Source organism: Lipophrys pholis (assembly GCF_963383615.2).
Source record: "Lipophrys pholis genome assembly, chromosome: 3".
NCBI lineage: Eukaryota > Metazoa > Chordata > Actinopteri > Blenniiformes > Blenniidae > Lipophrys > Lipophrys pholis.
The window spans coordinates 14,663,206-14,774,204 of NC_137627.1; the positions used below are offsets into that span (position 1 = coordinate 14,663,206).

General features: G+C 42.8%; 9 protein-coding genes across 12 annotated transcripts; 6 read left to right on the forward strand and 3 right to left on the reverse strand.

Annotated features, from left to right (window-relative positions):
* Positions 1–12,825: 12,825 nt before the first annotated feature.
* On the forward strand, positions 12,826–14,053 carry LOC308107410 (signal-induced proliferation-associated 1-like protein 3; the record flags this gene model as incomplete). The annotated part of the gene is made up of 3 exons (XM_080459731.1): positions 12,826–13,305; positions 13,470–13,622; positions 14,030–14,053. 3 exons carry the CDS (start codon positions 12,826–12,828, stop codon positions 14,051–14,053), a joined length of 657 nt encoding a protein of 218 aa, XP_080315857.1.
* Positions 14,021–43,632, forward strand: sipa1l3 (signal-induced proliferation-associated 1 like 3). 2 transcript variants are annotated; one of them, XM_080459806.1, is made up of 21 exons: positions 14,021–14,427; positions 17,593–17,723; positions 20,176–20,364; positions 22,328–22,502; positions 23,019–23,122; positions 25,198–25,355; positions 25,444–26,026; positions 27,292–27,390; positions 27,483–27,658; positions 31,964–32,215; positions 33,992–34,177; positions 34,667–34,791; positions 36,470–36,585; positions 36,669–37,108; positions 37,821–38,051; positions 38,587–38,749; positions 38,831–39,005; positions 39,241–39,411; positions 40,893–41,019; positions 41,495–41,576; positions 41,698–43,632. In XM_080459806.1, the coding sequence occupies exons 1-21, from the start codon at positions 14,124–14,126 to the stop codon at positions 41,887–41,889; spliced, it is 4,179 nt and encodes a 1,392-aa protein (XP_080315932.1). In that variant the 5' UTR covers positions 14,021–14,123; the 3' UTR covers positions 41,890–43,632. The 2 variants fall into 2 exon arrangements, with proteins under 2 accessions (XP_080315932.1, XP_080315933.1); XM_080459807.1 differs by having other exon boundaries at positions 39,241–39,390.
* A 1,777-nt stretch (positions 43,633–45,409) lies between these two features.
* On the reverse strand, positions 45,410–49,992 carry LOC308106965 (ribonucleoside-diphosphate reductase large subunit). The gene is made up of 4 exons (XM_080459019.1): positions 49,844–49,992; positions 46,682–48,663; positions 45,844–46,032; positions 45,410–45,770 (listed from the first exon to the last, which is right to left on the reverse strand). The coding sequence occupies exons 1-4, from the start codon at positions 49,860–49,862 to the stop codon at positions 45,579–45,581; spliced, it is 2,382 nt and encodes a 793-aa protein (XP_080315145.1). The 5' UTR covers positions 49,863–49,992; the 3' UTR covers positions 45,410–45,578.
* Positions 49,993–53,954: 3,962 nt separating this feature from the next.
* Positions 53,955–61,686, forward strand: qpctla (glutaminyl-peptide cyclotransferase-like a). The gene is made up of 7 exons (XM_080460210.1): positions 53,955–54,602; positions 55,939–56,085; positions 56,182–56,475; positions 57,625–57,786; positions 58,103–58,202; positions 58,286–58,402; positions 60,064–61,686. Exons 1-7 carry the CDS (start codon positions 54,384–54,386, stop codon positions 60,207–60,209), a joined length of 1,185 nt encoding a protein of 394 aa, XP_080316336.1. The 5' UTR covers positions 53,955–54,383; the 3' UTR covers positions 60,210–61,686.
* On the reverse strand, positions 60,740–63,034 carry six9 (SIX homeobox 9). The gene is made up of 3 exons (XM_080460211.1): positions 62,416–63,034; positions 61,690–61,850; positions 60,740–61,257 (listed from the first exon to the last, which is right to left on the reverse strand). Exons 1-3 carry the CDS (start codon positions 63,013–63,015, stop codon positions 61,101–61,103), a joined length of 918 nt encoding a protein of 305 aa, XP_080316337.1. The 5' UTR covers positions 63,016–63,034; the 3' UTR covers positions 60,740–61,100.
* Positions 63,035–64,311: 1,277 nt separating this feature from the next.
* six5 (SIX homeobox 5) lies at positions 64,312–71,099 on the reverse strand. The gene is made up of 3 exons (XM_080459828.1): positions 70,375–71,099; positions 67,226–68,691; positions 64,312–66,505 (listed from the first exon to the last, which is right to left on the reverse strand). The coding sequence occupies exons 1-3, from the start codon at positions 71,058–71,060 to the stop codon at positions 65,823–65,825; spliced, it is 2,835 nt and encodes a 944-aa protein (XP_080315954.1). The 5' UTR covers positions 71,061–71,099; the 3' UTR covers positions 64,312–65,822.
* Positions 71,100–72,543: 1,444 nt separating this feature from the next.
* Positions 72,544–78,038, forward strand: tbcb (tubulin folding cofactor B). Its single transcript, XM_080459989.1, has 7 exons — positions 72,544–72,739; positions 73,049–73,208; positions 74,523–74,666; positions 74,979–75,075; positions 75,604–75,795; positions 76,383–76,455; positions 76,556–78,038. Exons 2-7 carry the CDS (start codon positions 73,089–73,091, stop codon positions 76,668–76,670), a joined length of 741 nt encoding a protein of 246 aa, XP_080316115.1. The 5' UTR covers positions 72,544–72,739; positions 73,049–73,088; the 3' UTR covers positions 76,671–78,038.
* A 1,872-nt stretch (positions 78,039–79,910) lies between these two features.
* clptm1 (CLPTM1 regulator of GABA type A receptor forward trafficking) lies at positions 79,911–94,095 on the forward strand. Its single transcript, XM_080459668.1, has 14 exons — positions 79,911–80,033; positions 83,604–83,734; positions 86,804–86,927; positions 87,096–87,254; positions 87,427–87,544; positions 87,628–87,713; positions 87,878–87,998; positions 88,121–88,365; positions 89,752–89,845; positions 89,939–90,129; positions 90,294–90,389; positions 90,548–90,683; positions 91,826–91,993; positions 92,806–94,095. Exons 1-14 carry the CDS (start codon positions 79,983–79,985, stop codon positions 93,006–93,008), a joined length of 1,923 nt encoding a protein of 640 aa, XP_080315794.1. The 5' UTR covers positions 79,911–79,982; the 3' UTR covers positions 93,009–94,095.
* Positions 94,096–96,384: 2,289 nt separating this feature from the next.
* On the forward strand, positions 96,385–109,254 carry relb (v-rel avian reticuloendotheliosis viral oncogene homolog B). 3 transcript variants are annotated; one of them, XM_080460016.1, is made up of 12 exons: positions 96,385–96,487; positions 96,600–96,971; positions 97,067–97,129; positions 98,350–98,531; positions 102,675–103,007; positions 104,272–104,438; positions 104,537–104,628; positions 104,720–104,851; positions 104,958–105,062; positions 105,593–105,808; positions 105,899–105,973; positions 107,204–109,254. In XM_080460016.1, exons 2-12 carry the CDS (start codon positions 96,938–96,940, stop codon positions 107,623–107,625), a joined length of 1,821 nt encoding a protein of 606 aa, XP_080316142.1. In that variant the 5' UTR covers positions 96,385–96,487; positions 96,600–96,937; the 3' UTR covers positions 107,626–109,254. The 3 variants fall into 3 exon arrangements, with proteins under 3 accessions (XP_080316142.1, XP_080316141.1, XP_080316143.1); XM_080460015.1 differs by lacking the exon at positions 96,385–96,487 and having other exon boundaries at positions 96,755–96,971; positions 98,308–98,531; positions 107,204–109,208; XM_080460017.1 differs by lacking the exons at positions 96,385–96,487; positions 96,600–96,971; positions 97,067–97,129; positions 98,350–98,531 and adding an exon at positions 99,146–99,670 and having other exon boundaries at positions 107,204–109,208.
* Positions 109,255–110,999: the final 1,745 nt, after the last annotated feature.

Below are 110,999 nucleotides of genomic sequence, written 5' to 3' on the forward strand. Positions count from 1 at the left end.
GTTGTGTGTCCTGATTGCCTGCGGCCCACCGCCTACATCATACATCTTCTTGCTAGTGCACCTTCACGTTCCCATGGAAACCGGCACCAGCATAACGATCAAACAGCCACAGCATTATTTCCAAGTGGTTTTGGTAAAAGGAGCTCTGTATTGCACATGACTTCATCACTGTATTTTCCCCTAATGTTGCCCAGAATTCAACCACAGAGAAAGGTTACAGAAATAGAAAATACAAGTGTTATCAGTTAATTCTGATTTTGTATAAGACCTTTTACAGTAATATGAAATCAGCAATTTTTTAGTGATTCAACCTTCTTTTTGTGGAATGTGCATTGTATATTGTTTGTTGATTATTGATTTGACCATTATAGTTTAATGCCTGATAAGCACATGTAAACTGGGCTCTGTACACATGTTTGACATTAAACTGAAGCAAATTAATCACATGTTTCACTGTAAAAGTTATAGTTAATGACAAGATCTCCGTTTCTGAATGACAATGATAATATACCGCTGGAAGAGTATCAGTGTGCCTGCTTACTTTGCAAATTCAAGCAGCAACATTGAAATACTGTCTCATGAATGATCAACTGCTGACCAATCAAACCAACACTCCTGATTTATATATAGCTTACATTTACGGCAAATGGTGTTTCAATCTGCTCTTCTGCTGCTTCTCCATTATGCAATGCTTCCACTCCACCCTAATGAAGATCTTCTCTGCAGGAGGCTTGACCTCAGGACACAGGCATGCGTCTTTCACTTGTGGGACTGAGGAAAAGAGTCAAACCAGGATCTTTATTTCCTCCCATTGCTCCATTTCACTTTGAATGAGAGACAGTGGGAATGCTGGGGGAAGACAGAGGGCTGTGCTGATGAGCCGAGATGTGAAAGGATTGAAAGCGTGGCAGTCCCCTCCTCTCCGTGTTTGAGTGTGAATAGGGCTGCCCACCCCACTCTCCAGGGGGTTTCTTCTTTCTGTTGCCGCATGCAGACCCGTTACATCCTCCAGACTGCTGTACAATATGCAAACAGACACAACACCCATCATACATTCATGTGTCTTAATTTTATTTGTCCATGAACCAAAAAGAATTTAGTTTCCAAAAATATCAAATAAAAAGTTACAGAGGCTTGAAAACATAAGCTAGAATCACATCTATGTTTCGTTTCTTTTTAATGGAAAGGTCACATACAGATTATCTGTTCAAGTTACCCATTATGTTTAGTGCTGAATTTTTTTCATGCAGTATGTTACAGAGGCATTTTAGATGTTTTAAAAAAAAAAAGGGGAAATGCACTGTCGTAGGTCTTCCTGAATTTAATCATTACATGTGTGGCAAGTGAGAGTATGTGACACTACTTTTATGGCACCCCTGCAAAATAAAAAATATTAAACTTATCATTTCAGAAAAACACAGTTCAAAGCTATTTTTTAAATAAAAATATATATTTATTTCACATCATTTTTATTGTTAATGTAATAAAGTTCCATACGATGCAAACTTGAACAACATAACACTGTGGAATATACATGTCAGTACTAATAAGGCTACATTTGCAAACATTTCTGGCGTTTTATTTCTATATCACTTCTAACCAGTACAAGTCCTTCATTTTCAAATGTACTAATTCAAGAATATTTAATGTCCTGACATTATTTGTGCATTACCCAGGTTTAAAACTAGCGGAGCAGTATTAGGAGCTTGTGTGTGTAAAAACATCAGCAGGCTGAAATCTGAACTGACACAGCAAGTACTCTAAAATATTCCTCCTTCAGAGTTTTGACAGTAATCCCGTCTTCATCACGCCATAATGTCGGTGACGGTGCACACGTGCTGATCACTGACTGCTGCACTTCTAATGAGCTGAGATTTGCATGTTTTCTGCCTCACCATTGCCTCTTGCATTTGAATTTATTCATTTATGGAATTATTTACGCTGAACTCATCGTCCTACTGTCCTGAAATCATGACACACACACACACACACACACACACACACACACACACACACACACACACACACACACACACACACACACACACACACACACACACACACACACACACACACACACACACACACACACACACACACACACAATGGGATTAGGCCAGCTCTGCTCTGGCTATGTGACAGGTATTCTGCTTGCAGGGCTCAGAGCTACTCAATATACAGCAGATGCTCGAGACACAGAGTACCGGTCACACAAGTAGTCCTCCCAACAGATATGTGTGCTCTGCCCTGGAGTGATGAATATAAGGGCTCTGGTCTGTTTAGGTGGTATTCGTTGAGGCGAGAGGTCATTTGTCTTCATCCTGTTGTTGAGCTTTTTCTGCTGTGTGGTTTTCCATGATGCAATCATTCATCAGACCCAGATAAGTGCACAGGTTCTAGTTGAGCACCCCCAAACTGCTTTCTACTGTTAATCACATTCACCCATTCATACATTCACACACACACACTTGGAGGCAGCTGCCATGCAAGGTGCTCAATCCATCTGATGGGAGCAGTTTGGGGTTCAGTGTCTTGCTCAAGTACACTTCAACATGTGGAACGGGGGAGATGAGGAATCAAACCAGCAACAGTCTGAGAGCTCTGAGAGCTCTACCAACCAATCCCCAGCCACGTTACAAATGACAGGAGAATGGTTGTAGAAGCTGTTCTGGATTTTGTTCTCAAAGCCAGCACTTCAAGAATAGCAGCAAACTCACCAATAACTCATTTTCAGATCCTCACCACAATCAAAGCTGGGCAAGATTGAGGAGAATGCCTTAATCTTGTGGCTGTTAGCAAGCCTGTACTTTTGTGGTACACATGTGGTCTTGGAGCTATGCGAGTGTTTTTCTGCCTGCTGATGACCTTCTGTCCACTTTGCCAGAGGTGTTTGCAGCTGTGCATGTCAAGTCAGCAATATCTCCCAGGTAAAGATTTAATAACTTATTAAAGTTATTATTGACAGTATAACTTAGGAATTTTTTCTCTCCTCTTTGAGTACACTGCGGAATCATTGTTCCAGCTAATAAAATAAAACTTAAATTGACAAACTTTGCATGTTTTGTCGAGGCACTATTAAAACCCTCCCACTGGGTACATTTGGGGGCATCTCCTTTACAGATAAGCAACAATTTTATCTCAAATACTTACAGGTTGTTCAAGAACCTTGATTTCAGTTATTAACATGCTTACCCACTGTCGTAGTATTAAGTGTTTTGATGTTGCCCCCCCCGACAAGAACAGGTTTCTTTGATGCTCCCATACTGACTTGCAATGTCATGACTATGGTCGGCTTGTCACAAGGGAGTGATGTCATTAAAACATTGCAAGTGAAAGCAGAAATAGGCCCAGTTTAAATTTTTTACATCTTTCTGACATTTCTGAAAAATTCTAACTATTTGGAAAATCATCAAATTTTATCAATCATATTTTTGTAATTTGTAGCACTACAGAAATTGTTTTCGCGTCGGGGGTTATCTCTATTATGGAGAAAAAAAATTCAAATGAGAATCCCGTTTTGACTTTGTTTTTCTGAGCTCATGTTTTGACAACAGGGTGCCGCCTTCTCCACAGCTTCCAGGTAGAAGATACACAACAGTCTACTTATAGCCATGGGGTGAACAGGTGTCGGGAATCTTCTGTTTACAAAATATCCCATAAACTTTCTTGCTAACCAATCAGTTCTTAAAACAAGTTTGTTTTATTTAGCACTTTATGTATATCAGTGGCAACATCGTTTTTTCCACTGTTGTGATTCAGTGGCAGGCGGGAAGGTGTTATTACCTTGGGGATGCAGCCATGGTCTGTGGTGCAAAGTTGAGCAGTTTTTACTTGTATTTTTATAAAGCCCCAGCCTTATATCTGTCCTGGTGCCTCAGGCTTTGGTAGAGATCGACACCGTGCTGAGGTATAACAGACAGTCACAAGCACTGACCTCTGCCCACTCCTGCCTTTCCCCTCTCTGCTAAAGACAGTGTTATTATGCTTTGTGTGGCAGAATATGTGGAGCCTGATTGATTGGTATTGATTGGGAATGTATTTGCCAGACAGTAATGGGCCTCCCCCTTAGGACATTATGTCTGCTGATTTTCACCCGCCCCCCTCTTCTGGCCCCACTTCATCCCTCTCTTTGTGCCCTACTTGAAGAGCCCTCCTCCCCACTGTTTTTAAGCTCCTTGACCTCTAATCATAAAGCACAGGCTCCTTCACTTTGCCTCAGTATTTTCATTTAAACACTAGAATGGTGGCAGATGGAGACGGTTTGTAAGGGAAACAATTAAGAAGCAAAGTCAATGTGTCTTTGTCTTCAGTGGAAAATATTAATAAACCAACTGTTATTATTCCAATTTCATTTCCTGCACATCACTCCTGGTTTAGGATTTAAACTGTAAAATTAAAAAAAAACTGCAAAACACTGCGTGTATGTAAGTTGATCTCTGTGTGTGCAGACGTGTTTACAGTACAGATAGACTGCCTCAGGCAACTTAGTGGAACCTCCTCGCAAACAATAGACATGTCTGTGTGACTTGCCTGATGAGTGTTGAACTGATTATTTCTGCTCTGCAGATATAATCAGCTCCACAGTGATCTGCACCTCTTGCTCATCCCGGGATTTTCCTGGGAAATCAAAGATGAGCAGATTAATTTCCTTTTTTTGCACAATTACATTTTCACATATTTCTGATTCTTCGCTACATTGCCATCACTTGAGTGGGATTTTTTTCTCGTCAGTCTTGGTTTCTCACCAGCGTTCCTCAAATACATCTCCCACTGATAAACCAGTGAATGATGACTGGCAGTGTGGGCTGCAGTCACTAATCCTCCAGCTGGGTGTTGGTGTAAGACATGTTAAATCTGACTGTGCGTGTATGGTAAATCAAACTTTCTACGCATCTTATGGTCTCCCTCCTCTCATTCACCTTGTCATCATCATCATCATCCTCCTCCTCCTCTTCTTCCTCCTCCTCCTGCTCTTGTGTCAATGGTATGGGACAGCAGCCTGATGGACAGACAGGCAGATGGAAGTGACACTAGCGACATCAGCGAGATTCAGCCACATGATGTAGATGAGAATCAATAGGGACAACGACAGTGGGGATTGGACAGACTCGAGGAAAAGTAAGTGTGCACAGAGGCCAGGGCTGCAGTGCACCAATGTTCCAATTCAAGAGTGTTCAATGTAGCCTCCAGATAACCAAAACAAGCCTAATATAGACCAAGTGTCCACTGTGAGCTTCCGTCTGTTTCATAAGAAAAGAAAGCAGTGCCCTGTTACAACTTGGTCCACAATCTCCATTTGGCAGGTATGCTGGCACTGCATCTGATTTGTTTATGATCTTCATAGAGGGAAAACGGGTTACCTCTTTAATCCCATCAGGGAAAGGCAGGCCTACACTTGCACATGTCTTGTGACCTCTCACCAGAAAAGCCTTTTGTCACTGACTGCTTCAATACTATGAGAGTTGACATCATCAAGTCACAGAAGTCACTCCTCTTTCTCTTCACAAGCCATCTTAGTCAAATTGACACTCTCTGATCTGCCTGTATATGTATTATTGCATGATATATTGAACTGACTCGTGTTTTTCCAGTCCCATTATAACATACCAAGTGGTCTTAAACCAAAAAGTCTGCCGGATTTCTGTCATTTGTGTTTACTCTTGCCTTGTACTTCCATCCATCATTCATCTTCTATACTGTCTCATCTGGGCTAGGGTGACGACAGGGGGCGGGGATTAATGCAAGCTGAACCAAATTCACAATAAAAATGGCACAAAGTCGGGGAGGAAACAAGAGTGCTTAGAGAAAACCCATACCTGTACATGAAAAACATGCAAGCTGAACAAAGAAGGGCACTGAAGCCCTGAATCAAACCAATGAATGAGATACACCTAGAACATGATTGATAAATGTGTTTTTACTGCAGGGTGGCTGGCTTACCTCTTCATAACAGAGGAAGGAGCTCAATCATTGAGGAAATGGTAGATCAACTACGCCTCCACATTCACAATAGCCAGTACAGTCCGTTCAGGTATTTCTACACATGCTCTCTAATCAATCCTACAAAGACAGATGATTTGGATGTTCTTTTTTGGGGGGGGGTCTTGAAGAGGCTGGTTAATTTCCAATTTGATTCAAAAGTTCTTCAGTATGATTTGGATCAATGTCGCATGGTTTATGTGTCTTCAATATCTGATTTTGTTTTATATGCGAGGAGGCTGATGATTTAAAACCTGGTGGTCACTCTCGATCTATCCTCTTCTCGAGAAGTCGTGATAGTAGGACTGCTGACCGGTCTGTCCCCTGACTGCCTGCCAGACCTTTATTGTGGTGTCGTGCTCTGCTCTGCTCCTGTCTGCCGTCTGCCAGTCATATGTACTGCCATCTGTTCTTCAAACCATCCCATAATCGAGCGCATGCTCTGGCATCATTGGCTTTATTTAAACTGGAACTGCTGCTTGTGTTTTATGTGTGGCAACATTGTTGTTGTTTTTGTCCTAAAGTGGTAAATCTTTTATTTTTTGTCTGTCATTTTTCTTTCTGTTTTGCTTGCTTTATGTCGCTGCTACAGCTTATGGTATCTCTATCCTTTCTCATTTGTGACCCAGGCTCTTAGTCACTCTCACGGTTATCCCAGGTCTGCTGCATTGCTATGACATGCCAGCAAGTAGCAGCAGCAGCGGCAGCAACTCTGCAGTGATTGTGCTCATTCCTCTGGAAGCTGCACTCCCCTGCTCGCTCTGTCATTACTACCATCTAACCAGTGTAATTACCAGCCATGGTGTGTGTTTGCGGTGCATGGGCCAAGCCAGCATCATGCAGGGCAAGTCAGAGCCGGTGTTCGGGGGGCGGGACATGAATGGGAGAGCCAGAGCAGGGGAGGTATATCCTCAAGCGTGCTAATTACTGTATGTGAGTAATTAAAAGGCATTAAATGTCTCCGCTTTATCTTCTGAAGTCTGTGCCAGAGCTGCATGTGCTTGCCCAATTCTTACTGTAGAAGACGTGCCTTGTCTTTCGTTTTCCACTGGAATTTTTGGCTTTTATGTGCACAGACAGCGATCATATTTAATACATTTTTTTCATACTGACTGGCAGTGATCACTTGGCTTTTTATCCACAATTTTACAAATTGAATATATTTTTTGTTAACATATGAATGTGTGGGTGTTCTATAATGCAGAATATTGGCTTCTTCTCCTTCGGTATGGTAACCTTTCATTTGCTTTTAAATCCCCGAATGGTCTCGCTTTCCCTCTCTTACCTGTTTCACCCCTTCCTGCTTCTGGAAGTCCAAACGGAAGCTCAGAGGGGACAGAGCTTTTTCTGTTGCATCCCCTCTGTTGTGGAATGAGCTGCCACTGCTCGGCCGACTTCACGGTCCACTTTTAAAACCAATCTTAAGAACCACTTTTTTTTCTCCCCTGTCTTTTAACCATGTTTGAGACTCTGTGCCTGTTCTATTGTTGCCAATTTTATTGTTTTATTATTTGTATTATTTTACTGTATTTATTTTGTTTTATTGCTTACTCTTTTTTATTATTATTATTCGTCTATTTAGCAACTTTGGCTTTAGCTGCAGTTGTTTTAAAGTGCTCTATAAATTAAGTTGACTGGACTTGACTATCCTTAGCCCTTCACTGATATTTAGATAGCGTCCCCATTCCCTGAGGAATACCTTTTCTTCACAGCCTTTAAAATTGTATCCTCTGTGTTGTTATTGTATTTACTCATACTGGTATGTAAACAATTGTTACCAACAATTTGCTTCACATGTGAGTGTCTGAAAATGAGGTGTTTTGTCAGACCTGGAGTGTCTACCAAATAGGTGTGTACTGTGCATTTAGACTCACAACGCCACCCCAGTAACATCATTGTCTTGATTAGAGGTTTTAAAGTGTACAGGCTTCCCGCAGACGGAGCTTTGGCGGTGTGCACCCTGCAGGAAAAATCTGGGTTTCAGAGGGATGCCGTTTCCCAGCATGTTTTCAGGGTGAAGTTGTGATTTAAAAAAAAAAAAAATGAAAACCAGTGATAAACACATTTAGTAACTTAATTTATTGTAAGTGTAAACATGAACCATAAGTGTGACAGTCATGGCAGTTACAAATTGTAAATAAAGACGTTTATTATTTCGTATCAAAACCATCTACCATGCAAAAGTATTGCTTTTTGTTCCCTATGGATCTCAAAAGCTGTTAACAGAAATATCAGACAGTATGTGACCGCAGTTTACTTCACATTCTTCATGTTGTGTTCCTTCAGTCCTGCTATTTTGACTTTGCAAGTGGATTTCTTTCGCAAACAATTCTCCTTTTCTGCTACTTGGCCAGTCCTCCCTCATAAAAGCAATGTACCTAAATAAATTTGCACCTGGCTCTTTAAGGGAATTAGAGATGGCAGTTTGGTTTATTTGGCATTACTCAATGATGATTAGAAAGGTAACATAGTCCCTTTGGGTCTTAACAATCTCCTGTACTGTGTGCTACTTAAAGAGTGAACGCTCACAGTTATGTGCCAAAATGACTATTAGATTGTATGTTTTCACTCTTTTAATTGGTTTGGTGTTTGCACCCGAGTTTCTTCCACAAGCTGCCTTGGGACTTACTCACATGCATTTCATTTTAAATCTTTAATGCAAAGGTTTAGATCTCGACGTATTGACATTTCATCATTCATAGTTTTATTTACAGACTCCCCATAATTTTCATTCACGAAGTAATGAGCTTGTTCTCAAGTGTACGTGTGTTTAGAGTTTGTTCAAGGTAAACTCGTGTTAGCACGCTAACACCCTATAAGCAGCATGTTACTTTAGGATTTAGCTTAAAATACCTGTAAGCCTCAATGTTGCCACACAAAGTCACTAACATATTTTTAGTTGAGTGCAAAGCTCAGTCAGGTGTGTATCTGACTGATGGACCCTGACAGAAGTCACTGATAAAGCAGACCACACTCTCTCCAATGCCTCTCTCATCAGGGACCTCGGATGCATAATGAAGCCATTCTGCAGCTCCTGCAGCTGGGGCGGATAATCTGGGATTGCGCCTCCACGGTGGATCACAGGACAGGCCTCTGAATGAGGAACGACTCTGTCAGAAAGCATGATCAGAGCAGCCCAGAAGTGCCAGTGGTCCTCCAAAAACAAAGGCAGGATACATTTAGGCGGCCGTCTGACTATAGGGGGATTCTGTTTGCTGTGAATGAGTTTTGTTGATGGTGCCCATGTGCGTGTATGAGTGAATGAGTAATGCCGTCTCGGGGCCAGAAAGGAATTCAGCAAGGACTCATAAAAGGCGCTGTGTATCATAAAACACACACAAACCACTCGGAGCTGCCTTGACACAATGAAAAGCTCGACATTATGCAAATTCTACTTCATAATGAGACAGTCACCCCAGGAGTCGACATTTGCAGAAGTCACTAAAACTGAGGCAGCTGGAGAAAGACACAACAAAACTACTCCTAATGTACACTTTGTACATTTTGGCTCATAAACTCACAGAAAACGAGTCAAAAGTTTAGCTCCTCTTTTTAAAGAAGAACCCCCCCCCCCCCAATATTTTATTCTCAGTAGCTCTGTGTAACAGCAGCGTAGGAGAAAGTGCTTACATTTTATTGTGATTAGATGTGAGTCCAAATGATGATACCAAATGGTGTGTGTGTGTGTGTGTGTGTGTGTGTGTGTGTGTGTGTGTGTGTGTGTGTGTGTGTGTGTGTGTGTGTGTGTGTGTGTGTGTGTGTGTGTGTGTGTGTGTGTGTGTGTGTGTGTGTGTGTGTGTGTGTGTGTGTGTGTGTGTGTGTGTGTGTGTGTGTGTGTGTGTGTGTGTGTGTGTGTGTGTGTCTCTGCCTGCGGTTCTATCATATTAAATTCTTCAAAGTTTTTTTTTGTTAGAGGAGTTAAATCCTCCCTGATTGACCATGAAGAAAAATTGTGCGCCTTACCATTTGAAAGCCCGGTGGCTGTTTAACATTTTGATGTGAAAAGTGCTTCAGTAAGCAGTGTGTGACGAAATGTGTGGTTGAATCACATTTTGTGGTGCAAGAAAAGAAGAGGCTGAAAGGAAAAGGGAGACGGGACAAAATGGATCTTTGACTACATAAAGGAAAACTTAAGAATGTTACCAGAGAAGAGAATTATATGGGAAAAGTGTTTCTATAATATCACAAATTTGGAGTAGTATAACAGCCAGTGCTACATCTTCACTGAACAAAGTGAGGAAAGTAGTTTGTACATGAATGAGCTGTAATCTCAGACCTAAATAGAGAAAGAGATTAGACAGAAACTTGAGACTGGGAGATGAGATCCAGGTGAAAAATTGCAGCAGAGCGAGGACTATTTACGTTTACATTTAACACACGCAGTCACACCTACAGGCAAATTTAGAGTCACTAGTTAAACAGAATCACATGTTTTAAGTTTTTGTTCTGGCAATGGCAATAATTATAATTCTCTAATGCCAAACTGAAGTTAACAACAGATATATATATAGTATCTTAATCCAAGCACATTGTACGCATCTGTTTTTCAGGTCCAGTTATTTAAGTTATTAAATAAAGAGTTAGAAATCACTCTTTAATGTTGGGAAGTACTTGTAACCCTATATAATATAAATATTTATCCCCTATATCATCTCTGCAGCATTTTCTCTATACTCGGTACAGTGTCATTCATGGAACAGCTCTATTTTAAAAACTCTTTCATATCACAGGATCCTGTATGAAAAATAAATCGAAAGAAAAGTTGAATATCAATTAATAAAGAAGTGATATTAAATATTAGTATGTACTAGCCATTGTTCAGGATGGACCTCAGAATGCGTCATTTTTAACATTGCTGTGCCTGATCACATATAAAACAGTGCTCATATTTCCACACTAGCGTCATTGTCTTACCAGTTGCTGATGTGCCACGAACAGATACCTCATTCCAAAAATCAGAAAAGAAGCAATGTTGGATCAAGCTATTTTGGTCTATACTCATAGTTTGACATTTAACCACATTTAATATGAACACTCAATTTTAAAATATTGGATACAAAAGGTATGTATGGCATTGTAATAGTTTTCCTTTAAAATAACCTCATTTATCATCCTGTTTAAAGTCCAAAAGTCTGAAATTGATGAATTCACAGAAATGTATAAAATATTTCTAAAACTCGTACAACACATTTTACAAAAAGCAGCAGTGTGTTTGATCAAGCTGCTGTGTCCTCCCAACAGCTCTTTCCTTACATTAGTGTACAGACCACCATGCCCGCACACTGTCTTTGCTCGCTGCGTCACCCAGCTGAGTCATAACCACGTAAAATACATTCCCAGCCGGTCACTGTGAACAACCGCAGGATTCCAAAGCAAAAAAAAAAAAAAAAAAAGTGAGAATCATTTGAAACTGTTGTCTGCACTGACGATGATAAAGAGCCACATGAATCCGTCTGCTGAGTATTTTACAACAAGCTTTGGTTTCTATTCATCACATCTAAAGCCAAAGTCGTCTCACTGTGTTCTTCCATCCGCCCATCACGAGGAACCGGAGCCAGTTCCAGACTGTTGATGAAGGCCGACGACACCTGAAGGAGTTTTGTGTTTGTTTGTTTTTCTTGCATAAAACTTTAAGAATGGCAAAAAAAAAAATGGCTCTGTGTAACAAGTGTTTCTACAATCCTGGTGAATATTTAAGGCTTGCTGTCATATTAAAGAACCGCGTTGTGGTTGACCGGGCAATGTGTTCCTCTCATCCCTGCTCTTTTTTGACTCTTTGCAGTCTCTCTATTTCTGGCTTTACCCGACCTTGCCTCTCCAGCCGATGGGTCACTCTGTGCTCCTGGCCTTTGCTGCTGTAGATATTTTTCCCGTCTGCTTTAATACTACATGGCGCTCCAGCTGTGTGCTGTTTAGTGTCCATTTGTACAAAGAAACGGTATCGAGTGTATAATTACATCTCTGCCATGTGTTTGAATGGCCACAAATTCACTCAAAAACCAACGGTAACACATTCGCATGACCTGAGGCTGTTTAGCCTGATTTACGTTCCAGTGATGGAGTTTTAAATCTCTCTCCATCTCTGGCTCTCTCTTTTGGGTTGGGTTACTTTGTAGTTTGCTAATATGAGCTGGAGCGCTTCTGAGGTTTTAATCTGCGGCAGAGCGGCCACAGCCGTCATGTCCTGTGGGCGTATGAGTGTTCATGTGTTCATGCACGTGCACCGAGTGTGTGATAATAATATCCTTTGTCAGCCTCCTGAAGATTAGCTTCAACTCGAGAAATCCCCCGTCATATCCCCCTCACCTTATTTTCTCTCTCACTTGCAGTTTATCAGCCTTGAATTGTTATGCGATTTTATGGATTGAGTTCCATTTTGGGGTGTGCTGACAAACATTTGGGATAAACCTTTTGTTAAAAAAAAAACAGTCCTTCATATCTAATTGGTTCTGCTTTTGGAATCTTTTTCTTTCTGTCTGAATGACTGGAGATGTTTTGTTGGAGTAATTGTTGCTTGCAGCGATACAACATACAGCGTGCCCGGTCTCATCTGATCTTGGAGTAATTCTTTATTCCCTTATTTGCTCTTCTTTCAGATCTGCATCTGGCTGAAAATAATCCCAGAAGAAGAGAAAGACGAGTTGCTGGCCTTGATCATTCGGGTCCATCATGGCCCAGTGAAGACTTTCCCAAACTGCTACGTAAAGGACATGTTTTTGGGAACTGGAGGTCGTTACACCTTTAGCAGAGTGTGTGTGGGGCCCCTCCGCTCCCCCTTCACAAGCACCCCTACTAACATGGGATGCCAGCCTACTGCCCTTCTGCCCTGAACTCGCCCAGGGTACCATGAACAGCTACAGAGACAGGGGGGTAACCTGCACCTCCTCAGACCTCTTGGATGGAGGCGGAGGAGGGTTGCCCCAGCACACTCCATTTCGTCATACCCCAAATGGCCACACTGCACCTGGCCTCCTAGACATGCAACCACGTATCTCCGTTCCCAAAATGGGCGTCCGGGCGCGGATCGCAGAGTGGCCTCCACGTCGAGCGCAGTCCCGAGAGTCGCTTCTGGAAAATGGGCAGATTGGCGGCAATCACTATGGAGATGACGGCTCTTCTTCTGTATCTTCGTCTGTGTTATCATCCGACATCAGGTTGGTGCGGGGAGGAGTTGCCAGGTCGCCACGACGTCGGTCCAAGGATGTAGAGTTCAGAGGAGGAGGGTTCAGTGGTGAAAGGAATTCACCTTTTAGCCTGAGGATGTTCCCACCTCTGAGACAGCGCTCTAACAGTGAGATCACACTGAGCGAACAAGATGAAAATGAGGTGAGTGGGAAACTTTTTCTACTCCACTTTTCACATTTGTAGTACAGCCATACTTTTTGTAAAAAACCTGGCTTGACAGCATTAAGACACAATCAAGCACAAGCACTATGACATCAAAAAATAAACATATCCTTGTCATGATTAAATTTTTTTTTTCGTCACAGGTGGAGGTTCGTGGAGGTGGTGGGATGGGGAACCGATTCAGAGAGTATGGCAGCACCTCCTCCATTGATATCCAGGGCATTCCCGAGCAGAGCTTCTTTGACATGCTCAATCAGTTCCACCAGGAAAGGCCCGACCAGCGCAGCTCGGCACCCGTACATCTTGGCGAACTGCTTCGCGCTCCTGACTCACCGCCAGGGGGACCCCTTCCTTCTGCTCCATCGCCTGGTCCCCTTGGTGGTGATGACAGAGGGACAGGGAGGAAGGAAGGCACTGAAAGAGTGAGGAAGAAAAGTGGAGGCACAGAGTCATCGCTCGGCACCGCGTCTTTGTTCCGGAAACTTCGGAGTTCCAGCAGAGGGGAGCTGGATGGAGGCAGAGGAGAGACTGTTCCCGACACTTCCTACAAATCGTGGGTGTGTCCCAAGAGCTTTGTGCACTTTGACGCACAAAGCATCTTGTTTGACCTCCATGAAGCCGCAGTTCAGCGTGGCTTTGCAACCCAGAGGAGGAACACAGCCACGGGGGCGTCTGCAGCCTCCGTGTCCCTGTCCGTCTCCAGATCCTCAGCTGCAAGTGTCAATGACCCCATTTATTCCAGCATTGAGGATCTAACCCTCAGCCTTGACCAAGGCTCCATTACACCTAGCCTGGGCATGGACCCTCCAGATGGGCCCGGAGCCCCCAGTGGGAGCCCTCTGCTCCTCTGCTGCCCCCACTTTCTCAACGAGACTGGGGGCCTCGGGGAGCGCAACATCAGCTTCCTCAGCTCCTCAGCAGAGCGAGGGGGAGACGGAGGAGATGGTGGGAGGGGCTGGCTGAGGAAAAGTAATGCCAGTGTCTCAGTGCTCGAGGTGCCTATTGAACAGCAGGTTACAAGACTGGATAGACTGAAACTGTACAGCATCGAGCATGTAGACCTCGGGGCCAGATACTACAGAGACTACTTCCATGGGAAAGGTATGTTGGCGTCACTTTTATGCAGATAGGTCATCTCTGATGTTGAAGCCTTCCGTGTTGTGTAAAAATCAAACAACTTTCAAAGTTCACAATTTCTTCACAACGGCCCAAATCAGAGTGCCAGAGGGAAAACATTTTTTTTTAGTTTTTCTTTATTCAGTACATTTTGCCTCTTTATGCGAAACAAATATTATCTTGTAGATCATGACGAAGGAGGCGAAGTTGAAGAACCAAAATGGGTTGAAAGTACATATACTGTTCCATGTACTTGTCATCATGAATTCCCTGCTCGTTAATTGCTTGTTTATTTATGTTTCCTCAATTTAAGGTCAAAAAAGCAGCATTACATTAGACAAAAAAACTATATATTGATAAAGCTTCTCTGTTAAATTGTCTTTTTTTTTTAAATTTTTTAAATGTATTATAAAATAATAACAATGTAACCAAACTGTGAGGATATATACTTTCTTTATGAGTGCTTTTGTCGAATAACCAATCATTTGTCATTGGTTATTGACTTTTGAATGAAACTGCTTCACATTGGATAAAGCAATGTCCAAGATAGTAAATTAATACTCAATCTAATGACAACCGCCCTGTGTCTTATGCCCTTCCTCTATTTCTTCTCTGAAACACTCTTTCAGTCATTCAACAAACAATGTTAAAAATTTTAATTTGTTGCTGCTAAATTGTTCATATTATTGTTTTCTGTCGTTCACTAGTCCACTCGCTGGCACTGGCCCCAAATGACAGAAATATTTAGTTTCAGCCTTGCAATTCAGACCCTCCAATCTCATTTCATACTTTCAACTGTCACTCGTCTGTGTGAATTTGACAGTGTCCATGTCAATTTTCCAGCCAGAGTTTCTCCAGTGTCATTCCCCACATGCCATCCACCAGCCGTTAATATCCAGCTGGGCTCGAGTAGAGCAGACCGCTGCCAAACTGGCAACCCTCCCAGAGATTTTATTACCCTTGTACCTGCCACTGGTCTGTTAGCAAACTCTAGGCTGATGATACACCACCTGCCTCCCTGGAGGATCACAAGAAGTACTTGACAAAAGAGCCAGGCAGTTTTGTTTTACATCTGGCTCTTAGTGTCGGAGGCAACCCCTTAGTTTAGAGACAAAGCATGTGTGTGTTGGATGTGTGGCGAGTGGGGATTTCTTGAGAGCATCACCTCTTCAGACACTGTTTGATGAAACACCCCACCCCCACCCCCACCCCCAGCAGCAGGCATCATCTGGCTGCCGCCTAATTAGTGACAGATGCTATTAAGAGTGTGTGTGTGTGTGTGTGTGTGTGTGTGTGTGTGTGTGTGTGTGTGTGTGTGTGTGTGTGTGTGTGTGTGTGTGTGTGTGTGTGTGTGTGTGTGTGTGTGTGTGTGTGTGTGTGTGTGTGTGTGTGTGTGTGTGTGTGTGTGTGTGTGTGTGTGTGTGTGTGTGTGTGTGAGGAAGAAACAGGCCTGCAGCCACACAGATAAAGGTTATCATTCCAAAAATATGTTCATCTGCTAACTCGTTTCCAGCTTAGCTCGACCCACAGCCCCCTGCTGCAATTGTGTGCGTTTGCTTTGACTTGCCCTCGTGTGCCTGTCAGAAAGCCTCATCAAAAAGCCGACATTTCCACCACAGGACATGACAGAGAAGCTAATCAGGCCCGAGTACCCCTAAAGTCTACTTCGTCACAATTCATTCCAGTCAGAGGGACAACGGAGCGAGAACATTTGTCAAGCCGGGTTCCTCTCAAAAGATAACTCCGTTTTGACTCGCACGTTGCCTATGGCGTTAACATAAGCACGGCTTAGCCTAAAGCTTTAGAGGAGCGAGTGCAAGATGGTTGGAAAGTGTGCAGATAATTTCATCTCAACCTCCATCACGGATCTGTTGTGTCGATGCTGTACACCCAGTTTTAATAATGATCACTAACACAGTGTTTTGTTTGCTTTCTGACTTTAAAGATAAGGGATCTTATGTATGAAAATCAGGAAGATTTTAATTGTAGCCTTGTCAAACTGCTTTTGAGTATACAGGTACATGTCATTTTTACACTCATAGATGATACTCAAGTTATTAATATGTTGTTGTTTTTTTATTTAGTTGTGACAATTGTGACTTCTAGTTAAAAGGGCATTTGAACTATTGAATTTAGCTATATTTAGATATTTCATTGTTTGATTTGAAATATCTGAAACAGAAACTTTTCCATTTTTTTTTTATCTTTTTTTTTTTTTTTTTTTTTGTGATTTATCTGTCATACCTGGCATGGGACACAACATTCAGCTACAATGAACTGTTCAGTCACTCTATCTTTCCCAGTCATCAGTAGCAGTTATGGTCTTCTGAGGGTAGTGCCTCGTCTTTACCTAAATTGATTTTGTAATTTCCTAAGTATTGATTACTAGATAGCAGAGCATTGTCTTAGACCTGTCCTTGACTTAACATTCCTCCTCTGTCAGCCTTCTTCACTTTATGTAAAGCACATGTCTTCTCCTCACTGAAGGTTACTTTGATTTCTTACTCACTTGCCATGTATTTATTGAAGCAGCTGGTTAGAAAGATTTTTTATTTTTTTTTATTTTTATTAACTGAATTTGGGTATACTTCTTATATTTGCAACTAATCCACTAATCATAATATTGTTTCTTTTTACACAAATTAGTAGAGAAAGATTCTACCTTGCTGACATGTTTTGACTGCTAATTCGTTGCGTAATAAAGAAACAATATCATAAAGCTAAACCGACAAAATGAACATAGTTCGTCTAATCCACTAATTGTTTTGGATGTTTGTATTGTGTGGTAATCACAATCTCCTAAAGCTGATTGTCATTGTCCTGAAACGTTGATATATTTTTAAAGCATGGAGCCATGCAGGTTTTCTGCTGATGAAAATATTAATTCAGATGTTCAGATAAGAATGAATAAGGCTAAGTTCTGTGCCTCTTCAGTGACATAGAGGCCAGATGAAATGTGCAACATGCATCTTATTTATGACACATAGGAAAGTAGTTTCGATCTGTGATTAAAAAAGAAATCTGATATTGATCACGGAGCTGCAAAAACAGTCAGATTTGGGGCAACTTTTCCACAGAGTAAACATGAAATTCGTGAATATTTTTCCTCAACTCAAAACCTTAACGTTCGCTGTCTTTGTCCTCCACCAGAGCACTCAAACTACTTTGGGACAGACGACAAGCTGGGCCCCGTGGCCATCAGCATCCGCAGAGAGAAGGTGGATGACACCAAAGACCTGAAGGACCAGTACCAGTATCGCCTCATCGTCAGGACGAGCGAGGTATGCAGCGCGCGCCGCTTGTGCGTGTCTTCATCACAGGGATTCCTGTGTGACTCAGCACGCAAGCTCAAGTTTAATCCTCACCTACTTTCAGTTCATGCAGCTCCACCTGCAGCACCTCTCACCCTCTCTGCCCTGATTATAGTCTACGTCCTCCGCTCTCCCCCCCTCTCCTGTCTGCCAGTGGAAAATTCCACCTGCTCAGTCTCGGCACGTTAAAGCCAAAGCAAACACCGGCTACTCCAGCCAAAACTTTTTGGCCTGCTCCCCCAGCAAGCACGCCCAGCCTCTTCCCCACTCTGACGGATCAACCACTCCTAATGTGCTAATTGACAGGCCGGTAATTACTAGGGATTACTTTGCAGATTCTATTCAGTTTCCTGATCGCTTTCTAAACCTTCTTTAAAATGTGTCCATTACAATTAAAGAGCTCTCCAAGCACCATACAAACATGGATTCTTTTTAGATGTTTTTATTAGTTTTAATAGATATTTTCAGTTAGTACAAGACTGAACCTTAACTCACAGTGAGTGAATAATCATGTAATGAAGAGTACAACCCTGACAGGTAGCAATACGAATACAATGATAAACTGAAATTAAATATGAGTTATATAATTAAAAGTGGAATGTTTTTTTAATTGGCAGCAGATTTTCTGATTATAGACCGAGTCTCTGTTTTCAACCTTCCAAAATCAAATGTGATCTGCAGGTTGATGTAAATACATAAATAGGATTGTTAGTTTAAAACCAAACAGGAGAACTTAATTTCAAAAGAGTTCACCGTAGAAATCATCATTTACTGTCTTTGTTCAGGTTTTTCATTAACGTCATCAGCATATACAAGGAAAACATGCAAACTCCACAGACAATGGCCCCCAACTCTGACTCGAACCCGGGACATTTTCATAATGACGCAAGAGAACACTTTGCATAACCGCAAAATCTCTGTCATTACATATGACTTCAAAAAAAAGAAAATGCACAGTATCCTATTTACTCATTCAACACATTTTGGAAGCCAAAACCATTTATTGTTATGCATCAGACATAAGTATCTTGTATGGTTAAATGGGGCTACAAGTGATGTAAAGTTTAGGGAAGAAAGCTTGAAAATAGAAGTTCAAATCCCATTGGTCAGGTTGTGGCAGGAAAACTTCCAAGTCGAAACATGTGGATCACACGAGTGACAACCTGCATAGGGAGCAGCCGAAATGCTTCTTCTTTTATATATTGAAATGACTTGCTGTTTTTTCAACTTGAATTTCTGGTTCTCTTGCTTTTTTGCCTTCAAATGTATGGTCTGCGTTTCAAAAAATGAGTCAACAAAAGCGTGTGACACGGGGCTTTGCTGCCTCTAGCAGTAGTTAACCGATATTTCATAAACACCTGTCAAGGTGTCTGTGGTTTCGGACAAAAGCGAAGTCTTCCAGTGCTCATTGTGCTCATGCAGTCTGCTTGTGTTGCCGGTGCCATGTTGTTTTTAGCTGGATTACATGGCTGCCTGGCCTCATCACCGTAGCGCTGGTACAACAATGGAGAGCTCTCCGCCATCTAAGTACACAGAGCTAAGCTAACAGACTCCGCCAGCACACCCCGACCTACTGTTCCCACACCGGGGAGGATAAAAAAGAGATTGATTGCAGACTCGATTCTCTCCCACTCAACCCGCAGCAGCGCTCAAATATCCATCCCCCTCACGTCTGTCATTTAAATTTTGTGCAACTGTGCTGACACAGCAAGGTGGAGACTTCCTTCTCTTCTCTTTCTCCCTCTATTACACATTCAAAAAACTCCTCCTCTGATGTACTCGCTCAGGGCCGGGCTGACCAGCTGAACCTTTGTAACCCGAGTGGCAGTCAGGTTTCATTCCTCTTCGGCAGACGCAGGTCTCCGAGGTTCAGCTGGCTCTCTGGCCCCCACCAGCCCCCGGAGTCCATCATGCATTTTTAATGAATCACATGTGAGTGAGCGTAGTGAGAAGGAGCGGCCCACTCCTCTTGAATGCATCCAGGGTTATTATAGTCTCAGTTTTGAAGCAAATCAATTCGCGCTCACCAAGCAGTACAATAGTGAACGGAATATTAATTCACAATACAGTTCGGCTTAAAGCCCCCTTACAGAGCTTTCTGCATGTGGATGCATGTGGGTGTGACCCAAAGAGAAAAACTTCATTATATTATAAAAAAAAAAATCTCTTCCCACTTCCTTACCAACTTACCAACCAACATTTTTATTTTCACTGTTGTGGCACTGTAGCCAAGTGCCTGATGACCTTTCTAAGAGCGAGCCACACCATGGCAGACCTCCATTCACCGATCCTTGCACTCCCTTCACACCTACGAGCAATTTCTAGCAATCTATTGGCACTAAATGCCTCCCCCAGTCTATAACAATTGACGTTGCATAGCTGAAATTAACACTCGTATTCTTGTTCTTATTCCCACACGCAGCTCGTGACCCTGCGAGGATCTATTTTAGAGGATGCGGTGGCGTCAACTGGGAAACACGGCACAGTTCGGGGTCTGCCGCTCAAAGAAGTCCTGGAACAGGTGGTCCCAGAGCTCAATGTGTCCTGTTTGAGACTCGCTCTCAGCACAGCCAAAGTCACAGAGCAGCTCCTTAAACTGGATGAACAGGGGGTGAGTTTATTGTGTCTGTGTCAGCATTTTATATGGGGGGGGGGGGCCTTATGCAGTAAAGGTGGATATTGAATGGTTGATTTATTCAAAGTGTTGTCAGGCGAAATACAGCGAGTGCATCTGCACAGTCAGTGTAAGTCAAGCTGACTGTAACAACTGCGAAGCATAAAACACAAGCTGATAAGCTGAACTGGCATATGGTAGACTCAGATAGACCGTATAAAACCTCTATAACTCATTTAGCGTCGGTGCAAACTCAGACTGCGGGCATTGAAAGCTGTGTAAAGCTGGGTGTGGTGTGTTTGAATGTGTAACCAACAAAGGCTTTAATGTTTAAACACGTTATCTCCCCTTTATTTAATCAAGGTGAATTACTAGATGGAGGAGTTCAGTTAGCAGGTGGTCTGTTGTCTTTTGGGGCAGGTGGTTTAACGGCAACAAAAGTGAGCTTCGTGTGCATGAGAAAATGTCTGAAAATACAGATGCATCTAAAAAGAAATAGTGAACAGTACAATACAGTGGAAAAGGCCATTTTGTCTTGAATCATAATGTACTTAAAATAGTGAAACTTATCAAAATACTAGAATGTTCCATGAGGTCAGATAATTTGGCTTTTTCAAACCAGCGTGAATAATAATTAATGTTAATAATTAAATAATATGAGTGGATGCTTACAACATTTTAGTTTAAGTTTTAAATGTAGGAATAACTGTGAAAACAATCAACTTTTTAATGATGTCAAAATGATTTTCATTTGAGTACAAGACACTAGACCTTACTGCCCTCATAGAGGAATTAATTTTGCACTGGTGCATGTGCAGACAGAATCTAAAAGGCTGCATTTGAAACATCGATAAACTGGTCTTAAAAGGGGGAACTCAAGAATGCAAAGTGATGTATAAGTTCATTTCAAAGAGCGTTGATGTAGACTAGGACAGCGATCAAAGAAAACCATGGCAGAACAATACTAAATGTGTGTATAAAAGCTAAACGCCAACGACCTATAGCGCAACCATCATAAAATAAAAGAAGTGTACAATTGCAGAGTTTGCAAAAAGTATTAGGATATCAGTTCCCCAAAACATGTAAGATGTTGTATTTGGGAAACATAACCCATGATGTGATACAAATAAGAGATGAATATCTGTTTAAGATATTACTAGCAGCAAGCAAAAAAGTGATTACCAGATTGTGGTACAAAGTGGAGCCGCCGACCCGGGAGCAGTGGCTCCGCGCCGTTAAGAATTATTTGTGATGGAGAGACTCGCGCACAAAACTAAGATTACAGGAGTCCCAATTTGAAGAAAAGTGGGAAAAATGAACTGATTTCAGGAGGACAGAAGAAGACACCAGCACCACTGGACAATAGAGACATTGGTTGATGAAAGACGGACAGATTTTGTATGTCTGTTAAGTCTTGAAACTGTAACTGTGAAAAAATTCTATAAAAAATTAAGTAAAAAAAATAATAATAATAAGTCAGTCGAAAAACAAATTGTGTTTTGTTGACCACATTATTGGAAAGGGTGATAAAGTATTTTCTAAAGTTCACTACTCGTGGAAAATACGAGGCAGATCTGTTAAAATCCTCTGCTCATCTTAACAGTGTCGGCTCAACCAGGAGCTAAATTGACTTTTAGTCCTCCTAGTATCTTTTAATTGTCAAATTTCAGAAGGGGTCAAATTTGTCCTAATTTTAAAAGTCAAAAAAACAAACAAAACATTGCCTTTGTGGATGTCAGCTAAGTTTTCTGTGTTGACTTGAATTATCACAATTAAAACAGAAACATATTTTATTTGATACACTATAGAAATGTAGACAAAACAAATAACTTCTTAATGATATTGTGATTATTCTTTAGATTGGTGCTAAATGCTTAACCCTGTATCGACTGCACAATTTCAGCTGTTTGCTTTGTGAGTGTGTAATACTCATGTCCTCTCTCTCTCCACCGCTCTGCAGTTAAGTCAGAAGCACAAGGTGGGTGTTCTGCTGTGCCGCGCAGGCCAGAGCACCGAGGAGGAGATGTACAACAACGAGGAGGCGTCGCCCGCCTTCTCAGCCTTCCTGGAGCTGCTGGGGGAGCAGGTGCTCCTCAAAGGCTTCACCAAATATGCTGCTCAGCTCGACACTAAGAGTAAGAGCCACTCTCCAGCACCCACCGGGTTGTCTCAATGAGACTTTTATGTCTCGGTCTCCACACATGTGAAGATTGATGTGTGCTTCTTTTCTCTTTAATGGAAACATTAGTCATCACATCCTGGAGTCAAAGAAAATAATCACTGGAAAAATAACTATAAAACAAACAGTAGAGAGTGGGTTTTATGGTTGCAGGAGATTCTCTACAGTTTTCTCTCCATAACAGTTCTCTTTTATCTGTATGAAGCCGCACAGAACATTTACATAATTCTCCTGCAGCACATCTGAATGGGCTGAAATCCACTGCTTCTAACACCCGGATGGAAGCAGCAGTGTTGCATATTCGTTCCTGTTTTTAAACATTCCCATAACCTCAGGAAAAGGTCTGAGCATCCTCTTGAGCTCTTCTGATCTCTGGACCAGAAGCTCCTGATGCAACAACCCTGCTTTGTCTTCAGCTGTCGATTTCTGACTCGGCTTTAAAACATCTCTATTCTCCATCTTTTCCCCCCAGCGGACTCCACAGGCACCCACTCCCTGTACACATCCTACCAGGGCTACGAGGTCATGTTCCACGTCTCCACCATGCTGCCGTACATGCCCAGCAACCCACAGCAGGTGAGTGTGCACCACCACCCGGGGCTTTGTGCTCTGCAGTCGGTCCGTTGTGTTTGTGTATGCCTGAAACACACTCCGCAAACTATCTTTTGCCGTTATACGGTGACTTTCAGAGCGTGCCAGCGGTGTGGCTGTCAGTTTAAAGGCCTTGTTCTTTTCAGAGAATTGTAAAACTGTGGCAAGAGTATCGTGACATTTGTCACATTCTACATTTAGAGCCAACTTCTTTTTTTGTGTTAGCTTGTTGAGCTTTCCAAGTGTTTGCTCTTTGTTTCTTGGCTGACCTCTCACTGCCTCGCTGTTTTTTACTAGATCAGGGTTGGGTGGGGTTCAGTCTCCTTGAGTTATTAGTATATTTTAGTCTCCACAAGTTCTTAGTATATTTCTTTTCCATTTTTGTTTCACCAATTTAAATGAATTGTCCCTCATATACTTTCTCCTTGTGCTTAATCACATCTGTGAATCTTTGTTGTGTTTGTGAAATATCCTATTGCATACTGCTATTTTTCTAGAGTTTACACTTGCACTTGCCATGAGAGGCTCACACCAGAGTACACATGTGCTCAGACAAGCCCTGCAGGTGCTCTCAGGATTACAGTGCACACTTTGTAATGCTTCCCTCCACATAACCCAACAGTCTGTGCCAGAGAAAACTCATTCAATATTGCATTGTGAATTAGTGCACAAGGCTTGCATTACTACAGCTACTTTTATCAATTATTTGTTTATTTAAAAAAATTATTCTGAAACATCAAATTAGGAACCAATTTTCTTTTCTTTACTTGAACCAAATGATGTGAACTTCACAGTGGAATCTTTAATCTGAAATTATAATTTCATAACTGGCACAATAACTCCATCCAGAGGTTTCAGGACTGCAGTAGGAAAAATAGTTGCTTGCTAAGATCAACCTCTAGGTGGCAGCATCAGACATGAAAAGAGAGCCACAGTGGAAGAGCAGCAGGGTGGAAGTGGAACCACTGTGAAGGTTTATAACCTTTTCAAGTGCGCTAACTGAAATACTAAATCATAACACAATAGCGATGTGAAGACTTTTTTTTTTTTTTACTTATTTCCGTTTAAAAGTGATTCTTAATAATCAACATTGAACCCTTCTATTCATCTTTCATTCAGCCTCATCCAACAGCTTTGTGAGGGGCTTGAGTACCCTGGACAGGTTGAAAGTCCATCACAGGACAAATATCACAATTTGGGGTCACCAACTAACCTTAAATGCATGTTTCTTGACTGTGGGATAAAATTTGAATGTCCAGAGATAACATACAAACAAGCGCATACTGAACACAGAAAGACCCCCAAGTGGAGACTCAAAATGGGAATTTTCTTGCTGTAAAGCAAGAGTGGAAACAACATAATAATGCAGCCTAATCAACATTACAATTCATTTAAATTGAATAAACTCAGTTAGGAAGTAAAAAAGTTTCACCATGTATTTCAGCAGGCTTAGAATTGATAACTGCTTAACTGATAAAAGACCAAGGGGGAGAGTACAAGCTGTGCCAGCACTGCAATCAGTCCTGACCAGCTATGAAAAATAAATTATTTTGTCAGATTGTGTTCAGAATAAATGCTCATTAAAAATAATTGAAAATTTGGCGATATAATATACCTTAAAGGTGACTAAAGACACTTTCTGATTCTCACATCAGAAACAAAAATCCAAATTGTTCAAAGTGCAGCTTGAGTGAAGGACGCCCCGGTGCCACCATGCTGGAGAGAGTCGGTGGCCAAACTGTGGGCTGCATTACATAATTGGTACTTTCACACTTCTCTCTGCAGATGAAGAGAGGATTGGCAAGCTCTACTGCACAGGCTGGACAGAGCATTATATATCCTACATGAACACAGATAGACGGACAAACCAGCACATACACAGACACAAATAGCCCACACAGAATCCCCAAAAACAAATTACATAAAGAGCTGTTGTTTGATCCTCTCTGTCTCTCGTCTCCCTTGTGAGACGTAACACAGTTAACTGAGGCGTTGCTGTCGGTGCCAATTAGGTTCACTCATTTGATTAATTTGTCATTTTTATCTCCTCTCATCCACAGCTCCTGAGAAAAAGGCACATAGGGAACGACATTGTAACAATAATCTTTCAGGAGCCCGGAGCGCAGCCGTTCACGCCTCAAAACATCCGCTCACACTTCCAACATGTCTTTGTTATTGTCCGTGTGCACAACCCCTGCTCTGAAAACACCTGCTACAGGTAAATGTTTGCTACAGATCAAATACATTATTGTGTACACACCGCTCTGAGGAAAATACAACTCTCACACATCATCCTTATGTTTTAGCGTCGCTGTGACACGGATGAAGGACGTGCCCCCCTTCGGACCCCCCATTCCCAGCGGCGTCACCTTCCGCGATCCCGAAACGTTTCGAAATTTCCTTCTGGCCAAAGTCATCAACGCAGAAACTGCCGCGCACAAGTCCGAGAAGTTTCACACCATGGCCACGCGAACGCGTCAGGAGTACCTGCGCGATTTGGCTGAGAACTATGTCAGCAGCACGCCACTCGACACAGCCGGCAAATTGAACAACCTCATCTCGCTCGCTTCCAAGAAGCGCGAGCGCTCGAAAGCGAGAGAGGGGGCAGAGCTGGGAGCCACGGGGGCGGTCGCCTGGAGAGTCCTGGCCCAGGACTTCAGCGGAGGAGGGACGGAACTCCCATGTGCTTTGGGTCTGTCAGCAGAGTACGTGCTCCTCATAGACTCCTCCACCAAAGAGGTGGTGTTTAATTGTTTCTGCGCCGACGTGATCGGCTGGACGCCAGAGCGACTGGCGCTGAAGATCTTCTACGGGAGGGGAGACCACATTGCCGTACGAGTACCTGAGGGCTGCGCCCAGGACATCAGGGAGATGCTTCAGAGGCTAAAGGTGAGAGTTCACTCTTTGCACCTACAAAAATTAAGAGTAGAAAAGTTTTTGTTTTGTTTGTTTTTTTGTTTTTTTAAACCCAGAATTTATTTTAAAGCGTTAAAATTCCAGATATGTTCGAATTTTTTTTCTCTTTTATTTTTCATATTTCTTATAATTGTAGTTTATAAGCCTCTCAATATTTTTTTAGTTGCTTAAAATGTTTGAGTTATGTTATTCATATAGTAAATACTAAACCATTAACTATTCAGTGCTATATAAATTATCTATGATGCACATGTATGTGTCCATTATGTTTGTAGTTTAGTGTGTTGAAGGATAATTGAAGCTTAAGTCAGTCCAATGCAAGTTTACCTTGTAAAGGAAAAAAGTTCCTGCCTCAGCATCATCCAGTCTAAGGTGATTGGAGATGAAATGAAACTTGATCACTATACAGTCACTTGTTAAATCTGGACATGCTGCAGGTGTGTCAGGAGGTTTTACCTATTTAATGTTTTCTACTGAAAAAAAATAGAACTGCTTTCTTCATCGAAGACTGATTCTGCCATACCCTTGGACTTAGCTCAGGTCATTGCTGACTCTTCAGCAGACATGTCTTTTTAATTGATATTCATTTATTAAGTATACAACTCCTCAATTGTTTTCTAGCTTGACAACCATGTTGTTGCTATTTTTTCTACTTTTCTATTCCGTTAATGCCTTGATAAATATTACATTACATGGTCGATGTTGTATGTCAGCATGTGATCGGGTTATTCTATGAAGCAGTGCAGCTGCACACGCTCACAGATCGGACACATTTCATTTTATGTAATCCCTAAAGGATCTGACGAATGAAACGCTGGGGAAATTTGTTTTTTGTTTTTTTTAGTATTCCAGCAAGCTTTGTGTTAATCCAACTGAAAGGAAGATATTTAAAAAAAATTATTTAATCTTTGTAAGAGCACCAAATGACATGCAGGTCGTAGACGGATAAAGTTCCCAAAAAAGACTGATTGAAATGGGTTCAGGCAATGTCACCTAATCTGAAAAGATCTAATATTTGTATCTTGTATTTATTGGTGTCCATGTGTGATAGAATGATAGAAACAATTGAGTTAAGTGTAAAACATTTTAGTCTACATGGAACTATTTCACATGATGAAGTTGTTCTTTTGCCCCTCTGGGTGTTTGATGCTACAAGGGGACTGTGAATGCAGACTTAAGAACATGTGAATACTACAGGTCCAATGTTTATTCTTCCAACCTGTTCTGTCTTCGACTAGTCACTAACAGTAGGATGTGAGACGGTGGACATGACGCTGAGGAGAAATGGACTTGGACAGCTGGGCTTCCATGTTCGACTGGACGGCACTGTGGCTGAGGTACTGGCTTGTGTGATGACCGGCTCTCATTCTGAATCCCTGAAGCTTCCTGGCGCTTCATCACTGGCTGTTACTGTGTCTCTTCTCTGTAGGTGGAGGAATACGGCTTCGCCTGGCAGGCCGGACTGAGGCAGGGCAGCCGGTTAGTGGAGATCTGCAAGGTGGCGGCAGTGACGCTGACCCACGAGCAGATGATCGACCTGCTCAGGACGTCGGTCACGGTCAAAGTGGTCATCATTCCTCCGTACGAAGAGGGAGGGCCTCGCAGGTGCGTCTGCCGTCTGCGTGATATTTCCTTTGAAGTGCGAGCAGTGAGGGCAGTTTATTTGCGAACAGCTGCCGTGGATGCAGGTGTTGAAGCGGCGGGCGCTGATGGCATGAGAGTGCCGAGCGGAAAGCGGAAAGTAGTGGAAGGACAAGAGTGAGCACAAACGAGTGCAGGACACTCTTCACTCAAATGCACACAAAAGCCTGGGTGAGATAGTGGCCAGACTCCAATGTTCTGAAAGGATTTTGTGTGGGAGTGTGTGAAAAGAGGAAGCGAGCGAACAGGGAGAGACAACCATGTGTGGATGAAGAGGAAACAGGCAAAAAGCGAAGCACAGAGACAAAAAGAAAGACGCATTTGTTTGACATAATTTAGCAAAATCAGCCTTTCTTTTTCAGTCTTTTCAACAAACTGAATCCTCTCTGCTATTGTCATGTTTGATCTCTTCTTAATTCACATTTTTATCAGCCTTTTTCATCCTTTATCTACACGGAATCACAAGATGCTCATGTGGTGTTACAGAACAGTTACCGATGTGAAAGAAATTACTTCAGCGTGTCTGCGTTTGTGACTGGGAACCAGAGCTCCTAAATATAGTAATTATGGCGGCATGTGTGATCGCACAGTGGTTAGATTTCTTTAATGTTGGAGGCACTTTACACCATGGTAAATCCCTTATATATACACACACGCACACACACACACAAACACACACACACACACACACACACACACACACACACACACACACACACTCTACTGTGGTATTGGAGCACCCGATAATTAGAGTCTTGTATTTCACTCTTTCCCCTCACCCTCTCTGCCTGGTTTGCCGTCGTGTGCCAGGCAAGCAGATTGCATGAGATTAAGGCCTGGAATCTGCAGGAGAAGGGGGGGAAAAAAGACCACAAAAATAAATAAATAAAGGAGTGGAAGTGATTAATTAAAAATGCATGCTCTGTGCAAATGAAAAGGATGGAAAAAGAGGGAGGGAGGGATCAAGCGAGAAAGAAAGAGAGAGGGAGGTATACTGAGTGAGTACATGAGCTGGAGAGGAGCACTCGACGAGGAGGACGTGTCTCAACACCACAGAGAGTTGGAGGAGTGGGTGGAAGAGAGAAAGGCGGAGAAACAGAGGAAAGTTGGAAGCCTGCATCTTTGCGTTGTATCCTAGTGGTGAACAAATAGGAAGGATGGATACAGCAGGGAAAAGGTGTGACTGATGGATGTCGGCGAGTTCCAGCTGTGTAGCCAGCGTGATGGGAGAGCCGTGCAGGTCGACCGCTGTAGCTCACTCTAAGGTTTGTAATCTCTGAGGTCTGAGCAGCTCTTATATAAGTGAGACTGATTTGGTTCAAAGTGTTTCTTCATTGATTGAAATGCTCCCGGCTACCTGCTTGCACTCATTGATAAACCTTTAGTTTATTTGCCGTCATTAGAAATCTGTTCTGCTATTCGTGTACCTAAGGATCTACTTGTTGATGTGTGGGTGTTAGCATGTGCGTCTGTTCTGTTTACATCCCTCAGAGAGCTACAACTACCGCCTGTTTCCTCCTATGATAGACTAGCTGGGTTTTTGTTCCTGACTGAGACGACGCATTTGAACAAAATACCGATCCACGACGCTGGATACCAAATGTTCCATCTTCACGCTCACACTTTACAGTAGTGTTGATGAATGCAAGGCAGTGGATGAGAAATTGATGAAGATTGCTTTCTTTGTACATTGTTCATTCTTTGAGGGTACTCAAAAAGGACGATGTTCCAAACCTCCTCTGGGGATCTAACCACAGATCTGGTGTGGACATAGGCCAGCTCGCATCCTTTTGTCTCCTCATGTAATCCTGCTCAGACTCCATGAGGTTGGGATGAGGGCTCTGGGGTGTCCATAACATTGTTCCCAAAGACAACTTACTCCTTTGAAGGCCTAAAGACAGTGACAGACTAAATACACTGTTATTTTGGAATCCTTGTTAAAAGATCGTATAGTGAGTCAGATCTGCAGATGACTGTTGTCACAGTGGCGCAAACACAGGCGACAGCCTAAGATAATTTCCTGGCTTTGCCCGCATTTTCACGACTGTGGGACTGCTGCTTTGAGCTACAGCCACTAACAATCAATAGAAACACAGCAGATAATAACAACAGCAACTAAACAACACCATCGCTGCACCAGAGCAAATGTTTGCAGATTCCCAAGGTAAAATGTTGGATTGCCTCCACATACTCTGCTTCCATAAAAAGGTTTTTCCTGCTCATAAATGCGACTAGAATAATTACTAGAAGAATTCCTTGTTTGCTTTGGTTTTTTAATTCACTGAGAGCACGGACCGCCTACTTCAATATCATTCAGGGTAACGTTGCCTTTTGAAGTACATCGAGGGAACAATTGGTAAATGTGCTGTACCCAAGTTTATGAAATCTGAATCTTATAAAATCTTATGAACCTATGACACTGCAAAAGTCAGTTTCTAGAAGCCTTGATTACATGGTCTGTACACAGAATTTAAAACCAATTGGATGCCTCTTTGATGGTATTGTGGTGAATCGTATTTTTTCAATGCAGCCACAAACATTCGCACAGTAACAGTATACGCGCATTTAAAACCCAAAAGCTGTAAAGTTGCATTTGTGTGTGCGTATGTGTGATGGTCAGCAATCTAATGGCATTCAGTTCTTTTTAAACATTTTCCTAACATGAAGGAAAACTACTAAGGCTGTTTATGCATGCTTTACTTGTTCAGCTGGTCTCTTTCATTCATTACATCAGCTGCAATATGCATTTCGGGCAGACACTGGGATTTAATATTTTTGGGGAATGCTGATGCCATGGTGGTATTATTTTTATGTTTCTAACGTCTTGCTGCAACTTGGGGTTCAGTGTCTTCCCCCAGAAAATGTTGACATATGGCCAGGGTGAGATACACAACCACTCGTCCCCCTACTGAGCCACAGCTGCCCCATTACTACCAATACTAGGGCTTCAAAATAAGAACAGCAATATGTCACCGATGGTGTTGTGGATATTTGGACATTTGGACGAACCACCTTTAGTCTGAGAAATGGTTACAGACATTTCAAATTGTTTTTGAATTATTTTCTAATGTTTCATTGATGAAACGTTGAACTGTATTAAAGAAAAGGACTGTTGTGATAACGATACATGGTAACCCGGCCTTAATGTTCTCTGCTGTGTTGAGTTTGCTTCTCTTTGCTCATTTTTGTCGCTCCTGCTGCTGTAGATCTTTACTTTCATCTCATTTTAACACTGTTTTCCTCCTTCACCCTACGCTGTTCTTTTTTCTTTCTACAATCTTTGTCTGATCTCCAGTGCCGTCCTATATGCAAGTTTGATGCCTCCCTCCCACCTATAACGGGCTTTCTGAATGAAATAATGATGATGAGTAAAAGATAGCAGGCCAGAGGCTACGAAGGAAAGGAAAGAAGAACAGTTTCCAGTTGTGTTCGTGTCCAGAGTTGTTAAATATGATGACCGCCCTTGGTGCTGAGAACTCTGTCTGAGATTCCATAATTGATGAGAATAAATGCCAGCTTATCTTCGGGGCTGTTTCACACAATGCTTCAGTTCATTGTACTTCAACAGGAAGCTTAGAGGCTGGACGTCTTTGTAGATCTGACTGAAGAACTCTCGGTTGGCGCTGTTTCTTAAAGAAGAAAAACTGATACCAACCAGGCATTAATTATAGTGCATACAGTGGAGCCTTGCGTACTGTCCGTACTCATAGCTGCTATGCATAGTGAGACCTTGAGTGAGAAGCTCTTTGATGAGATTACACACACACACACACACACACACACACACACACACACACACACACACACACACACACACACACACACACACACACACACACACACACACACACACACACACACACACACACACACACACACACACACACACACGCTTGACCTCAGTTCCACAATAGACAAAATAGACTCCTGATGTGCCAATAACCGGTTTCCTCTCCTCTCTTTTCTCCCTTCATCGGTGTCGGGGGAGCTCATTAGTGATCCCTGTTCCATGTCTGCCGTGTGTTTGAGCACACACGCAGCGTGTTGTGAGTGAACAATATAGCAGGGTGCAGTTTTCACACGTTGAACTCAGGAGTGCAGAAGCTACCTTTCTGGTTCAGCTGCAGTTCAGGCCTTCAGAGGCCTTCACCACTGACCCACAGCTGGATGAAGGCTGAGCAGATGAGCCAAACTTGTGTTTTCAAAGCTTCGTGACAACATTTCTCTGATGGGGTGTCTTAGAATCTGTCCTGCTTGATGTCTCTTCAGGGGCTGCACAGAGGAGTATGAGATGAAGACCATGGAACAGAAGCCAGAACCGGAGCCGCTGGCAGCAGGATATCGACCCTCTCCTCGCCAGACTTGGCGATGGGAAAGCTCACCGGTTCCTCCAGGTCTCCACAGCACCCCCAACCCCCAGCGCTGGGCACCCATGGGCCCCCCGCCTCCCCCACTGTCCCGCTCACACAAGACTCTGATGCCAGTTCCCTACAGAGAGCCACAGCACCTCAACTCCAAGAGGTGGGTCCTCGAGCTGTTGTTCACTGTCACATTCTATTTCTGAAGGAGAGCAAAATCAGGCAATTATATTCAGCATAAACCATAAGTGACATTTACGACGGTCACAAACAAAATGTAATAACCTATTGTGTATTTAAAATTAAAGCATATAACTCCCAGAAGAAGAATAGATTATTTTATCGCTTACGTTAATAATCTTAAATCAGTCTTAAATGTGAATAACACTAAGAATTCCAGCTTTTAATGTACATTTTCTACTTGGCCAGAGATGAAGCTTGTGCAGTAGGAGAGTTGGGGATATTGTGGTTCAATCTTTATCAGAGTGGGCTCATCAAACACTACAGCAGAATGGAGGCAGATCATCATAGTAAATGATTGCTCTAATATTTCATTTATTTACAACAACTGACTATTTTAATGATGCAATGAGTTTGAGTTATCCACAGTCTGATTTCAGCTTCATAAACAGGACTGTTCCTTTGTCCCGTGTGTCTATGATTATAACTGAATGTGTTTTGATTTTGAACTGTTTGTTTGAGTAGAATCCAATAATTTAGGAAGCATCTCAGGTTTTGTGGCTCTGCTTGACAGAGGTTAGTTATTTTCTGACATCGTAGACTCTTTGTCATTGAGAGAAAACAAATTGAATGACCAATTAAACTTGAGGTAGAAAGCGATGAGTTACAACCTGACAACATTGCTCCCAAACAACAGGACTGAGAATACTGTAACATGTGACAATCCAAAGCTATGGAGCAAAATGTATGAACCTCGCTCAGTTAGAACAACAAGCCCCTTTAGAGGCACTGTGATAATTAATTAGGGATTAGACCATGATTAATTGATGAATAAATATACACCCAGATGCTTTCTCACAGTGATAGCCTGCTCTCATAAACACATCTTCAGCTTGCGCCATTGGTCTGATCGTTTTCCAGTCAAAACAAATGAGATGAGAACAATGAATAGGTTCACGCAGCAAACTGTCCTATTTCTTTTATTGATGTGAAAAATATGAGAAATGCTGATATAAGTCTAAACCAGGAGTTTCAAAGTAAGATGATGAGCCCCTCCCTCACAGAGCCTGGACAACGTTGTACAATCCGTCCAACATATAAACATTTAGCATAATGTCTTTTGTTCTGACCAAATATTTGACACAGAAGGCAGATGTGCTTTTAGTTATAAGCAACGTCAGATTAACACACATTAGTACCACAGTGTGTCTGTGCAGGCCAAGCTTCAACTGGATAAAGCTGGAAACTTGTATTGATATCTACAAACAACGAGATATCTGAAAAGTTGTCCCAAACTGATAAAAAAAAAATTATTTTTAACACTACTCATTTCAGTCAATCTGTCTGTTTTGATGTGTCAGAAGTGTCTGCTTTATTCGCCGTATTTAAGTTGTTTACAGAAGTTTGTTTGTTGTGTCCATGTTCGGTTGTAAATCGCATGCATTCATTACTGGAAATTAGTGTCACTTTCTCGCATAGTTTAGATAAATGTTTTGTTTTTGTTTTTTTAATGTGCTGGCATGTGGATAGCATTGCTCCTATGTACTGGTGAGGACCTAATCCTAACTGCACAGTAACACCAGTGAGACCCCGTCGGGAGAATTGATGCATTTTCAGCTGAAGACATGTTTGAGTTACTTTGTTCAGTAAGGGTTGGTCTAGTGTCGTTTGGAATAATAGCATCATGTCTGTGTGTTTGCATGCAAACCATCTACATATTTATAATCTCTTGTTTGTCTTTCTTAATCCATCACTTCAGGCCAGTGAGCTACCCAGAAAACCACTACAGCCTGTCCCCCGCAGGAGGCGACAGAGCGTTGTCCTACAGAAACCCCTCAGCCAGTTTCTCCTCGCCCTCGCCCTCGGGCCTGGTCGGCCTTTCCACTATGGGCCCTCCTGGAATCACACCGGGGCCCTTCGTACGCTACAAACCTTCACCTGACAGGTCGGTGTGGGGGTGCATGTCTCTGTTCGTGTGTCTGTGCGTGTGTGTGTGTGTGTGTGGTTCTTTGTTCTCTGGGCACTCCTCCGTCATTTCTTTGATCCTGATTAAACATGTCCAGCGTCACTCATCACCGCTGTTTTGTGTGAGAGAGGCAGATTTTGGCGGTTCCTGAGAGAGTGAACGCTGTGGTGTGTTCGGGTCTGCAGCTTAGATGTGTATGAACACACTGTCTCCCAGAGGAAGGATCTGTTGTGTGGGCGGCTCTTCCTCACAGTGTGGAGGTTGATAACATCTCACCCAACCAGAGAAACGTGTTTTATTTAACTGCCATTGGGATGAAGAAAATCTCCTTTCAGTCTGTGTTTTTCAGCTTCATCTCATCTCTCTGCTCGAGTGCACTGATAGTTTTTTTTTTGTTTGTTTTTTTAAATGTATCTCCACATGTCAGAAATGTATACAGTAACCAAGACCTTTCATACATTCATGTAGATATGTACCGGGACAGCGCCCCCTGCTGCCTTATGAGCCCCACCTCAGTGTGGACGTCACCTCCAGTGGAGAATCCTCATCAGGCTTCACCAGCCAGGAAAGCACAATGGAGCGCAGCAAAACAGGTAACTCACCTTTAAACAGGTTTTTGTTTGTTTTTAAACTAAAGGTGTGTTTCTTAAAAAAAAAAATTTTTTTTATTAAATTTCACTCAAATTACTGGCACATCGCCAAATATATTATCCAAAAGTTAGAGTTGTTTATAGAAGTTATTTCTGCAATGATAACATGTATATGTTAAAGTTTCAAGCAACTTTTATGTTTCAATTGTGATATTTATGGGCGCTAATTAAGAAGATTAAGAAAATATTGATATTATGATTAGTTACATTATTGTAAGTCTATTTTGGGAGACTTACACTATTTCAGTTGATGTGAAATTAATCTTAGTTGAGATATTACATTTACATTACATTTTTTCTGAGAGGCGTCTGCAATTTTTTGACACTGATGAACATAAGCAGCTTCAGTGTCTTTTAGCTATTAGTTATTCTTTTGATTCAGTCATTACAGTTTCATTGTCACAATGATAAAACGTCTCTAAGCATCCGCAGTGGCCTTTCTAATTTGCACAACACAACAGAGAGAGAATTTTAAAGTTTGATGCTACGTCCATGAGTCCGACTTTCAGTTCCAATCAAATAAATGCATACAGTAGCTTATTATCATGTGAATTTTAGTGTCAGATAATCATGTGAGTTGCACATTTAGCAGAGCAGCAGTAACAGTAAAAGCTGTTATTTGAGCTCTCTACACACGATGCATTTAAGGACTGAATGAGTGAAGCTCACCGGTGTTCAGTGAGTGCTGATATCTGCACGTAAAGTAGCCACAGAATGAGCCTCAGAGTTGCTCTTGTGGCTCAGAACGTGAACTCTGATAGAAATCACACTCATGTGGGGACTGGAGGAACACCTAATGGCAGGCACAAATGTAGTCTGATAAAAATCATATGTGGACACAGTTGGGATATAAGACACATTTTCATTTCATCCCAGGTGTGAATTGGGAGCACAGTGGAGTATTTAGCAGCTTGAGAGACAGAATCCTCCGGCAGGAGTCAGTTGAGGCCAAAACGAGAGCATGAATATTAGATTAGCCTTCACCTCTGGCCAGAAACAGAACTCACAGCGAATGTCAGCGTAGCTTCATATCTGTTTGATGTGCAAATGGGCAACTGTTTGCTAAGATGTTCACAATATCACAAGAACGGTGATACAGCAGATAGTGAAATCATGAGTCTGTTTTTAAACACGTAATATGCATTTTATGCATTTTTAAATTTTGATTTCTTTTCCTTGTATGGCAAAGTCAACAATATGATCTAAAAGGCACATGTATGCTACATTTATCAAAATAGTTGATAGATTTATGTCAGAATTTAAAACATAGGGCATAAATTGCCTTCTTTTCTGTACGGTATTGTACTGTGTGTGTGTGTGTGTGTGTGTGTGTGTGTGTGTGTGTGTGTGTGTGTGTGTGTGTGTGTGTGTGTGTGTGTGTGTGTGTGTGTGTGTGTGTGTGTGTGTGTGTGTGTGTGTGTGTGTGTGTGTGTGTGTGTGTGTGTGTGTGTGTGTGTGTGTGTGTGTGTGGATCAGAGTGTGATTTTGAGTGATGGTGTGTGGGGGGAGGTCTGTGTTTAAATGTGCTATAAGATTTTAATCCTCTTTGCCAACCTTGGCTGTGCAGTGTAATTTGTTTTAATCCTGTGAGTGTCTGTGTCTGTGTGTGTTTTCTGTCCAGAGCCCCTCTGGCATGTCCCGGTGTCAGCACCTCGGGGACCTGGTGGTGGAGGGGGGCAGAGGAGGCTGCCCAGACAGGATGTCCCAGGGAAAGACTCTCCTAACAGACACTCGAAGGTCAGACTCAACACTTCCTCCTTTAATGTGTGGACTTGTTGTCATCTCGGCTTCTCTGACTCTTCGATTGTTAACCTCTGCAGGGGGAGACTCAGTACTCCAGCCACTCGAGCAGTAACACTCTGTCCAGCAACGCCTCCAGCAGCCACAGCGACGAACGCTGGTTCGACGGCGGCCCTGGAGGAGAGCGAGGAGGCGGGGGTTGCCTCGGAGACCCGTCAGACCCCGACGCGGACCTTCTCAACAAGGGGGGCTCCAACGACAGCGGCATCGACGCCTCGACCCACTACAACAGCACCCGCCACGTGTCCAACAGCCAGTCGCACAAAACCATGCACTCCTCGGCCACCTACAGCGGCATCCAAGAACTGTCGGTGGGAAGGAGCAGCGGCGGGGGAGAGACGAGGAGACGAGAGTCCTCGCCCGTCATCCCAGCCGCAGCAAGTCAGAACAAAGGATACCTGACCAGGACTTTCCCGCCTCCAGGCTCCAGCGCTGATAAAATGGATGCTTTCAAACCCAGGTAAGAAATTTACCCTGAGTTGCAGCTTTTATTAGACTCACATGAATGATGTGAGTGAATCTTTAGCTGAGTGGAGATTTTACTTGAAGTAATTTAACACTTTTTACATGCTTCCAGGGAAACAACCAGCTTGCAGAGGTGTATGCACCGCCAGATCAATAATAAGACATAAAAAAATGTATTTGTAAAGGACACAGGGAGGATTATAGCAGCCTAATCCTTGTGAAACATACAGATCATGGTGTTATCTCTTGTTCCACTGGACTTCTTACTGCCACCCCCACATCATGAACACTCAACACACAAATCTCACTCGGGCTTCAACCACTCTCTGTTAGATTAAAACAGCCTGTGTTTAAACCCTTGGTGCCATCCACTCTAATTCTACAGTCTGTGTGTGAAATGTGCACCAGCACTGCTGTTTATCACAATAAAGACAATCGATTCAACATGTGAGGCCGCAGGTATTATAGTGTGTTGTTTTGCTGCTTCATCCAGATATTTCCTGCACCCTGCATCAGAGCCATCATCTATTATGATACTATGATATTCAATATTTCTTTTTCCAGAGCAAAGAAGCATAGATAAGCATACGGACGAGTGTGGCCAGGCTCATATTGTGTGAACTCATTTGTCATTCCTTCATCGAACAATTGCATCTGAATCCAGGTGCTCAGTCGAGCTAACCGTTGATTTTCTTTCTTCTTTCAAGGTCTTACACACCGCAGGGTTATAAGACGCCAACGGCGGAAAAAGCACGCCCTGTAAGAGCCTCCACGGCCACGCCCACGTCGGCTCAGTTCAACTCCACCCCTTTGTCTAGCTCCGCCCCCAAAGCATTCTATGGAAAAAGCAGACCGATTGCCTGGCAGACGGAAGATAATGGACCATCACCTTCGAATTCAACCACGGCGTCCAGCACTGACAGCAACAGCAGCAAGAAGTGAGATACTCTGACCCACACACTGTGATGTGTAATGCATCTTTTATTCACAATAACTGTTAGTTCTTCAATATCACTATGTGTTTGTGACTGTACTGAGAAGCTAATGATGGTGGTAATTCGGGCCAATGAAATTACTTCTATAGGCACAGATCTGCATTCTTTCTGGGGGCTTTAGTATTTTCTAGATATCATGAACAGTCTCAGAGAATCTAGAGAGATTTGTGGTTTTCCAGCCTCCTGCCATTAAGCCATGTATTGGTCTCGTGTACTCTTGTTGACTTTGTCACTTCTGTATTCAAACCTCTGTTATAAAACTTGCCCTGGCAGCTTTTCGTGTATCGATGAGTAACTGTGTGGAAACAAAGAACAGGTTCTTTTGAACCTGCTTGAACCTGAACCAGTTCTTAAAGTCGAGTGACGATGGAACAGTTAGAGAACAGTTTGCTTTCTGTGGAGATGTGAGGGGGAAAGTCATTAAAAAAAAAAACGGAATGGTTGTTGTTGTTTTGATGCTCATTACTTTCGTCTCCAGGCAGGTGGACACGAATTCAAAGAATGTGTTTGGGCAGCCTCGACTCCGAGCGTCTCTGAGAGACCTGCGCTCCCCGCGGCGGACCTACAAGAGCACAATCGAAGACGACTTGAAGAAACTGATTATCATGGACAACCCGGGAGAGACGCCGCAGCGAGATCCAGTGAGGCTCACGACCACGGTCTCCGCAGCAGTTTTACTTTGCCGCACAAGCAGCTCTGATCTCTGGCTTTCCTCTCTGCAGTCTCCCAGACGCACGCTGCAGCGCACCTTTTCAGACGAGTCGCTGTGTAGCGGGCGCAGAGACGCCAGCTTCGCCAACTCCGAGAACCAGGCGGCGCCCAGCGACGTGCTGTTCACCTGCACGCTGCCCACACGCAAACACGGCCACCCTTCCAACCACCTGCAGAGCAAGAAGGGTGAGTGTTGGGATTGTTTTCAGGCAGATAGATAAAACTCTTGGAGATATTTGGACACGTGGAGAGACACAGGGACTGTGCTGTGTTCTCTGCATGAATTCATGACGAACAAAAATGCGAACGTGAACTTGAATAAATGAATACAGTGATGGATTTTGTTCTTCATTTTCCATTTGTGAACGTGTCTGCCGTTTTTAATTTTCTTCCGCCTGTTCCTCTCTCGCCTGCCCCTCAGTGCCTCTGTCTGCATCGGAACTCTCTCTCACGGAAGTGAGGGACAAAGTTCCCCCCCTGAGGAGGCTCGACCCCGGGCTGATGCCTCTGCCCGACACAGCCTGTGGACTGGAATGGTCCAGCCTCGTCAGCGCTGCCAAAGCCTACGAAGGTGAGGCGCGAAACCTTCCAGGTACTTCTGTCCTAATGTTGTCTTTGGTATGAATGAGTACTGGGTGGCATGGCATTATCAGATCTTTTGACTTTAGCTTTCAGATGACTTTCTCAGCTTTAGTCTTTCTGTTGTAATCTTTCTGAATTGTGGCGGCAATCGAGGTACGAGGAACATGGTTGTGTGGTGATTATTAAAGGGGTCATATTATCCAGCTTTTCAACACTTTCACATGGTCTTGTTGGTCCAAAACATTGTATTCAAGGTTTGTTTCCCCAAATCCAGCTTTTCCTTTATTTCCAGCCATTTAAATATTGGATCATATGAGCTGCATTCAGAATCTGCTGTGTCTGAGTGAGCTGGACTGGCTCCGCCCACACATTCCCAAGCACTTCCTGTCGTGGTGCCATGTGCCAGAGCAGAGCTGCCTAATTGTGGGAGGGTCAAAGGGAGGGCCTACCTTGATTAGGATGGGCTAAAACCCTGATGACACATTCTAGGGTTTGATTTCTGATTTACTCTTTGGAGCAACACACTTTTAAAAACATTGAAACAAGCCAGGGAGAGAGAGGACAGACTTTCTTCACTTCTGGGACGTCCTTCCCAGGGACACATGTTACTGTTGGAAAACCATTTGAAAGTGAATTTTGCATAATATGACCCTTTTGAAGGAGGTACAGTACCTCTACGCTAACTGTATGAGAAGCTTCAACAATAAATATGTTTACTTATTTTATGTTATTAAAATAGATAAAATATTCACTAAAATCTAAATGAACAGTCGTTTTACTGACCTGTTGTCATTTCAATGTTGTTTTGTTATAATTTCAGCTGATAATAACAAATTGTTAAGTATTTTGGAGCCTTAACTCACCATTAGAAACGTATGTTCATGCTCTGTGTTTTCACTTCATGTGAGGCTGCATGATAAACACTTTCAGTTCAGTCAGAAATCTCTTTGATTATAGAATTAACTCAATGATTAAAGTTAAATCAAAGCTTAAATTATATCCAATTGAATATATTTCACAATATTCAATTGATTTCTGCCACGGCACCTTTTGTCACAATGACGCTACAATATCATAATTTGATATAAAATATTGAGTTTGTTGCTACTGTTGGATGTGTGTACTAGTATTCTTGTAAATAATGTATAAAGGCACTGCACAGTTAAATAGAGTGAGCTCATGAAGGACAGGTGGGTCTGAGACAGATTGTTTGCTGGTCGATTGTCCCTGGGCTCTGTCCTGTCACATGAAACTCCTGGGAGAGAGATCTGAATATTCCCTCACCTCTTTGCCTCCCACTCCCCGGTTCGTCTCTGGGAGTCCCGCTGCCCCTCGGGTCTCCTGCACCACTAAGCTCCACTTGATCCCCTTCCCCCCCTCCCCCTTCCCCCCGCCGTGGTTGAGCTCATGAGGCGCCAGAGGAGAAAACGGCTCTTTGATGAACCTTTTTTTTTTTTTTTTTTAAAGAACCATTTGGCCTCTCTGTTGCAGCACAAAGAGCGGTTTCCCTCTTCTCGCTGACGGAGCCACAGCCCGGCGCTCTAGACATGAGGCCGGTCGTCAGTCCGGTGCAGTTTCTCACTCCTCAAACACCGAGGACCACACCGACCTTCACCTGGTAGGTTAACTCTGCAACAAAAACGCATCTGTGGGGAAACTTGACCACTGCTGCCACCTTGTGGTTGTTTACCCAACTCACCATGTTTGAGAGTTCATACCAGTAATTGCTGAATTTAAAGGTTCAACCCAGAAGAACAAACCTCGCTGAAGAAATGCAGCGTTGGGAGATGCTCAGCTGCTCCCAACAGCTGATTAATTACAGAGTCAGAAGGAATAAGTGCTGAGTCGCCGTTAGTCTGAGAAGTCGTCCTCACACAGAGTTGCACGTTACCATTTCTCTCTGTCATCATTTTTCTATTTGAGAGAAGAAGTCAGATGGATCTCGTCTGCCTCTGTGTTTGTGTGTGTTTAGTTTTTTTATTAGAAGGTTGAACTACCAGTGAAACTTGTTTTTGCGCCTCAAATTTAACCTGTAAGACGGCAGGTGTTCGTTTCGGCTGAATGCAGAATAAAGTGTGCGTCTGTGTTTCCAGCGACGAGACGCCCAACGATCTGTCCGGTCGGCTCTACCACCTGGAAGTGATGCTGAAGCAGCTGAACACTGACCTGGAGAGAGTGAGTTTCTCTGGATTGACACTCTTCTCCTGTGAATTGTTGCTCCAGAGCTTTACTTTGCATGACCACTTGAACCGGCAAACTGAAGCTGGCGTCATTCCTCCTTCCTGTGTGTCTCCAGGAGAAGCAGGACAAAGTGGTTCTGCTGGCAGAAATGGCCAACCTGAGACAGAACAACCAGCGGCTGCAGGAAGAAAGTCACACGGCCAGCCAGCAGCTCCGCCAGTTCAGCAGGCTGTTCACCAACGTCAAGACTGGAAGTGACCACGACGGTCAGGCTGTGGGGCACGACGGCGAGCCACAGAGGGAGTGACCGCCTCCGACAAGAAGAACCAGGCCAGAGAGAGAAATATGCTCTCAGTACCCATGATCCCTTGCACTCGCGGGGACGGTCGAGGTCAGGAAAGGTGTGACCTTCTCCAGCCTCCGCTGGACTTGCCTTAAACGTTAAGAAAGTGATGGGAACGCGACGCGCAGACAGACCAGAGATGCTCCCTCACTGAACTCTGAGCCTCTTTTATTTTTCTAAACTGAAGTGAAGTCGACTTTCACACTCGTCATTTCTATAAACACGTACGCCACCATGTCGGGGGGGGAGCGAGCAGGAGACGACATCCTTTTTTTTTTTCGAGAACACTACATCACCTGGAGAGGCCTAATACTGTTCCTGCAGCAAATCAGCCAAAAACAAACAAAAAAAAATCATTACAGACTGCATCTCCCAGAATGCACTGCAAGTAATGGAAGCCCTACAGACATGGTACTGTAGATAGATGCCTGTGTGGTACAATTCTCATGTATCAAGATTATTGACCTTGTACTAATACTGTCGGTCGTACTAAAGAGGTGTGTGTGTGTGTGTGTGTGTGTGTGTGTGTGTGTGTGTGTGTGTGTGTGTGTGTGTGTGTGTGTGTGTGTGTGTGTGTGTGTGTGTGTGTGTGTGTGTGTGTGTGTGTGTGTGTGTGTGTGTGTGTGTGTGTGTGTGTGTGTGTGTGTGAGATGAACAAACGTGTTTACTGTAATGAGAAGCTGGCGGGCCACGGCGGTTTTCTGTTTACATGGATGAGCTGCGGATGTGAAACAAGCCATCATCGGCGTGTTGAGAGGAAAATGGCCGACGTCTCAAAGCTCAATGATTTTTAATCGCATCATATCTCCTAACGTAGTTATTAAGCTGTTTTTCACCGAAACGTTCGCCGTCTCCAGCAGCGCCCCGTCGTCTCACCTGTACTGGATCCTTCTTTTAATCTTGAGCCGAAACTTCAGAATAAGTCTCTTCTTAAAGTGTGTTATTTAATTGTTGCAGCGTTTTGAGAATTGCACTTATTTGCTTTCTGAACATGTGTGAAGGGCCACTGCATACCCCCCATCCACCCAAAATCACAAACCTGTTAGAATATTTAATAATAATCAACAATCTGCCTCAGTAATCTGAGCGTCATAACAAATGTTCATTTTGTCAAAATGAACAGAAATAAGATCTTTCCATTAATCACACTTTTATTAAGAAACTGCCGAGGTAATCCTTTAATAGCGCATTATAAACTCAACAAGTTGAACTTTACAGTTTTACTTTAATCCATCAGTAACATGTCAGAGTTGGTTTACTAATTCTGTATCAGCTTCTTGTTTACCTCACCTGCACTGGACATAACGTAAATAAGTCCAAAACAACTTCCTTTCATATCTATTAAATGTTTGCAATTTGGCGTTTATAACAGCAGCGGTGGGTTTCTGCACCCGTAATGTAAATGAGTTGTCATAGCAACGTACACTGTAGCCCGGGCTCGTCTTTAGTCTTTAATGTATTAATTACATTTGATTGTGTCTGATGAAGTCGGCGTATGCAAATCTCAGCATGACAAAGCAAATAAGTGTAATTCCTCCAAAATGTCTCATTATTTTATCTGTATTTTTTTTTTTTATTTAAAGTGAAGCTGTCTCCAGTAATGGGTACTTTATCGATGCATTTACTGTACATGAAACTCGGCAACACTGAAGCTTCTTCATATCAGAAACGGTCTGTTTGTATGAGAAGATTTGTCCCTGAACACACAAAAAAAAAAAAAACACAAATATTTATACAGCCAGCTTGTTTATTGATATTGTCTACTATATCTATTTTTCATATGGAAATATGCGTCTGTTTTTTGGGGGATGCTGGTACGACGTGAGCCTCCCTGATCGAACCGAACTAAACCTTCATCTCTCTGCTCGACGGCACAATTATCAGGATCTGTTTTAACAAAATAAAAGCCACTCAGGTTATTCAAGAAGCTGTTAGTGACACGAGAAACAAGCAGGAGTGGGTTCAGATGCCGTTTGAACTCTTTTTGTACTTGTGATGAAGCAGAAATCCTTTCAAGTCGATACTGAAAATTGTGAAGAAGAAAAAAAAAAGCTGGTTTGTTTTCTAATTTGCTGGTTGAAGCCAAAAAAAAACAACAAACGTCCCGCATCACATCGCGTCGATCAGAAGTGTTGGCGAGGGATTTCTCCTCGTCGCTCCAGCGTGTCACAGATGCTGTGAGGAACGATGGAGAATGTTTCTCCGTTCTAAAGCACACACACACACACACACACACACACACACAAAACCACTGCATCTCCTTTAGCTCCGCCCCCCTCCTGCAGTGTGAGGTGAGGCGGTGAGGCGGTGAGGTTGGCGCCCGCCAGCCTCGCCTCCTCCGTTCTGAACTTCTGCTTTCAGGTTTGTTGTGGTTCCCGTCACGTTCAAACTCTTCAGTGTGGCTGTGATTTTACTCTCTTCAAGTCTTAATCTTTAGTTTGCTTGAATGAAAAGGAGCGAGGATTTGTTTGTTTTTTAAAAAAAAAAAATATATATATATATATAAATATCTATAAATCTTGTGCTCTGTATAATTTGAAGCTATTTATAGCGTCGTCCCCCCATTGCTCCATGTTGAACAAATCAGTAACGCATAATTAACAGTAATATTGTATGACTAGTTGTTTTTTTTCTTTTTTGTATCTTTTAAATATTTTTTATAATTTATTTTGTTAACACGTCGGCCGTGAAGATGAGAGGGTACTGTGTTCCGATTCCTTTATGCTGTTTTTATTCTCATTTCTGTACAAAATGATTCCTCCTTATTTTCCAGCTTCACTTTCAGTCTTTGTGTCGCTGCTTTCTGCCCCGAGGCAGAAGCACAGGAAGCAAAGGACGACCGTTTTGGGTTGTAATAACTTGTACATTAAAAAAAAAAAAAAAAAGTGTAAATTATGTTTTCAATATTTTATAAAAAATATATTAAAAAAAAAAAAATCTGTCAAAACATTTGTTTGCTTTTGTTGTTGCCCGAGTTTTTAATTTGTAATTTTATGAATGTTAACCTTGATTATTTTATATTCTTACATGATAATCTTGGGATTGATTAGAAAACATTCTGTAGATTTACTGAGCAAAAATTCAGATTTTTATGAAAGAATGGTAAAAAAAAAAAATTATTAAAACAAAACAATCCATTAATGTTGCTACTTACTTATAAAAATATCCCATAATTGTCAAATATAAAGTGCAATGCTAAAAAAAAACTTTAGATCCAGACAGTTGTTGGACGTTATTCCCACCAGAGAAAGTTCTACTATAATGAGCTTTCTCACGTTTGATATTAGGTTACATGTCGGAAAAACAACTCTCTCGCAAGAAAGCAATTGGCAAATATTCAACAAAATTTAAGACTTAAAATTGACGTCTCGGCATTAAATATCTCATTTAAGATCCAACAGTTTGCAAGACTTCGTATCAGTTTGTTTAATCTCAAGCAACTTCAATAAGGATTAAAAAAAATAAAAAACTTTTCACACAGATTATATTCAAATAGTTTTATTATCTTGGACAAACTTAACATTAAATACATTTCTGCGTGTTTCCTGCGACGCTGAAGTCGACAGGACGTTGGAATTCTTATAAAATAATTTCTATACAATTAAAAGGAAGTGGTATGAGGGCGTGAACAGTGAGAGTTCGACGTGAGGTTTTCACGAGCCGCACATGACGCAGTCGTCGCGGTTCTCCAGCGAGCACACCATGGCCGCCATGTTCCTCTCCTTGGCGTCCTGCTGGGACGGCGTGGCCGGCGCCGCCTCCTTCAGCTTCTCCTTGTTGAGGGTGAACTGGATGGGGTTGGCGGCGGGTTTGGTCCTCAGGTAGTACATGCCGGTCTTCAGACCCTACGGCGAGAGGAAGGAGCCGGTTTAACGCCGGGGTTTAACCTCCGCGGCGGCGCTTTCAGCCGACACTCACCTGCTTCCAGCCGTAGAAGTGCATGCTGGTCAGCTTGCCGTAGTTTGGCTCAGCGATGTGGATGTTGAGCGACTGGCTCTGGTCGATGTAGGCGCCGCGGTCGGCCGCCATCTTCAGGATGGTCTTCTGGGAGATTTCCCACACGGTCTTATACAACTCCTTTAGATCTTTGGGGATCTCGGCGATCTCCTGTCAAAACCAAGCGTGGCAAAGATTTAGCCTTAAAGTCCGGAACCTGTCGACAACGACACGTCCTCGGTTCCTTTGAGCAAATCAACTTAACATGTAGCGTGTTTTCAGGTCAGAAGAATTTAACCTCAACGAGGGAGAAACAAGCAGCCGAGAATTTAAGATCGATTGTTTGTTGAACGTGGAAAAGCTGCGACTGGATGGATTCTGTCGCCTCAGAAGGTTTTTCCAGTAACATCAGGAAGAGAAAGTTTTCTTAAATTATTCAAATATGAAATATATTGAGCCTTAATGTTCGATTATAGGACAAATAAATAAAAATCTAATATGATGCGAATTCATTCATTATTCTTTAAAAAATATAAATAAATCCAAGAATATTATATTCATCTTATTTCTCTTTTTTGTCATTATTCTTGTTAATTTTTGGAATATGGTTCCTGTGTACCTTTTAATTGTAAAAATATTTCACAAAATTGTCAACATTTTAAAAAGATGATTTTTTAAAAAGATTTTCAACGATATTCCTTTTTGTAATAATGAACCTGTAAATAAAAAGTGTATTTGGTTGAGGAACATGGCGATGACAGTGTTCCTACTTGTCGGAATGTCGATCGACAAACTCCCGACAGACGTCAGACGTGTTTACCTGGATGGATCCGTTGTGAGCGATGAGCTGGTTCTTCATGTCCTCGTTCCACAGCCCGCGCTCCGTCAGGTCTTTGAGCAGATGCGGGTTGACGATCTGGAACTCCCCCGACAGCACCCTGCGGGTGTAGATGTTGCTGGTGTAGGCCTCGATGGACTCGTTGTTGCCCAGGATCTGGGCGGTGGAGGCGGTGGGCATCGGCGCCAGCAGCAGGCTGTTCCTCACGCCGTGCTCGGCGATCTTCTCCTTCAGCAGCGTCCAGTCCCACAGGTCCGTCGGCGTCTTCTCCCACATGTCGTACTGGAGGACGCCCTTGCTCACCGGGGAGCCCTCGTAGGTCTCGTAGGGTCCCAGCTCCGCCGCCAGCTCGCAGCTCGCCTCCAGCGCGGCGTAGTAAATCGTCTCGAAGATCTGGATGTTGAGCAGCTGAGCCTCGGGGCTTTCGAACGGGTGCCGCATCAGGATGAAGGCGTCCGCCAGCCCCTGGACGCCGATCCCGATGGGCCGGTGGCGCTTGTTGGAGTTCTCGGCTTCGGGCACCGGGTAGTAGTTGATCTCGATGATCTTGTTCAGGTTTTTGACGATCACTTTGGTCACCTCCGCCAACTTCTGGAAGTTGTAAGTCCGCTCCGGGGTGACGAACATGTTGAGCGCGACGGAGGCCAGGTTGCAGACGGCCACCTCGTCCTTGCTGGTGTACTCCACGATCTCCGTGCAGAGGTTGCTGCTCTTGATGGTGCCCAGGTTCTGCTGGTTGCTCTTCCTGTTGCAGGCGTCCTTGTACAGCATGTACGGCGTGCCCGTCTCCGTCTGGGACTCGATGATGGCGTGCCACACCTGCTGAGCCTTCACCAATCGCTTCACCCGCCCCTCCTTCTCGTACTGAGTGTAGAGCTTCTCAAACTCCTCCCCCCAGCACTCGTCCAGCCCGGGGCACTCGTTGGGGCACATCAGGGACCAGTCCTGGTTGCTCTCCACTCTCTTCATGAACAGGTCGGGGATCCACATGCCGTAGAAGAGGTCTCGGGCTCTCTGCTCCTCCTTCCCCGTGTTCTTCTTCAGCTCCAGGAAGTCGAACACGTCAAAGTGCCAGGGCTCCAGGTACATGGCGAACGCGCCGGGCCTCTTGTTGCCGCCTTGGTCGACGTAGCGGGCGGTGTTGTTATAAACTCTCAGCATGGGCACCAGACCGTTGGAGTTGCCGTTGGTGCCAGCGATGTAGCTGCCGGTGGAGCGGATGCAGCTGACCGCCACGCCGATCCCTCCGGCCGATTTGGAGATGAGGGCGCACTGCTTCAGCGTGTCGTAGATGCCTTCGATGCTGTCGTCTTTCATGGCCAGCAGGAAGCAGCTGGACAGCTGCGGCCTGTTGGTCCCGGCGTTGAAGAGGGTCGGCGAGGCGTGAGTGAACCACTTCTCCGACAGCAGGTTGTACGTCTCGATGGCGGCGTCGATATCCGTCCCGTGGATGCCCACGGCCACCCGCATGAGCATGTGCTGCGGCCGCTCGGCCACTTTGCCGTTGATCTTCAGCAGGTAGGAGCGCTCCAGGGTCTTGAACCCGAAGAAATTGTAGGCGAAATCTCTGTCGAAGATGATGGATGAGTTGAGGCGATCTTTGTTCTCGAGGACGATGTCGAGCGTCTCTTTGGAGATCATGGGCGAGTGCTGCCTATTCAGGGGGTTGACGTAGTTGTACAGGTCCTCCATCACTTCACTGAACACCTTCTTGGTCTCCTTGTGCAGGTTGGAGACGGCGATGCGCGCGGCGAGGATGGCGTAGTCGGGGTGTTTGGTGGTGAGGGTGGCGGCGATCTCCGCCGCCAGCGTGTCGAGCTCCACGGTGGTGACGCCGCTGTACAGACCCTGGATCACCTTCATGGTGATCTGAGCCGGGTCCACGAAGTCGGAGTTCAGGCCGTAGCAGAGCTTCTGGATGCGAGAGGTGATTTTATCGAACATGACGCGCTCCTGGCGTCCATCTGAGAAAGGACAACAAAATAAGTTTATTTTATTTATAATTCAAAGATTGATTTAAAACGGACCCATATGAGATCTTTCATTATCTTATAATCAATATATGGTATCCCAGCGTAACCGATCGACTCATAATATCTCAGAGATAGTCGTGTTTTGCCATCGCAGAATCTACAGCTCTTTTGGGACGAACGGACGTCTGCAGGCGTCATAACATTTTTATTAGAGAGCGACATTTAGTTGCATAAATCATATTTCTAAATGAGAAGAATCAACCCCGCCACTCCTTTTCTCGCGTGCAGGACAACTTTTTATGACGGATAAATAAATAACCGACATAAAGGCTTCCCAAACGGAAGACAAAGACTCCAAGACTGAAATGGAGACAGCAGGATGGGAGGTTTTCTGTGGCTCCAACACTGAATCAGCAGGAGGGGAACGAGAATGTGGTGCGATCACCAACATGCACACCTTTTAAAGCATGTTGGGAGAACCAACCATGAATCTTTAGATCGTTTTGCCTCTTCATAGAACGTGTGTGTGTGAGAGACCATATATTTGGGGATGTTTTCCTCTGCTACAGAATAAACTTCATCAGAAACCTCAGTGAAGGGATTAGATTACATCAGCCTACAAACTCCCCACTGCAGCTATTGGGTGGTTCTAGTTTAGCTCTCGAATATGATTATTTCCTGCTGTAATTAATTTTTTCTTCGCTGGTTGATCTTTATAGGCCATTACACTCGGTTGTGTGCAGTTCACAGATCAGTCACAGATTCAAAGGATCTTAGCAACTTTTGGCGCCATCCGCAACAAAGGATCTCAGCTGAGTCTCCCCACTCCAACCACGAAGTCACACGAACCGCTGGAGGCGGAAAACTACACCCGAGAATGAGTTTTACGCCATCAGGAAGCTGTTCGTTGAGTTTGATTGCTTCTAAAAGTGTTTGATACCAACAACAGCAACACTGCTGGCTAACTAGCATCGACTGACGCAACACGGAGCCACAGCAGCGAAGTTTAACTCAAAACGTTTATTTGCGTTGTGATTTATAACTTCTGATCTGTGGCCGTCAGTGGATAAATTGCACATTTGAGCTGTTGGTGTCATTAGATGAACACCCGGCAGTGGAGATAAAGCTAGGCCCGACCTCGCGCTGCTGCGTAAACAAAACAGCCGCTCACCTCGCTTTATCACGTGCATGTTGGCGGGCTGCGGCGGTAGTTGTCCTCTGGCGAAACGACAAGCTTCACTTCACCTCGAAACCTCGACGTAGGAACAGAACCTCAACTCGGCGAGACGAGACGAGCGCGAATGAGTCCAAAACTTCCCGCTAAAGACGTATTTGTAAGAGGGGCGGGACTGTGTGACGTAAGAGACGGACGGGCGAGTCGACCAATCAGGGGGGAGAGAGACAGCCGGCACTCCGCGGGAAATAACTCCCAACTTCCGTCATCTGATTTAAAGTGGCGGGAGACAGAAGTAGGTCATGTAACACTTTTGAAGGGTGTTTTTTTTTTTATTATTTGAATGTGTTTGAATATGCTTTACTGGCAGTGAGTTAACTCCTCTGCTTATCAATAAAAACAAACCCAAACAAAGCAAGATGACTTTAATACGGGAAGAAACATGAGATAATGTAACAGAAATAAAACTAGTTTACACCAAAAAATTGTTCATTCAATCTGTTCTTATACCGAACGATCTTCAATGTTTCTTTTTCTGCTTGAGGCTGATCTGCTTGGTTTTAATCATTCAATATTTCATTCGTCCATCTTTCCGCTTCATCCTCTGCTTGGATGGAGCCAATCCCAGCTAACAATGGGCAGGTCTCCAATCCGTCACAGGCAAACACAGCGACAAACAACCTCACACACTCCACGCCTAGGGGCCATTTAGGGTCTCCAAGTAACCTCACATGCATGTCTCGGAGCTGTGGGTGGAAGCTGGAGGTCCCAGGGGAAACAAACACACAGGGAGAACATCCAATTACAATACAGAAAGGCCTGCGTTTGAACCCGTGAGCACCAACCACTGTGCCACCATAAAGCTCCTGTTATGAAAATTCAATGTGTTTTTGATCCGATCAATGCTAAATAGATCATAATTCTTGTGGTTTCCATCATGGTAGTACAGACAAGGTTACATACACACTGCTGTGCCGTGTGTACATTTTATGCTCACATCTCTTCATGTTTAATAACCGGTTTTTCCAGAATCATGTAACAAAGGCTGGAGCCTATGCCACGTAACAGACAAAAGGCTGGGTACAGTGTGAACTAAGAGCTGCGACTCTGCGCCACAGACGCTCCAAAAACAGACTGAATGAACCTCACCTGACATTACATTTCTCATTGTTTTGTGACGGTTGGGATGGAGGAACTACCGATGGAGCCCTGAGATTTCCCGAATGGATACAACATCTCGTCTTCCAGCTCAGATTATTTGGTGGAGACTTTCCTGAGCAAGGGTTCCTTTGGAACTGTGCTCCAGTGTTTCAAAAAACCCTCCAAATGAGATGGTAGCGTTAAAAATAATCCACAACAAAAGCTTCATCCAAGAGGAGGTGACACAATGAAACACTCATTCTACTGGTTGCCACTTCTAATTATGTAACAGTTGATTTCATGTGATCTTGTGTGGTTCCAGGTGGAGATACTGAACTTCTTGAAAGATTTGGGTTCCCGAAAAACTCAACATTTTGAGCTTTAATGATTCCTTCATGTTTAAGGGAAGATTCTGTCTTGAGTTCAAGAAGCTTGATATCAGTCTGGCAGACTACATTGAGAAGCAGAGGCCGCTTCCATCGGAAAAGATTAGAACAACTCTCCATCAGGTTTCACCTTCTTCTGGTCTTTTTTTGTGATTTTATTTCTAATCTTGTTTAATATGTCTTGATTCCATGTTTCGGTTTACGAAAAATCTCCAGCTGCGACTTCCACGATAAAAGCCTGCATTTTAAAGTCGGAGAAGAGAAATGATGAAATCCACAATAAAGTATTTGCAACGTGCTCAGGGGTTGTTAGATTCATGTGTAGCTTCAGTTCTTTAAAATTGTAGTAAACATGTTGCTGCTTTTGAAACGCATTTAATTTTTAGTGTGGTTGTGTCTTTTCTTTCAGCTGGCTGTAGCTGTGAACCTCTTGAAGGACGCAGGAGCATTACCTAAGGTGTGTAAACATGCTGCTGTGGTTCCCATCCTGAAACCAGGAAAAGATCCCTCTTGCCCTTCATCGTATCGGCCGATAGCTTTAACAGCTGTTTTATGGAAACTGATGGAAGGAATGGTGACTAATAGGTTAGTCCATTTCCTTGAATCAGCGGGTTTCTTTGCACGCGTTCACAATGGGTTCAGAGTTGGTAGGAGTACTACGGACTCCACCGTAGTACTTGGTCAAGATGTCAAAAAAAAGCTAATATTAATAAAGAAGGTGTGATTGCAGTGTTTTGGGATATTGACTAGGCACACGACTCAGTGTGGAAGGAGCGATTATAAATAACCCTTAATGATGCAGGTGTTAAGGGTAGGATGTTCTACTGGATTCAGGATTTATTTAATAATAGATCCATTCAAGTTAAAGTTTGGGGTGAGCTCTCAGAAACTGCTGACATCATTAACGGAGCTCCTCGAGGGGCAGTGATCAGCCCGGTCCTCTTTAACATTATGATTAATGAGATAGTTTTGAACGTTCCTAATTTCTTTGGGAAGTCTCTGTTTGCAGATGATGGAGTGATCTGGAAGAGGGGGAGAAATATGCCTCTCCTTGTCTGTCAGATGCACAAAGCTCTGGATGAGGTAGTTCAGTGGGCAAACGACTGGCGATTTAGAATTTCATCTTCCAAAAGCAAGTACGTGATCTTTGGGTATAAGAGGACGATTCCTGCAGTAAATGTTTCGTTGTATGGTTGCTCAGTTGAAAGAGTGAAAAGATTTAATTTTCTTGGCCTTTGGATGGATGAAAGACTCATATGGAGAGGGAAAATAATAAAAGTTTCTGGAAAGTGTGGAAAAGTCATAAATATTGTCCGTAGTTTGGCTGGAAGCGACTGGGCTGCTGAAGGAGACTCTGATTTATGGTGCAATGATTAGATCAATCTTGGATTATGAATTTGTTGTGGTTTCTTTAAAACAGCTCCTATCGCTGCCTTACTCTTTGGAATGGGGGAAATGCCACTAAGAACCAGGAGGAAAAAAATTGGGGCTTCAATATTGGGCCAAGCTATATGGCACAAGAACCAGTTCGGTTTCAAAGTGCCTTTTAGATGGTTCCTGGGAATTTTCTGGTAACAGAAAGAAGTCTAATTCTTTACACCAAATAAAGCAGTTGGCGGAAACTTTTGGGTTGGAGTGTGGAAAAGTGCCTGGTTGGTCGTCTGCTCCACCTTGGTTTCTTCCTGAACCTGAGGATCAGCTGTCTCTCCTTGAAGAAGGGAGAAATCGCCTCAGCACGGATGTGAAGATGCTCCTGAATCAGTTTCATGGGTTCCTGAAAATATTCACAGACGGTTCAAAGGATCCCGTTTCTGGGAAAATGGTGATTGGAGTTTTTGTTGATGAGGAGATTCTGCTAACCAGCATGCGCACATTAGATAATATGTCTATCTTTTCTGCTGAACTTTGGGCAATTCAAAGAGCTTCAGACTGGATGGAGCATAATAAACCAAAGAACAGAGTCACATGCTCGGATGCTGCTGCTGCTTTGGTGGCATTAGATGAAGGAGCTTCTAGAGCTCGACCTGATCTAATAAAGGAGATCCTGCACTGCCTTTCAAGAATTGGGTAAAAGAGAATGGATTAGCATCTGCAAAGAAAATCTGGAGACAACGTGGCAACAGGAATGAGATCAGGAGCAGAAAAGTCGACATCTTTATCTGTGCAACCTTCATTAAAACGTAAGAAGTGGGGGAGTACGTTGGTGCAGAGAGATGTTGTCATCTTAACCAGGCCGAGATTGGGGCATTGCTGTCTGGTAAGTAGTTTAAAGGTGGTAGGCAAACGTCTGAATGGTTTTTGTGAGTGTGGGGAATCAGAGATGGTATTTCATGTGTTATTTCGCTGCAAGATATACTCTTGTCACAGGCAGAAGCTGTTTGAGGATCTGTCTGATCTGGGTCTGGAGGTGTTTTCCTTGAAAACGTTATTAGAGTTAGGGGAAAATTCTGACTCTCTTGGGAAGGCCGTGTTAAAATTCCTCCACCCCTCTGGGTTGTATGAGAGGATTTGAGCTGGTGGAGTGATATCTTGTTTAGACGGTAGAGGTCAGTATTAAGCCATACGGCGTACAGCCTGCCGGAATTCAAGAAGAAGAAGAAGAAGCCCCCACAGCATCTCTATGGACTGATGACGCTTCAGATGCTATCGGGGTTGAGTCTCAACTAAGAAACTACTGATATGGACCGCAAATAACACCGCTACGGGTCCGCCATGTTTGTTTACAAGTGGATGAGCGAGGGGAAGCGATGCGCATGCAGCAACAGGCTCCGTAGCCCCCGGTAGTCTCTGCGGGAGCGACCGTGAAAGAATCGTTCCACCTGGGGGGATAGAAGTCGGCCATGCCTTCAGCCAGCCGGGCTGCCGGGGAGGCAGCACACACCTCCGGACCCGGCGCTTCAGCGGCAGGTGAAGGCTCGTCATGCTGAAATGTGAGCAGGTCTGCCTCTCCTCCTCTTCCTGTGTGAACCTCCCTCCTCCGCGGCTCGGCTTGGACACGTCGCCGTTCGACCATGTCCCGCTCCGCACGGCGCTACAAGCCTCTGCAGCAGGGCGGCGGCAGCGGCCCCTTCCCCGGCTGTGACCGGGTGCGGATGCCCCGGGCCCGGGTGCTGCTGCTGTGCCTCCTCGGGGTGCTGGTGCTGGCGGTGGTGCTGGGGGTCTACCTGTCCAACGACCCCGCCGGGAGACCCGTGAACCGCCTGCCCGCTGCAGACCTGAGCAGAGACCGGGTGAGAACAGCTGCACTCACTATCCTGAAGACACCCGGCAGACACACACTGCCTCGGGTTGTTCCAGCTCACACTGGACTGATGCATGTTTTAACTTCTTTTTAGATTTACTCTCTTTAGGACAGTCCCGAGATGTACAAGATCATCTATTCATTACCAAACTATACAAGCCATCTCTATATTCTGTTTGGTTTAACTCAGTACTTTGTGTTTTGTTTCACCTCTTGATCTATCACTTACTTGTTTATGTGTTTATACCAGGGGTTTGCAGAAAGAAAAAAAATTTAATTGGGGTAAAAACTGCTTAAAAACAGCTAAAATGTCACAATAAACTACGAACATATGTTGAACTAGAAGACTGAAACTGTGATATTCTGGTCCAAAAGCAGGTCAAATGTAATTAAATCTGCCCCATCCTGAAATGTAATTGAGACTTCACAATGCAACATAAGATAGTGTATTACGTGTGTGAAAACTGTATATGAAACTTTCTAAGCTGCGGTAGCCTCATTTTACAGTTGAAACATGCTTTGTGGCCCCAGTTAAACTTGATTTGGTGAAAAGTCACAAAAATTGGTGGCATAGTGGATAACGTCAGCAAGAAGTTGTCTGAAGACATTTGTTAGTGCAAATTATTGTAATATGTGGGTAGTCAGGGAGTCTGATGGAGAGTGAAGGGAGAGCACAGCTCAGGGGAAAATACCTCTCCTGTGGGAAACACAGCAGCTCCTGGTCCGGAAAAAGGTTTTACAAAACCTGGGAAAACAAAATAGTGATAGAATCTAAATTTGTCAGCACTTTTCCTGGGCGGGCAGAGAGAGACACACAAACTGCCAACATGCACTCGCTTCTGCAGACATATTGAAGTCACCGCTTCGCAAAACTAATGTATTTGGAGTTTCTGTGAAGAATCCAAAATGCTCTGAATACTCCTACGAGAAGAACATGCAAACCTTACACAACAAATCCATGCAAACCTGCAGATTTGCAGCAGGAATATTTCTGCTGTGATGCGACAGTTTGGAAGAAAAAGCCTCAGTGAGGACCCAGCTGTGCTCAGTGCCAAGCTATTTATTTAATGTGGTTGTTCAAGTACTCATGATAAGTTTCAATATATTTCTTTTGTTTGTTTAATTTGCACAAAAGTCTTCAACAAAATCAAAAATGGAAAAACCTTCTAGACAGACGAAACACTTGGAATAAAGTTTTTCTGCATTCCACTAACATCTGCAACATCTGCTGTTGTATGTCTTCTCAAGCTTTTGGCTTCCCGTAGTTTTTAAAAAAAAAAGTGTTTTGCTGCTTCGTCTTATGATTGATCATTTCTCTTCTCCAGTTGTCCCACAAACCCAGCAAGTGCTCTCCAGCGCAGATCCGCCGTCTGGCCTCGCAGGTGGACGGGACTCGGCTGTGGGAGACTCACCTGCGGCCCATCCTCATCGAGAGGCTTCCGGGGACTCAAGGCAGCCTGGCAGTACAGCAGGTGTGGGTTGTTTTTTTTTTTTAAATATATTGCAAGGAATATTTATAACTACCCCCTCTTTTACACATTCTCCCCTCATCTTTTACGCCGCGTCAGCACATCGCCTCCACCCTGTCCTCGCTGTCTGCTGGCTGGTCCATAGACCTGGACTCCTTCCAGAACCCAACCCCTCGGGGCAAGGTCACCTTCACCAACATCATCGCCACTCTGGACCCGTCCGCTCCTCGGAGGCTGCTCCTGGCCTGTCACTACGACTCCAAGGTCCTGCCCCCAGACCCACGGGCCCCTGAGAAGGTCTTTCTTGGGGCCAGTGACTCTGCAGTTCCCTGTGCTATGATCCTGGAGCTGGCCGCCTCTCTGGATGCGCAGCTCAGGTCCTTCAAACAGCAGGTACGTCTCGTTTGATAGTCGCGTACCAGTGCGTCACGATTGAGAATTAGAATACCACTGAAAGACGTACGTCATTCATACATCATTATTTGGACGCTTATAACATGTAAACTTAACAGCTTCAAGCATTTTCTACATATTTTCACGTCTGCCAAGGACGGAATAAAATCATGGTCGTATATTTGTCTGTCTGTCTGTCTGTTAGAAAGATTACCTCTAAACTACTGCACAGGTTTTGTCAACATTTTCACCACAGACAGATGTTAGGCGGTTGAAGATTCGAGGTTTTGAGGTGGTCTGGGTCTCGCTTCTTGATCTGCATCTTATTTTATAGGCTTTTAAGGATTCCGTGAAAACTACATAACAGATTTTCACCACTGATAACTGTGACCTTTGGCGGACGTCAGAAATCTCAGATTGCTCTTGAATGAAATATTTGATTTTCATAAGTTGAAGCAAAAACAAATTGATCAAGAATGCTTTGAAAAATCCCAGTAAATGTGTAAGAAAAACCAAACAAACCCAGAAATATGTGGTGGTTTTACGTTTGGAAAACATCCATCCTGAAGCCAATCCAAGCTACCTGGGTGAAGGCGGGCAGGTCAATCACACAGAGGGAGAAAGGTACAGCCACAAATTAGGATTACCAATTAACCATTCATGTTTTTGGGCGGATTTGAACTCCTGACCTTCTCTATGATGCGACAGCACTAACCACTGCTCCACCCTGTGGCCCAGTTCTAATACAAGTAGTGGAAAAAGAAACGCTTCTCTAAATTCTCATTGCTTTAAATGGACTGGTTGATTTATCCACCGACAGATTTGGTCTGTCTCTTTTTTTTTTTCTTTTTACTTTGCAGAGGTTTCATTTTCTTGTGAAAAGGAATAATAGCAAGAGATGCTGATGTGAGGCTGCAGTGCCAAGTGAAAATGCTGACTTTACCCCGCTGTGTTGAGTGCAGCAGTCATCTGTGTGTAGCGCTATCCCTCCAAAGGCTGTGATTTATTTAGTTACTGTAAGACGACACACACTGCGGCAGCGCTGCAGATACTGGAAACTGGGCTCGGCTGCTGTTTTCTTTTTTTTTTTTTTTCCCCCCCAATGCATTTTAATTTCATTACCTCTGCCTTTCCCCCGTGTCCTCTCAGAGACTTCCTGTCACGCTTCAGCTTGTGTTCTTTGATGGCGAGGAGTCCTTTGAGGAGTGGACCGCCACAGATTCGCTGTACGGCTCGCGCCACCTGGCCGAGCGGATGTCCAACACGCCCCACCCTGCGGCGTCTTCGCACGCCACCGCGCTCCAGGCCGTGGTGAGGGGCAGCGGATCGATGTGTGAACAGACACACTTTGACTCATGCGGCCGAATTGACCAGATCGTTTATACAACAGCAGAGCTGTGAATTTCACCCCTTGATTCTCGTCCTGTTACAGCTGACATGACTGGGCCTGTCATGATGTATAGAAAATTCTTAAACATATCCTGTTCATGATAACGGTCCGCGGGACCTCTGCAGTATGACGGGCTAATCACAGACAAGATTCAGTAGTAATAAGTGAAGTTCAACTGAAACATTGCGCAACATCCTGAATATGCTTGACATTGCTTGACCTTGAAATTCTCTCCAGGACCTCTTTGTGCTGCTTGACCTGCTCGGCGGTCCCGATCCTCTGATTGCAAATCACTTCGACAACACAGCGCGCTGGTTCGACCGCCTGATTGCTGCAGGTGAGTGGTGACTAACTCTTAACAATGTTTACCTGGCTGGTTGCCGTGTTCCCCAACCGGGCCTCCTCCCTGCTTGTTGTCAGAGAAGAGACTCCATCGCCAGGGCCTCCTGACCTCTCACCCCTCAGAACAGACGTATTTCAGGAAGGACGTGTACCTCGGGCCTGTGCAGGACGACCACATCCCCTTCCTCCACAAAGGTAAGTGTCAGAAGAAATCGGGGTACAGATTAACTTGTGTTGATACCTAATATACAGAAACAAGACTTTTTTTTTAATTTAGATATTGTCAACATATATAGTTACATCTAGTATAATACGACAGAATTTATGGACGGATCTTTTACCTTCAGGGTGTGCTTGCTTAAAAGAAATCCAAAATCTGGATCCAAAAACTGTGTTTATAGTAAGAAAACCCCAAAAAAAGAACCAATCAAGTAAGAGTGTTATTTCCTGTTTTCTTGGAGGGAAAGAAAACCTTACTAAAGTGCATGTATGTGCTTGTTACTATCTTCAAAGTGCACTGGCAATAAACAGCACCGTTGGTAGTGACGGACCACAGTTCTGTTGGTGACAGCAGAGTCATTTCATTTTAACCACTGTATTCCGATCCTCACACAGCCGACGGGATTTTCCGTGCGTACGTCTCATAGCTCCTCCACCATTTGGTATCTTAAGGAATTCAAATATGACCAGAAAGCAGGGAAATTTAACTTTTTGCCTCGTTTATTTCCACAGCACGATCCTCCAAGCTGTGTAACATGCATAGTTAAAAAAAAAGAAAAGAAAGTAGCACTGCAGTATGGAATAAACTGCAAGAGAAGAAGAACATTGAAGTTATCTTGGAAATGGGCCGAAACAGACACTTTTATTTTCTTTACAGGTTTTGGAGCCTCAAAGTCAATGCACATCCAGATGGCCCCCACATTGTAGTCATAAGAGAGTTAAAACCAGTTCGCCGCCTGTAGGTTGATGGCAGTAATATAAAAAAATATCTAAATATAAAAACTTTGCTTTGATGTTGGTTCCAGGTGTAACACAGACACATGGTTTCCTTTTTGTGGCTCGTGTATTATTTAAAGATGTGCTGGACAGTAGGTAATCTAAGCGGATCGCTCCCTCTTGTCGTCTTATAAAACCTTCCTTTTTCATCCGCCGACCGCTGCAGCGCTCAGAGGCTCTTATTACTCTCAGCCAAACCCCTTCTCTGTCTGGCCATAAACCTTGAAGCTCTTATATTATAGCAATTAAACACACTTTATTGTGGCTCTCTTGGGACGAAGCACTTGTCTATTGAGTGCTATGTGATATTATGGAGTGGATTAAACCAGCGAGGGGCGTTACTGTGTGTTATGATGTATAGCATGTGTCGGTCAGATGATGCGGCACCTGTTTGGGAGTGAGCAGTATTTTACGGGTTATAAGCAGAAAAAAATAGACTCAAAAGGATTTGAGCATGTTTGATGTAAACTAAATTGTGACGGATCAACGACTGAGTCAGAGCTGGCGGTATCCAGCAATGGTCGGTATCCATCAACTGTGATGCATGTGAAGGCTGGTTTATGTAGTCTGATCCAACCAACTACTGTTTCTCAAACTGCTGCAGACGTTAGTGCTGGCTCTCATAGAAAGTGGTGGCAAAAGACTCCGGGCATCACAGATTGTTGCGTACGGGGGAAGCTAAATAAGGTCTTGCACATCATGAGACATTTCGTTATACACTCTGAATGAATGCCTGCGTTAGTCAATTCCTGTTCCGGACAATAAAAGTCTGTTTGTGTGGCTATAATGTTACAGCTGCTCAGTGTGTACATGACTCACACTGCCATTCATCATCACTCTCCTCATATTTCCTTGGGCAGGCGTCCCTGTTCTGCACGTCATCGCCACTCCCTTCCCACAGTTCTGGCACACGCTGGACGACACGGAGGAGAACATGCATCGCCCCACAGTGGAGAACCTGACCAAGATCATGGCCGTGTTTCTGTCCGAATATCTGGGCTTTTGAACCAACAAACGCAACTTTTTGAGAGGATCTTTGCACAGTCGGTGAGAAGATGAGGTGCACAAGCGATTGCCCCTGGTGAACATTGACTCTAGTGAACTTGGAACACCAGCTGAACTTTACCAAAGACTTTTGCTGTTGGACTCTCCCCGGTGTGATGCAGTGAATGGCACGGTAAAATGCATAGGAAGTCTTAATGAAGGTGATTGTAGAGGCTGATCAGATGTCGCCGTAATCCAAGTCTGTGAATTGTAAAGCACCCTTAATTGGTATTTTTGCTTTGCTCATGTGAAGAGAAGACTTCTCAGCCTTACTGGTCTTTGGATATAAGGATATGTGATGCACTTTATCTCCTTAAAGTCATATCTGTGACCACTGTTCAGTGATCAATTGTGAATGAATCTGTGAATATTTTCTCCTGGAGATCTATTAGGCCTCGCCTGTTAGGAATGGCGACCTGAGCTAATATCAATATGATGTGATTGGTTAAAGAGATGTTTTGGACATTACATAAAACAAACCCAAGCTTTGTTCAAAGTGAAAATGATTTTATTTAATTTCTCTTGTAGTTTAAAGAAATGTTGAGAAGTCAGACACACTGAAAACTGTATGACTAGTTCCATTCTGCATGGCGACAGTACATGTAGGAAGGATACACCAGCACAGTCCCTTTAACGAGTTAAAATCTGACTGTACAACGTCTTGTGTGAACACTGTGGACATCCACAGCAGGGCTTAACAACACGTCTGTGAACTGGTATGTTGAGTTTAGAGCAGCCATATGAGGCTCCGTTCTACTGTCGGTCCTGTGTGGCATTCTGTGTATATGTGGTCCCGGTACAGCGTCTCCTCGCAGTTTGGTAATAAAGTTCCAACGTGGCATATTAAATGTTCTTAACGGTTGTGATGTAGAGGAGGAGGTGCGTGATAGAGGCGGGGAGGCAGTGGCTGGCAGGGATGGAACTGGAGCTGTGGGCTGCATGGAGGTGAAAGCTCATAATCCGAAGATGGGCAGACTTCTGAGGAGCCTCCGAACCGTGCCGTATGGAAACTGGAATGAGACGAGACGTGAGATTACAGGGGAATTTACCCTGGCTCATGTCCTAACTGAACCACAAGAGGGTGCTATTATTTCAAATTATAGGCGTTGGGAAATAATGTTCAACTTTATTCACATGGTGGGATCAGTTAAAATTAGATTGCATGATATAAGAGGAATTATAGAGATTTGTATTTTCCATTCAGTCTCACGGAATTTAAGAAAAAGTACATTTAAATGGGCAGGATCTTCTTTGATGATAATATCTGTTAACTGGATGTGTTTGAAAACCATTTTTCTGATCAGCTGCTCTAAAAAATGTGGGTTTTTCTTATTTGATGCATCTCTAAATATGTGAACACAGAACTCTCACAGCTGTACAACTGGGAACTTCCCACATAAGAAAGAATGAAGAGACTCATAATACAGAATTGACCAACTAACCTTGCAGTTTCCGTGGTCCTGTCTCTCTGCCGGCGGTTCTTGAACCAGTTGCTGACCTGTACGGTGGTGAGTCCGGTGGCAGCCGCCAGCTCCTGCTTCTCCCGGATGGAGGGGTACGGCTTGTGACGGTACCACTGCCTGAGAATACTCCGAGATTTCTCCTGTTTGAAAAACAGGAAAAACTTGAAAGAAAAAAACAAACAAAAACTAACTGATGTTAAATTTGCAAGTCGCAGACCATCAGGAGAATACAGCTGGAAATCCACTCAAATAGTCAACATTCAACCAGAGTCAACTATGAATAAAATGGTGTGTATTGTAAAAAAAAATGTAGTTTATAAACTCTTTTAGCCTGATTCAGTACAGCCAGAAGCATAATAAAATACTGCATTCAGCATAACAAGTATAAACAGAGAACACATTTTATGTTTAGTAATACACTAAAACCAGCCATTTACAGTTTCCGTCCACGCAGTGTTGGTTGGCCCCCATTGAAGAAAAACGTTTTAGTTCAAAACCATATGTCGTTTTTATGGATTCCAGCTGTCAGCAATAATATCTTCTAATGTGAAAAACACTGGGACGTCCCTTGGTGGGTCGTCATCCTCCCACACTTTGAATTCAACCACTTTATCCTAATGCTACTATAGAAGCTTTATCAATCCACAAGTATTTAGTAGAGTAGCCAAGTCTCCAGTACAAGTAAAAGTACAAGTAAGCGTGTACCTTGAAGCAGTAGCTGGTCTCCTCTCCATCCCAGATAGTGTGAGGCAGAGGAAACTTCCTCCTCACGCGATACTTCCCCACAGCTCCCAGGGGTTGACCCCTCTGCCTCTCGGCCTCCGTGTAGTGGGCTCGCAGCCAGAGCTGCTGCAGGAGCGGGTGGCTTGGCGGGGAGAAGGGGAAGCCTTCCAGCAGAGCGTAGAGGTCTGAGAAGCGGCCCTGGTGAAAGGCCACTGCCGCCCGAGCCTTGAGCACGCTCTCCTGCTCCCCGAGGGCCGAGGAGCAGGGAGGAGGAGGCAGAGTGCGGAGGAAGCCAGTGAGGCGATCCATGTGGCCGCCCTGCAGCAGGACCTCGCACACACAAGAAACCTGCTCTGCCGAGAAGATCATTGCTGAAGAAAACCCGAGGTCTGTGACGTGAAGTCGTCTTCGGGCTCGTGCAGGAGGGTGAGCTGAGGCCTCTGGTGAAGAACGACAGCTCCTCTGTGGATGAACAAGCCTGTGTGCTTCGCAATCTCTGTCATCGTACCCTTCCACAGGTAACACGAGACCATCGGGATTACAATAACACAGCCTGCAGCCCCTCTCCTCTTGTACAAACATATGCTTGCACACGCGCTGCGCCTCTGCCAGTGCGTGATGGCTTCACCGTGCAGCAAGAGACGCATTTGAATGAGATTTTCCTGTCAAATTAGAAGCAAAATCTTCATGGGTCGTTTCCATACTAACGCTCAGACAGACTTTTAGAAACATGCGGGATGAAGACACTCAGAGTAAACATTTCGTTTTTTTGTAAATGTTTATTACAATATCATATATAAAAAAAATTAATGCATTTGAATACAAAAATATGAAAACAAGAACCTTGAACAACAAACACAAAATGATCCCTTTTAAATCTAGTGTAAAAAAAACCCCCCAAAAAACGAACTCAACACATAGTATCTTTGGTTAAGTCTGGAGTCATATACGCTATGTGTCAGGTCGGAGGGTTACAACAAATCCCAGGCTGCAAACAAAACACGGTGGAACAAATGTGCACAAACCCTCAAGGGCTTCAATCTCAACAAGCTTTGGTAGAAAAACAAAATTTACTAACACAACAAACACGTTTTCCCTTAAACTCATAAAAAGAACAGTATGATTAATCCGTGCCTAAATAAATGGGGATAAATATGAGCTTCGACATTCCTCCCCGAAGGATGACCTATTTAACAAAGTAGAACTGAGGACCTCTATTGATTTCACACCTGTAGTCTGTGATTGTAAAAACTCAGGTTGCACTACAACGTGACCTTCCTCGTGAAAATGAATATCATTTCCTATCAGGCTTCTTAACTTCACAAAGATTTTGGTTGGTTGTTTTCTTTTTTTTGTCAAAACTAGAAATTGATTGATTGATACATGCTTTAAATAGATTAGATGTACAAATGAAATTAAGATCAGTACTAATGACAAAATAAAAAGACAAACACAGGCCATATCTGTAACTACATGAGACACTGAAGTGTATTTTTGTACCATAATTGGCCAAAAGATTCATCGCTGCCTGTATTACGACAACAGAAAGCTTGTGAGAGTTCACTCTTTACCTTGAAATCGGATCACAACAAGATTTCAAGTATCAGTGGCCTGTTTTCCAATGGTGTATCTTAAAGTCCAGTTAGAGTTTTCAAAAAAGGATTTCTAAACCGACTCTGAAACAGACCGCTGTCATAACCACCCGGCAGCTTAACGTAAACATTGTGTGAATGAAATGTGCAAAATATACAAAAAGACGACGTCCAACTACAAGAATGAAACCAAACTCATCACATTATGTTTTAACTGATCACACCGGTATAGAAAAGTGACAAAAAAAAAATACAATAAAACAAGAGTAAAAGTGAGGCCAGATATTTTTGGTAAGGTACAAAGAAAGACAATGTAAAAAGGCCATACAACATTATAAAAACAATAAACCTGTGAGTCTCCAAATAAGGCACTTATCAGCATCGATGTACTGAAACTTTGGATGCTTTTGAAAGGAAATATCATTTAGTAGGTTCAGAGAGAACGTTTTAGTGTGATGAAGTGCCGTGCTTCATTTTAAGAGCTGCGCTCAGCTCTCTCAAAGCTTTTTTCTTTTTCCATCTCCCAAGTGTACTGGCTTCTGTTGCCATTGTGCGGCATAGTGTCCTATGAAGAACTATAAATGTATTGCATAGAGTATTAACCCTTTGTTCAAGCCCTTAATTTCCTGGTTTAATGCTTTGAGTCCATCTCTCACTGAGCTGCTATTGGAGGTACTGAAAAGTGAGAAAACTTGTCAACATTTTTCACGTGGCGTCACACTGAATGGGGATTCTGACCATGTCAAATGAATGTTGCAAGAATCTTGCACAGACTTCTTGGCAGAGTTCAAGTTTCACTTGGACTTTGCATGTAAATTCATATGACATTTGCTTGACAGAAACCCCAAATCTTTGGTGCTTGTGACCATTTTGCAATGGATATACGACAGTTACAAGACCGTTAAGTGAGACAATTAACAAGTCCTGACCATACAAGTACAGAGTTGCTTCCCCGTCCCCTGATCTGACAACTTGGCTGACCTCTGTGAGTGTTTTGAGATCATTTGGAAACGTTCATTTAAAATCTTTCGAAGCCGATTCCAGCTGGCTGTGTGTGAAGGCATGGTGCACCCAGGCCAGGCCATCAGGGGTCAAACACAGACACACACATTCCTGACCTACAGTCAATATAAAGTCACCAAATAACCCCAAAATACATTCGTTTGGCGTGTGGGACAAACCCCGGGTACCTGGAAAACTGTGTACACACAGGGAGGACATGCACATTGGATGTTGATGTCGTCATGCATCCCTGCAATTTACTGTAGAGAACATGGTTCGACCCAGACTTCAGTAACTTATTGCATGAAAATACTGCTGAACAGCCCTCAAAGCTAAAACTGTGTCTCGGTGAAGAGAGAAACAACATGGAGTCATAAACAGGCTCATTTCAGTATCTGCAGTTGAAGCCAGGACACATTTTGTCTGCAGTCCATAAAACTGCCAAAGCAAGGTAATAGAACAAGAAAGGCCATGATGTCTTCAGTATTTCAGTCTTGTAAAACCAACCTGGAGGGCCAAAGCAGATTAATTCATGTTGGGTTTTCTAGTAAGGCACATGAAGTTTTCAGTAAGTTTCAGTCAGAGCCCAAAGAGCAAACTGAAACTGAACCGTTGGGTGAACTTTCCCTCTAAACCTGCCTTCGCCTAACGAAGCAGGCAGGTTTCAGAAGCTGAGGGAAATGTACAAACTGAATAGGGTTGTAGGTAGAGTTAAAATCTTCATCAGCATGTGGTCCAGGTTTCACTGCTTTTGCTTGTAGAGCTGTGGAGTTGCGCGCCTCCACTGTAAACAGACTACAAGCCCAGGTCCTCGTCCACGGGGACGGACTGCAGCTGAGTGAGGATCTTGGAGTCTCCGTCCATCTCCTCGGGATTCCCCAGCGGCGAGCTGGCGTCCACGTCCTGCTCCGGAGAAGGGCTTCCCAGAAGCAGCGACTCTCCTCCAGGCAGGCCCAACAGAGCCGGGTCTACGGGGAGGTCCCCCTTACCGCGCACGTCAAACAGAGTCAGACCGGCGGAAGTGGAGAGCGGCGCCGGGCTCCATGCCGGCTGGGACATGTGGATGCTGGGTGGCACCCCGCTGTACATGGGACTGAGAGTGAGCATGCTCTCTGGGGTGAGAGTGCTCGGCGTCGTGGGAGTGACCGAGTGCTCCAGCGTGTGAGAGGAGAGCGTGGCGGGCGTCTGGCCAGTTGTCATGGCAACCTCTGGAGGACAATACGGCGGAGAAGAGTTGATGAAGTTCAGTGGGGAAGACATGAGGACGCCGGGCGTCGGGCCGGAGATGGGAGACGGCTGGGAGGCGACGTGAGGGGCGAAGGGGTTGAGAATGGGACCCGGTCCGTTTGTAGAGATGGGCAAGGTTTCAGGGTCCGGCTTGAGGGGCACACTGGTCAGCTGGATGCCTGCTGGGATGGTCAGGATCAGCTTTCCCTGCTGGACGCTCAGATAGGGGCTTCCACTGAGGAGGAGGTTACCTGCAGATGTGAAATAATAATAATAGTAAAACAGATAATAAGCAATGTCAAAAGTATAAACAGACTGATAGGAGCCAATGTGATCAGTAGAAAATCACTAAATAGTTTTCTGTCGCACATTAACATGTACATCCTCGGTAATATGTTGTTTCAATGCATAATTAGATGAGTTATAGTAATAGATTACAGTAAGAATATACTGTGCTTTGAAATAGGTTATCCAAGTTGCATAATCGTTACATTTTTGCACACTTTATTTGTTTAACTATTTTTCTCTATATAATAGTTGAGGGGAATTTTTTTTCAAACAATCATATCATTGAGATCAATTATACGCTCTACATTTTAAATCATAAAAACCTTTGATCTGAATCATTGGTCCAATACCTGTATGATTTCTATTGAAAAATTTGGTGCTTCATATCCAACATTTGTTTTTGAGACAAACTACATTTGGTTAATTTGCAGACAATCTATTGTCTGTACTGAATCGTGCTTAGATACAGGCAGGTTAAACTGAACACCTGCTATCAACAATGCAGTAGATCTGAGTACAAAAATAACATTTTCTGGAAGAGTTCTTTGTACTCGAGTATATTTTTAGAAAAGTGCTTTAACTTGTAGCAGGAGTTGTTTTCAGTGCTCATATCACTGACCTTCAGTGGTTGTTTTTTTTTTTTTTTTTTTTTAAATCGGTTTGATCATCTAAACGGAGCGTACCTGGTGGAGCAGAGGGCAGCTGAATGATCCCGGAGTTTAGGAGCTGGACCGCGGGGGCCACGCCGGCCGGGGGACCGACGCCCTGCAGGGGCCTCAGTTGGTTTATCCTGAGAGGAGCCTGCGTTACTCCACCGGCTGCCGGAGCTGAGGTCAGGATCTGTAAGGGCAACCCAGCTGAGGGGATGGAGAGAGAAGAACAGGCAGGAACCACTTGGGGGAAAGAGATAGGGGTGGACGTTTGGATGGAGGAGACGGGGACCAGCTGAGGCACGGAGAGAGGGACTAACTGTGCCGGCGTGCTGCCTTTGACCTGCGGGACGGGGACTACTTGCGTCGGCGAGTTTATGGAAATGACCTGCGGGTTGTGGATCTTGCTGGGGGAACAGTTTGAGCTTTGCTCCCCCAGATGAGACACCATCTGCTGAGGGAGCTGCGAGATGGACACTATGGTGGTGGCACACTCCGACGCAGTCGCCAAAGCGTCCCGATGCTGTTGCGCGAGTCGGCTGCCCGTGTTCACAATCTGAGGGGTTTGTAACTGCGACGCAGGCGATGTGAGACACGGGGACACGGGGACCAACTGGGGACACTGGGCCCCTGAGGAGTGGTGGACCAGCTGGGATACTGGCTTACCCTGGATGGAAGGCACAACTTGAGGAAGAGAGATGATCTGAGGGGTGGATTTGCTGGTGTAAACCACAGAGCTGGAAGGGCTTAAGTGGGAGCCAGCAGTGGCATAGACAACGTACTCCTCCTGGAAAGACCCGGCAGAAACAGAAGAGATGGACAAGCCCGGGGACGAGCCGGAGGCCGCGAGGCCCAGGCAGTCTTGACGTTGGGGGTTTGGTGTCAAGACGAGTGACGGGAGGCTGGTTGTGGAGGACAGAGTGGGTGAGGAAGGGGACAGCGATGAAGATGAGGAAGACGCTGTGTGATTGCTGCCATCTGGTTCATGCACACTAATGAAATCCATTGCACTGGGACTCTCTGACTTCTGCTGCAGAGGGAGAGAAATGACAGCAGTGGGGTTGGAGGCGGGTGTGGGAAGAGTGCCCGGCTTGGTCTCCATGGATGAAACCTCCGGCCCCGCCACAGAAAGCGCCTGCTGCTGCGGTGGATGGACACTAATAGCAGATTTGGTAATTACTTGAGCGCCGTTCAATATTAAAGGAGAGTTAGTTGCAACGGGACTCAGTGTCACTGTCTGGCATTCGCCCAAGCTCAGCCCGTTAATTATCACCCCGCCTCCGGTGCTGGAGATCAGGGAATTTCCGTTGAGGAGCAGCGGCTGCGAGGCTGTAAGGAAGCCGCCTGAACCGTTGAGGATGAGCTGTCCTCCCGTGCTGCAGGGGACTGCAGAGACAGAGATGATGGAGGGCGTGGAGCCAGCGGCCTCCTCTGGTTTGTCCAGGGCTTCGTTCATCGTGCTCGCCTCGTCGTCAGAGCTGTGGTTCCCGTCAGACTCACTGAAAAGCAAACGAAGGGTATTATTTTCTTCTATTTAACAAGCCCCCCCCACAGTGGGAATAAGAAAATATGCTGTAAATGTAAACAAATACATTTTGAGTTGAGCTCAGCACAACTAAATCAAACACTCAGTCTATCTTCTATACTGTTTTATACAAGTTAAATCTATTCCAGCTAAGAGAGGGCCACACACACACACACACACACACACACACACACACACACACACACACACACACACACACACACACACACACACACACACACACACACACACACACACACACACACACACACACACACACACACACACACACACACACACACACACACACACACACACACACACACACACACACACACACACACACACACACACACACACACAGGGATTGAACATGCAAACTGTACACAAAATGGTTTAACCTGGATGTGAACCAGGTTTTAGTTTTTCTCCCCTTTAGTTTGGACCAAGAGTTCCATCTAACTACTCAATTTATGTCTCCACAGCGCCACACACAAGAAGTGCTGGTCCATCGCTGAGAAAGTCCTCCATTCTGATTCAGTTAATGACACCGCTTTATGCCTGCGGAGTCATTTTCAACTTCAATTCATTAGAAATGTTCGTTAGGACAGAGAAGGTTTTTAAACATATTTGGACATCAAGGCACAAATAATCTACAGGGTTATTCTCAAGAGAGGTTTGCCAAAACAAGTCACCCGGCAAAGACAACTATTATATCCTTGTTTTTCTTGATTTATTTTATTTTTAAATCGAGAGTGAAACATGTGTATAATTTTCTAGTGAGGGTGGCATGATCCCTTTTGTTAATCTTCTGATTGTAGATCTAGTTTTACACAAATCCATCATTTAATTTAGGATTGTGTTGATATGGAGTTTATCTTAGCTGATGTGTTGAACAAGTACAAACAACCGTTCAGTGAAACGGCATTAAAATCTATTAGACATGCATTTGTAAGAAAAACATTAGTAAATAAAGATAATTAACCACATAGATGAGTTAAGCTCTCAGACTTTAAATCAAAGCTGGATCAAATTCCTAGAAACCCGTTAATAGCCTGTTTGTGGAGGAAATCTAATCGATGTGGACCATACAGCCAGTCTGCCAGCCCACCACATGGCTGATAAGATAACGTCTGCTCTGCTTTCTTCTGTCTCAACACAAACAGCTTCTCGCTGCTTACAGTCGCTGTAAAAACAGAGATTTCAGCCGGCGTGAAGGAACTTAGAGGGATGACCCCCCCCCCCCACATCTTATTTCCCTTAACCCCAGCCAACTCTGCCGCCGCGCAGGCAGCAGTGCAGAGTTTCAGGAAACTTGAGCTCTAGTGGGCGCCCTGGATCTCACATTTCATAACAAAGCAACACGCTCCTGGTCTCAGGACATGTGTGGCTGTCAAAAGTCAGCGCCTTGTCCATCTCCACACCGTCCCTGTGGATCTTCCACAGTTTGCTGTGGGCGTAGTGTTTTCTCTGATCAGTCCTGTGCGCTTTGTTTACATCTACAAGTTGTTCGTAACTCTTTCAATCCTGACTCAAAAATAAATAAATAAATAAATAAATCGCACCCGGTGCAGCTTTTAGCAGTGAACAAAGGAGATTTTGAAAAGAGCTTGTTTTCACGAGACAAGAGACGGTACGGAGGCAGACGCGTCTTCACCTTTTGCTGTGCGTCCCGGACGGGGTCCTGTCCCGCTGCCTGCGGTTCTTGAACCAGTTGCTGACCTGCGTGAGGGACAGCCCGGTGACTTTGGCCAGGTTCTTCTTCTCGTCCGGGGTCGGGTACCTGTTGCCCTTGTAGCACTCCTTGAGCGCGTTGCGGGACTTCTCCTTGAAGCAGTACACCGTCTCCTCTCCGTCCCAGATGGTCTTGGGCAGCGGGAACTTCTTCCTCAGCCGGTATTTGTCCACTGCGCCCAGGCTGCGGCCGCGGGACCTCTCCGCCTCCTTGTAGCGCGCTCGGAGGTACAGGTCCTGCAGGAACCCATGGTTAGACGGGTGGAAGTCGTGGCTCTCCAGGATGGCGTACAGGTCCTTGAACTCCTCCCGGCTGAAGGCCACCAGAGCCTGGGCCTTCAGCAGGGTCTCGTTGCCACGTAGCAGCTCGGACGAAGGAGGTATGGTGGAGAGGAACCTCCACAGGCGATCCACATTGCCCGCCTGCAGCAGGGCCTCGCACAGACATGCGACCTGGTCAGTGGAGAAACTCAGAGCCGACTTCTGGAAACTTTGGAGCAACTGTTCCGAAACCAGCACCGGGTCCGCCTCCTCTTTGGGCTCCGCTGCTGTGGGCTCCTCTGGACTGTTCTCCGATTGTTCTGTAGACTCCAAAGACAAGGAAGCCATTTTTACTTTAACTTTTTTTTTTTTCCACAGTAGTTCCTCCTCCTCTCTCCTTCCCTCCCTCCCTCCACTGAGTTCTCTCTCTCTCCCATCATCCGCCAGCAGACAGACGGACACGCCTCTTTGGCACAACCTCTTTGGTCTCTTTTTCGAGACATTTATGTATGTTGGTTTTTCCCCTCCACAAATTGTATTAAACCTAGAAATATAGAACAGCAAGAATTGACAGAGTCTGATATCAGAATTAATCTAGAATAAAATAATAAAAATAAAAATAAAACAAAATGAAATAAAATATAGGAACAGTTTGCATTGCATAAATGTCTCAAGTGGTTTATATCACTTGTAGTGTATTGCCATATTCTTTCGAAGCATGAAAGTCCAGGAATCAACAAGAGGTTAACAAAATATAACATACATATACACATATAAATATATATATGAGAGAGAGAGAGAGAGAGAGAGAGAGAGAGAGAGAGAGAGAGAGAGAGAGAGAGAGAGAGAGAGAGAGAGAGAGAGAGAGAGAGAGAGAGAGAGAGAGAGAGAGAGAGCAACAAGACCCCAATGAAAAAGATTTAGAACATTAACACCATCGTACAGATGTGGTATATCTCTTTCTTTCGAAAACGTTACAAATAAAAGAATAAATGAATAATAATATGAGAAAAACTGATTGATATTAATCACAACAACAATAATCATCGTTATCATAACTCAGCCTGCCACACTCTCTCTGCCTCCTAAATTATTAGCTAATGACTTTCACTATTTTTTGATCATATTTGATTCCTTAGTGGTCTTTTCTTCATAAAGAATTTCATTGTATTTAGTTTTAAATTTGTGTCTCAATTTTAGTTTCAAGTGTTTTTTAATATCACTTTTACCTTTCCTTTGTCATATTTTATTCTAACAATTTCTGTGCTTTCAATTTGGTTTTATTAACTTCAATTTTTCTTGTGTTTATAAAATTTTCTTTTGTCAGTGTCTTAAAAGTATTTTCATCCAATCGTCACGCCTAGTTCACTCCCAGGGTTTAGAATCGTCAAAATAATTCAATGTGTTGTAGTTCTGTGCAGAAGTGAAGCTGTTTATACGTTTAGGCAGAATAAAGAAGAAAAGAAATATATAATCTAATAATAATCTGAAGATGGTAGTCATTTATTTCCCCACGGGATCCTATTGATCATCAACACCATGGTACCAACATCAGGGCTATCTAAAGCTCTCTATGGAGGTAGAACTTGTTAATATAGCGTTTTTCTTGTTTGTATGTTTTTCTGGTTATAATCTCGGTAATACATGAGACCTCGATGGCTCCTGAAGCGGGCACTACATTGCTGTCTGCTTATTGGTTTACGTTCCTGTCAATTTACAACAAGAAGGCGTTTCCCCTGTGCCCTCTTTCGTATCTTGATGCCTATTGGTTGAATCTGTATGTTCTTCGATTTGATTGGCTGCTTCCAGCGAGCGGGCGGGTGGAACCTTCGAGAGCTGGGCGTAGCAGGAATTGAAAGTTGGAATTTTTTTTTTCGTGGCTCACAACAACAGCGAAGCCTCGTGAATCGTTCCTACCGTTATTTCAATTGTCGAGTCATGGCTTCTTCGGGTTGATTATAGCTACAGAGACAAAGTCGACGGGGTTTCACTTGGATTTTTCAGAGGATAGGATAGTAGAGAAATATGTAAGTAACTATAGCAACCTAGCATGAAAGTCCTCAGTGGGTCCAACGTGACTGCTACTGTTGTTAGCCTGCTAACAGCGTGTGGCGGATTAAGTCAGTGGGTCACATGGAACACCTATAAACGAGACGGAAACGCTCAGTTTATTATCGATCACAAACGAGAATGATACGCAACGTTTATCTTTAACACCGGAACACACCTAATGTCAAAACGGTGACATGGGAACCACCTGACTGCCATCAGCTTTCCTACCAAACGTCTATTGCAGTGTCAGACTTGGTGTCAATATTTGTGTGTTTTTCTTTCAGTGTTTGACCCATTAAGTGCCTCCTGGAAACAGACTGGACGATGGACAGCGGAGTGACCATTATCTCCAATCCCTTCGTGGATGTGCGCCTCACCAGCACCGTCACCTCCTTCATGTCGAAGCGCAGGTTCAAGAGAGGGATCAGTATAGCAGAACTGAAGGTGAGCTTCCTCTCGTTTCTTTCTCCATTAGGTTATGTTATTGTCTCAGTTATTCAACAATTATGGATTTTGGAGTCCACATGAAGAGCTGTGCTTCCCATTTTTTTTAAACCAATGCAGTTCCACTGTATTTTTTCATAAATTAAGTTTTCAAGTTGGCACTCATGTTTTATTCGAATAAAAATGGCCCCTTTAATCCAAACTTACATAATATATATGAAGAGTATAGTATGGATGGACAACACTGGTGTTTCTGCCAATATCCAGCTCTTTTCTGGCCCGTTTACACCTGGTGTTAACATGCGCTTCAGTGGATCAGATTCTCCCTTCGGGGTTTCTTGACAACTTTCTATAAAATCTGGCAGCCTTTTATTGATTACATCTGCTCACTCAGCATTGATGTAGAATCTGACAACTAATTGAGCTGACAATGATTATGAGCAGAACCCCCCCCAAGTATTTAGTTTTTTATTTTATTTTATTTTATTTAATAAAAAATTTTTTTGGTTTGTTTAGAACGTACCAGTCTGATACAGTCTTTAAAGCTTTCCAGATGAAACTATAGAAAGTAACATTGACGTCCGTGCCTGGAGGTCTGCAGAGGATACCATCCAGCACAAGCTGGATGACTTGCAACTGCGCTCCGGGGCCATTTAGCATATTTAGTAATACAATCTGAATTCAGGTATTTGGACAAGTATACAGGGTCTGCATCAGGGCTCGCCACGTCATCGGATCACCTGAAACGCATGTTAATGCAAACCGTAAACAGGCCCTTAAACTAATAGCTTTATGATACAAGCAAACCTGCAAATGAAATTTGTTTAGAACCACAAAACCTTCAAAATGTAGATGAATTCAAGATGTAGTTTTTCTATTTATACCAAAGTTTTCGTTGCATTTCTGAATGTGAAACCACCTGTTCTAGCTGTTTAGCTCTTTCAACATTACCCTTCTTGTTGTTTGATATTTTTCCCTCTACATATCAAACATAAAGATAAATTGTTGGCAGTGAATGTAAATGAGTCTGTCCACATTTAATGGAACTCTGTTAACCCTCAAGACTTTAGTTTGAATGGATTTATCCACGGCTTACTCAGAGAGCTCCTAATAAAAGTTGAAAACAGGTTGGCAGGTGATGGAGTAGATGTAGTATATTCATTCTCTCAAAGTAGGACAACGAAACAATATACATATTTTGTGAAAGCTTGAAGGAGCAGCTATATGAGAGACAGAAGAGATGTTGCAGTTCATAGTCGTTGGTACTGAATTAGTTGTTGTATTACTTCTACTGTTTTGCCACATTGCACTTAGGTAAACCTGGAGATGATCGTGGGCGCCCCTCCATCCCTGATGGACCTCGAGTTATTCAGTGTTTCTGACGAGTTCCTACAAAAGATTGACGACAACGACGCTTTACTTGGTTCTTACCCCGTGGACGATAACTGCAGAATACATGTATGTACCGTCTTTCTAAATATTTCTCTGGAGTTGTTGTCACGTGTTGTGTGAAACGATGCATTTTTCTTAACAGGTGATTGTAAATGTTCAAAGTTTGTGAATGAGCATACAGATGTCCTCTTTGTTGTGTTTACACTGGCTAATGAAAAGATAACTCGGTTGCTGGAGATTTTAAATCAGATTTAACAGAACTTTGCTAACAGAAGAAAAATGTTTATAATTTGGTTTGCTTCTCTGAAGTTCCTATATATTTGTGTTGAAGCAGTTATATGCAGATCTAACGTGTCTGTTCGTCTTCTTCTTGTACAGGTCATTGACAGAAGTGGAGGGCAGCTTGGAGAGTTCAGTGACGTTTCCAAAGTAGATAAATTTGAGCTCTCAGCTGAGGCTTATGAAAAGAGAACAGGTACAGTCTGTCATATTTCTCTTCAGGCAAAGCTCTTTTGGGGGGGAAACATCTTTGAGCAATGAGACCTGCGTCGGCAGATCATATAAATCCAGTTTGTTTATTAACCCTTTTTAGGCAAGTCTTTTAAGCATATTTAGCAACTTGTTTATGACTCGGTTTATTGAGAAACTCAGAGATATATTGCAATGGACTTGAATAACGAAGTAATTGTGCTTTTAATTATTTCATATAATATGATAAGCACAGTGTTTGGCCCCTGTCTGATTAATGCACTTATCTTAAAAATGTGAGAAAAATTGTGCTTGAATGTTAAATTAGGAAGAAACTACTGTAATAGGCGGGGTTAGTGTTAGATTTATTCACTGTTAACTCAACCAGTGGATGCAGCCATTAATGTTTCAGGCTCTAAATGATCAGTTTTGAGAAATTCAATGGGCAAGTTCATAAAATTAGAACAATTAAACTTAATAGAAGATCTTCACTTTTCACAATTTTTATTTTTACGATGAATTTTCTTTGCTTCAGAATCAGTAAGGGCTTTCATGAAGAAACAACAAGTCGGTCACTTCAACGAGGAGGAAATGGCCAAGAAGAGAGAGGCTCTGGCTGCTCGAATGAAAGAAGAGGAGGCTGCTGCCGAGGCAATTTCAGTTGGCAACCGCTGCAAAGTGGTGGTCCCTGGGCAACCCACAAAGCTCGGCACCGTCATGTTTGTCGGTACGTGTGGATAAAGCTTAGCATGTACGTTTGTTCAGGACATTCTACTGATTATCACTCCAGCAGAGCAGGCTGTTTTCATTCTGGTTGACGTTGGCCCATCACCCAATCTGCACTAGAGGGTAAAATGCAGCAGTTTCTTTTTTTTCTTTTTTCTTTAATTGCCACTTTGAGAGCAGCTTCTATAAAAGTGAGTCACTCGTTTTCTAGTCCGAGTGAGCTGTCTGTGGCTCTTTCATTTGGGAGCTTTCATTTTCAAATAAAACACCTTTACATTTTACCTAGTGTGAACTTCAAATCGATTTGGAACAATGTCTTGTGACAAAAAACGTTACAATGACAAAGAGGAGCAGGTTTGTTAGCAAAGTGACGCTCACCATTTGCTTACTTGCTGATGATGTCACTATAGTAATGACATTACAACGTGCACACGGGGTCGGTTGGGTGGTGGGAATGTTGCTCATCACTCACGATTTAAATGTGGTTTGGCCGTCTGTGTGAAGCGTGTTGAACGCTGATGTGTTAAAGATTTTAAAACATCAGCTTGAAGGTCCGATGACTTGAAGATTCGCTGTTGCTTGTTTCAGGCACGGCAGATTTCAAACCAGGCCCCTGGATTGGTGTGAAGTATGACGAGCCCCTTGGGAAACACAATGGAACGTAAGTTCACGCTTTGTTCCTTCAGCACTTACAAACTGAGTGACGTTCTTGATTTTGATGCCTATCTTTCTGTATTTTATCTTTAACTTTGTTTCCACAGCGTTGGAGGGAAGCAGTACTTTGAATGTGAGAACAAGTATGGCGCGTTTGTGAAGCCCTTGAATGTGACTGTGGGAGACTTCCCGGAGGAGGAGTATGACTTAGACGAGATGTAGGAATCAGTTGCTCTGTCCTGAAGTTCAAGCGCTAAACCGTTCTCTATTCACTAAGGATGGAGTCGTATTATTGTACTTTGATTTTTCATTGGGAGACATCCTCTGAAGGCACTTTGGCCTAAAGTCTTCTTCCTGTAACTTTGTGCAACATGACACTGGTGACTATCGGGCTTTAATAATACCACAGAATATTCACAAAGGAGGAGCGAGCAGGTTTTCATCACTCGCCCCACGCACATTTGTTTTACTGCTTTCATTCTCATGACAAGTCTTCTGTATAATGCAACAGCCTAACAATCTGAAATTGGAATATTTGCTCAAAATACTGAGAGAAAGGTCTGACGGCGAGTTTCACCCAGACACAGTCAAACCAAAAAGGATGTTAATAAAAACTCTGAATTAATAATATGAAATGAAGACAAAAAAAATTTAATTTAAAAAGTAATCAATTGTGTCAATCATATTCTAAATAGTCTTCAATCCTTCAGAGTTAGGAGAACCAACTTCATCCTCTTGCTGAAATGTTGAAAACAGCAAATTCTTCCTTAATGTAATTTTTATGTTTATATGTTGACAATAAACACTGTCGGATAATAGGATGGAAAACCTTTTTTTTTTTTTTTTTGATTTCTTTGTTAAAAATGACATTGTCTGCACATATGTCCTGCTTACATCGAAGCACTAAAACATGTTTACAATTTAGAACTTCAAGGTCGGATTTGACCTCTTTTTTTTCTTTTTTTTTTTAAACTTTCAACTTCAATGTCGAATTGTTGCGTTCCGGTAAGTATCTGCAGCTGCACAGGAGTTATTCAATAAAATTATACTGGTGGTGAAAATGTGCCCCAAAAAGCATATTCTATAGTTTAAAGTCATGGTTTATTGGGATTATTAAAAAAAGAAGGAACAATCTATGAATCAAGTTCTCATATAACTTCAACCCATTTAATTTTGTAATGTCTTTTCATTACACATCTGTTTGTTCAAACGTAGTAAGTTATTCTGTTGAGGTGTTTACTTCTAAAAGGACTAATCTCACATCTGTAGCGCAATTATACTTTCAGATGAATACGTTTGGATAGACAGAACTTTCTGGCAATTTTAAATTTTTGAAACACGTAACAGTCAAAATGGTAAAACTCCGTCATCGTCAGTGAGCATTTCAAACGGTTTGCCTTATTTATGTTGTGGTTTATGTCACCGATCAAAAAAGGAAAATGTACTTAATTATTTTCTTTGTCATATCATTCCCAAACATTAAAAAAATATTTTCAAAAGTCAAACTTTTCTGTCGTTTTCTGAAATGCTGATGTTACCATGTGCCAAAGGGCAACGCTTGAAAATAAAACATTTTTGCCCACGACACTGAAAAAGATGTTTTTTGAATTACAACGGATTTGCTTTGAATTCTTTTTTTAATCTTGTGTTAGTTTAACGCTGTTTAATCAGTTTACCGATCCATCCATGTTCCTTACCACTTTTGTGTCACTAATTTACTTCAAATTTATGTTTTGTGAGAAGAGAAGTATCTCGAGAAAACCTACACACACACACACACACACACACACACACACACACACACACACACACACACACACACACACACATTAGGAACATGCGCTCTTCACAAAGAAAAGCCCCTGAGCCTCAGACTTAAACCTGGGCTTGTCCCATAATGCCACACAAGTTCAGAAAGAGGGGAAACATGAACAAGGTTTTTAATACAACATGCAAATACATCCTCATATATTACGTACCTGCTATCCATACTTTGCTGTATTGTGTTTGAAAACATTCATTGCAAAGCTGCACCATTTTTAAAAATTGTCATTCCACAGTAAAGATTAAAAAAAAAAGAAAGGGACATATTGCTGTAAAGGGTTTTGCTTGCTCAAGCAGAGTGAAACGTATTTATATAGGAAGTCCCATTGAAATCTAAGAATGGTCCGAAAAGGTTTTTATCCCCGACTCACTCATAAACATTTCAAACAAAACATTTCTTGCCATTTGAAAAGCAGAATTTACGACACAGCTGCTGGACTGACCAGAATAGAATCTTTATTGTCGTAACAGGTACAACAAGATTTAAACGTGCCAACCCATCGAGGCATCATAAAATCAATCATTAAAAACGTACAAACAAAAGCTGTACATCTAAAACCATCCATAAAAACGTATAAATAAAAACAAGGGACTAAGTGCACATCCTTGTCGTATTTCACGACAAATATACAATCTAGGAATTGTACTGTGAGCTAGTCCAATAAAGCTATTAAAATTTTTTTATGGGAATTTTAATGGCTCCCAAGAAAAGGCCCCCAAAACCAAAACTTTGAATAGTTTTAAAAGTAAATCGGTGGCTTATTGTGTGAAAAGCTTTGTTAAAATCAACAAATAGATTAAAACCGTTGTCCAAAATGTATTGAGTAGAATCAATCATATAAAAAATGATCTGTATGTTATTATAGATGTCAGATAATCCAGTCCTGATTTTAATCTTTTAGCAAAGACCATGGCAAATATCTTTGCAACATTATTTAGTACACTGATTGGGCTCCAATTTTCAAATGATCTTTTTTTTTTTATATATATATTTGGAGTTTAGGGATCAATTTAATAAGACCTTGATGAAGAGTCGATGGTCGTACTTCTTTATTTATTGCCTCTTTGAATGCAGCAACTAAAAATGAGGCTAATGACTTAACAAAAGCTTTATAAAATCTGCTTATCAAACCATTGTTTCAAAGAGATCTGCCAATATAGTCTTTTACCTCTGTTGAATTAACCTTCTGGTCTCAAACTGCCTTAAAATTGTCATCATTACCGTTCATGAATTTTTCAGTTCCTTTAATAGCTCAATGTAATTTTCATTTTCAGTATCAAATAACTTCTGATAGAAATCAGCAACGTAATGGGAGATATCTTGTTTGTTTTCACATATTTGGTTATCAATTAGAATTTTCGAGAGGGAGGATAAACTCAAAGTTTCTTATTTCCAAGTTAAAAAAAGTATTTGGTGCATTTCTCTCCTTGTTCTAGCCATTTCCTTCCAGACCCGTCAAAAGCCACTTTGGCTTTTTCTTGATATATTTCCTCTAATTTGAGTTGGAGAGCCGTCATTGCTCCCAGTTCCTCTCCAGAAAGTTATTCGCAGTTCGGTTCCCCTTGGTTCTGCTGCTGTTGATCACTGACGTGAGGCTCCTACGTCACTGCGATGACGCCGCTCTCGGCTGACCTCTCGCGAGACTGAGACCAGTTCCCAGCCAGCAGCACGGTCACGGTGTGGTGTGTGCGCGATAGAGACGAGGAAAGATGGCGACGCAGGAGAGCGAAGCAACTCAAGCCACCGTGAGCAACGGCGAGGTAAAATGAATGACACCTTTACTGCTCTCTCTAGCTCCTCACATCCACCCGAGGGAGTCCGGTTGGGCTGCCGGGGGACGGTGTGAGCGACCCCCGTATCGGTAACGTGCTAGCGCCCGTTACATGAGCCCCAGTGACGTTGTCAGTGCCGGTTGGTTTTAAAACGACCCCCTCCTGTCGTTCACGGTGTGTCTAGAAACCCCCCCACCCCCACCACGGTTAGCCCAGCGGAGGGACGCCGGTGTAACCCCGCCTGGAAACGGACGGTACCGTGAACCCGGGCGGGTGTTGAAGTTGACTCCAAGTTGTGTCGGTGTGAGGAAGCTGTCTGCTGCAGTGTGTCAGGGAGACATGGCGAGGCCTGAACATGAGCCAGGCCAGTCTCAGCAGCTCTCACACATTCCCCCACCTGCCGGGAACTCCCAGCTCCTTCTTTTCATATTTCGCAGGAGGAACTTTAAACCCAACACGAGTCTTGTAAATCCTTCACAGGGGCGATCGGTTCCCCACGAAACAGCTCGGCGAGACGGACCGGACGCATCGGATGGAGCTGTACTGTACATGTTGTTAACTTTACACAATCATTGTGACAATGTCCTGCTAATTATGAGACACCCTGGCAATTATGTTCCACTGTGGCCAGCTCTCATCACGAGGTCATCGTGATTCATCACTCCTCAAGCCCAATGAGAGACACACACACACACACACACACACACACACACACACACACACACACACACACACACACCAGTATTTATGCAATGAATGACCAGAATTAATTTTAACGTTACACGTAACTGTGTAAATTAAATTGAGTTTAAATGAAATACACGTTACAATGGAGTTACACCCTGCATCGGTAAAGCAAGGGAGGGAATAAATTCAATAGCAACAATGTTCGCAACTATTTTAAGGCATTTCCAGATTCTTTTATCCAAGCCATCCAAGTGAAGTTTTTGCAACTCATTGGTTTTTGTTTTTTTCCTATGTTGAATAACGTGTTATGTCATTTTCTGATTTACTCTGTGTTCTCTTTGGTCCTTCCTTTATCAGATTTTGTCCTAAGTGGACCTGCATTCAACTGCTTAAGGTACAATTAAGTAGTGTAGGTCAGTCTGGGGCTGCAAATAACAGTTTTGTTCTTATTGTTTTATATTTCTTAACCAACCACGTCAGGTTTTGGTTTTTTAATTGTCCGAAGATTGTGATGGAAATTATTGACCAGCGTAAAATTCAGCCTTGTACGATATTTGTTCACAACAGCAGTCCAAACTCCTACTTTTATTTTCTTAAAACACTGAAGAAAATCGTATATTCACACATTTACAGAGCTAGAGATAGAACTTCCAAAATAGTGAGGGGTCAATTTTCTTCTAATCAACTGTTTTGAAGTTAAGAAAAATAATCAAACACTTATGCAGCCTTTTATGTACCGTTTCTGATATATATATATATATGTCCCTTGCTACACGTAGTCTTAAAGAATATTATTTTTCAGGGGTTTAAGTTCAAAGTGAGCAGTTTCTTTGCTCTGATTATTTTCTTCATGCAAATCTCCACTTGGTGGAAACTAGGGCAAAGGTACAACATGCACCGGGTTGTTCTTTTGTTTTAAAATGTTTGCCAGGATGTGCTAGTCATTTTATTTGGGAGCACTTGCGTTATTGTTGTTTCCAGAAAGAGGTTAATCACAGCTGATCTTTCTGTGATAATTTGAAAATTGTATCGCTGACTATACAGACTTCAGCAATTCATTTTCTTTGCATTTCTCGTATTCATGAATGTATAAGGACAAGACTGTATAGTTGGTTATTGAATCTGTGTGCTTGTTTTAGTTGCCTGCAGTAGAATTTATTCACATGTCTGACAAAACATTACTACTGAGTAGTTTCTGACTTCTCGGAACTGTTTCCCAATCCTAACGCTGTACAACACAATGATCCTGGCGTGAAGTCTTCGTTCTGAACCCTGCATTGATGGTTAATTATTAATCTTGTTAAGTGTATGTAAATGGTCAATTATTGTCTTAACCTGGAAGAGCAGGCCCAATTTCATTTATCGACAGTATATGTAATCTTGACTGACTATTACACTATGATACCGCTGGAAGTTAGTGATCCATGTCTCCGATAATGAGATTGCTTCTATTTTAATACAGCAGGACAGGGCAGTGAGGATGAATAACCCCATTTTTGTCCCACTTCATGGCCTTGAAATGCTCCATTTATGACGCTGTTTGGCCAGTGGTTTATCTCAAATCTTTACTTTATTTTTCGGGTTTGGTCTTGTCCAGGATCTACCGACAATAGCTGGGTTAAACAGAAAAACTCAAGTGGTGTTTGTTTCTAGAGGCCAGCCACTGACCCCTCTTGTGTTGGTGACAACAGGGGAGATTAGATGTTTAGATAGTGAATGAGTCTCATGACTTGGCATGTGCTTCTCTATTGTGTTACTTGAATAGAATGTGGCCTTGCTGGAGGGGTGGGCGGCGATACGGACACGCTGAAGCTGTGGAAGGTGGAAATTACAATAATGTGCAAACTAACGACAGATTATATTAGTAGATTTTGTCAGCTCTCTTTAAAGTTCTTAATGACACTAAAAGAAATATTTGTAAGTACTTGATGTAATATTTCTATTCGAACACAACCTACAAGATAATCATGGGAAAGTTGTAGGAAAATTCTAGGGAAGATAAATGCTAATCAGTTAGCCACAGCTGAGTCAGCCTTGTAATGCCACTTCTTACCATTGAAGCTGAAGCACTCGGGAGCAATGACTATTACAAGACAGTGCACAAAAGTAGCATGACTCAATTATTGTTTGTACTTTTCTCGAGGATCAGCTTCAGATCCGAAAATGTTCTCATGTGAAGCAGCCATAAAGGTTGATTAAATGGTGGGCACTCAGTTTTGACATTCATCAACGTTGGTTCTGTTACGTCAAATCAAGACTTAGCTTGAGTGCTTATTTTGTACATGTCATTTTGAGATAGATATTTCTTAAAATATTTTTTTCATGATCTATAATTCTGTTGCATTTAGTCCAATGTGAAAGCTTTTCTTCAACGTGTTAATGTCTATACCTCCATGTCTTGCTCCTGTTCTTGTCGGTCCTGTTGGCAGTCTAGTAACACATTGTTGTATTTACTCTGCCGCAGAAAGAATACTTGCTTTTATAACTTATTGACAGAAGTTGTTTGGGAAAGTGCTTAAAACACAAAGGTTATTGTCCATTTTGTGAGTTCATGTGACCTAAGTTATGGATGAACTGTCTTTTTGTTACTTTAATTGTACCTTTTTAGTGATTTTTTTTTTTTTTTAACAGTCTTTGTCTTGACTGAACAATGAAGATTAATCACTTGCAACCTAATGAAGTTATACGATCATCACTATTACGTTAGGTAAAACTTTGTGGATTCAATGAGGGGCCAAATGAGGAGCTCTGTCTCACTGCCAGTTCTGCTGTTTGGTTTTCATTAACATACATTATTACCTGGTACAACTACTGCATCATCATTGTAACTTTCTTTGGTAACACTAACCGTGTGTGTGTGTTTGCTTGTAGGTGAACAGCAATGGGACCGCTGCAACGACAGATGGCCAGACTGTGGCGACGGCTGGAAACGCACAAGACCCGCAGCAGCAGCCACAACAAGCGCCTAATGCATGGCAGGTCATTAAAGGAGTTCTCTTCAGGTGGGAGCCTTTTGTTTTTGGTTTCGCAAAAATAACGCTCTACTCGGATATTTCAGTCCCACGATGAGTAGAAAATATACTCGCATATTGGTGTGATAAGTCCAAATAAAAAGTAGCAGGTGAAAAAACTGTTTCATGAAATTCACCTCACTTTAAGTTCACTCTCTTTTGGCTTTCTACACAAAGCTGAAAGCCTGTCTCGCTGTGTCTGTTTTCAATATTTTTTGGTCCAAAATCAGCCAACTCAAACATCTGTTTCCATTTCTGTTGCCACAGTTTCAGAAAAAAGAATAACTGTTAACAAAGGTTCACTCAGGAGATTTTCTAATATGATCAACAATCCCATTTCCAAAATCGTTGGATAATGTCTAAGATGCAATTAAAAACAGGATTCAGTGATTTGCAAATCTCACAAATCATTCTCTTATATGAGAAAAAAGACCAAAGTCTTATGACACTATAAAAAAGCAGGAGAGGCGTCTTCGTCTGATGGACTGTAAACATAGAGGGCAGGTCAGTTGTGCTTTGTTACTGGAAAACGAGAGAATTGAGACAAAACTGGAAAAGAGACACATGGAGCAGGGTGGATTTAAAACACCAGAAATACTCAAATAGTTATTCAGTCAGATGTTCAGCACTACAGAACCTCACCTACAAAGTGTCTAAACCTTTGGAAGTCCAGTCCCCACGACCCTTGACTTTTTTGGGGGGTGAAAAGGTGAAACAGAAACGGTACCATTTCCTGATACTTGTTGAAACTTCCAAAAATGTTCCTTGTTCATGAAAGTTCAGAAGTTTTATTTGCGCGCCTGAAGAGATTTGTCAAGGTCATGTTTACCACTGTGGACAATCGCCTCTTCGCATTTGATGTTTGTGTCCAACAGCGAAGAGAGCAGTTGCTTTAGTTTGGGGAGAGAATTGTCCCATTTATGATGAACCAAATGTTTTCTACTTCTGAGAGCTTTGGACTGCAGACAGATTTATCACCTGGGATGCAGGTTCTGGTCTAAAGGTTTCTTGCTGAATTTTGCAGGCCTCGTCTAAAGAAGGATGATGTCTGAATGGGAAGACATAGTTTTTCTAAGACCTCTACATATAGTGCTGTTAAAAAAAAATATAAAGGGCTCTAATGCAAACCTACCCTGTTGGAGAGCTTTTGAGTTGTGTGCTCATAACAAGCCAGCAGGTTTCTCTCTCTCTTTAGTCTGCATCACACAGCTCTTATGGTTTCCAAAAGACTTTCACATTTTGATTAATCCGACACCAGCACAGTTTCCCGTTTTGCCGCAGTTCCATTTTAAATGAGCTTTGGCTCAGAGAGGACAGTTTAATTTTGGGGTTGCGTCTTAACCAGCCTCTTTTTAGGCCCTGACCCAAGATATTTCAGAGGCATTGGCTGCCACCAAGTTTTAACTTAGGTGACTGTTTTCATGAAATCATAAATCGTCTTTATTTTAACCATCTATGTTTCCAATTTAATATGGCTTTGTGAAACACCGAAACCTGGTTCCACGTCTTATTTAGAGTTTGGTCTGCTGTTTTCACTCATTTACAGTATATCGGTGAACTCCAGACTACACTAACAATTTGACTGTTAATCATAATCTGAGCATCAGTACTGAAAGATGATGTAAGTGGATGTATGCAGCACAGTTTCCTCCCTGTCATACATTGTAAAGCTTCACATCTACGCTGTGGCCTACAAGAGTATTAACAGAGTGTGGTGGGTTTCAGCTCTCATCTGTTCCTGATACACGTTTCCATGGCTTGTTCATTTTTTGTGTGTTATCTTACTTTCTGGCAAAAAAAAAAGTGCAGGTCCCCTGAAACAAGTGTTATTTTGCATAAGATTCTCTTGTAAAACCTGTTTGAAGCTGGAACATGGCAGTATTTTTCTGGCACCTCGTTTGAATAACAGCCTTCGCTTGGTTTCTATTGCCTCAGGCAAGCTCCAACGTTGCCAATGAGTCTCCAGTCACTCGGGTCAGAGAACAGGTCCATGTAATAAATCAAGACCTTTATGCATCATTAACTATTTAAAATTGCAATCTAAATCTGCTGCTGATTTTTTTATTTTATTTTTTAAAAAAAACTGCACATTTTAGTATCATAATAATAAACGTACATGCTACAATTCATCTGTGCTGAACCAATACTTTCAAAAAACCTTTTTCTCTCGGTCAGTGATTTCCAACCTTTTTCTCCCCTGGAGCCGCTTTAGTTTCGTTCTAAGCGAGGCTGTAGACCTCTCAGATCTCATACTTGCCAAAACAGGACAGTGAAGATACATGAACTCCAAATGTTAAAAAAAATAAGTTACATCCAGCGGTGCTCTGGATTCTAGACTTTAGTGGTTTTAGTTTGGTTCGACATGTGGAAATCTGATTTCACATCCTCACAGCAGACAAAATGAAGAACAGGGTCGTAGATCTTCAGTTGGGAACGACTGCTCCAGATATTTACAGAGCAGATCAAACTATTCATCAATATGCTGGACGGGGTAAATGAGCTTTAGATAAGAGCAGAATGAGCCACGTTTGTCTTGTACTATATATTCCTTGTGAGAGATCAGCTGTAAGATGGAGTTAATATAGCACCTATTGAATGTGTCAGTGTTTTGAGAGAATTATAACAGTTCTGCTCGACACAGATGTTTGCTTTTCAGTTAACAATCGTCCTTTATAAAATGAACTGATAGAAGACAACACAGAGTTTATCTGTATGCCTGCTTAACCTTTCTAGGTGAAGTATACTTCAAGAAAACGAGAGCATAAAGGAAGGTTAAACGTAAAGCAAAGTAAAACTAATTGACAATTTGATAATATTACTGTTGGCTTTGCATGACACAAGCCACTTTGTTGAAATAATTTTTTCACCGGACTGTTGTATAATGCCAGAAACGTTTTCGATTTAAACTCTGAATATCGTGGACTTGAATGGACTGAATATAATTCAGTCTGATTATCCTACATGTAGTTCAACTCTTTTGGCGCAGCCTTGTGTGTCTCGAGTCACAGTTTTTAACATAGTGGTTGTCTCTCTGACTCTAGACTGTACTCTCTCCTCCAGAATCTTTATAATCTGGGCGATCAGTAGCTGGTTCCGCCGAGGGCCGTCCACTCCTGACCCCAACACACCAGCCGGTGCCCCCCGGGTACCCAGCAGGAACCTCTTCACCAAAGACACCCTCATGGTATCACATCTGTCCTCTCTTAAAAACATGTTCATAATGTGCATTGTGTCACACTCAAATATTTACATATTGCACCCCCCACACCCCCCCCACATTACCAGAGCTATCTCTGTCTCTCCTGATGCTGTAATGTCATAAACACCTTTTATTTTCTCACCCTGCCTGCAGGATCTCTATGTGTACGTGTCCCAGGAGGAGGTGTTCTCCGACTTCAACAACACAGATGCCCTGTTCTGGTTCCACAGAGACCTGGTCTATGGAGACTGGAGCACAGGGGACGATGGTGATGGATGCTACCAGCAATATCTGGATCTGGACATCCCAGAGGTGAGTGACTGCAAAATTTATAGGAGGTGTAACAGACAGGAGCTGAAATTAGGGATTGTAGTAGATATGAAGAGCACGATCAACATGCCAGTTTTGAAGTTAATGGTATTGCAGTGCTGATGTGTGTTTGTGTGAAACTATTAATACTTATTTGTGTTGTTTGATTTTGCAGCAAGTCCAACATAATGGTTCTCTTTACATGCACGTCTACTTCACCAAAAGCGGGTTTCACCCAGACCCCAAACGTAAGGGACAGTATCGCAGACTGGCCACAGTTCATGCAACGAGAAGTGAGTAAACGTGTAGGACACACATAGTAACTCTAGTAAAAGGATAGTATCTGATTGATTTCTTTATATTTTCATTCTTGCAGTGCTGAATAAATTTAAGCGAAGAAAGTTTCTGAAGACCAAGAATCTGCTCACAGGAGAGACGGAAGCAGATCCTGAGATGATTAAAGTAAATGTCTATTTAATGGCACATAGTGTGTCTTTCTTAAGAATGTGAACCGAGGCGCAAAAAATAACCTAACTATTCTAATTGTAAAACACAGTACACTCATTTGTATTGTTTCTCAAATGTATTTTGGATTGTGATTTCTCTGCCGTGGTGTTTCCTCGTAGCGGGCAGAGAGCCATGGTCCAGTGGAGATCATCTCACACTGGCACCCCAACCTCACCATCAATATGGTGGACGATCACACAGCCTGGGTCAAAGGCTCAGTTCCGCCTCCTCTCGACCAACGTGAGTTCCTGTAAATGTTTTCTCAAGGTCTCAGTCACGACTGAGTGTGACGTCGCACCTGTCAATGTGTAGATTGTAACGCAGGCCTGACACTTCTGCTCTTCTGCTCTGTCCAATATTAGATGTTAAGTTTGATGCTGTGAGTGGAGATTACTACCCTATTGTGTACTTCAATGACTACTGGAACCTTCAGAAGGACTACTATCCAATCAATGACACCCTGACGAAGCTCCCGTTGCGTCTCGCCTACTGCCCGCTGTCATTGTGGCGCTGGCAGCTTTACGCTGCCCAGAACGCCCGCTCGCCCTGGAACTTCCTTCCTGAGGACACTTATGAGCAGTCAGATGAAGACCAGGACTCTGTCAAAGTAAGTGCTTGGGGGCAGGAAGACTTATGAAAAAAAATTTGGGGATGTAATTCACTTATTACGTTCAGAAAAGCCACACATGTGGGTCCACGATCGTCCATTTCTTATTTCAACACAGAAAACAAGAGCAAAAATGGGCATCAGAAAAAATTAAAAAGCAAACCATTTCGATAGCCGATATAAAAGTCCTAAAAGTATTCTTGGTTTTATGAGTTTTTCATCATGACTTGACACTGTGGTGGAACAGTAATCTCTATTGATCCTGTTTTTATCTAAATGATGTATCTACTGAAGAACCAACATCACCTCCAGTGAGTATGAGATGCAGTTGAGTTGTCAAACTGAGAGCTGAATATGAAAGTACCTCATGAACACCAAACTGTTATTTACATGTTGGATTTTCAGTGTTGGAAGCATTTTTGCTTTAAAAACAGAAACAGAAAGAGTCTTGAAGTCTAGTTGACCTTATACTTGCAGGAGTCATACATGTATAGCACAGACACCTGAACAACATCACAGTTAAAGAAGCAGGCTGCGTGTGAACATCCTGTGACAGGATTCTTCTGAAATCTGTTATCAGTGCAGCACCTCACATTTTCCTGGTCAGAGAATTAGTGGCCAATGAACTGGAAACGTTTCTCAAGAGAAAAGAGTTTCACTCAATATTTTTCTGTCAGTCAGTTTATCAAATCTTGTAGAATAGACGCTACTCACAAAGTTACTTTTAATGGCAGTTTTAGAACCTCAGTATAAATAGAATTAGATTTTACATTTTACACACAACCTCTTACAGAAATTCTGCTATTTTTATCAGCATGTGATTTTAGATTTGATTTAAAAATGTTTCAATGTTCAGGTGACTGCTTGTGTATTTACTTGAAGCTTTGAATCGTTATACTTATGTGCTTTGACGGAGATACTAAGGGTTAATTAGTTGTGTCAGAATCCTGACTGTCCTATATTCTGTGCAGAAGTTCATCATTCATGGACCCCAGGCAGGCAAAGTCAGATTCCTGTATTAAATTTCTCTTTGGAACTCGGTTTTGTCATTTGACTTCACTAATAGAAGGTCCCAGGTCTGAAAAGGTCCCGAGTCGCTGGAAATAACAAACCAAGTCTACTGTGCATGTTGCCATGACTTTGCCATGGCCGTAGCAAACGATCAACCAACGGAACCCTTTTAACTCTTTAACATGTTTGGATTTTGTAACTTTGGTTTTGAAAAGTGATACGGCATTAAAGTTAACATTAATATGATTCTTATTAAGAACTGTTGTATTGACGTCTTTGTTACTGACTCGTCTCTGCAGCTGAAAGCCATTTTCTTACTTTCTAAGTCTCATAAGGTTTCTTCAGTAACTTGAGTTTGATATTCTCTTCATGCAGGTGGCCCTCTTGGAAACAAACCCCTACCTGCTGGGACTCACCATTGTTGTTTCAATTGTGCACAGCATCTTTGAGTTCCTTGCCTTCAAGAATGGTAAGAAAGCAAGTCTCACTTTCTGTTGATTTCTTCTTCACAAGAAGAACGTGCTGGAGCCGTCCATTAACTCTCGTTCCATGTTCTCCTCAGATATCCAGTTTTGGAACAGCAGGCAGTCTCTAGAAGGGCTGTCGGTGCGCTCCATCATATTTGGAGTGTTTCAGTCTCTAGTGGTCCTGCTCTACATCCTGGACAATGAAACCAACTTCGTGGTGCAGGTCAGCGTCTTCATTGGTCTTCTCATTGACCTGTGGAAGATCACCAAGGTCATGGATGTCAAAGTGAGTAGAAACAATCACTTTGTTTGTGTGTGTGTTTTTGACACTTGGTTTGTGCTTTATTTTTTGGATTATCTTCTATTTCTACTATTCTATTACCTTTGTTGTTTTATTTCTCTACCTATCTTATTGTCAAACTCAACCTGCCACTTGTTGTCTTCATCCAGTTGGACAGAGAGAACAAAATCGCAGGCATCATTCCAAGATTGGTCTTCAAAGACAAGTCGACATATGTACAGTCTTCAACCAAAATCTACGACGATGTAAGTTAGTCCAGCACTCGGCTGAAACCTCGGTGAATCCTTCTTATTCAGTTTGTGTTGCGTTGTGGATGAATTGTGTCTAAACACACCTCTCTCTCTCTCTCTGCCGGCCTCAATGATCACCAGCTAACAGATAATTCCTCTTCTCTTGTCGACAGATGGCCTTCAAGTACTTGTCGTGGCTGCTCTACCCTCTGTTTGGCTGCTACGCCATCTACAGCTTATTGTACGTAGAGCACAAAGGCTGGTACTCATGGGTACTCAGCATGCTCTATGGCTTCTTGTTAACCTTTGGTAAGTTTTCTAGCGCTACACTTATCGCTGTTTTCTGTGTGTTTATAACTTTAAGAAGACTTTCGGTAGATGACATGACATTTGCTGAAATGTTTGAGGCTTGAAACCACCTAAGAAGGATCTTAATCAACCTTATTGAAGAATGTTACACTTATAACGCTAATGACCATAATCTTATACTAATATTTATGCTCCTATGCTATTTGAGGCCTAAAGACTAGAATAGAGTTCCTTTGTTGAAGACACTTGGGTGTTGTCTGGCTATCTGTTTCATTTCAGACAAATAGAACAAAACCATTATTAAACCTACTGAGATGGTATGATACAGTCAAGGCCACTGATAACTTAACCTTGAACCACATTGAGTCCCTCTCATCTCTGGAGAAAAGGTTTTTGCCTCACACACAGTAGTAGTTTCCTTTCCACCGTGGCTTATCCTTCCTCATGTGGATTGTTGAGTTTCTTTCTGCAGAAAGCACCTAGAAATGAATGTGTTGTATGTGGTGCTATATAAATAAAGTTAAATTGAATTGAGTAATTCCCTGCAGTCATAGGCCTGCTGCTCATTTGCGTGTGCAACACTGCTGTTGAACTTGTCATACACATGGAGTGATGCAGTGACGATGTAGAGGGAAAATGTTCTTTTACCGTCCACTCCACTGAGGGTTCTGTACATTTGAATACATCAAACAAACAGAAAAACACTGGAACTGCAGAGGAGTGGATGTTGTTTCCATCAGTAAGTTTAGATGGAGCACTAAGTGTCGATGAACCTTTGTGGATCAGGACATTTCTGTGTGTGATTTGCGTTTGCTCGGTGTGGCCGCAGTGTGTCCGGTGGATTTTCTCTCTATTTGTGTCGACCCGTTCTGAATCCCAGATAAAAAGTTCCAGATTATTTTAGTCTCTCTTGATTACCCTTGTCTCCGAGTGGTTACGCATACAGCTAATGTTTTCAGACTTGTATCATGGTTACCTACCCAATTCCCACTTGCCTCTCCTAATGTGCTGTATATTAATAGACCTCATCCTGGCTGGCTCACTCCCTCAGTCATACTGCCTTTTGGCCAAAATACAGCCTGCAATGGAGAAATTGTTTGTTTGACTAAACAGCCTCTTTTTTTCTCTGTTTTGGTGTTTAGGTTTTATCACAATGACGCCACAGCTGTTCATCAACTACAAAATGAAATCTGTTGCCCACCTCCCATGGAGGATGCTCACCTACAAGGCCCTCAATACCTTTATTGATGACCTCTTTGCCTTCGTCATCAAGATGCCCATGATGTACAGGATAGGATGCCTCAGAGATGGTACGACCTTGTTGACATTTTGTATTTCTATAATGATTGCAGCAGCGGGAGGAGGGAAAGATTACAGAGTTATTAAACATATAAATTACTTTTAGCTTCATCTGTCAGCATAATGCAAAAGTCCAGCTGTTTCTGCTTGACTTGTGTGACGACTGACCATCAGTCATCTCACGCCACCTAGTGCCAAATAAATCGATTTCACCCAGAACTCAAGCAGCACAGTCAGGGATCCTTCATATTGCCTGATTCTTAAAGAGGCAAGGCGCAAAGATTACTATTCTAGGAGTCTGTTTTAAAAAAAATCTTTTCCTACTGCCGGATTTTTGGTGCCTAATTAGTCCTGCACCGTTAGAAGCACATACTCAAAAAGAAAATCAAAATTTGTGGAAAATTCAGGAATAGCATGCGAGGATGCTGCAAAAATTCAAACTTTACCACAAGGAGATAGAAATAGAAGTTACACTGATAATCTGGCCTTCATGGTGGCTTTTAAGACTTTTAAGCACAGTACAACCCACCAGAGTGTGACTGACTGTCTTAGAAGTGTGAGTCTGAGGATAATGACATTCTCATCTGCCAGAAAACATTTATTTGTAAGCTCACTAAACCACCAGACAAATGGTTCAGATCAAACAGCAAAATGACACAGAAATATATTTTTCTCATCAAATTCAGAGATTACACTCTGAACATATTCGGCTTTAACTCAACAATGAATTGAACTATTTGATTGGTTAAATAAAGCAGCTTGGTGGTTTGTTGTTGGTCACCGGCCTAACCTGCCCCACCCCCTCCCCGCCCTCCTCCTCCAGATGTGGTGTTTTTCATCTACCTGTACCAGCGCTGGATCTACCGAGTGGATCCCAACAGGGTCAATGAGTTTGGGACCAGCGGGGCGGACCAGACTCAGAACAGCACGGAAGATTCCACTCCTGCAATCGAGGCCGCCTCCACCGCCTCGGCCGCCTCCACCGCCATCACAGACAAACCGGAGGGGGAGAAGAAAAACGATTAAACGAGGCCTCGCCCTCGTCTTCCTCCTGGACTCTCACTGCAGGGGTGAAGAGGACTTGTGGAAATTAGTCAGGAAGGGGAGTCATCGTTTAGCTGTTATGGACGCGCCGTAACAAAAAAAAAAAAAAAGGAAAAAAAAAAGCAGTTCAACTGTTCTGATTTCTGTGTGGACACAGAAACTGGTAACCAGTGTAGACTTGGTAAATTCTTTCTTCTGTTCCCCGCCCATCCCTGCCCTCTCGTTTTGCAGTTCAAGTGAAGTAAAACAAAACGTGATGTACTGTATTCTGTAAGATTTTTTTCGGAGGGTTACCATGTCTTGGAGTAGATGTCGCGATGGGAACAGGTCTCGGTTGTGCTACATTTTTTTTTTTTCTCTCTCTCTCTCTCCATATAAACAGGGAATGAAGAGGCCAAGTGCAACTTTTGTTCTTTGTGTAGATTCCTTGTGAATTTTTCTTTTCATTCCATGTGAGCGTCATGCGTGGGGCTGCCGGACAACCGGTGAGCGGTGCTGGAGGAAACTGGAAAGACACTGAGCCACACTGGAGGTGGGAGACGAGGTGGTGGCGACTGGAAGCCAGAGGGTCGACCCTGCAGGATGCTACCTATAAGACAAATGACTACTACCCTCAATTTTAAACAAATGGTTAATGTTCTAAACTCGAACAAAAAAAAAGAAAAAAAGAAAAAAAAATAACAGCCTTGTTGGTATTAATATAAATATATTAATATTGTCAATGATTTAAGTTTTGTTTTTCAGTCACTGAAGCATTCTTTTGTATGTCCTCGAGGTGTACAGATTCATGTTAATAATACCGATGTCAAAACTGTCTAGCAATAGTTAATTTGCAAGTTTGATTTTTATGTCTGATTTTCAAAATGTTTCACCGTCACGCTCCAAAGCAGATCATCTTAGATGGACGCAGTGGAGACGGGTCAGCCGCGTGCTGAGTTACACTGTCTCCTCTTTAATTTGAGTGCTGTAAAACATGATTGGAAGGGTTACATGTTGGTACATATTCAATTTTTGAGCATTCATGTTTATAGTAAAACTAAGTGTGATTTAAAAGTGTCTATGCAAAGCCTACATTTCATTCTGTTTTCACACACCTGCCGGGGTTTGACAGGATCATAAATTCATTTCTGCTCTCAAACAAGACCTAATGTAAATGGGTTTCCAGCGCCCACATTAGTGAACTCGTTCAACATTCATTTACATCTTACAATGTTTAATCTCTGGATGTCTGTCATCTGTTCCCAACAGGCTAAAGTGAGGACAAGATATTTTACAAAGAAATAACACAAGAGTCCACAAAGAATTGGGTTCATTATAGTGAAACTAATAACGTTTAGAGCCAGAGGTGTTATAATACCGGCAGCTGCTTAATTCACTCATCAGTTGGTGAGAATTAAAAAATATTTTTTTAAATTCAAGCGACGCACCAATGTGTGGCAAATGATATAAAAGTGAACTTTATTTCAGAAAGTAAAAATACATAATGTAAAATTCAAGTAAAACCACTTTGTGCATTTGGTGGCAGTAATGAGTTATTGCAGGAACCAGCTTGTTATAAAAGCCAACCCATTTAAATCCGTGATAGTTTTTTTTTTTTAATTGTGTTTATCTGAAACTTCAGCCTCAGTTGAGTTCTGCTTTTAATGTGCCATTTTTCTGACCAGAAGTTCTCCATCCAATTAAAGTTAATGCACCTGACATGCAATCCAACTGCTTTGCTTTTATATGGCAACTTGGTTTTAATAGTGTTCATTCTTGTCGGCGTATATGTGCCTTTTACTAATTTTCTGTGTTTGAAAGATTCTATTTTTCATAACTGAAGAATCCTTACAAAACAGTTGATGGCTGCAGAGCAGAAGTGGTACCCTGGATCAAACTGTCCAGTTTACTGTGCAGCTCAAGGTTTCCATCTCAACAAAATGAATGGCCCCCCTTTAAACTAGATGGTGGATTCACAGGACTCTACTGGCCGGGGCGAGCTGGTTCATGAAGTAATATTTAATAGCAATTAATATATAAGGCCTAATTGTAAATATTACCCAGCCTTAGAGGTTCACTAAGATTTTCCTTTAAAACGGAGTTTTTGAGTGTTTTATGATTGCTGGTATCACCAAAACCAAAACTTTGTACACAATTTATTTAGTGAAAGGAAGGCATTATAAAGGTTTTTTATTTCAAATTACACCTTTATTTCTATGTCCGCTCCAAGTAATGTTACTGGGCAGCCATCATCTGAAGACACCCCAGCCTCTCACTTGTTGTATTACTTTCACTAATATGTGGAAAACAAAGTCAGAATGATGCCGACCAGCAGAAAATAGGACCTAAATCTGTTTCAAAATAACTTCAATCTATATACTTCATATCATGAAAACACTTATGTCTTGTCAACATCCGTTCTTGGTGTTGCATTATGAACATGATTGTAAATAATTCTAACTTTAGCCCAGGACCAGAAACAAGTCACAGTGTTTGAATCAACTTGTTTTCATTCATTAAAATGTGACCGTGGCTCAGGAGTCTGAATCCAGGCTTTATTGATGTAAGTTAGTTGATGGCTCTTTGTTCAGGTAATGAGGTGTGCAGTTGGGTGTTGGTGAGAATACTGTGGACATTTCCCCAGTCAAATTAAGCTTTTACAGGTGAAAGGCAGCATCTCTGTGAGAGGAGGAGCTTGTCAAACAGACATACCCTAAATGCTTTATTTACCATTTGTCTCTTGTCGGTAAATTGTGAGCCGTGTTCATAATCTCAGATTATATTTTGTACTTTAGCAACAGTGGGACAGGTATAATAACAATAATGTCTCTTGAGCACTGTGGTGAGAGAACTTCACTCCAGTTGAAGTCGCTAGATTTTAGAAATCTTTAAAGGTGATCAAATTCATATGAACGAGGTCATAGAGGCCAACATCATCAGCACTATTAGAGTTTAGGCGACTTGTTCCTTCTGTCACCAACATCCTTATTCAAGCTTTTTTTACAGCCTTTAGTTTTTTTGTTTTCTCTTCTTACAGTCTTCTACTTCTCACAGACATGTGATCTGTGTTGGGGAAACACACAAATTGATAAGTGATTCATCAGAAATACACTTGTAAACGTGATTCCAAAAACCTCTTACTTACATACATACATAGCTTGTACCTGTGAATGGTGGGTCGTCCTGGTTTATTCATTTGACCTGAGTCACCACTTCCTCTAAACGCCTCAACTTTCGCTTTTCGTTTCCTTTAAATGTCTTTACCCCTGTGTGGCCAGCAGGGGTCCCTGCTGCACGTCGCAGCTCCACTGAACTGGCGCTTCATCTCTTACGTAACGTTTGCAGGGTTTTGAACGTGCAGTGATATTATTGGTGCAGAGATGAACGTAGGCCTGCTACACCTGATGCAACCTGGAGATGCAGTAAACAGGCCTGCGGGGTGGGAAGAAGCACTCTGTGTTGGGACGGAGGCCGACAAGGAGGTGTTTGCACATTATTCTTTTTCTGACAATAATAATAATAAATATAATTAAAATAAATAAATAAATAATAATAATCAGGTGACTAGAAATCATTTTAATTGTATTGATGTAGGATTGAAGAGTGCTGGAGGTCAGCAGAGGAGAGAGGAGGGGAAAGGTCCCATCTGGGCTGTGACGTCACCTGGAGGGGATTTCCACGCCGCGCAGCAACCAATCAGAACGCAGAAGCTGCGGAAACACAAACCTGATGCAAAGTGCGTGTAAGTCAGTCCACACATGGCTCCAGGACCGAGCGGTTCCTCTCCCCGGGCTCTGGGCTGAACTTCGCCGCCTCCGTCTTGTAAACATCACACTTTTATCATTCCCGGAGGAGGAGAAAACCCCGACCCGGACAGACTTTCTAGGACGCCTCGCTGCAGTTTTTACGTCTTTAAAGACTCCTCACATGCGATGAAAGACATGGATATGTTTAATGGCAACTCTGGTAGGTTTCGAGCCTCTAATGTGTGTGTTTTGAGTGTGTTTGTGGGAGAGAGTGAGAGCTGACATCATCCTCTGGCATGTGATGTGTCATTGCAGAGGAGCCAACACCCATCCCCGGGATCCTGCCCCCCTTCCCTCATCCTGGCCCCTCAGACCTCAGTGAGTTCTGAGTCTTCTTCTTCTCTTGTTTTTATTTCTTCTCACGTTATGCTCTCTGACACAAATACATGCTTCCTCCTTCAAAAAAGGGGAAGTAACCTATGATGTGTATTTCTGTTTCTGCCTGTTTGTTCACATGTTTGTGTGGTTATCACCGAACAGTGGAGACATCATTTCTTGTATTTGTTTGGCTTCAGAGCTCGCAAAATTACAATGCCATGGAAAAGTTCATCGTTTCAAGCATTTTGTTTGTGTTTATGACAATGACATTTGGGTAAGACAGTAGGAAAAGTATGTGATAATATTGTTTCAATAAGTTATGATAATATTCTGGAGCTGTGCATTTGCAATTCAAAAATCTCAGAGTGCCACAATTTGCCAGGCTGTGTCATAAAAAGACTTATAAGTGACAGTCATATAGAATTAAACACAAAAGCTTTAAATATAGAAATATATGAAGGTTATGTGTGATAAATATGATTTGCCTGGACGTTTCACAATTTAAGTAAAATCATGGGCGATATTGAACTTTGCCACTGTATTACAATCCTTTGGGACACACCTCTATATTCATTATTCATCCCTTCATGGGGAAACACACTGTCTAATTGCTCACTATCAATCCATAATTATTTAGTTTTTTGTTCCAAATAGTTCCAATATACTACAATCATTAAAAAATACGGTCATTGACCAATCAATAAAATCAGCAAACATTCAGATTTGATGAACTGCACTAACAGATGTCGCCAGTTTTTCATGCATCACATTTGTGAGGGATCAGTTTCTAGACATGACAGACCCACCCCCCTGTCCACAAGGCATTTATAGGTCTGGCACTTGTATATCAAATGAAGTAAACATACGAAGTCACACAGAAGAACATGTGATCTGTATAGATACAAGAAACTGTTTTTCTGTGGCGGTAACCACACAAATCCTCTCGGAGCTCATCTTATGATCATTAAGCTTCAAAATGAGTCGTGCATGTGACACTTCATGTTAATGTCATGTGTCCTCGAACAGACATGCAAATATTAAATGTTGTTGACGTCAACATGTAAATACTTCTCAGTCTGTAGTGTGCAAAAGTCTTTCTTTTTTTTTATATGATGGATGAGCATTGATTTTATATTATTAAAGTGATCTTTTCAATAATGAATCATTTTTTCATTCAGGCTTCCACCTCAGATTCAACTTGGTGTCATCACTGTTTACAGATCTGATTTATGAAATCATTGCTGAGGAGAACGTGCGGTCGAGCGTCTCCCTCCCCGGACCTCCTCCTCCTCCTGGTGACCTCCTCTGCCACACCCCCCTCGCACAAAACCACAGGACCCCCCGACAGAGCTCCCCGCCCACGCCCAAACCCATGCTGGTGGCGCGAGGCACCGCCTGTGAGGTGAGGATGAATTCGGGGTGAGGTGTTGTCAGTGTGGTGCTTCTGCACCAGTGGAGTCATTTGTGTTGTTTTGGTTTGCTCCTCGTCTGGTTTCACCCCCCCACCCCACCCACCAAAAATGTGAAATTGTTTGTCTTCATCTGAGCCACTGAAGCTTTGTAGCAATTCATAAACAAGAGTTGGTCAATTATTACGCAAAGGCATTAAAAAGTGTTTTGCTTCTCAATAAGAAAGATTAAACGCTTTGTCAGTTGGGGTATAAAAATGTGCCTAGTTGAGAGGTAGTAATGCTGGAGTGTGACTTGATGCACTAGTTTGTCCTCATCATGCGGTCGAGCATCAGTACGGCTTCCTCACCGTGGGGAAGTCAAAAACAGGAATACGTCTTGATGGATTAAAGTGCCGTTGAGCGCTCGTGCTGCGCGGCAGGCCCGGCGTTTATCATAAAGCACGTGGTTTCCAGTCAGCATTCAGAAGAGGAGTGTTGTAATCTGATTAGTGAGCAAGCATGCGGGTAGCGACAAACGGGTTCAACCAGTTTGTAATCTCAAGTGATCTGCGGAGGCGCTGTGGCTAAAATTAGTGTGTAATTGCAGCTTGTTAAAAAGTTATGAGTGTGTAAAACCCGTGAGCGTCACACACCTCCCTGCCATGCTCCTCTGTGGGAGGAGGCTGAGAAGAAAGGAGGAGGAGAGAGAGGAAGAGGAGGAGGAGGAGGAGAGGAGCTGTAATCTGACCCCTGCTTTCAGTTTGCTGTCCTTGTGTTTACTAGCCAAGCCCACCGGAGGTTAAAGGTCACATTTTTCTCTCTGTGTCGCCCCTGCAATTGGTGGATCGACATTAGGCCGGCCTGTCTTCCTTTTTCCTGCCTGCCGACTTGCTCTGCCAGGCTTTTGTTTTAGTTTCTCTGGGTTTTTAAGGCTCGCAGGTATGCTCAGGCGGACACTCTCGCAGCCCACATAAACGCTTTGACAACAAACATCTGCAGCTCGACGACATATTAGGAAACGTGATCTAATGCAGAGGCGTCAGCCGGAGCGCTGCAGCAACAGTCTGATCAGCTTCACAGGCCACAAGGGAGGCTGCTCCTTTACCTCTTTGTTCCCTGCAGGCTTGAATCTTCATCACCTGTTGAATCAGTAAGTGTGACTTCAATGGTCATGTTTTTTGCTTTCATTTTTTTGAATTGAGTCAATTCAGGGGCAGAGAGAGAGAGAGAGAGTGTGTAGATGAGTCGTGATACAATAGAGAAAGTAAAACGAGGGAGCGAGGTATGTCGCACGTTAACTGCAAGAGGGAATAGAGAGGCTCAGTGGTCTGTGGTGTAACGGAAAAAAAGGATCAGATGTGAGGAGGAGTCAGAGAGCACATGGTCGACTGTGTGCAATGATAGAAAGCGCATGTATGAAGGAGGAAAGATGTAGCGAGTCATCTCCACCACCAATTCTGCTTCTCTATCCACTTCTTTAAAAAAAGTCTGTTTTGTTGTGAGCTGCTGCCGTTTGTTGAGTTCATAGAAATATTATTAACTTAGTAGACACTTGAAATGATGACGGTACTTACATAATAGAAATAGAAACATTCAACCACGCTTGCTGTTTCATATTCTTGTAACAAAACAATGCAAAACTAGGAACGGTCACCCGGTAGAGGGCAGACATACCCTCGCCGACACCACCTTGCAATGTTAAGATTAAATCATGTTCTGTTATATATATATATACTGTACATACATACATACATACATACAAACCAACTAGAGCGGGCGTTCAGTAGAACACATACCTTCGCCAGCGCCACATTTGTCACCATGGAAACCAATGGATTACCAGGTCATTTGATCCACCACACCACTCCTTCCATCATTTGTCGTGGTCGTTTGTATGGCTTCATGTTGTTGCATTGTGAAGGTTAAATGAGAATGTTGTGTTGGTTCCCATTCTTTTGTGTTGCTGTAACGCACTGTTAGAGTGAGCTGCCGTGTGATTGGCTGACAGTTAGCCGTGTGCTCGCAGCCGGCGAATGGCAGCGTCAGCCCCGAGTAACGATTCACCGCAGAGCTCCAGCGTCGACAATGGAGTAAATATCTTACCTCCCCGGGATCTATTGCATCCCAAAATGTAATGGATGATGACAAATCATACCTCAACCGGGTTATTAACCAATTCGGGTTAATAATTTTTGCGATATGTTGGTAACATACATACCGTGTCTTACAGACTACAAGCCGCTACTTTTTATATTCAGATGCGCTCAATCGTCCGAACAATAAGATACATACATACATACATACATACAAACTAATAAATACACACAGACAAAAACCCAACCTTTGCCCAAACTTTTGTTTGTAAGGAAAATAAGGAAAATAAATCTAAAGACGCACAGACAAAATCAGAACCTTCGCCCCAATTTTCGTTGGCAAATGTAACAATAAAACGTTGGCAACATAATAAGGAGGATCTTTTGGTAATGATCTATGAAAAAAAACATTAAGTTTAATCGTTGTAGCCCTTGTTTTTGGTTTTAGTCTATTTGTACTTTTGTGATTATTGTGTTTATTGCTGCTGTCTTGGCCAAAGAGATCATTGATCTAAACTAGTTTCACCTGTTCAAATAAAACACTACTACTACTACTACTACTACTACTACTACTACTACTACCACAACAACTTGTCCCTCACTTTTGGGGGATTGGTTTGATCTGCTCATTGCCCTGTAAAATAATGGCTCTTTAATTAGAGCCCATTAGCTCATTCTTTTGCTCTAAAAATTCATACTGTGAAACCTCCACAAATAAAAAGTAGTAGGTTAAAGATTTTTGCACAAGATCTAATTATCATAATTAAAATAAAATAGCTTGAAACCTTTTATCTTCATGCGTTATTATTTTTAGTTGCTCAATGTGGTCATAAAGTGATAAAACTGCTAAAAGAAAGTTGTTGTTTTTTTCTTTTCTGTTGTGAAATGGTGGATCAGGTTAATTTGAATATTTATTTATAAGATCTGAAAAGATTTATAGGCGGAAAATCTAACATGAAACCTTCGCTATGGTCTCTTGTGTGAGGTGGAAAACGTTTTACTACCTCTGGCTTCATTTGAATATCACAGGATTATCTTTTGTTTTTCTAAAATGTATATGAAGAAAATAACATTAAATACTCAAAGTTAGAAAAAGTAACAAAACTGAGGTCAGTGTTGATAAATCTTAAAAATATTTTTGGCTTTAGTTCAAATCAGTTCAGATTTTCTTTCTGACCAAAGTTTAATCTGAGCTTGTGCTCACAGTCCAAGTGTGAAACTCCTCAATCCTGCGTTAATCCCAAACTGAGTCATGCAGAATGATAAATATTTGCCCCAGAGCAGTTTGTGTCTAAAGGTTATCTGAAGCCACAGAAGGCTTGTGGCCATTCTAAAGAAGGACCAACAAAGTCCCAGATTGTGTTGAACTTGGTAAGGATGCACTTTGAGTCATGACCTTTTATTTGTCACATCCACAATTATACACAGTATAATGTGTATAATTGTGCAGTGAAATGTTTTTAGCACCAGATCCAGACTGAAACAACAAGGTTAATGATAAGAATGAAAACACACAAGAGATACATATATATTTAGGAATAGATCGATAGATAGAGAGAGAATAAGCAATGTAAGTCAAAGTGTCAAATAGTGCAAACGTGTTTGTACAATGCAGTTTGTCTATTGAGTCCTGCTGGGTGCTGCTGCCCCTCCAGGGGTTGATAGTCCCCGTCAAAACGCTGTCCATGCACCTTGAGCGGGAGCTTAATGATGGTGTTGGCAGTCTTATGTGGACAAACAGTCATAAGTGTATAGTGAGTAAAGCAGAGGGCTCAGCACACAGCCCTGGTGGGCACCGATGTTCAGGGTGCGTGAGGGGGACAGGCGATTCCCCACCTGAACCACCTGATGTCTTTTGAAAAGCTGTAGACCGCCCAGCACAGGGAGGAGGAGAGTCCGATGTCCTGCAGCTTAGTGACCAGTCCGGAGGGGGTTATGGTGTTGAACATTGAACTGGAGTCCACAAACAGCATTCGCACATGATGGGCATTGGTGTCGCTTCATAATCCGTCACTTGTTTAGTAATATTTGGGTGATCAACTTGTGTTGCCTTCCTCACAGCCAAGCTACTCTGCGATGCGCCGGACGGCGTGCTCCACCAGACAGACGGCGTCGCCTCATTCCTCGCGCAAAGCTCCGTCCTCTGCCGGTTCCTCGCTACGTGGTCGTGGATCTTCGTGTTCCATGTCCACGAAGACCTCCGGCTGCGTCTCCCCTGAGAGCCTGAGCGACGCCGACATACTGGACCGCGTGCTGGAGAAGCCGCGGCTGGTGGTGGTGGAGGAGCCCAAAGACAGAGGCATGAGGTTTCGATACGAGTGCGAGGGACGCTCGGCCGGCAGCATCCTGGGGGCGACCAGCACCGATGCGAACAAGACTCAGCCTGCCATCGAGGTAGACACTCAGGGTTTTGTTTGGGACCTCTCGGGCAGACGGTTTGGGGGAAGATTTAACCCTTGAATGAGATGGGTTGAGCTGGGAGGATGTGGGTTGGTGGTGCAATGTAGAAAGTCCCATCAAAACCCAGCCTGAGTGTGGTCAAACAGAAGAGGCGGAGCCCCCGTCTAATTACTGATAAACACACCTACACGCCTCTCACTGTTTCCACACAACCACACCGAAGCTGTGTTCAGTTTGTGTGATTAAATCCAAGATTTCTTAAGAGGAACCCCACCGTCACATATGTGAATTTCTTGGTGTTTAGATTGAGATTTACTTAGTAGATTTCAATGATTTTAGAAACCCAGCAAAGTAATTATGAATTAAAAATGAAATTACAGATAATTTCAGTAACTTTAATGCTTTAATGTATTGCTCTAAGGGTCTGTTTTGGGGATTTACATTTTTTTCTCTAATTCTCTAAATTTGCCAAACAGAGCCTGACTTTCGCTTCTTTGACTACAAATCTTTCGCACTAGTTTGTCTCTTTTATTGTTTCAAACACTTGCCAGGTTACAGCTACTGGAATATTTAATGTATTGATTCATTTTAAACTTCTTTAACTTTTACATTTATAATGTAGGATAAACTGTTTTTGCCACGAAAGGAGTAAATGGAGTCTATAAGTCATTTGTTCTTTGTTAAAATGCACATATTTGTAATTGATTGTGATGTAAATATAATGAAGACAAGTTAAGATAGTGAAATAAGATATAGTGACGGATTGTGATAATTGTAGTCCTACTGTATGTATAAAGACCTTATTATCTGACCTCCCTCCCTTTTTATTTCCTATAAATCAAAGATAACCTTTAACAACAAAATCATTTTGTGTGACATTCCTCGAGAAGTCCAACGTTAACCAAAAAATTCCTCTCGCCATGAGAGTAAACGTGTCTTTCTCCAAGTTTAATGCATTTCACTCCGTTTTAGATTTGAAAATACCTGAACTGAATGTGTTTGATGCAGCGTGCTGAGGAAGTAGCTTTGTGTTGAAGATAATTCAGTAGATGAGATCATTGCGTCGACCAGTGGAGGGGAGGCAGATTCCCTGTATTCATGTGATCAATATCATCAGAATGAATGTATTGGGTACTCTGCACATGAACATATTCCCAACAATTCCTCAGAGACCAGACACGACGATGAGCCTTGAAAATGATCTCATCTTGGGTTTATGTCACATTGATTCAAAAGAAGCTTCCCTTCTCTCTCTCAGATTCAGGGTTCCATCGAGCACATTACCAAGGTCACGGTCACCGTGTCCCTGGTGACCAAAGACCTCCCACACCGGCCGCACCCACACTGCCTCGTGGGTAAAGACTGTCCCAACGAATCGGGAATCTGTCTCGTCGCCTTCAATCCTCACAGCAGCCGACGTCACAGGTGAACATCGGTCCCGCGCAAGTTTTCATGATGTGCTTCTCATTGCTTCGCCTGCGATTTCCAGACATTATTAAATGAGGATGTGCTTCGACTCACAGCTTTACTAACCTCGGTATTCAGTGTGTGAAGAGGAGAGACCTCGACCAGTCGCTACAGAAGAGGAGAAGCCAAAACATTGACCCCTTTCAAAGTGCGTCGCACAGAAACACACAGGATGAATTTTTCACTGATGCTCCTCGAGGCGCAGCTAACGTACCGTCTGATGTTTTCTCGCCCGTCAGCCGGTCACACAAAGGGGATCGAAGACATCGACATGAACGCAGTGCGCCTGTGCTTCCAGTGTGAGCTGGAGTGGGACGACGGCAGAAGCGACTCTCTCAGCCCCGTGGTGTCCAAACCCATCTATGACAAGAGTATGCAGCACACACTCACCTTCCTCCACAGTGTCCCGGCGACAATCAAAAACCACGTGGCCTGTTTCCTGATCCTGGTCGTTTCTTCTTTTCTTCTTTTTTTAAGAGGCCACCACGACGTCGCAGCTGAAGATCAGCCTTTTGAACGAATACAGAGGTTCCTGTTTGGGGAAGACGGAGGTTTACATGCTGTGTGACAAAGTGCAGAAAGGTAGGCGTACATTTTGGAGAAAGATTGATTTAAGGGGGACAACATTGGGCGGTGTGTTCGACTAAAAATGAATTCTAATAGTAAAGTCTATTTAAGGAGCTATGAGCCCAGTTTCTATTACATCCAAATCAACACTTTTATTCATATTTTGTCATTAGGATTTGGTATATTTCTGGTAAACATAACTCTTACTACCATAAAGCAGATGTGTCACATTTACAAGGTGTGCACAGGTAATCAACAACTCAGACAAATAACCTTCTCTGATGTAGAGATTCAGCACTGTTCACACAACAAACCTTCATATCTCAAAGTCTCATTAAGAAATACAAATGTCAGATATGATCTCTGTGTTTATTACTGATTTGTTTTTGTATTTAAAAATTATTTCTGTAAAGTTGTACACTGCAAAATTGTACGTATTTTGAACTTGAAGCAAAGTAAGACAAAAAAACTAAAATAGGAGCAACTGCAAATAATCTTGATTCTCGGTGCTTTTCTTGATTTACTTGGTGTGTATTTGCCTCCAGATGACATAGAAATCATCTTCAGACACGGCTTGTGGAAGGCAAACGGGGAGTTTTCTCAGACAGACGTGCACCGACAGATCGCCATCGTCTTCAAGACGCCGCCGTACCAGGACCAAGACATCTCGGACGAGGTGGAGGTCTGCGTGGTGCTGCGTCGCATCTCCGACCAGATGGAGAGCGAGCCGGTCAAGTTCACGTACCTGCCGCAAGACATCGGTCAGCCAGACACTGAATGAATTCACAGGTTCTAATCAGATCAGTTGTATCTGGGCTCATGTGAGGATGTCTGAACGGTTTTGTTCACAGATCCGTATGAGGTGAAGAGGAAGAGAGCCACCATCAAGTCAGACATCAGTTTCAAGGACAAACCTTGTGTCAGAGGTGAGAAATGGATTTTCAAGTGACTTTAGACGGCATTCCTCGGTGCCATTTCTTTCTTTCTTTACATTTTTCTTATCTATAAGCGTCAGCCCGTCGCCTCTTCTGCCGAGTCATTTTTACCGCAGGAGGTTGAAGTGATGCTACATCAGCCGCCACACTGAACACACTGAATAAACCGAGCACGTACTGACGGTCGATGTCTGAAGACCGCCAGCTGCATGTATAAAGGCACAGTTTTGGGTTGATGTCAAGTGTTTTCAGGAATTTCATATTTTAAGATGATGATAAGGTCCATGGGCAACAAGACACCCAGTGTCATGTTGACTTTCAATCAGACGATTTTAATGTTTACACCAACCAGTTTACGATTCACTTTATAAACTTTATGAGGGTTAGGGTTCATCTTCATCGTGTCACGTGTGGTGAGTTTCTGTAAGATTGCCGACTCACTGACAGACACAATAATCCTGTCAGTGTATCAAAGCACAGGCGAGACGAGATAAGAAACTTTATTATTCTTACAAAACAGCAGCATCGTGAAATCCTTGTTGATTTACACCATTTAAAAGCTTCTGAGTATCTGAATCAACAGGATCCATATTTTCATTAAAGCAGGATTAGCTGCTGTAATTTAAGATTTTGTGAATAAACTACATTTGTGTCTGTATTTATGTATCCTGTGTGACGTAGACATCCACAATATTGCTCGATACTAGCTTTTATTGGATCATAAATACCATCCTGCTTATCTGACACACACCTACTGCCCTTGCCTAAATGTTTAATGATTGAAAAGTGAATCAAGTCAAAATAGACTCCCTTGTGCCACATGGGAAGAATGAATTCTCTCAATATGCCATCAAAATAAAAGTAGCTTCCATAATATGAGAGCAGGAGATGTAATTCTTCTAAGCAACTACAAAAACAGGATAAAAATAAATTACTATGATTTACTCAGTTATTTCCTCCAAATGAGTGTTTTTGACCGTTACAGTCTAATCAACAGTCATTTCCAATAATATGTTTGAAGTTTAGAAACATTAGAAAGTCCTGCATTAAACCCCAGTTTCAGTACCTGGTGTGAGAGAGAGCCTGTCCAGAGATGACTGACATTATAGATATATAGATATAGATTGTAAAGGCTTTAATCTGAAATCTGACTGACTGTTCTGTTTCTCCCTGGTTTATTTTGTGTACGGTATGTAACCTGATGTGTTTGTCCTCCTGCAGCGGAGAGTTTACCTGCACCAGAACAGACCTTACTCTTCCTCCTGGGGGCCCAGAACGGGATGACTCCAGACGAGAGGCTGCAGCCCACGCTGCCTGCTGCTTCCGCCGTGGAGGAAATGGATTTCTGTGACACCTCGGACGAGGCGGCGCTCATCCAGCAGCTGCTGGAGTCACCAGAGTTCTGGGAGGCATACAATAACCCTGGTATCTCCTCGCCGGCGCCGTGCGGCTTCAACCCGCCGCCTGACGCCGGCACCGCCTTCGCCAACACCAACATGAACTTCAACCAGAACGGCGGCTCTTTCATTCAGTCCAATTACATTGACTTGCATTTCAACATGCTGTTTAACGAGACTCAGAATGTGCAGCCGGAGCTGCAGGACGACACGGTGCAGGTGAAAACTGAAGAGGAGCTCCAGTGACTGTTTGGATCATGTGGCACAATCGGCTTTCTCTTTCTTACCCTCCTTTATACAGTTTTGTAAACACTTTCTTCATGAGGGTTTGACACCTCAGCCATGCTCCGCGTACGTGAAACCGCTAAGAGTCACTTAGCTCAGGGCCAGTGTCCACCCAGCATTATCTTTCTAGCACAAATGAAACCCCCGTGTTTATGATATATAATCCCAACATGCTCCTGTAACAGTCGGTGCCTGGCTAATCTGCTCCCACAAAAAGGGATTTTCTGTCTTGTCATTATCATTATCATTTCCATTCACCTTGTGCATCAGGTCCGAATATCAAGCTTCTCTTAAGCTCCTGGTTTCTAGACCTCTCGGTACATTTACAGATCAGATGTTCTCTGTGTTCGTCCCAGAGCCTCACATTCGTATCACTCCGACTTTAAACATGTTCAGAATCTTCACTCTTCAGCAGTCTTGTTGTTTGAGTCTCTTCAAATAAGTTAGAATGAAAAGAAATGACCAGTAATAAGAAAGAACTAAAGATGAACAACCAAAAAAATTCTTCTTCATTTAAATCTGGTTTCCATCCGGGTTCGTGGTCCCGATCCAGCAGCTTCTGCACTTTTATTTGTTCCATTTTGGTATGATGACAAAATTATATGTGAATTGGGGAGGAATCCTATATTTATATTAAAGTAATGCAACTGTTGCACACGGAGGTCATGTATTGATTCTTGCTTTGCCAAGCGCTAAAGAATGAGCGATTTTATCCAACAAATGTCATGAGTGAGGATCATGTGTCATACATACAAACTTCAGGCGAGTTTTCACCCAAATTTGAATGAATGTGTCGCAGAAATGGTGCGAGGATTCCACTCCAAATACTAATATAGTTGGGTTTCAGACCCCGAGTTGTCCCAGGCCAGTGAGATCATGAAAACAACGGTAGGAAGCAGCTTGTTTTGGCACAATCTAATAATCTCAGCTGGGTTGTGGAGGTGAAGGCGAGCCCTTACAATTTGCTGGAATTTGACCTTTCAGCTTCAGCTTTTTAGTGAACGTGCACATGAGGTACGGGCCCTTTTGTCAACGAAGCGGAGGATGAGTCTCAATAATGCTCCTACACATTTGCTGGTTTTGAGGGTTATTAGGGCTCAGAAGTCGATCTCAAATGAAGGACTCTTGCAATCTGAGGACAATACTTCTACCAGCTGCTTTAGTCCTGCGTTATGTCAGCCCTCATGAAAGGTCAGACTGGCCTTTGGTCAACGTGGTTTTGGGAAAATGACCTGACTCGCTAAGAGAAGCGGTCAAAAAGTCTTAAGCACAGTAGTTTCATATCATTTTCTTAGCGTTGTAGTTTGTTGTTTTTGGGGTTTTTTTAATCACCGGCTGGCTTATTTAATATTTAATCTACCGATATTCAATAGAAACCACTTTTCCTGTTCATCAGCTCCTTTTGTGCCGCAGTTTCACTCTCGTGCTGTTTTAATTTTCCGACCTCACCCAGTCATTTATTCCACTGTGACTTCCCCCTGTACAGTTTAAGTGTAAATATGTCAAAGATTAAAAAATAAACAAAAAGGCATTGTGTGCACATTAAAGATTACCGTGTAATTACTACAGACAGATAAATATGAGTGACACAAGAATACGTCAGTGTTTTTGTCCTCCACTGTTTCCCACACACGTTCCTGACTGCGTCCGTCATGCAGAGGAACAACAAACCTGCAGATGACGTCTTTCGACGTCTCGATTTTACACGCCATCAGTATCGTGCCGGAATCCTGAAAGGACTAGTTGGAGAAATCAGACGCATTCAAAGTGTTTTAAACCCTCAAGCTTTCTCCCGTCAGTTTGAGGGTTTATTTCCAGCAGCTTCTTTTAAATTCTCCTGAACGTGGCTCACGCTGCTCGCAGCTCACAGAAGAATCTGAGCCGAGACCAAGAATAGCTCAATTTCTGCTTTCTATGTCAGTGTGTGTTCACTGCTGAGTCAGCGTGGTCTTTGTAAGGGTTTGGGAAACTAATAGATTGAGACATAGGGACAGTTCTGTTATGTCATCACTGAAAAAAAACACGGCGGTTTATTCGCAATGTTTTTTCAAGTTTGACCTCGTTTATCATGTTTTTAAAAGAGCATTCAAGTTGGTACTTTTTAGATTGGACGTGTTTCTCCGGTGATGGACACAGTGAGGACATGGCGGTGGACGGTGTAACAGTGGAGAAGGCTGCTGTTGGTATCGGAGAAGAAAAAGAAAGCAATCTTGTGTTTATGCGTTTTCTCATTTGGACCGGGAAACGTTTCACTCTGTGTTTTTAGTTGCAGCTTCATTTGACGTCACATCTTATAAACTTGAGTGAACTCGATCACCTCATGATCACCTGATCACCCATGGAACTGCTTTTTATAAAACAACCACCGGTGTGTCTAATTGTATCATGGCGGTGGATCCTGTTTGGTTAGTGCAGGTGTTCCATTTTCTATGCTGCACCCGTCACTGTTGACTTGACCTCAACACGCATGGTTTACAGCCGGGAAACTCCACGCTGGGCTCCCTTCCAACACCTTTATTCTCAGTGCTCAGTGGGAATTCACAAATTTCCTGGGAAATGGTACCAGCATGACCTCCTCAGACTTGTCAAAGCTTGTTCTCGCTGTCAGCTTTTTTTTTTTTTTTTTCCTCCACATGGGGGTCAAGGCCTGTGATGAAGGGAGAAGGAGAGAAGCTGTTTCATGAAGACTTGCAGCTGTTAACATGTCTTTTTGTGGCACGGCTGCAGTGACCTTGTTTATAAGAAGGTCTGATAAGAGTCAAAATCTCCCTCTCATCCAGTCTCTGACTATTTGCCAAGATTGCTGTAAATTGTTCATAAACAATTTGGTCCCATTATAAGAAAGAATGTCTGGATATATTCAAGCTAAAAGTATCATGAGAACAATTACTGGTAAATTACATAAGTTATGTGTCAAAATGTTTTGGGTGAGTAAAAAAAAGTTAATGTTTCACTCAAAAACTACTTCAACTATTCAAAACTTTCATATCACATTAAATTGTATTGTCAGCAGCAGGCTTTCAGTTTAATGTAGTTTGTGGACGATGTCTGTATGATGGTTCTGGCAACTGTCTTTGAGATACTGAGAAATACATAATATTCATTCAAAAAAAGTGTCTGTGGAATATTATATGAATATTACGTTTTTCAAGGCACCAAATCCCCATAATTGTCTTTGGCAGAACTACACAAATAAATGATAAGAGAAGATATATTGCTGTTAATTAAATCACGTGTTTCCCACAATATGATTCCGGCTGACAGCCTCGAGTATTTGCAGAAGTGATGGTTGATTTATGGTAAATACTGAGCAGCAATCATGAGTCATGAGTGTG

What these genes read in the sequence shown, in the direction of transcription:
- sipa1l3 (XM_080459806.1), top strand. Translation starts at nt 14,124, where the DNA reads ATGGACCCTCCAGATGGGCCCGGAGCCCCCAGTGGGAGCCCTCTGCTC. An exon ending in TGCCCAGCAACCCACAGCAG is followed by an intron (nt 23,123 to 25,197) that starts GTGAGTGTGCAC and finishes TCTCATCCACAG; the next exon opens with CTCCTGAGAAAAAGGCACAT. An exon ending in TGAGGCGCGAAACCTTCCAG is followed by an intron (nt 39,412 to 40,892) that starts GTACTTCTGTCC and finishes TCTCTGTTGCAG; the next exon opens with CACAAAGAGCGGTTTCCCTC.
- relb (XM_080460015.1), top strand. Translation starts at nt 96,938, where the DNA reads ATGAAAGACATGGATATGTTTAATGGCAACTCTG. An exon ending in CACAGCAGCCGACGTCACAG is followed by an intron (nt 104,439 to 104,536) that starts GTGAACATCGGT and finishes TTCGACTCACAG; the next exon opens with CTTTACTAACCTCGGTATTC. An exon ending in AAACATTGACCCCTTTCAAA is followed by an intron (nt 104,629 to 104,719) that starts GTGCGTCGCACA and finishes CTCGCCCGTCAG; the next exon opens with CCGGTCACACAAAGGGGATC.
- six9 (XM_080460211.1), bottom strand. Translation starts at nt 63,015, where the DNA reads ATGTTTGTACAAGAGGAGAGGGGCTGCAGGCTGTGTTATTGTAATCCC. An exon ending in AGACCAGCTACTGCTTCAAG is followed by an intron (nt 61,851 to 62,415) that starts GTACACGCTTAC and finishes TTTTTCAAACAG; the next exon opens with GAGAAATCTCGGAGTATTCT. An exon ending in AGGACCACGGAAACTGCAAG is followed by an intron (nt 61,258 to 61,689) that starts GTTAGTTGGTCA and finishes GTCTCATTCCAG; the next exon opens with TTTCCATACGGCACGGTTCG.
- LOC308106965 (XM_080459019.1), bottom strand. An exon ending in CTCACAACGGATCCATCCAG is followed by an intron (nt 46,033 to 46,681) that starts GTAAACACGTCT and finishes TGGTTTTGACAG; the next exon opens with GAGATCGCCGAGATCCCCAA. An exon ending in ACTTCTACGGCTGGAAGCAG is followed by an intron (nt 45,771 to 45,843) that starts GTGAGTGTCGGC and finishes CTCTCGCCGTAG; the next exon opens with GGTCTGAAGACCGGCATGTA.
- six5 (XM_080459828.1), bottom strand. Translation starts at nt 71,060, where the DNA reads ATGGCTTCCTTGTCTTTGGAGTCTACAGAACAATCGGAGAACAGTCCA. An exon ending in TCCGGGACGCACAGCAAAAG is followed by an intron (nt 68,692 to 70,374) that starts GTGAAGACGCGT and finishes TTTGCTTTTCAG; the next exon opens with TGAGTCTGACGGGAACCACA. An exon ending in GCTGCCCTCTGCTCCACCAG is followed by an intron (nt 66,506 to 67,225) that starts GTACGCTCCGTT and finishes TCACATCTGCAG; the next exon opens with GTAACCTCCTCCTCAGTGGA.
- clptm1 (XM_080459668.1), top strand. Translation starts at nt 79,983, where the DNA reads ATGGCGACGCAGGAGAGCGAAGCAACTCAAGCCACCGTGAGCAACGGC. An exon ending in TCCGCCTCCTCTCGACCAAC is followed by an intron (nt 87,999 to 88,120) that starts GTGAGTTCCTGT and finishes GTCCAATATTAG; the next exon opens with ATGTTAAGTTTGATGCTGTG. An exon ending in GTTCCTTGCCTTCAAGAATG is followed by an intron (nt 89,846 to 89,938) that starts GTAAGAAAGCAA and finishes TGTTCTCCTCAG; the next exon opens with ATATCCAGTTTTGGAACAGC.
- tbcb (XM_080459989.1), top strand. Translation starts at nt 73,089, where the DNA reads ATGGACAGCGGAGTGACCATTATCTCCAATCCCTTCGTGGATGTGCGC. An exon ending in ACGATAACTGCAGAATACAT is followed by an intron (nt 74,667 to 74,978) that starts GTATGTACCGTC and finishes CTTCTTGTACAG; the next exon opens with GTCATTGACAGAAGTGGAGG. An exon ending in CGGCACCGTCATGTTTGTCG is followed by an intron (nt 75,796 to 76,382) that starts GTACGTGTGGAT and finishes TGCTTGTTTCAG; the next exon opens with GCACGGCAGATTTCAAACCA.
- qpctla (XM_080460210.1), top strand. Translation starts at nt 54,384, where the DNA reads ATGTCCCGCTCCGCACGGCGCTACAAGCCTCTGCAGCAGGGCGGCGGC. An exon ending in GCAGCCTGGCAGTACAGCAG is followed by an intron (nt 56,086 to 56,181) that starts GTGTGGGTTGTT and finishes ACGCCGCGTCAG; the next exon opens with CACATCGCCTCCACCCTGTC. An exon ending in TCAGGTCCTTCAAACAGCAG is followed by an intron (nt 56,476 to 57,624) that starts GTACGTCTCGTT and finishes GTGTCCTCTCAG; the next exon opens with AGACTTCCTGTCACGCTTCA.